At 37.8% G+C, this 109,926-nt stretch overlaps 3 protein-coding genes, 3 long non-coding RNA genes, 9 other non-coding genes and 1 pseudogene across 17 annotated transcripts; 6 read left to right on the top strand and 10 right to left on the bottom strand.

Moving 5' to 3' along the window:
• The first annotated feature begins 20,905 nt into the window (after positions 1 to 20,905).
• Positions 20,906 to 55,609, top strand: LOC146132104 (inactive dipeptidyl peptidase 10-like). 2 transcript variants are annotated; one of them, XM_083396758.1, is made up of 16 exons: positions 20,906 to 21,060; positions 39,225 to 39,339; positions 39,906 to 40,093; positions 41,004 to 41,131; positions 43,819 to 44,018; positions 45,139 to 45,305; positions 45,546 to 45,634; positions 46,008 to 46,197; positions 46,524 to 46,634; positions 47,636 to 47,936; positions 49,637 to 49,813; positions 50,307 to 50,373; positions 50,955 to 51,146; positions 52,073 to 52,227; positions 53,295 to 53,432; positions 54,975 to 55,609. In XM_083396758.1, the coding sequence occupies exons 1-16, from the start codon at positions 20,980 to 20,982 to the stop codon at positions 55,196 to 55,198; spliced, it is 2,523 nt and encodes an 840-aa protein (XP_083252884.1). In that variant the 5' UTR covers positions 20,906 to 20,979; the 3' UTR covers positions 55,199 to 55,609. The 2 variants fall into 2 exon arrangements, with proteins under 2 accessions (XP_083252884.1, XP_083252883.1); XM_083396757.1 differs by lacking the exon at positions 20,906 to 21,060 and adding an exon at positions 28,876 to 29,211.
• Positions 46,976 to 47,094, bottom strand: LOC146132110 (5S ribosomal RNA). The gene has a single exon (XR_014501709.1). It is a non-coding gene; the product is annotated as a 5S ribosomal RNA (ribosomal RNA).
• On the top strand, positions 47,194 to 47,312 carry LOC146132109 (5S ribosomal RNA). The gene has a single exon (XR_014501708.1). It is a non-coding gene; the product is annotated as a 5S ribosomal RNA (ribosomal RNA).
• On the bottom strand, positions 51,610 to 51,728 carry LOC146132108 (5S ribosomal RNA). The gene has a single exon (XR_014501707.1). It is a non-coding gene; the product is annotated as a 5S ribosomal RNA (ribosomal RNA).
• On the top strand, positions 51,828 to 51,946 carry LOC146132107 (5S ribosomal RNA). The gene has a single exon (XR_014501706.1). It is a non-coding gene; the product is annotated as a 5S ribosomal RNA (ribosomal RNA).
• LOC146132106 (5S ribosomal RNA) lies at positions 54,226 to 54,344 on the bottom strand. The gene has a single exon (XR_014501705.1). It is a non-coding gene; the product is annotated as a 5S ribosomal RNA (ribosomal RNA).
• LOC146132105 (5S ribosomal RNA) lies at positions 54,444 to 54,562 on the top strand. Its single transcript, XR_014501704.1, has one exon. It is a non-coding gene; the product is annotated as a 5S ribosomal RNA (ribosomal RNA).
• A 3,498-nt stretch (positions 55,610 to 59,107) lies between the features above and the next one.
• Positions 59,108 to 60,739, bottom strand: LOC146132103 (uncharacterized). Its single transcript, XR_014501659.1, has 3 exons — positions 60,584 to 60,739; positions 59,931 to 60,020; positions 59,108 to 59,522 (listed from the first exon to the last, which is right to left on the bottom strand). It is a non-coding gene; the product is annotated as an uncharacterized LOC146132103 (long non-coding RNA).
• A 3,879-nt stretch (positions 60,740 to 64,618) lies between these two features.
• Positions 64,619 to 64,737, bottom strand: LOC146132102 (5S ribosomal RNA). Its single transcript, XR_014501728.1, has one exon. It is a non-coding gene; the product is annotated as a 5S ribosomal RNA (ribosomal RNA).
• Positions 64,738 to 64,836: 99 nt separating this feature from the next.
• Positions 64,837 to 64,955, top strand: LOC146132101 (5S ribosomal RNA). The gene has a single exon (XR_014501727.1). It is a non-coding gene; the product is annotated as a 5S ribosomal RNA (ribosomal RNA).
• A 690-nt stretch (positions 64,956 to 65,645) lies between these two features.
• Positions 65,646 to 67,813, bottom strand: LOC146132100 (uncharacterized). Its single transcript, XM_083397207.1, has 4 exons — positions 67,562 to 67,813; positions 66,767 to 66,911; positions 66,082 to 66,182; positions 65,646 to 65,915 (listed from the first exon to the last, which is right to left on the bottom strand). The coding sequence occupies exons 1-4, from the start codon at positions 67,811 to 67,813 to the stop codon at positions 65,646 to 65,648; spliced, it is 768 nt and encodes a 255-aa protein (XP_083253333.1).
• A 3,308-nt stretch (positions 67,814 to 71,121) lies between these two features.
• On the top strand, positions 71,122 to 71,240 carry LOC146132099 (5S ribosomal RNA). Its single transcript, XR_014501710.1, has one exon. It is a non-coding gene; the product is annotated as a 5S ribosomal RNA (ribosomal RNA).
• Positions 71,241 to 75,666: 4,426 nt separating this feature from the next.
• LOC146132098 (uncharacterized) lies at positions 75,667 to 77,276 on the bottom strand. The gene is made up of 3 exons (XR_014501674.1): positions 77,120 to 77,276; positions 76,489 to 76,578; positions 75,667 to 76,085 (listed from the first exon to the last, which is right to left on the bottom strand). It is a non-coding gene; the product is annotated as an uncharacterized LOC146132098 (long non-coding RNA).
• Positions 77,277 to 81,460: 4,184 nt separating this feature from the next.
• LOC146132097 (MFS-type transporter SLC18B1-like) lies at positions 81,461 to 87,207 on the bottom strand (annotated as a pseudogene). The gene is made up of 10 exons (XR_014501666.1): positions 87,121 to 87,207; positions 86,695 to 86,892; positions 86,362 to 86,450; positions 85,943 to 86,032; positions 85,286 to 85,499; positions 84,141 to 84,265; positions 83,487 to 83,538; positions 82,441 to 82,932; positions 81,790 to 81,915; positions 81,461 to 81,503 (listed from the first exon to the last, which is right to left on the bottom strand). The product of XR_014501666.1 is annotated as an MFS-type transporter SLC18B1-like (transcript).
• A 1,504-nt stretch (positions 87,208 to 88,711) lies between these two features.
• LOC146132096 (uncharacterized) lies at positions 88,712 to 90,774 on the bottom strand. Its single transcript, XR_014501667.1, has 3 exons — positions 90,201 to 90,774; positions 89,458 to 89,547; positions 88,712 to 88,865 (listed from the first exon to the last, which is right to left on the bottom strand). It is a non-coding gene; the product is annotated as an uncharacterized LOC146132096 (long non-coding RNA).
• A 3,222-nt stretch (positions 90,775 to 93,996) lies between these two features.
• Positions 93,997 to 101,969, bottom strand: LOC146132095 (actin-related protein 3B-like). The gene is made up of 12 exons (XM_083397539.1): positions 101,836 to 101,969; positions 100,901 to 100,956; positions 100,362 to 100,474; positions 100,040 to 100,150; positions 99,674 to 99,769; positions 99,108 to 99,215; positions 98,490 to 98,633; positions 97,637 to 97,810; positions 97,098 to 97,190; positions 96,320 to 96,445; positions 95,657 to 95,740; positions 93,997 to 94,795 (listed from the first exon to the last, which is right to left on the bottom strand). Exons 1-12 carry the CDS (start codon positions 101,880 to 101,882, stop codon positions 94,700 to 94,702), a joined length of 1,248 nt encoding a protein of 415 aa, XP_083253665.1. The 5' UTR covers positions 101,883 to 101,969; the 3' UTR covers positions 93,997 to 94,699.
• Between the last annotated feature and the right edge of the window lie 7,957 nt (positions 101,970 to 109,926).

The raw sequence follows: 109,926 nt of genomic DNA, 5'->3' as shown, positions 1-109,926 counted from the left end.
AAACGCCATTACTTGCCAAAACTGTTTTTTTTTAGGGCGAGATGTGACGCACGGCTCTTTAGACTAAGACGAATTTCTGTAGGAGCTGTATCAATAATATTTTTTTATGCATAAGATATATTAATATTTTTTAATTCAGTTTTTGTACAATTTGCCATTAATACTCAACTCTTAGCGTTATTTTTAATAGCACTTTCACGCTGAAAAATCAAGTTTTTATTCCCCCCAAATAGTCAAAACATAAAATACATGGAGATATAGATTTAACAATATTCTATTTGAACAGCTGGTGTGCTAAATTTCATCAACTGAGTGACTTAAAGACATAAGTACAACATCGTACGGCAAAGATCGATTTTGGATATAGGTATAGGGCTTACGTTCGCTTTTCATTTGTCGCGGAATAAAATTTCTGCTCTGGCGACCAGGAAAGCCCTCTGCTCAAAAATTAGATGAATTGCCTCAACCACAACAACCGTTATCTTTTAACGACCTTTTCGTGCGACATTTCGTTCCACGCGCTAATGCATTGGCGCCTATTCCGCCGCACCGTTTTCAAATCGCGAAGGTAGGAAAGTAATTGAATTGGACAAGAGGTGCCGCGACAAATTATCTGTAATTGTGTGTGGGGGATCGATGAAGGCATCGCACTCCCAAGAGTGATGTTTCGTTCATGGTTAAGCCGTTGTGAGACGTCCGAATTGAGCTTGATTGATTTTCGTTTTACAATAAAAACCCCATTCCGACAAAAGCTCAAGTAGGCTAGCTATTATTTTGTAAAAATGCCGTTTTGCTAATAAAGCTCAAGGTGAACTCTTTTACTACGTTTGCTTTGTCTATAGTAGAAACAGTATATTGCACATCTGTAAATCTCTTCACTGTGTACGCATTATGTGGAATTCCATTTCCAAAGCCTACTTAAATGCAAGTTAGTGGTGCACCAGGACTCCTAGGGTGGAATCGATGCCGATACGATACTAATTTAATTGTTATTTTGCTGAAGTATTTTGGAAAGTGATCAAGAAACGTTCAGTGTACTGAACAGTGAGTTTAATTTAATGGCTTAAGATTGGAATTTGGTGATGGATGTAAGCTGGTTAGATAAGCTCATAGTTTTCTCCCTAATAAAAATTCAGAGCGACTCAAAACCATATCTCCTGCGTAACATTTGTGTACATCATTACGTCAGCAATAGTGACGCCATAAAAAACAAGTGAAATGATTTTCATTAATAAAAGTCGAAATTAAGTGCAACAAAACCATTCACGTTGAACTTACTTAAAACGTGTCCAAATTTTACAGACTTTTGTACAAAAAGCTTATAAGAAACTATAGGTTTAGATTCCGGCGTTTAGTACCTTAGCTTGAGGTTTAATAATCCGCTTTTTTGAAATGAATACATGGCCAGAAGCTTGTACTATTAGAAACTTTGAATGTTGGCTATAGGCGTGACAAATTTTGCAAAAAATTTAAGCTGAAATTCCATAAAAAAGCCAAAGGCGCTATGTTTTTGTTCTTACACACACTTTTTTTTAGATTTGGTAGTTGCTTGGTGAACTTAATTGGAATAAATGTAGTTTTAGTTTGTATAGTTTAGTCTATTTTAGAGAGTTTTTTTATTTGAAAAATACATTTTTGGTGGGAATAGTGGGCTGAAATTGTACTTGTAAATAAATTATGTAAATGAAATATACTTTAACCGTACTCGAGCCTAATGTTAGCTATATAATGAACGGCGATGACTTTTTGACATGGCTTATAAATTTCGTGTTTTCTAAAAACCTCCGTGCCTATTTCGTTAACTCTATTAGCCGATCTTTTTTATTTTGTAATAAAACCATGTTTTATTCATCCTCAAGAGACTTTTTATTGCTGAAGTATAGTTATTTTGCATTCTATTAGCCGATTCAAATTGCAGAAAACGGCACATCGCAGAGCGACATCCATGTTTTTCAGGCGAAACCGTACTTAAATGCTCTAAGCTACTGCTCCATTGCACAACAACAAAATGGGTTTATGGTTTCTTAAGGTTCTTTAAACCACAAAAAAAATATATAGCATTGCCTCCCACAAAAAAACGGTTAGCCCCTAAATAATTGTAAAACTGTACACTTAGACTATATATGTCTATGGAGTCCTAGATAAAAACTGATATAGGGAACACCGAATGTTTTTTAGAATCAATATATAGCCTACAGTTCAATAATAAACTCCAACGAAACTATAGGTTCCTAGTGTTTTTCAACCATTTTTTTTTAAATTCATCTGTTCACTTTAGCCAACGTAACCACGTTAACCTCAGAGTTGCATAATGCAAGTAAATCACTACTGAGCCCTCATGGCAAAGCTGATCACTTGTAACGTACAAAGTGCAAACATAGATGAATTACCATTGCATAATCTTAATGATTTTATTTTTCGTTTATATTTTTCTAATATTTTTTCCAACATTTTAATTTTTCTGGGTGGTTCCCGAATCCACTTTTACTGATCCTTGTTCGAGATGCGTCGGGGACAAGACGTCTGCAGTCGTGTTCCTATCGATCGGCTAAAACGTCAGCGGGTGAAGCAAAAAACGCGGTGACGTTGCTTGAAAAAGCAATCGAACGGGCGGGTGCCAGGCGCGGGCAAACTAAACCGTCCTACTCTTAGTCTTAAAAGATAATTTCATTTGGAACGAATCGGTAGCGGGTCTTCGGGCGGCCAGCGATAGAGGGACCGATCTAGGTTGTCATCTGCAGCTTTGGATTGAATACAGGCGCACGACGCCGTCACTTGTCATAAGTCGGGCCTGTGAATTATTGATGGGGCTGTGTGGCGATTTTATTCGGCGATTGGCGATGTTTTGTAAATGCACCTGGAATGGGTGGCGGCGCGATAATTGCGCCAACGGTGAAGCTCGCGTAATTGCTGAACACGCGCGATATTGTATTGCTTAAGGGCTGGAAACGGCAAGGACATAGCCAGAGCTCCCCTATACTAGAAAGTTTCATATTGAGCAAATGCTAGTTTTAGTGAGCATGAATTCGTTAAGGCTCACTTACTATAGACTCTAAAATTAATTTCTAACTTTGTGAAATAGTATGAAAGTCTAATAAAATACTCAAAATATACACCTTTAATATAGTTTGTCTTGTTTTTCTAAGTTTATAAGGTTGATACATTTCCAGGTTTATTGCTATATTAATTCTAAAGATGTAGTTGTTTCTGTAAGCGAGCTAAAGTTTTACGACGCAAGTGAATTGGGTGTGTTGTGCATTTGCACGTCTCAGAGGAAACACTGGACTTCCTAAACGATAAACAGTCGATTTTTTCATAAAGCGACCATGCGTAGTTTGAGCAAGTCTGAAAGCCTTGTTTAACTATTACGAATGCCTTTCATTATAGGTTCCCTAAACGGTCAAATTTGCTTTTGTCAATAGTGACGCTTTTACAACAGGCCAAGGCATTATTTTAAAATGCGATCGAAATACACGATATATTTTCTTAGCTTCTCTTGTTTGTGAGCATTTCGAAGGTGGACACTTTTCAGGTTTATTCTTGGATCTTAACAGACTAAGCTATTTCTGAAAGTGAGCGTCGAGGCAAATTTTACGGCGCAAGTGAACTGGATGGGATGTGAGGAACAGAAATTTTTATCTGTAGTTATGCGTATTTTATAAATTGGTCAAAAAGCCATGACGGCCTATTACAAATTACATTATAGATTCACAGAACGGTCACCTCAGTTTAATCAGCAGTGGCCCAATCGAAGGCAGGGAGATTACATACCAGTTGATGAATTATGAATTGATTGAATGTAAAACGGTCAATAAGGTTGGTCCATGTTGTGAAAGATCTTTATTGTTGTTGTGCGATTAGCATTGGAAAACGTATGCCGGTACAGGTAGAACATTAGGGATCCATGACCCTACAACCACAGTGGGGCCCGCGTAACCTACTTCGTGATGGGTAGGGCATAGTCTTGTCATGGAGGCTCGCCGACTATACATAGTTTTAAGTGGTGTGTATAGGGTTTCAGAACAAAGTGATAAAGGTTATCTCACCGCGCCCCATTCACAACATTTACCACCCTTGAAAAAGAGCTGTCATTATATTTCTAAAGTGGTCCGCCTGACTTTGTTAACATGCAATTGTTTAGTAAAGCATGGCTTTCGCCACTCGTTAGAATAAAATTACGGAAAAAAATTGTTTAGGTATTGGACAATGACTGTGATGTTTTTCAACCTTGACACCATATTGTGGGATGTGGGCGCTTTGGCATATTTCTTACAGTTACTAAATGCGTTAATTAATTACTGTAAATTTAATTACAGTAAAGAGGTTTAATAAGGTTAATCTCTTTACATGATGATTACTGACCATGTTTACAGGAAGACCACTGATCAGTCACGATCGTATCATTGATTTATAGCAGTGGTTCCTAAAGTAGGGTCAATGGACCTATTGGAATCTGTAAGGGAATTTAGGAGGTTTGTGAATTATCTATTAAATACTTATCCCGCTAATCGGGTAAAATTGCACGGCTTTTGTAACAGCAAGTAAAATGTTGAATACTAAGTAAGTAATTTTTAAACGATTGTTTAATTTACATTATTCCTTGTGGTATAAATTGTTGCGTCGTCCATCTTTCAAGGAAGCAAAATGGTGTGTCAGGTGTTAAAGTTTTATAACCACGTTTAAATGACTTTTAAATGACGGTCTCTTCTCAAGTCGGCAGCGGTTTTAAAAGCGCGAAGTTGAATGCACATTGATATAAAAGGGTTGGTTTTGTCAACATGGCCCGGGCGTCCTGAATAATTAAAGGCAGCTATAGCCAACAGCAAAAGACTGGAATTTTGCGGGGCTTGTTATTTTTTTGAGGATCCTGAGGATCCTAATGTGCGGCCAAGAGTGACACAAAAACGTCAAAGCTGACAAATTCTTCGATTTCCGAACACAGGACAATTTTGTTTTTCATTTTAACGCAAACTCGATCGCGAAGGTTACATCGATTTTTTGAGAGAGTAGACGGCGCGAATCCAGGATTTTGTTTTCGGAACCATGACAATTTTTTCAGAGATGACGTCACAAGTTATGTCAAAACTCGACGTCACATAGTTACAGATAAACGGGACGTTATAAAAATAACCACACAGTTCGTTTATTTTGTTAAAGTTTTTTAGTTTCATTATAACAAAAACTATATACATTACGTAAATGCCATCGATTTGCCCAAAGCTTCAAACGCATTTATATCGTTTGAATTGCCCAAACTTTCATTTTTTGGGGTGCGACGAGACGCATCGACGAATTTTGGCTAAAACGATTGTATCGAAATGTACCAAGACATACTAGAAACGAATTTTTTGCATTTACTTAGTTAAAATAAGCAAAAAAGTACAGTTTTTGGCAGGGGCATGGCCACGTGACCCTTTTCATCTACTCGGGCCGTCACTGGAGGGTAGAGCAGTCTAAAGTTGTAAATAGGTTCTCAGCAGTTACGGTATTTGGGTATTTTATACTGCATTAAGGCAAAAAATCAAATTTTAGTTTTCGATACGTTTTATAGCCTAAATTTATAGAATGCCAAGCTGGCTAAAATGTAAAATAAAATGTTGGGCTACAAAAGAAACAAAACTTTTGTGCCCTAATGGCCTTAATTTCATCTTGTGCCACTGGATTGTTCGCGGGCGATTTTGCGCGTAACGCAAGTAGGGCTAATTAGCGATGAATGACATCCACATAATATGTCACAGCCCTTTACCTTTTGCCCAATTTCGAGGTATAGTGTTGCTGTAAGCTCGAAATCAATAATAATTAAAAAACAATGCCGTCCTGCTGTGCAATGTGCATGTTTTTTACACTAAATTCACGTTAAAAATGAATGAGTAAATCATTGCGTAAAATGCCATAACTACCCACGTTTCCCGGTTTTCTATTATTCAGGTTTGAGACGTGATTTGAATCACGCGGTTGACTGTACTATCGACCTTGGCCTTGCTCAATCAAGCAATACGCTTAGGTTTTCATTCAAAAATAGACCTAAATAGTTTACCAGCAGTTAAGCTATTTAGGTCCCTTAGCATTGCTTTGGTAATTCGATAAATATTATCAGGTGAGATAGCAGTTAGATAAAATAATTGTGGTTAATCTATCGACCATCGCCTTGCTCAATCAAGCAATACGTTTAGGTTTATCTTCAAAAGTATACCTAAACAGTTTTCCAGCAGTTAGGCTATTGAGGTAACTTAGCATTGCTTTGTTAATTCGAAGAATATTATCAGGCGAGCTAGCAGTTAGTTAGACAATTGAATATAATCGTGGTAAATCGTTCATTTTAAATCTTTGGAAATATGGTGCAGCCCAGCCGCCGCGAAACCACTTCATTGAATATTAAACGCCATAAAGGTCAAAGTTGCCAGGCCCGCTTTACTATAGCTGTCGATATTTTCCATTGAATATTTAAAGCAGACTTAACTTGGTATATTGATGTAAAATTTATTTTAAGGATTGATTGTTATGTGAGTTTGATACAACAACTACAGTGGTGTACACAGTATGATTTTTACTCACAGTGTTGTATTGTTTAATTTCAAAAATAGGCTTAATTTTATGTATGCATTTATTAAAACCAATGATCATTTGTTGACACTAAACATAGTTTTATCTTGTTGCGTCATTTAGAAAAGGCAATATTTTTTAATTACGTTGTTCGTTTTATAATAATGTGCTGATATGCAGTGAGTAAATTTAGGTCAACTTGTTCCCTGTAAAAGCTTTAAGGTAAGGAATTTAAAAACAAAATTATGCAGTTGGAAAACTTTCCGAAATAGCTAGCAGAACTGAATTCGTTTTATATTGATCTTTAAATCGTGTTATATTTTTAGGCGATTTGCAACAATATGGTGTTGTCGGCCTATTTATATGTAAGACAAAAGGGTCTGTCGCGCTAGATCTAAATTCAGATGTACGGAAGTACCACTGTGTTTTAAGGACTCTTGCTATTGTTTTAGGGACGCTATTGTCCGTAAACATGGAAAGCATTCAAATAATTTATAGCAAGTTAATTGCAGTCTAGGCAAAGCAAGCGTTTCAGGATTTTGCGAGTGCAGATCGTCGTTGAGTTTAGTTTATAGTAAGGCTCTGAAAATATAGTTGTTCAGATTTCTTAAAAAAACGTTTTGATCCTTAATTATCATTTGATTTACCCCAAAATATAATTTTGTAAATGCTGCTCCTGAAACTTCCGTTTATCATGTTATCAAACATGATAAAGTTGGTAATTGATATATTTGCATCAAAAATGTAGCTTTTATCAAAATTTTTAATTTCAATTTTTTTACTTGTGACAAATAGAATATTTTTAAAATTTTGCTGTTAAACTCTGACGGAAATAACGCACGAATTGGGTCATTTTTAAAAATAAAAACAAAAATCTACCTTTGAACTAAATATATATTGTCTCTTTTGTTAACATTGTACATTTCAACCTAAAAATGTAATTAAGCTGAACCTTATTTTTGTCACCCGGGCCATACGATTGGTTTGTACATTTTCAGGACCTCCAGGTTGGCCTTTGCCGAAGTTTAAAGTTGCTAGTGTCAAAGTGACTACTAAATATTTCACGAGACGGCCTTAGCGATCTGAAACCCCGCTTTCCGGCCCAAGGCACCAATTGCGCCCTGAGACGAAAAGCAGGAAAAGGAAAAGATGCTCTCCACTCACCAAGGTGGAAAATCGTCGGAGGAAAACAAAAACAGGGACATCTCGACGGTAAGTGCGTCTTGAAAAGTCGTCTCAAGACCGAGCAACAAGTCGTTTCGCTCGTGTCGCGCATAATCGATTTGTTTCGTTTTGAATTTGTTTTTCAGTCTTTTCTTTTGAATGAAAGGCGAAAAGCAAAACTAAGACTGACGTTTTTATCACACAGCTACCCGAAAAGCAACATTTACGATTAGTGAATTTAAAATTACCCTTCTAAAAATTATCCTATACTGCGTGGCATTGTGATGCATGTAATGTTTTTTTATTTCGTTGTTCGTTTTATAATGTGCTAATGTGGCCCACAGTGGGAAAATTTAAAGCTTCAAGGTAAAGAAAAAAAATCATGCAGTTGGAAAACTTGCCACAATGAATGATCAGAACTATTCGTTTGAAGTATATTTCACCGATACCTGATTGTCAAAGTAGTTGTCTTCTAAAATTTCTCGGGCTACCAATTAACGATACGTGTTTGCCCTTATCTTCATCAAGCTTTTTCAAACCTGAAAACTTTAATACCTTTTCCTTTGGCGTGAGACTGTGTTCCCAGTCACTAATTACGCTATCAATTCTCGTGGGGAGCCTTCTTTTGACGGCTCAATGAACTAGCCCGATGGGACGAATAGAACGTCGTGTTGTTGTGCCTTGAATGCGCCAACGTTTTAATTGGATTTATTGCCCAGTCGGATGTTCTTAATCGCCGTTAGTAGTACCCTAGCAGGTAAATCATAATTGACTTTTCAGGCCTTTTCTTCAGTTGAACCCTTTCTTTTACCATCTCTCCAGAACAGAATCTAAAAGTGGTATTGTTGTGTGTTGGATGCTGAAATATACTGTTAATATGTGTAAAGTATTTCATACTTGTTAAATGGACTAAAAATCAGACAAACTACAAATATGTTAAATAGGGTCATTAGTGGTTAAAACGCCAAAAGTTTTTACAACCCTATTTACTTTATGGAACTATTCAAGTGGAAACTTTTTAGCTTGAGCCATAAAAAATTCTCGGCACAACTTCATTTTATATATAGTTGATTTTCTTTCAAAGCAAAAGGACAAACCCATAATCTTATTTCCAAATTAGTGTTTCCGCATAAACTCACGCTATGCAGAGCTTTTGAAGTTATTACCTTATTGAAAATTGCAAAAGGAAATATAGTTTGATAATAAATTGCAAAGCCAAAAAGGTCGAGTAAATCGACAGCATCTGGATGTGGATACATTAACTGAAGATGATACAAGCTCGTATCGAAACGTTTCAATCAAGATGCTGTCGATTTACTCGACCTTTTTGGCTTTGCAATTTATTATCAAGCTACATTACAGATCCGTGTATAGTGTACCTAAATATAGTTATTTTGAGAGTTTATTGCAATTGAGGTTATCACAGCCCGACAGCAAGCCAAGTCCACTAATATTTCTCTAAGCGCATTAGTCCGTAATGCGCGTGCTCATTTGACTTGGAGAAATACTATTAGTGAAACCTCCGATTCGCACAACGTATCTTTGTTGTGTATCTCCGTTCAGTCACTTTTAATGTTTTGGTACACGTATTTGGATCAATACGTATTAAAGCCGCTCCAAGCTGGCCGGAATGGCCGGGCTGTCATTTTAACAGGGGTGCGACAAGACATTATATTTATTAAGATTAAATGTGATTTTCACCAAAAAAAATTGGAAATTTCCACATGTCGCCTATGTTGAAAAATGTGTTTTCTGGATTTTGCCTTTAAAGTCGCACGGACCCAATTCAAACCCAAACATATTATTTTCCTTTTTTACCACTATGGCAGACAAATTTATTGATTTGGAACATATAACGCAAAATTAAAACACACAAAATCTGGGCAATAAATTCCCGAGGGCAACATAAAGCCGTTAGAAACATCGAGTCAGTTGCCCCCTGGTTATGAATCTATTAGCAGTAAAAAATAGATAAACAATGGATCTGATTTAAACAACATAAAAGGATGGCCAACATGGCGTATGCTCATAAAACGAAATACCAAACAAACCAAGAAAGAAAAAATACATAATAAACATGTATTAATTAAATACATAATTAATACATGTTGCATATTAGCAGCAAAACCTACCACCCAAAATCTTTTTACCAATTAACGATCCTAAATATTTGGTGTTTATGAATTTAACGATGCGTAACTGATTGACCTGGGAACCAATCAGCTCAGTCGAATTCTGTATCAGCTCTTTCGAACACGAGTTGCCTGACAAGCAATTTCTTATCTGTCAAAAATGACCTGGCCTGAAGTTTGTCTTGATTATTTGTTTACTGTTTGCACGTGGTAAGTTTCATAATTTGTATGGTTTGAAAGGTCAAATAAATTTCGGCGCTGGCCTAGAATCCTAGCACAGCGTTCAAACAAATAAAGCAACGCACAATATTTTTGGTTAGGGTGTCGGTTAGTGCTTGGGTGAGGGTGGTTCAAGTATGGTTATTATATTTATTCTTACATATTTATTCAACTTTTATCACTCATTTCGTTAGTGTAAAACAAATGTGGTAGGATTGTAGACCAGCGCCAATTTTTTACAGGTAGTTCTTCATCGTGTAGCTTTAAATTTTCCTAATATTTCGCTCCTACAAAATGAGAGTAATGATTTACCAGAACTTAAATAAGGACCAACTCTAAAAAAGGGCGCTGGTCTAGCATCCTATATCACATTTTCGTCCGGCGGTTTATATAACTAACATTATTTGGGCTAGGGTGCGAGTTAACCTTTGGGTTTGGGTGGGTCAAGTAATATATTTATTATTATAGAATTCTAGACCAGTACCAAGACCGGTTTTCATATTTTTATTACACGCGAGTTTAGGGTTGCAAAAAATAGCATAAAAACGAGTTTGGGGTTCGGGTATACCCTTGCTACAAACACTATTGCACCAACTTTTTGGAGAGCTGGTATTCCTACAACTCTTTTACAGTAACGGAACGAGTTGTCAGAAATTAAATTGTAGGAAATAAATAAATATGGAAGAATAAATAATATAATAATACTTCAGCCACCCAAACGCTAACTCGCGCCTTAATCCAAGTTATGTTAGCAATAATCCCCCTGGACGAAAATGTAATGGAATTCTAGACCAGCGTCGTTTTTTTAGAACTTACTACAAAACGTTTCAATGTGCGATTTGGTTCAAATGAATGATGTTCACTGTTCATTATTTGCTCACTGCTTCGACAAGCCTCAGATATTTGGCTTTATGTGCTATCCTAAAACATTTTTACAGAAGTGCGCCATTTTTTTTGTTTTGTTTAAAAAAACGTCGTACAACACCAATCAAAACTACACGTTTTTTTTAACAGTTTCATTTTTTTAAACCTTGTCACAACAACCAAACGCCAAGCTTATACCAATTTAAACTCGATTTCACAAAATAATTAAAAAAGTTTATAAAAAAAATTGTTAATTTAAAATTCGTGTGTAAGTCTATACTTCCGTGAAAATGTGTGAACGGCGCCTTGTTCGTGATTTCACACTATGTAGTAATAGAAATAAGTCTTTCCATGTAAATTGCTGTTTGAAGCAGACCTGTACAACCTATGCCTCACGAAACGTTTTAAATCGGCCAACAAGGTAAAAATGTTTTTCGGTTTATGATTTTGAATTTATTACTTTGTTTTTAAAAGTGTTGACATACTTTTCCTTTTCATTATCTTATACTAATAGGGATAGGATAATTGTAACACGTTTCTTCGAAGAAGATATTTTAGGCTTTTGATTTTTTTTAACTGGGCGATATCCCTTTAAAAACAACGCAAATTGTGTATAGTCGTTATAATGGTTACATTAACGTTGTATGCTGCCCGCTAAAAATCGTTTTTTTTTTTCAAAACTGGTGTACTTTTGATATGTGAATTTTTTAATTGTGAGCACCAGTCGAAATTGAACGGAGTAATTCGAGATTTCAAACATTTAAAAATAACATAACTATAACACACAAGGATAAAGCAGCCAGTTACTCCATTTTGCTGTTGGTAGCACAGTGCCACCACGCGGATAAGCGTGACATACATAATAACCGTAAGGGGGGTCAGTGTGTGTACTGAAAAATTTTATACCTTGGAACTTGGTAAATGTAGTTAGGGTACGCCGTCAAGATACAGTAAGTCCATGAAAACCTACGTTTCGCAACATTTATAAAATTAACATTTATTCTTGCGTTCAATTTCACGAAAGTGTGCGAGGATTGATTGAAACGTGCCAGCGAATTGCGTTCACGTTTTACGGTTATATACAGTTTTTCGGCGATTGTATCGGCAAACTAAATCGGCTTTGGCTTGACTTCCAGTCGGGTTAACAGTCCTAAACACTCAACAGCACCTTTAAACCCGCACTTGTGCCTGTATGTGCTGTTTGACCGGCTTATCTGCGGCGTTAATCGCCATCTGGCCACGACTGCATTAAGCAAATGTGTTTTTTTAGGGCGGCAAAGGTGTGCGACCTTGAACGGCCGCGCGCCGCGTCCAAGGTCGAATATGGGCGGGTAAATCATATGTTGAACATTTAAAGCCCACGGCGGCGCTGAATAATTGATGCGTTTTGCGTTTCTTTGTTTAAACTCGTCGCGCCGAGCGCCGTTTTTTACGAGAAGTTGCCTGCTATTAAAGTGTCTTCGTGGGCTCGGCCGTGCGCCGGGGATGCGGTCGGGATATAAACCGTGTAGCGTATAGATGACGCGTCAACGCCACGGCAGCTGCGGCGTGCCCGTAAAAAATTGCAGGAGCCTTAAATAGAAAAGGCCATTAGCCGCGGAGTGGGCGGCTTTTAGCAGCGACGTCCTTCGCTCTTGCGCGAATCTTGTTTTTTAAATCTAACGCGCGTGAAAAAAAGTCGCCCGGTGGCCTTTTTTTGCTATTATCCGCTGCGCGACACCGGACCCCAGAGTTTGTTGCTGTTCTCGCACGCAGCCAGGGTTAAGTATCGCTTTCGTTCAACTGTTAAATTATCAGTTTTTGTATAGCAGTGGTTCTTAATCTGGGGTCTGTGAACCCCTAAGACCTAAGAGTCCTTAAAACAGTTTTTAGCAGCCACTTTAACATCGTTTAAATGACTGATCAATTATTAGCTTGAGTCGATCGATTTTAATTGATGTTTTGTCTTAATACAAAATTTTTTGCGGTTTGTATATGTACGGATAAGTGGAAGGTCATTATTGCATCCTATATTTTTGGCATGTTCATTATTATATGGAAGCAAAAGTGTTCCGGCAGGTGATAAAGTTCGAAAAATCGAAGAGCAAGCTGTTGATATTTATTAAGGCGTATAGTGTGAGGCAGGGTAGAACTGGAAGCATGGTGTTCCACGGCGGTCTGTAGTGTTGAATGCGCGCCTGTTGTTGTGTGTGTAGAGGTCAAACGAGGACGAAACAGCCGCTGCGCGTTGGCCGATGACGTAATGTGATTCAACAAAGCCGCCTGCCGTGGTGTCGTAGTTTTTGGAGGCTTCCTCGTAAACGTCCAACGCTCACTCGTTAAAATCAGGCGTCAGTTAGCCACAAGGTTCACTAAATCTCACATTTAATGCTTTTAGGCTAAACATGCAACCTCGTTTCCGATATAGACCAGCTTTAATAACAAATTAAAAGCGGCGTGCGCTATTAAGTCCGAATCAGTGCTTGCTGCCATTCAGTTGAAAAAGCGTACGAAACAAGTTGGAGAAATGGTTGCTGACTGCTAGCAAAATAAACGGGTTAAGGTATTTGGAAAAAAAAGTCAAGGTGTTTGAAAAAATAAACGTTAGGCAGTGGTTAATTTGTTAAATCATGTTGTGACTTTTTTTTGATAAATTACATCTTATTTCATCTGTGGGCCGTGAAACATTTTTTTCCATTTAGGTTCCGTCTTTTTATTACCTAACTCAAAAATCTTAACACTTCAGCATGGGTCGAAAATGTTTACATAGCACTCATTAAACCTATACAGTGTGTCACCCGCAAATAACGCGCAAACAATTTCCAGATGCTAAAAATCGAGGACTATAGTGATGTCCGATAATATCGGATCAGGCCGATGCCTGAAGTTCAAAAGGGGACGTGGCGTTATTTTGCACAATGTGCGCAAAAATGTGCACGCCAAAATGTGCGCATATTTTAAACTGCCTTTTTTTAGAGTTAGAGTTAGAGTTAGAGGTAGAGGTAGAGGTAGAGGTAGAGGTAGAGGTAGAGGTAGAGTTAGAGGTAGAGTTAGCTAGACTCTGTACTCTAAGTCTAACCCTAACTAACTCTAACTCTAAGGCATTTTAAAATGTGCGCACACTGTGAAAACAATGCGCACATTTTTGAATGCAGTTCAAAATGTGCGATGTGCGCACATTTTTCAAGGCAGTTCAAAATGTGCGCACATTGTTAAAAAAGAGCGCACATTTTTGAAGGCAGTTTTAAATGTGCGCACATTGCTAAAAAAAGTGCTCACATTTTTCAATGTAGTTCAAAATGTGCGATGTGCGCACATTTTTGAAGGCAGTTCAAAATGTGCGCACATTGTTAAAAAAGAGCGCACATTTTTGAAGGCAGTTCAAAATGTGCGCACATTGTTAAAAAAGAGCGCACATTTTTGAAGGCAGTTTTAAATGTGCGCACATTGTTAAAAAAGAGCGCACATTTTTGAAGGCAGTCCAAAATGTGCGCACATTGTTAAAAAAGAGCGCACATTTTTGAAGGTAGTTCAAAATGTGCGCACATTGTTAAAAAAGGTGCGCACATTTTTGAAGGCAGTTTTGAATGTGCGCACATTGTTAAAAAATGTTCGCATCCCCGTCTCCTGAAGTTGGTAGTATTGGTCGTTATCCAAAACTAAAATTGTGTCGGTAGCGTTCCGATACCAAACTTGTACGGGTATTTCAGACATTCTGTTCGATCCAACAAAACGGCAGTCTACAATAAAAAGAAAATAATCGCTAAAATAGTTAAAAACAGTAGATTTAGATACAGTAGTAGATTGACGCGATAAAGCTTAAGTAATTTTTTTGAAATACGCTAAAAAATAACTCAAAACGTTGAAACATTTTATCAATTTTGACGTCACTTGGTATCGGTTCGGACGACTCGACTTGTTGCATAAAATATCGGTTATCGGTAGGAATAAAATATCAAGTATATTAATAAATGAACCACCCATGTGTAGTTGCTTGACCAGTGGTTCTCAACCTTTTTTCTTTCGTGGCCCATTTACGGCCCACCTCAAATGTTCTTATGGCCCACCAGTGAGCCATGGCCCACTGGTTGAAAACCGCTGCGCTAGACATTGATGTGTAGTGCAAAGGTAAATAGTGATAACGTATACAAAAAGGTAATTAGTGATTTTTCCGCCGCTTGGTTAGCGTTCTTTATCGATAGGTACAACTATAGATAATAATCCCCTCCGCCAAAAAATAGCTGTGATTTTAGGGTTTTGAATTATAATATCCAGAATGCAATTTCCTAAACCGCATGCAGCGTAATGTTCGTGACCGTGTCAGATTTTACCTGCCGAACGTATACAAAGAGGCCGATTACGACCGCTGCACGCAGCTTATAGCAGGGGTGTCCAACAAGTGGAACGCGTCATAAAAAAATACTTAATTTTTTATACAGTAAATTGTCATTGTTTATTCACAATATAAAACAATCGCGGCGATCAAGACAACTAACAGTTACTTCTAATACTATAACATTATATTATAGTGGAGGCCAGCATTGACATAACTATTAAGTTTGGTGTTGGAGAAAAAGTCAGCTCACCGACGGACAATTAGATGCAGTAATGCGCACTGCTACTACACGTTTTTATTATTTGTAATTTTTTTTATTTCGCTTTTATTATTAGAAAAAATTAGTTACTAAACTTTGGCATGGGAAGTGGTTATAGGATAAAAATTGGCACGCCGGCATGTTTGAGTTGGACACTCCTAACTTAGATGCAGCAGCAGAGTAAACGCATTTTGTCCTTTAATTTCCGCCGCGCAAAGGAACAAAACCGAGGCTGTAATTTCACGGCGACTAACTTTCAATTCTAATCAATACCAATTAAGCAATGGCTTCTAGTCGGGCTCGGCGGCCCGGCCTCGGTCTGGGCTTGACCGGGTTTCGTTACGCTCACGTGCAGCGAGCCGAATTTCGGCAGACAAGTTTGCGGTCGAGTCGCTGCCTTGGTTCTTCCACGCTTCGTTAAGTTCCACGGACCCGGCTAAGGAACGCGTGACGCTACCGTGGCAATGTGTTGTTGCGTCTTGTCTTGTCTTGTGCTTTGTTCTGCTGTCGTTTTGTCAGTTCAAGCCGCGTCGTTACGTTTTTAAGCGAGACTTGGAGCTTTAGAATTGAATTTTGTTAGGAGTTGTAGCTTTTTGGTTTGTCTGTGTTGGACAACAGATAGATATTCAGCTTTTTTTGATAAGAATGAAAAAAAATGTATTACAATATTTTAGCTGCGTTACGAACTGCAGTTATTTGTTGTAAGTTCTGAGGAGGTTATATTTGATAGGGTTAACCTGGTCCAATTATTATTTGATCCTAAAAGTGCTTGTCCGTTTCGTCTTAGGCACCAACTAGGGATGTCCGATACTTTACATTATAATCCGATACCGATACCCGATGATTTTCACGAAAAGTATCGCGATTCGATCCGATACAAAAAGGTAATTACTATGCTCCATCAAACAAAATATATGAAATTAAAACGTTCAATGGTATATTTTATCAGCCTATTCGGCCAAATTTTGGTTTAGTGTGAAGAGGTCTATAGTTACCTTCGTTTGCTTTAGTTACCTCCAGTTGTTAATCTACAATTTCTTTGATAAATTAAACTTGCAAGTTAGCAATCGCCCTATTGGATCGCAAAGGTGGCTTAAATTCCTATATAATTTAGTGACGGTTTGCACCGTTACCACCCCGCTAACGGACGAGTGTCGATACAACAACTTGGCCTCGGGTATCGGCTCCGATCCGATATTATCGGACAACCCTAGAAATAGACGCCTTAGGTAATAATATTAACTGCAAAAGTCTGTCTGAGCAAGGCGTTGCTTAGTTGGAAGCTTTGAGCTTTCCTAAACGAAACTGAAACGAAACTGCCGCTGACTTGGCGTATCACCAGGAAATGTTATTCCATAAAAAAACGCGAAATCTTTTCTCTTGGTCAAAGGTCCCCAAAATCACGTCCGTGTATTCTCATGTGAAACCTTGACACACAATGAGTTAATTTAAGGGCGTGTACGGTCCCACCTCCCGGAAGCGTGTTAGAAAGTATTCCCCTTAGACCAGGCGGCTCCGTGTAACGCGCCGTTTCCTTGACTTTTCCAGTATGACAGAAATGTTGGGCGCATTTTCCGGCCGAGAAGAAACGCCCGCGGCCTTTTGGGGCCAACTGAACCGAATCAAAACCTCGTCGACTTCTGTCCGGATCGGCGACCATTTTCGGCCGACAAAAACGGTTTCGCCTAGTGAACAGTATTCCAATGTAGTTCTTAGCTGAAAAATTGTTCAGTCACATACATGGGATAGTTTTAAGTAATAACTGCACGTTTTCAAGAGGGTGTTGGTTAACTTTTGGTATTAACTTGATATCATTTATAGAACAGCGCTGTATTGTGTGGTCGTCGATGAAACTATGGTTCGCGCATTGCAATTGCAAATACATGTTTTACGGCTTAGGGTTGTGCAACTATTTATGAATATTTGGTGAAAGGTTTAACCAAGTGCGTAATAAGATAGTTTAGTAATAATATTTCAATAATAAGATGGCCTAGGAATAATTTAGTAATAAGATAATAATTTGTGGATTGTGGTAAAGGCAGCCAGTAAAGTTGGCCATGTAGTACAAGTCTAGAATAAAAAATAGTTCAATTTAAACTTTGTTATACAGTATGGATTGTTTAGGGTTTTATCAAGAAGCTAGTAGTTATTAAACAAGTTGCATATTTCTGAAAAGTCAGACAATATTTCTTAAAAGTCAGATGCGTATAGGTAATAGGCCTTAGTCTTTCTTGTTTAGTTTGCCAGAGGGATGTTTCGTAAACGTCTGGCGCAATACCACAATACGCATTACCCGATGGCATTTCGCGAGACCGCGAGCTTGTAGTATGGATTTTTCGCGCCCATCCGTCTTATATTCGTCCCCATCTAAAAGTAGTTCGTCTGAAGAAATTCAATACGACTTGGTCATTAGCGACGCGAGATTGCCAGCGCCAGGGTTAAATTATTGACGCGACACGCGTTCCCGCGAGAGGCTGCAACATGCACGTACATCGCAGCCTTGCGAAGGACAAGGTGTTCTTCGCTCCCGCCGGGCTAAATCGGTGCTTTTAGTAGGGCGGTTCCGGCACTAAACTGTTACTGGATTAGTTTCGACGAAACTATAGTGGCCGCTGGCGAACTGCCTGAGTTTAATTTCTTCGTTTTGTTAGGAGATATGGTATTTTGAGTACAGGCATACGATTACAGGTGGAACAAGTTACTCAAAGTTACCAAATCTCAGTTAGGAACATTAGTTTAGTTTTTATTATATTATGAAAAGTTGGAGGTACTAAACTTGCAATGGTCGCCGAATTTAGATGCAGATGCAAGAGTGAGCAAAATGTTTGAGGTTGTATATAGTGACATAAAATATTTAGAAAGAATATTTTTTGACGTAGATAGGTCACGTTTCCGTTGGTCAAGAAGACTTTTTCGCCCATTTTCTTTTTTATATTAATATTATGTCAAAAGAACACCGGTGCCACTTTTCCCAAAAAGGGGCGAATTTCCCTTTTCGAAAGTAAAGGGTGCCCTTTTTAGGATTGGATCCCTACCTAAACTATGCTAAAAGTTACAACTTAAAACAGCCTCCTGAATAGGTTTAATGGCAATACCTGGTCCATCAAATGCCAGGCAGTATTGCTTTTAAGCCTTTAGTCGAGCAAGGCGATGAGCCCGATCTTAACAAAAGTTTTCTATTTTTCGAGAAACGCAGTTGAGTAAAGTCTGTGAAAGTTTTAGCATTTGAGGAAATCGAGTGAATGGATTATAAAATGAAATACAGTAAAACTATTAAAACTCGTCTTTAATGTACTACAAAGGACCTGCTACAGTGCACCACGCCCTATCGCACCAGCGTAGCTATCGCTCTGCGAAACCTTCAAAATGAAAATCGCAATTCCAGATATGGTGTCAGGCGGATTTCAACACATTAAATTTACAATGCCCTGGAGAAGCGTTTGTTGGCGACTACTTTACAGTCCTTTTTCGAAATTCCACCAAATGCTGGAAAACGTCCTGTTTAACTGTCAGCGGTCGGAACTGTGGGACGAAAAGTAATTGAAAATATAGCTCTTCCTGAGGGATAAAGCTTGAGAACAATAGTCCAATTTACACCCGCTTCGAAAGTATTCTGTTGTCCTAGCTTGTAAAGAGGCTCTCGTCATTTTACGACCCCGGCTTATTGAAATTTAAATTCTGGCAGAAGTCCGCTTAGGGTTAAATCACAGTGAAAATGTTGGTTTTAAGGCGGTTTTGTAGACAGGCCGTGAGTTCGCGTAAAAGGGCACAAAAGAGTGACCAAAAAGGGGGAGTTAGACCCTTTTCGAAAGCCGGCCGTGAACACAAGACTATTGTATTGTTGAGAAAGCAAGGATTTCTGTTGACGTGTACCGTCCCTCAGCGTATCTATTCAGTTGGTTTCTTAGATGTGCGCCACACGGACAGCGCACAGTTGCCCAGCACACTATACAGCGCGTTCGCTTGGCGGTCACTGTTCAATTATGCAGGGCGCGCAACGGTAGTCAGCTAGAAAAGGTGCGAGAGGTGGTGGGTGATGAAAGCCACGCTGAGTCGAGGCGTTGTTGAAGAGTATCGTGTGCTATGACGATGTGGAGAGAAAGTAGATACCAAAGGGTGGTGAATATGTGCTATGTCAATTCGGTATGTTGTGTTCTTAAAGCTCATTTACGGACACTTATGCAGCTTTACCTGGGTAGATTTCTATTTAAACCTATATAGACCTATTAGGGCAAAACAATAATTGGAATATGGAATATTTAAAACACAGAGTACGCACCTACGGGCACCGTGAAATATTATTACTTAGCTCTTTTAAAGTTAAAGCCTTAAATAGATTTTTACTGTAAAGTGCGACAGCCGAAACAGTGTCCAGTGTGTTTAAGGGGAAATTGTGAAAATGTAAGTTAATAAAGCAATCCGTTTAGGCATATTTAGTTAACGTTTGACTTGAGAAATTAAAGTTTGAAAGGTTTGTTTAAAAGCTCTCGTTATAATACGTTCGATTTTTTAGTCGTAGCGAGTTTATATTGACGGATGACTCGTTATGGCGAGCCGTTCGTTATAATTAGCCAGCAAAGCATGCGAGACCTGAATTCCAAAGTGTAAATTGCAAAATATATTTTCAAGGACTCGCCTATCTAAATCCTAAGTCAAAAGATATTTTTTAGCATCAGTATCACATATTATTCAACTTATACAATACGTTTAATTTTCAAGTCGCAGAGAGTCGACGTTGACGGATGATTCGTTATAGCGAGCCGTGTGTTATAATTAGCCAGCAATTAATGCGAGACCTGAATTCCAGAGTGTTATATTGCAAGAAAATATTATTAGGGACTCGCATATCTAAGTCAAACGATATTACGTAAGCGTTAGTATCATATATTTTCCAATTTAATATACTTAGTGACTATAGTGTGCATTCTATTTTTCGCGCTATAGCTTGAACTAGACGTTGCCGATTAAGCTTGTGCCAAGACACCATCTGGCAACTGGAGACAGTAAACATTGAATCATATATCATACAATATGCCCAGTGACTTTTCCGCGCGAGACGCCAGCATTATTATTAATTAAAGTCAATAGCTTATCGATTATGGATCGTTTTTTATTAGTTGAAGGCCCTCGTAAAATTATTTGGCCAGCCTCACCCAGACCATCTTTTCGTCCGTATACACATACCCGAAGGCCCAATTCGATCGAATGTATGCACTGTGGGAAAAACAGGGCTCGAATTTATTTGAGACTTTGTTTGAAATACTGCCGGCGTCGGCTATTTTTGCAAAGCGAAAAAACGATCAAGGGCAATCGAAACCGTATCTATTCGCCCTTGTGGATTCTCGGACAGTATGCACTTTCATTTGTCACGGCACGCGTTTAATTTGTGGTTGCACCTTGCCAGGAATTGTTTTAAGCGCTAATTGTAGCCTTCTGAGCAAGCGCCAATGCTGTTGCGCTTTCAAACTGTCGTCGGGATATAAATGTGCTGCCTAGGACGGAAATGCTTCCACTCTAAAATTTCGACGCCGGTGGAAAAGATGGATGGAATGGCACCAACCGAGGTAAACGTTTTTTCCCTATGAATTTCGATTGAAGAGGTAATTCTGTGAGGAGAAATGGTGTGTTTGCAAATCGTTTGTTCACATTTGCACCGAAACATTTTGGAAACTTTTGTAAGAAAGGCCTATCTAATTATTATGGTTATACAATATTTTTCGCCACTAAAAAATAAAACAAAAACGTTTTTTTTTTTCGTTTAAAAAAATCAAATCGTCTTTCCGTTTATTACACAACACTATTTTGTGAGAACCTAATCGATTTTTTTTGCTTAACTGGAGCACGAATCTAATTTAAAAATTCCCTGTATATCTAAATTGCCCTAGTAAAAAACGTAGTTCCCGTCTCCATTTATCACCGTAAAGGAAATGCAATTAAATTGTCACCATTTGAAGGTCCGTGTAAAACAAAAACAGCTAAAGCAGTAAACAAAAGCAAGATGGGTCAATATTTTAATTGGATTGTGCAAAGCTCTGCGTTTGTCGCCGATTTTTGTGGCACACCAGGGAACGGGCACTAGATCTAATGCATACGCCAGTTGCGTGGACCCAAACCACCAAATAAACACCATATTAAATGTAATTACTCTACCGAGCTTCAACTAATATACACGCTAATGATTTTAAGTCCTTTGTTGCTGCTAATGGCACCGGGAAAATACTGATCTTGATTTGCAACGATAATAACACTGTAAGGCGACACGTATACCGCACTTCTTGAATTGTATTCCAAATCAAGATGGTCTTTTCGTTCAGAACTGACTAACATTTCGATCCTGGCGCCGATTCACGTTTCTAATTAACTAAAAATGCCACGTCGGCTGTCTGACTAAAATTAGGCTTTTGAATAATGGAAATAAGCACCCGAAAAACAGTTCGAAGCGATAGTTTGATTGTGTTTTTCATCAAAGCTGACGATTCTTACTTGAATGAAGTGTTTTAGTTTCTGAAATTTTTTTAAAATCTAGATCCTAATATTTTGCCTGGTTTATTTTGGATGTACAACGCAATTAACGACTGACAATGCTCAGCCATAGGTATAGTTAAAAAATAAAACAACAACGCAAAAAAATCGTGTATTGTTTATATAATACCAGTTTATTTACTTTTGCGTTTTAATTGCAAAGCGTTTTAACAAAATACCAACCCTGCTTGGTGCGATTCAAAAAGAAGGTGTAATAATACGTAATACGTAGTATGTTGGCTGTTTGCTTTTTCGGCCGCATATTCGGTCAGTTTACATAGCCACCACAAATATAAACTTCTTGTCTGGCCAAGGATTTGACAAAAGCTTTAAGATTTAATGATGCCTAAAGATTGTGATCTTTAAAACTTTCTGTAAGCTGACCCACAATTAAGAGAAAATTTGTTCATCTTCATAGTTACCCTAAAGTGCTTTTACGTTAACGAAAATTGTGCCGAACCATTTGAGTTTCATTTTTTTTGGCTAATCGAAAAACAAAAATCGAAAAAAAAGCTGTAATTTATTTATTCTATTGAACGCTTTAGTCATGACCAACGAATACAACCAAAATTGATTTTATTTTTTGTATTTTTCTCGATGTTATTTAAATTTGATTGACGCACCAACGTAATTTGCTACGTTGTTTCATCATCGTCAATCAAGTTCACATCGATTGAAACATCGCACCCTGTTGAACCGCTGTTCGTATTTGAGTTGCGCTCGATAAGTTTTTTATGACATTTTCCGAATCACGGCTTTGTTCCACTGTGTCTCGAGCCCATTGATTGACGAAGGTCTTACGCTTTTATTGATTTGCTTCCGTCCGCCTTTTATTGTAAGCGATCTCGCGAGAATTTCAATCACACCCACGAGGATTCGAACTGATCGACTTTTGGCACTGTTGCGCGTTGCTGCCAATAGTGGTAAAAGTTTGATACCGCCGTTGACCGTTTGTGGGCGTGCCGGAGTGGTAACGAGTTTTCGGATTGCGAGACCGCGTTGAAAAACGTGAATGAGCCCAACTGTAAAAACACCTTTTTGAAACAAATTTTCAAATGCTTATATTAGATTAACATAAATAAACGATTGCGCGAAATACGTTTCTGTTGTGGAATGTTTATATAGAGACCCACTTTTAGTTTACAACTGGATAATGTGGGTGTTACTACATTTCGACATATTTTAGTGTGGGGTGTTGACGGCTAAATTTACAGTGCACACTTTCGCTATCATAACTTAAAAGAAGGTAATTTTTCAACCTCCTGGAAACGTGTAACGTCACTTCAATATGTCGGTTGTTGCTTTCAATATCACGTGCATTAATGCAGTGGTCGCAAATTCTGGCGCTGGTTATACCGCCATATTATCTCAATAATTGATGAACACCAAGGACGCTCTGAGTTGGAACTCAACTATCAGCGTCATCTGCACAAAATTTGACAAATTACCCTTCCTCGAAATTAGGGTCAGCTTCCGCAGCTTCAGATCACCAAGACTTTGGACTGACGTGGCCAGTTTTCTCATTTTCGTTTCGTCTCGTATTACCTTGAATTTAATTATTAATTGATTCCTGTCTCCCGAACTTACCCGATACCTTTCATGTTGCGCAGCCAAGACAGACTGAATGCTGTCATTTGAATGGGTCTTCGGAAAGTAGTTAAAAATATTTTGCAGGTTGTTTAAGTTAATGGCTAGTCAAGTTGTTTATTATTTAACCTAAAAAAATGGATTTTATGTGTACTTTTAATATTTTATTAAACAAATATAGAAATACACAAACACATTAAAAGACACTAAGTTTACAGGTTATTTGAAAACATGAAAGGCTGTATTGGGGTTTTAGTAATTATGCTTAATACTTTATATAAGCATTATTCCTTGTTTTCTTTTTTGTATTTCGACGTACAACTGTTATTCTGTTTCCGACTTTTTTTGAAACGCAAGAATTATGAGTCTGAAGCAGGCAGGCATGTTTCGTGTATCGCAGATTGTGTGTAGCCTACTAAAACTATTTTATTTTTTTACAAGCGTGTTTTATTCGAGTATACGGTTATCCCGGAATAGCTGTCATTTTTAAAAGAATTATGATTTTGGAAAACCCAATATGTCATTTCTTTCTTTCTAAAAACTTTGTGTAAGATACGAATTACACCGAAAACCACAATTATTGCGTATTTTACTGCTGCAGACCTCTAACCATATGAAAATACCTCTTTAAACGCGTTTTTGGTGTTTGAGATATAACGCGAATCCAAATCCTGTTTAGCAATGTCTGTGGTGTATATCGATAAATAATCTTAGCATTTAAGAAGGTCAGTGTATTTTTTTCTTGCTAAGGAAGCAAATTAACTTACCAATATCTCAATGAATCTGTCAAATGATTTTTTGAACAAAAATGACCAGGAAATATATACATGAAAAAAACTAAGGTATGTAATCAATGAAAAACTAAGGTATATAATCAAATGTATTTTGATTACAGCCTGCTTTAAAAAGAATACAAGGTCAAACTGTTGGACTATCAATTAAATACAGTTTATACGTTCCACCTGTACTTTGGCATGTATACACATTTTGGATTATTTTTTATATCCAGCTTTAGTTTTCAAATCTAACAGCATTACAAAAAATATAGTACATCTCATTGTCTGCTTTCCGCAAACCAGTGGTTCGCGATATTCCATTCGCTGTGTCCCCCTTTTTGTCCCCCCCAATACACTGTGGCCCTTGATTGATTGTAATAAAACCATTAACCAAAGAACAATTGGAATAATTTAGCCTAGTGACCCCTTCAAGACCGCTCTGTAGTTTCTAGTTATAAAACATGTATTTAGGTTTATGAAATACCTTAGTTCGGGACAGCCCAATTCCGTCGTCTAGCAGTCTGCGCTACACACATAGAATTAGAGCGAGCGTCACTTACACCGGGTCCAGCTCATTAGGGCCTAATTAACGCGAACGCCCGAGCGGGTAATGCGTTATTTTGCTGGAACCCGTTTCGCTTCGCTCTCGGCTCGATCTTAATATCCTGTAAAGACGAGGCCGGCGTGTCTTGAAGGATCGACGGCTCTTGTAAGTGCTCGCTGCTACCGCAACTCGATAAGCCGACTGTCGACTGCCGCTCGCTTGATGCGTGATGCATTCCATAACTGAGCTGCTCGTCTCGGGGGAAAAGAAGTCCAAACAGGGTCTGGACCAGCGCTCATGCTAGGTCAAGGCTCGCAGAGGCGACGGATTAATCGCGTTAAAGTCCTTGCTTACTCGAGCGCTGGTCTGACAGGGTTGGAACAGCTGTGTATGCAAGTAGCTAGGTCGTTTAAGGACAGTTTGGCAGGTAAAAACAGTAGTGCATCGAATTCCTTCGAAAGGTTATAATCGAAATCAGTGGAAAGAAAAAAGGCCAAATTACAGATATAAACAGGGGTAGTCATTTTTGATTGGCCTAAATATACCTGTCATTTTTCGTATTTTAGCGTACTTTTTACAACGTGTGTTTAAAATGTACTGCTTTTTCTTTGTTTTATCTTTGAATAGCATAAAATATGTTTCGTTATGGTTATATGCAAAATAAGTTTTTGAACGATAACTTATTCGATATCGATATCATAAACATACTTATGTTTGGCCTAAAAACATTTTCGTTTTTACAACAAACGTTAGTCAGGTTCTCCAAATTACAGTTTCCATACCATTGTGGACAAGAGGCTGTGTCCTTATTATAATATTCCAACCATTGACAGTAGGTTTGTGCATGTCGATCACTGGTCCACTGACGCGTCTATAAACAAGTTCCGCTCAAAGTTTCATGAAAGTACATCATAAGGCGTTTAGTTAAGGGCCTATGTTTCGCTTCAGTAGCATTACCAGTTCCTGTGGAACTAAAATATTCAGAAAACCACCATGAACAACAAAATCGGAGTACTTTTTGTTTGTGTGTTGATGGCATCTGGGTCGAAAATGTATATTACAAAGGCGAACTACTTTTATACCTTTTAACAAACGTCAGACCTTATTATTTCCTTGGCTTTCAAACTTACAGGAAAACCCGGTATCGGCGAGTTAGAAAATTACGTTTTACGAGCTTGTATGGCCACAAGCCAGCTAAGTTGTCGATAATTTCAGCTGTGAGTTGTTTCCGTCAAATAATCAATAATTTTAATGGAAATGAAATATATTACACGGAATGAGCTATGTTATCGATCCAACGAAACGACCAAGTTCCTGTTTATTGTCAAGCAGCTTGAAATGCCAATAAAAAGCCAGACCTAAACAAAATCAACTCTTTAATAAAACATTTTTATTAAAAAAACTATTTGGCCTGGGATTTGTATTTTTTTATTAATTCTGATGGTATTTCGAAGAATTTCTCATAAAAAAGAAATGAAACGCAAACAAACTGGTTTGCTCGTGAAATTAACTCAAGAGTCCCAGCCGATAGGGCATCAAATTATTTCCAAATGAACCATTTTAAAACGCAAAATGCACCACACTCTGACGTGAGGCATTTAACAATATTAGCGCGTGAAATTCTTTGCCCTGTGCCTATATACCAACCAATCTACCCATCAAGGGAAATCAAGTCTCTTGCCGATCTAGGGCGCATCAGGCGGTATTAACGCTATATTCAAAACCACGCACTTAGTTGACTTAGCAAGAAGGGCAGGGCGACATTAAACAGTAAATTGCTCAATGCACTCACGCTCGTATTGCCGCTGATTCCCTGTTCGCTATAAGGTGCGTAATTAGTTTTCTGATAAGGTCGTCGCGATCCTATCGATCCAACAACGGAGATTATAAAAAAATGAACAAGCCTCGCTGTGTTATGCGTGGTGCAACCGCTTGCTTTGGTGCATTTAGAACAGCCTAAGTTGCTTTTATGTTCGTGAATTAATCGACCTTTGGTCCAGTTTCGTTTGTATAATCGTTTTTTTGTTGGAAAAGCGACTTTTGGCGTTCCTGTAACAAATGTGTCGCATGGAGAAAGTATTTATCTTTTTCGTATCGCAAAATCGGATAAACAAAGTGTTTTGGTACTACGATTAGCAAAATGTTTTGGCATTGCGTTTTTTGTTTTTTTTAGCTATTTTTTTTTAGAGATTAGAGTATGATTTTATGTATAATGCAACTAGTAATAAAGAATGTGATGTTGAGTTTACGTTGTCAAAACGTGACCTGCGACAGCTAATATTTTTTAAGTGTAGAAACCAGGGAGTCGAACCGTTTGACTTTACCGGTTCAGGTTCGGTTCGGGTTCAAAGATTCTATCGGAATCTTATTCAGTTCCGGTTTCGGTTCGGAGCAATTTAAAAGTTCCGGTTCGACCTTCGTTATTTCAAAACCGGTTAATTAAGTTAGGGTTCGTACACCATATATAAGTTGCGTTAAATCTAAAAATGAGGCCACTAAATGTAGAGAACAATCTTTGAATTGTAAGTCATTTAATCTAAGTTTCGTGACGTATTAAAAAACAGCACTTGTTATTGAAATATCAGAAAAATAAAAAATCAACGCTTTATTTAATCAATATTCATTTTTTTTTTCATAAAATTTCGAGCATGGTGTAACTTGACTCTGTAGAATACCAGCTGTGACGTCATGTTGGAGTGAACCGCTTGTGTTTACAGGTTCAGATTCGGTTAAGGTTCAAGTTCTTTTGAATTATTCGGTTCAGTTTCGGTTCGGCTCCTTAAAATCTTACAAAACACGGTTCAGGTTCGGATACGGTTCGGAAAAAATTGACCCAAAACCGGTTCATAAAGTTCCAATTCGACTCCCTGATAGAAACTGCTTGTTTTAATTTACGATGTTTTTCCACAGTCACCATTTAAAGGTGTAAATTATCACATAGTTTTAAAACGAATGTGTATTATGTTGACTTCAATAAACTCAGACTTAAAAACCTATTTAAAAAAAGGCAGCATACAGTATAAGAGCAATTTACCTGGACAATTTTCGAAGTTCCAAGTACCTATTTTAACAACTTATTGGTGATTGTTTCTCCCCGTAACATGTGAATTTGAAAAGCAACCCCTTTTCGCTCTATTTTTTATCCTGAAAAAAAAAAATGATTGAGAAATGGTCCAGGCGTATTTTAAAAAACCTTCGAAACTTTCCCAATTGAACGTGACTCATTTGGCGTTACACAAAGTCAAACACTGGAACAAAAAAACAAGTACCATTTAAAAAATGGAAGCTAAACGTGAGTGTGAAACACGATCTGCGATTTAGCGAAAAATCCAAAAGGGGCATTTTGAGATCGGCATTTCCACGGCCACCCGGTAAACCAATCATGACGAAAGATGGCTGCAAATTGACAAGCCGTCACGCCTTAAACGCACTTGATTTCTCTCCGGGGTTTGAAGGCCCGTTTACGTGGCCGCTCAAATAGTGGCCGGCACCCTGTTTTTGGCCTATTTTCTGTTTACTCGTTTTGTACCTTGAAAGCGAAAGGAATGCACATAAAAGCGTCGCCTTCTTTAAGAACGGTTCCGTTTGCTAGCGAAGAGTTAACAATAACCAACAAACGTTGTTAAACCAGAGAACCAACGGCTTCTCAAATGGCCTTAAAATTGGCCTATTTCCTTGATGTTGTCTTTCCGGGACCAGAAGGCCAACAGGCGTCGTCGAAGTAAATACGCCGTTTTTCGTTCGTTTTTTTTAAAAATAAACGCACCGACGACCCTCTACCACTCCCGCCGCTTTTTGTTGTGCTCAGAATGTCACTGGCCGGAAAGGGGAATTCAATTCTACTTTGCCGGAAAGCGGTTGCTTTTCGCTGCAAAGTAATTAGGAGTCAGTGAGCATAGCAAAAAGAACAAAACAAAGCTATGGCAGGTATTGGTTGTATTATTCAGGTTTTGAAATCACGATTTATTAGAAAAATATTATTCGAAAAGTCTAAGCCAATCTACACAGACTTGTTGTGAATAAATATTTACAAAGTTTCTTCAGGATTCTTCTAAAAAGCATTTGCCGTATTTTTTCCGACTTTTGTGTGTGTACGTTTCTTTTTTATCTTGAGTTTTACAGCCTTTGTTGCTTTTCAATGCAGAGTGCCCTAACCCAGGCAATCGCTAGTTATGAGTAAGGCCGCGCTGACGGCTGGCTCCTTTAACAGAGCCAGGCGTTTTACTTTGTTTGGCATCAAGCGACAACCTGTTATGAAGACTACTCCCATGCAGGGAAACGTACTGGTAAGAATGGATGGTAAAATAAACCTTTCAAATAATATATCTATTGACGTCGTACTTGGTTGTTCTCATTTGCTTTACGGTCGTTGCTTACTGTAACTAGTCAATGTGTTGTTTATAATATTAATAGAATTAACCCTACACGGGCCTACAACCAGGTCCAGATTTCCGATATGGCGCCCCCGCCCATTTAAGTCTGAAAAAAGTTTGCGCCGTTTTAGCATGTGGCCAAACTTTTGATTCTGTTTAAGTAAGTGGCTGACATACCTGAGGATGTTCTACTTCAGGTATAGGGTTAGGCTAAGAGCTCGTTTGAATATCTTTATTATATTTAAATAGTATATTTTGATGTATTTTTTACATAACATTTGAGGCCAATTTTATATGGCTCTTGGTGTACAAGAAGCACCCCTTTCTAACACTGAAAATCATATTTTGGTACCGACGTTTTGTTATTTATCGTGGCGCCCGATTCTGTTGTACATGTATGAATGGTGTTTGGTGGAAATAGCCTGTTTTGTTGAAAATGTTTTAAAAAACAGTTGATTACACCGAAATAAAACCATATGCAAAATCCAAAATGGCCTGCTTTAATGCCCTCCAATATTACGAACCTTTTGTCGAATGTTGTGTTTCTGTCGATCGAAATTTTGCAGTGTATTCCCAAGCCCTTTTCTCGGTGGGTGTGATGGCTGGGTGTCAAGGGTCTTTAAATCGCACTGACCCCATTACCGAACGGGGCCTAAAAGCCCCGCGTGTTTAGACTGTGAGGCAAGCAGAGTTGATACGACTCGCAAAAGCCTGCTACTGCCTCTATGCCATTAGTCCTTTCTGCTATCGCACTACGATCGATCCGCATTTTACCGACATGTGCACGTACGGTGCGGTTCTATTTTCCCCCGGATGAAATCATCGTGCCAGCCGCGCCATACCCCCCACCCCCCCTTGATTTTTTCCGCAATCCGTAACATAGGCGGAAAATAACGATCGGGGATAAATTACACGCGTGCTGCACAGCCGCCAGTCAGATAACGCCTGTTGTTTGCTTGCTTGCGCCGCGCGAGTTTTTCCTTCCTTGTTTTAGGCTCGGCCTATGAAATATTGATAAGCGGTCGAATTGATGGCGACCTAAAAGAGATCAAGCGTTCGCGATCGCGATCTTGACTTGCCGTTATATTGGGGAAACGATTGGGAATTGCCTTAATTATTTATTATCCTCTCGCTTTATGTGTTTGATTAGTTTCGTTAGAATTCCATATTCCTTTCGGTATGTGGACGCTTGTCTAGTGAAAGTTTCGCGTATTTTTAAGAACTAATATAGGAATGTTTACGTACATTCAATATCGTATTACGCCTGCGGTTACATATCAATTCTCTTAAGGATGTAACTTATGTAGATATCATGAATATACGTTACATATAATACTATGTTTTGATTAAAACAATGGTGATTCCGAATTTGTCGTTTATTGTACTAGAAAATGGAAACTGATTTGATTCGAAATGACAACTGCATTTCCGTGTAGTCATTATTTAAAATCAAAAGTGTTTACCTAGAACAATAAACCTATCACGCAAGTTGGGGAATGTGTACTTATTTTTTTAATAAATACATTAGTTGACTGTACAAAGCCGATGAGCCGAAAGGTGTTTCGCGATATGTATATAGTGTTATTTCTGGGAAGCATTTGGAAAACCACCCTTGCCAAAGTGCCGCAAAAGTCGATCAGGGATTTTACGTCGTGTCCAATGTGGCTTTGCACCTCCCCGAACTATAGTTCCCCGTTTTAAAATAAGGTAACGACGGTTTCAAGGAAATACCCGTTTGTATTTTTGCTCCTTGATAAGTGACGTTTTGTATCGGAGAAAGTGCGGAAACATCAATTTCCTATTTGGAAGAGATGACACTGCGGTGCATAACTGGGAACTTTACGCTTTGTATTCGACTTCGCACGCCTTTCATGTCATATTACAACAAAGGGTTTTTCACCTAAAGCGATTTATGCGTAACGTCTTTACAATGTTTCATAACTGAGAAGCATAGACTCACATTATTTAGGGTTTTTCCTGCTACCCTGTGATACTCTCTGTACACGACGTCGAGCTGGCAAACAGCTTTTTAAGATAGACCCATTTCTTGGTGACATGTTGACTATATGCAACGTTGTTTGTCCTGTGTTAGAACGCAAAACAGTTTTATGCTCCAATTGGGTTTCGAAACTTTTTGTATCTTTCTGTTTATGAATGCGTCATAAACAACGCAGGCAAGACGCGGAAAACTTCGCAGACGATAAATTATACATGGAAACATAAAATAATAGGGAATTGACGTCTGACTCACTAGAACAGTGGTTCCAACCAGGGTGCCGCGGCAACCCTATTGAGGCCCCATTTTTAATGAATAAGAGTGCTGACAGAATCTTGCCAGCCTTCTGGTGACAAGCATTTTGGTCTAAAAAAAACAATATATATTTTGTTAGCCTAAATTTATTCGGTTTTCTGGCTGTTTCTTCAGCGGACATAGTCGCCAAGTCGCCAGCATTCTGCTATACTGCCGAGATATATTTCTATTCCCTTTGATTTCAAATTTATTATTCAGTAATCTTCTTGATGCGATGTTTTGTGTACGATTAGAGTGCAACTATTACTAAGAAAGTTTCAGCCTTGTGCACAGTTGATATGTGTGCTGTTTTAATCTTGTTTTTCGGGACGTTACATAAACCACGTGGCCAAAATCCCAGTAAGGATACCGCTTACTATTTCTTATTTCTGTATAGGGTGTCGCAAAAATACCAAAAAAAGTACAAAAGGTTGCGAAACCACTGCGCCAAACCATTACAAGGAATACAAAACGTTACTTTTAACACCAGTTTCGAATTTAGTTGTTCGCTTTGTGCCCAACAATTTAACAAATTTATTGTTTTGTTATTATTGGTCAACCAAGGATGTGCACACAACCCAATTTCCTGGTGCATTGTAGCATGTTATTAGAGGCCAGTGCGTCAATAACATCGTCACACCTCGCCAATACCATATCGAAATGCTGTAAATAGACTTGAAATGCACCTGATACAAGAAATGCACCTGTTGCTTAACTAGTTTTTTTCGAGAATGCTGTTTTAGATCATCTCTGGTTGCCAGCTAGGTGTGATCCCAAACTATTTTGGGACAGACGTATTGATTTCCCGTCGCTTTATAAAATGTGAAACAGGGCGATCAATTGTAACATTATATTGAAAAGACAAAGTCAAGTCGATTTTTCTCTTCGGCTACGTAAAATAAATAACGTACGATTAACGTTAAAAAACTCTAAAAATCTAACGTACCCAAAACTATTTTGTTATTTTAAAACTTGGAGCTCTGCGTCAACCCGTCATTCTTGCATATATACTAGATGTGCTGAACAACTAAACGACTACCCACATGGCTTAGTATTTTTGCTATAAGCCAACTGCCAAGCTATGTTGTCTGAATTGGCTTTAGTCGTTCACCTATACTCACACTAGCAACGTCAGAGCAGTGTCCTAAACTTATTATTGCCTTCACGATTGATGGCGACATCTGGTGGCCGACATTATTCTAATGGCCAACCGCATGGTGGCGTACAAGCGCAATTTATTTTGGTGTCCGAGGTTATGCCTTTGTCAGGCCGACTTGCAGAGTATGTTTGTGAAATGGACATTTGAAATGCGGTACACCTTATCAGATATCTGTTACTCATGGGACGTGGAATCGGTAAAATTTTATACACTCAAACTTCAACCAGATGATCTCTAGGTATGTTTCTGCCTGATCATTTCAGACAGGAGGATTTCGCATAACGCCATTTTGTTTTGATCATATGAATATGGTAGCGGTTGTGATTTTACAACGAATCAATAAATTATTATGGACTGCGTGTTGCCTTTTAGTTCCAATACTTTGATTCCCATTGTTACAAGAAAGGCCACACTCGACCAAAAATGGCGAAAACTCACTGTAAGCATTTTCCAAATTGATGTTTTTACAGTCACCAGGAAGCTGTGGATTTCGTTGCTAAACTCTCACAATTAAATCCTTCTGTTTGTCGACTGTTGTCTTTGCTCTCGATGCCTTCTCGCCAGGTGCGGATGTAGGACGTTTTCTGTTTGCATGTTTTCGGGACATGAAACTATTTAAAGATGGCGTTACAAGTTACGTAGTACCGTGTTCATGATACAGGTAACATTCAGCAACTTTTTGATGCCTGTCAAACTCGCGCGCCAATGTGCAACTGACAGAGGGCGAAATATATTATAGGAAATGGAAACAAGCATTCGCGTTTGAGCGAAAGTATTAGCAGTCTACATTGACAAAACCGTAATTTAGGCGAACTTCGCCTTTAGGTTGCGATCAATATTAGCACGTTACTAAATATATTGTGATTTATCAAGATGATTTTAGCGGATAAGTTATGGGGCCCGTAGTTCCACAGATGAACAGAAAAACACGCAAAACGTTCGCGCAAAGCTAAATTGTCATACCGTGCGTTTATCGTTTTAGGTTAAAGTTAGTATTTTGAAGCCCTTAAAATTTTAAGTCAGCCCAATTATTGTAATTTATATAGGCCCGTTACACTCTCGATTAAAAATGTAAACATTTGGGCAAAATGCGGAAAACAGAAACATGCAGTTAGGGATTTTCCCAAAACGTCTTATCAGTTTCATAAAAAAAAAAATGACGTTTGTGCAGGCAAAATAGGTAAATATATAATTTTGGGGCAAGATGTGTGTGCAATGAACTCTCCCCGTGGATCCGCCACTACCACCCCCCTCTTCCGCATCCTTTGTCTACGGCAAACTGTCGTCGAATCGTGCAACTATGTATAGTTCAGCTCGCCACTCATAAAAAATTCATAACCCACCCTTCGTACCTTCACTCTGACGCCCGGCTTATCTCGGGCCCAATCGACGGCCAAGTGTATTTTCGCAAACGCAAATGACCCGGACCGACCGCAGCCGCCGCGTCGACGAATTTGTTGCAATATAAATTAATGCCCCTGCATGCGCTTTTGCGATCCTCGACGCGGCCTGTGCGCTCTGCATGTGTATATTAGGAGCGCTTCACAATGCCTGCCGTCAGTTGACATCTTGCAGACTTTCAAAGCCGTCATACAGATTCGGCGCGGCCATTAATCATTCTAAATTGATTGTTCAAAGTCGGGCGGCGAATTTTCCAGGGTTTTCGTTTTGTATAGAGTTAAACATGGTTCTTGTTGTTCTGTTCGGGGAAAAAGTTATCTATATGCGGCGTATGTTCGTTGTCAGTGGTGTAGTAGTTGTGGTCGAAATATTAACGACCATAAACCAGTCAGTGTCTTATCACCGGCTCGACAGTGCAGTTGGTACTTGAATTCCAAGGGCGTGACACGATCGGTTGTTATGCTTACGCTAGTTTAAAGTAAATGTGACCATTTGAAATTAGTTTTGGCGATCAGATGTGCAAGCCAGTATATACGACTTTCATATACGGCGTGGTGTTTTGATCAAGATTGCTTCTGCGTTTCGTCTTGTCCCCGAGAGTACAACAGAGATTTAAAATGTTCTGAGCCCCTTTCGGTTGATGAGAATAGCAAACAAGCGTCGCGTCGGTTTTTCTCCTGCCCGTAATCCGATTGAGACAAATGCAGATGGCGATTAGATCTCAGGAGCGCGGACGAAGAAAGTAGCAAAAGGCGAGGCGCAAAAGGCCATCGTCGTCAGGGACGGCGAGAATTTATTGACTGCCGGCCCTCTTCCAATTTGACACATCACTTCGTCGTCCGCCTACTCGGCACCCTTGCCAGTCGAAAAAAAATCGACCGCACATATTTAATGGATCTCGCGGGAATTGCGCCACTGCGGTCGTAAGTAAACCGTCGTGGTTTCTGCATTTCTAGCGCTCCTTCGAGGTCTTTTTGCTGGCTGCCGAAACTCTTGCGCATCAGAAACAGCAAGGCATGTCCAGCGTCGCCCGTCGTTTACCGATAGGCGCCTGGTCATTAACCTTTTAAGCAGTAAGCTGTAGTCAGGATAAGTGCCGAGGCACTACTGTGGTATTATACCTTCAGTCCGGTTCGGAATTTACCATTTCTAGCGTCGACTGTACTAATATTGTGCATTTAACTAACGTTTCACCCTTTTGAGCAGTAGTCTTTGGTCAGGATAAGTACCGAATCAGTTCTGTAGTATTATTATACCATTAGCCCGTTACGGAATTTACATTGATAGACACCAGAGCCTTTACTTAACGTTTCACCCTTGAGCATCTAGCTAAAGCAGGAAAAATACTGGAAAGCAGTCTGACATTATATATTTAGTCTGTTCAGGAAATTAAGAAAATCTAGGCAAAATCCCTTTACCTTTCAGCAGTAACGTCACACAATATCCAGAAGTGTCTGAACAGCATTGTTGAGTAGTCAAACACAGTTGTCATGCTTTGTCAGGTCAGTCCAACTTTGACCTACTGCACTTCAGTCACATGGGATCTGCTTGTGGCGTCTCAATCACCTTGTTTTTCGTTTGCGATCTCGCCGATTTTCCAATTGGAATTGAGTTGTGGCAAAACCAACGGGAGAAAGGTTGCGTAACAGCAATCGTTGCGTAAGACTGGAGATCGAGGAGTTGCCATAAAACTTGCCAGTTTGCCAGTGTGCTGGAACGCACAGGTTTCTGGCTATAGGCAATCGTTACAGTGGATTTTTAATATTTTATGACCGCCTTATAACAGTCGGCGTCCAAATCGAGTTAAGCGAAAATCACCCGTGTACTGGATAGAGTCGTTACGATTTGAGCCAGGTAAAGGAGCGAAGGCCATATCGGTTCAAGACGCTTAACGAAAAGCAGACGCGAAATATTAATTAGGTTAGTTCGTGAGTTGTTGTAGGTCAACTGCGCGACGTCTGTTTAGGTTACTGAAGACGTTTTAGAAAGAGCATATTAGCGCAAACTACACAAACCAGTCACATATGCAGAATTCAGAAAGCACCTAAACGCCTGGGAGAAATAGGGGACCGGCAGTGTTTAAAACACTAACATATATTTAGAGCTTATTATTAATTTATATTTCTTCATGTAGCATTTATGTTGCTCGAAATATAACGCTGTAGGGAAGCTCCATGGCTTTTAAACCCATCGTTGTCCGATGGTGCAGTTTTACACGAAATGATGTTTTGAGGCGCAACTTGTTGCATACTTTGGCGACGTTCAGCTTTATCGTAAAATATAGTATTTTATTATCCATCGTTTTGACAGAATGAAATTCGCAAACGTAATCTCGTGCTAATTACCCTTAAGAGGTTCGTTAGTAATTGCTACCTAAACGTGAAATGGTAAAGCGCAGCCAGAACCAGTATTGTGTAAGCTACCAGCCAAGCAATATGCAAAGTCTAGATAACAGATAGCAACCACCCAAGGAGTAAAGGCAGCCGTCCTATTAAAGCACTAACAGCTTTTGCGTAATCCAAAACAAAACGTATTCTGCCAATACAGCAGTAAATGCTGCTCGATATTTGTCGCTGCTCTTCAAAATCTCTCGTTTTTTCAAGTGCATAGTGCAATATAGAACCAAACGGGCATTGAAATGCTGGCAGCCACGCGCCCCCACCTTTACACGGCCTGTTCACCCATCTTACCCCGCGCAAGGCGTGTATCCGGCCTTGATGCGCCCAAACGCGCCTTCATCAAAACCAAGGGCTCGCACGACGTCGTTAGCTCGCTGGAAGACGGAACAGACGAGGTATACTCTATTGGCTTTATGTGGCACAGTTTTGCTAATGTTAAACCCAACCTAAGAAACAAAGCTGCTTGTAGTAGACCATTCGTTCTCGGTACACTCTTCGTCTTCCTATATAGCTCGCTGAATGTCACTTTGTCACCCTAGCGCACGCAATCACCCTAGCACTAATCCCGTTCTTAACAAAGTTTATTATCGAGAACGCTGTGTATATATGTTAAAAAAGGTTCAGGTGAGCCATCGGTTTTCCACTTAAACAAACGTCATATACGTCAATATGAGGACTGATGGTACGTCATAGGTTACACTCCTATTTTTCGTTTGACTTTTGGTGTCTTTGAGATTACTGCTGGTGCGATATTAGTTTTCACGGCGATATCTTTCCACCTCGGAACGCCATTTTGGAGGAATGATTGCGTACCTTGTGGTGTGTAGAGTGTTTAATGGTAATGGACCGACACAAATAGTTAATCGCCTGCCGAAAAACGATTGACAAAGTCGGGCGGATTTACTATCTTGTGCACAAGACTCAAAGCTACCCTGATACGCGTTTTTATCAAAGTTATAATTATTATATACTTAGACTTCGCGATTCGAAAAGTTAAGTACGAAATATAATTTTCAGTTAAACCTTTAGCACAACTTATAAGCTATAAATGATTGGTTGAAAAGAACTATCTATACTCAATAAAGTGTTTTGTATCTGCCATTCATTTATGTGGCAATTGGACTCTTTTCATAATTATCGATTTCTCGTGTTATCTTCCAAAGAAAGAGGTCAGGTCTTGTCCGCAACAACGTCAAACATATGTGCGCTCAATAACCAGTTCTCTATTCCTATATATTCATAAAAAATGGGCATATGTTACGCGGATATGTATTTCAATCAAATTGAATAGTGAAAACGAAACATGAATAGGGATTCATTGCCATTCTTCTCTACGATTTTAATTGGATCTATTATTCAGATTTTAGTATACAGTAGATCGATTGATAGCAATAATATAAGTATAATAGACTTGCCGTATTGGAGAATACGTCGCTCGAAGCTTTGTGCATAATTTATAGCCATCAGTTGAACGCGTCTCTGTAAATTGTCAATGTCGTTTCCTAAATCCGACATTTTATTGCCGATCTGTGTTGTTACACGAAATCTTTGGCTGTTCAAATTTTGTGTTTTTTGTTCACTTTATAACCAAGCAAAACAGGCTTTAAAATTTCTGTTTAAAACGCAATCTATGCGCAAGCAAAAGAAATACATTCTTACTATAATTGATATACAAGTTTGCAATTTAAAAAATCAAGTTAAATTTAATTTCGCTGCAAGTTGGTTGAAAATATTAAACCCTCCCTTTGATTTAATACCACTAAAAACTATTTCGAAAAACACTAGTTTTTAAATCATTCACAAACAAAAAATCAATCTTAAAACCAGGGTAAACAAGGTTCAGATATTTTTTAATGAAATATATAGTTCGCCTACCATGAAATGGAAGAACATCGTCAGTTACCATAAGTAAAGTAAAATACATATTATACATAGCAAAATAATAATAAAATTAATATAAAAACAGGCTGTCAGAGGAAGACATTTTGAATGTTCGTTGCAGCCAATATTTAAAGATGGTCATCAATTGTGAAACTTTATCGAATAGCAAAAGCTATTTTCGTAATATCATTGCTGTACCGACCGCAAATTTCCGGTAAATGAATCGGGAAATTGAAAGTACAGTCACGGGAATAACGGCAAGCTCGTAGGCAGTAGACCGTGATTATTCGCGATTGTTTTCGACAATGAAAAGCATGCGCTGTGAGCGATATACGCGGTCCTCCACGTTGTAAAAGTTCGGCTTCAAGTTTTCGTTCATTTTTAAGTTTACTCTATTTTTCGTATAAGATATAGAAAACAGAAGTTGGGCATTTTCAACGGTTTAATTTATTTGACTCCAGTGTAAAAACTTACACTGGTATTCATTTTTTTTGTGAAATTCTCACTCTGCTTAGTATAGAGGCAGCTAAAGGACCAATTTTCGACTACTTTTCTGAAACTTCTTTGCGAAAAATGTGTGTGAATTGACTCTCAATGCTCAGTTCCGTTATCGAGCGTTTTAACAAAAACACAAAAAGTGGACTGAAATAGTGAAAAACCTGACAAGAAACATCGGCCCAAGCGTGGCGGCAAAAGAAAATAATCTCTTCGCATAAAAGCTTTTCTTTGTCGTTTTAATGTGGACCGGTTCCCTTAAAAAGCATCCGACTTAAACGGTGTTGCCACCTTTTTCCAGGAGCTGGTTGGAAACAACCCGGAGCAGCGCAACTGGAAAGGAATGATGATCGCGCTGCTCGTGATTCTGGCCGTTTGCGGATTCGTTGTGCTCGCCGTCGTTCTGCTATCCTCAGGTAAACTCTCGTCTACAGACCAGTCGTTTGGCAATTCGCACGTTTAACGGTACTGGTGAGACAAGTTGTATTGGCAAAGTTGACATGCCTTTCCACAACTGTACTAATACAATTGGAATAATGTAGTAACGCAAAAATCAAAAATTAAAAATGTCAAATCGTTTGTTTTTCAACTTGATAATCCGAAAGGGCTAAAGTGGCTGCCGTCATTGCATTACACTGTGAACAGCTTTAGTCTTAAGTTAAAGCTATAAATATAAAACTCGTCTCAGCAATAATAAGAGTTTAAAGGAATCTGGCAAATAATTTTTATAAGCCTGTTTCTCAAACACTATAATATTAAGTTTATCTCGGTGGATCTTGTAAGATCAATTAATCGTATCTATTTTGTGTACTAGGTTTGTTTCGTCGCATTATAACTGGCTTCATGTATAGCATTTTTTGAGGTTTTAAGTTATTTGTGGATCCAAGCCTCGTTACACGGAATACTTTTCGATCCGTTACTTATACGCGAACTGTTATCTACGTTTGAACGTGTGTATGATGATGAGCCCGTGTAATTGCAGACGAATCTGTGATGATGCACCCCACGGTCGACCTCAATGACATAGTCGACAAGGCCTGGGAGAGCAAACTTTTCAGCGCCGCAAAGTGGATGAGCGGGGCCCTAATCTGGAAAGATGAAAAGGGCGATCTTATGAAGCTGACGTCACCCGAAAGCGAAGCAAAAATCATCCTGGCCAACGAAAAAATGGTAAGTTAATTTTAATGTGCTGAACGTTTGGTTTTGACTTAGTAGTAGGGTTTGACGTTTTCTATATTATTACTTTTAACGTTATTAACATTTATTTAGAACAGCATGAGTACTGACGTTATTGCTCTGCTCAGCTAAAGTCCTGTCTTATTTTATAATATAATATAAGACTGTATTTGTAATTTGTATATTTTATGACTAACCAAACAAATTAGCGAATATTCTTGCACTTTAACATTTAAACCTACCTTCCTTAATATACATTGTTTTCTCTGATCAGTCCAATGGTTTGTATGGCGCGCTTACATCAAGTAAAAAATTGTCGAATCCAATTTCGAAACGCGAGAAAGTTAAGCTGTTTCTACGACCAATTTGCATAATGCTTTGAATCCGTTTATCTCGGCATATCTGTGTGTTAATTATGCACGAAGCCCATTAATATTGGAATCGGTTGGCGGAAAATAATTATTTTGATCCGGTCTTTTAAGGTTGCTATTTTGAATGGCGGCTAAAGCAACACATCAAACGTGGGTTTTTGAAGACATTTTTCTATAACAACACATTCGACCGTAGACTGCACCGACTACCTATAAAATTTGACTAACAAGTGTTAAGACTACTTAATCAAATTTAAGACTAAAAATTGTACATATCGATCACATTATCCTGGTGTTCATACTAATATAATTAGATTTACAATGTGCGCAATTTTACTGCCTTTGGTGTTTGTTGCAGTAAGATTAAATGTTAAAGCTTTTAGTCAATACCAAACTAGGGATTTGCTATACATCGTATATTCAGATACCGACACACGATATTTCAGACAAAATACTGTCTTCTCTTCATGCACAGTGTACCAACTTGAAATCAACATGTTAACCAATTTATTTTGGGGTGATTTTTGTTTCAGTCCGACTACGCAATAAGCAGCTACGACGTGTCGGCCGATTTCAGGTTCGCCCTTCTCTCCTACAACCAGCAGAAGGTCACCGCGAGACAATACAACGCTTCCTACTTCATCTACGACACGAAGCACAAGTAACAATGTCAAATTTCGTCGCATATTTCTCGGCCGTTTTGAGTTTCTTATGTGTTGGAATTAGTGTTTCGAACCAAAAGGTTGCAATTCTTAAAAACCAATAGTCCCTTTAATTCAAGCTCGTATTTACGATTTTTATTATTTATGTAGAAAATTACAAGCCATTATTCTCTCGCCAATATAAACTGCAAGTTTTATGTTAAAGTCGTTTAAATGGCTTCTAGTTTTTATATTCGTGCTACGTGGCTGGTATCCCTATCGGGAAGAAGGCATTGCTATATGTTGCGTTTCGTGATATTTTTTAGTTAAATTGGACGAGTTAATCAATTGTAATAATTTAGCCATTAGTTGGACTTAACTTGAAATTGACTTGCTCTATTTATGACTTGACTTGCTCTCATTAACCCTTTAATGGGACTTGACTTCACTTTACTTAGACTCAAGTTCCGTTAAAAATGACTTGACTTGGACTTGAGTCAAACGACTTGTTTACCATACTGTCACACTGTTTCCGCACACAACATCTAAACGACCCTCAAAGTTATTACAGCGTTAGGGGATCGATCGGCACATGCATAAAAACACGTTTTCAAAGCGAAAAGCAACGAGCCTGTCGAAAATCGCGACACCGCGGGCCACTCGCGAACGGACATCGTCGTCCGAAAATGAATTATTCAGTGCACGCAATTGGATGTCCATCTTGTATTTCCTTCCTCGATCAATAGACCGCCGGACCGTTCCTTGGCGCTGATGGCCTTATTTCCTCAGGAATCAATATACGGTCCCTCCTTTTGTGATTTAAATTGATGCAAATCGCACGCACATTCGCATCTCTGGTGGAAATCACCAGCACAATTTAAAACGCATTTAAAATGAGGCAGCCGCGTTCATTTTTTTGCAAAACATCCATCGTAAACGGTTTAGGGGAGATTTTCGGCCCCGTTTCCTTTGTATGTGTTAAATTCAGCTAACTGACGGCTGTTTATTGACATCCTGTTTGGTGTTGGTACGGGCAAACAACGGTTTCGGTAAACAGAACCTGTCATTGATTCAACTTTTTTATGCATTCGATATTCACGTAATATGCGTAATGCATGCTGGCAAGGATGTTTGATAGCTTACATTCAATGCCGATACCGATGCTCAACATTTTAGACAAAAAGTATCACAATCCGATCCTACACCCAATGACGTAATTCCTTTGCTGATACAAGCGAAACATATGAAATATTGTTAAAGGTCTTTTTCCCAGGTTCTCAAGCCGAAATTTGCTTTAGGGTTGGGAAGTTGGGTTACCTAGAGTTGCAAACCTATTACTTTTTAAAACATTTTTTTTTCAATAGAATCGCTTCGTTAATATCGAAAATCATGAAATTCCTCTTTTTATTTGGTATCAGGTGTACCGATACTAGCACTTGGCATCAGGTACCGGTTCTGATTCGATGATACCGGATATCCCTATATGCTGGATTGCTGGTATACCGTTTTTATTACAAAACTGCGTTACTTGCGCCAGTGCTTTATCCAGCGGTTTCCCAAATTTTGGACTTGCAACTTTTTGGTATTTAAATGAAACACTTGCGGTCTCTTAAAACTACTTAGCGGTCAACCAAATCAAACCTTTAAATCCTGCTTGCCACCAAACTGTTCTTCCTACTGATTTACGTCAGCACCATGTATCCTTCACGATACGCAGTTTGACATCAAATATTCAGAAAGAAGAACCCGCATCGCATTAAGTCCTAAACAATGGTCAAAGCGTAGCAATCGATCAGTAGACAGTGAACCTATTTGACCCTCCTTATTGTTATCTATATGCGTTCAGTTAGCATGTATATATAGGCCTGATTCGAGGAAAATATCGACCTGTTTCGCAGTATAGTGTCAGCAATCCCTATTATTAAACTGCTGTATAGGAAAATCTTTATAAAATGAAATCATTTTTATGATTTCTTCAAATTATAAAACACTCTAAAAATGTCTTGAAATTTAGTACAATCAGGTACCTTCCACGTTATTTACATATCGGAAAAATCCCAGAACTATATTTATAAACTCTATAAATATCCTGAAATTTATTACAGTACCAGATATTCCGCAAGTTTATTGAGCACCGATAAATCAGCAGAAATCCCCGAAGTCTCACGAGAACCTCTAGTTGTCTCATTAATTATTCGTTCGAATTGTGAATATCGTTTTCGGGAAGTCTTGACCTTCGTCGAGTAAATCTAAAATTATTCGCATGCCAAAGGCGAAACAAAGGCTTTAAATAGCCCTTCTTAACCTGGGGTAAATTTACCCCAGGGGATAAATTTCATCGTTTTGGTAAATCCAAGGATAGGCATTCAAGCTCTGAATATTCTGATTCGTTTCTTTAACTAACCTATGCGAAGCGGCTTCTCTGCATTGCTTACTATTAAATCTAAAGAACGAAACCGACTTAAATCTGATATTCGTTGTGCACTACCTACTACTTTCTAAGACATTGAAAAAACTCGTTGCCAAAACGCAAGGGCAGCCGTCGCACTGAATATAACTGCTGTAACTTGTTACTTACGTTTTTTTTATTAAATGAGCACCACTTTATATATTGAGCATAAATCTGATATTCATCTTTGTTAATAGGGTAAAACATACAAAAAGGTAAAGAACCCCTTCTTTAAAATATATACGGCTTTCTTCGCAGCAAACCAAGGCAGCTGATTCACAACAACTCGAAAGCCGGGTTCCAGTTTGCCGGCTTCGGGCCAAATCGCACCCAATTAATTTACATCGTCGGAGGCGACATCTTCTACCGCAAGAGCGTACATGCCGAGTCACAAGCGTTGACCGGTAACGGGATTCCAGGACAGGTCACCAACGGGATAGCCGACTGGCTTTACGAAGGTGTGGTGCTTTTATTTGCTGTTTGTCATCGTACGACGTTTAGAGCACATGTGCTTAATGCCATGCCCAAACGCCACGGCTATAGATTCTTTAACTGCAGCATAAGCTCTTTGAATGTGTTCAATCTTTGTAATTAGCCGTGTAATTCTAAATAGGGTAATCAGGTAAACCTTAAATATGCTCGGCGCACTTTTCTTTGTCTTTCATAAGGGCCAAGTTTGGTTTTTATTTTTAAGGCTATTTATTCATTTTAGATGCCTCGTTGTGCTCATGAATTTTTTTTATTACGTTTTACTCTGTCTGTGACTGTTTTTTACACCTGATTTGACAGGTGTTTGTTTGTATATCCTCTGTGTCCTTGACACCGATTATACTTAAGAGATGACCCGTCAACGTGAATTGTAAATTTAAAATGTCTTAAAGAGGCCAACGGTCTGCATAAGTTCCGAAATCAAACATAATATTCTATTTGCTAAGTGCAAATCAAGAGTTGTGGCTAGTTGGTTTGTGGAAACATTGATTTCCGCGCCCCTCCCGCCGATCAATTTCCTTGGCGGAGATGGGCGAAAGCCCATTGATCGACCATCAGTCAAATCAATGCCGCAAGTCAGAAGTGCGCCCAAGGTCCCAAAACTTCAAAAAAGCATGAGTTTCGAATTGCTTTCTGTCCCTCGGGAAGCCATAAAGGCTCGCCGTTGCGCAAAACGCGGCCTGACGGATAATAATAATAACAACTGTAACGGCAACAATGACTTCATATTCGAAGTCTGCCGGTCTGCGATCGTAATCCCAAATTAAAATAACTTTGCCAAGGAGTGTTTCGAAGGTTATAAAGAATCAGGTTTTCACAACTAAAATTTCGTTTTGTTTCGCGTGCACCCAAATATGTAAAGTTGAGCACCCTAAAAATGTACGCTTTGTGATGAGAAGATTTACAATGTGCTGTATACAACGTCAACAGTCTACACTGTGTCTTTGATATTCGTTCCTATATTTGTAGCAATTACTATTTTTCACTTTCAAGGATGAGCGACTGACGCAGTGTCTATAGGCTCGTATTTCAATATGCAAGAATCAAAGATTAAAGTCTTAGTATATCAAGCTGCCTTTTTTATTGTAGAAGAAATCTTGAAGACGCACATTGCCCACTGGTGGTCTCCAAGTGGCCGCTACTTGGCCTTCGCCACTTTCGACGACTCCCTTGTACCCCAACAAGAGATGACGTCATACGTCGCAGGGAGAAAGTCCCTGGTGTACCCAGCTATCGAATCGTTGAGATACGCAAAGGTACGTTTTATCAAGTCGAGCCGATTTGGACGTTGCAAGACCACAAAATAGAAGGTTGTCGGAAAGGTGTTTAATTAAAAGCGTGAAAAATATTTCTCTTCGAAGGCGTAAAACATTGAATGGATTAGGCGTTTTTGTGACAATTAATGGCTTTAAACGTTTTGTTACACGTGTTACTTCATTTTACATTATTTATAAAAGTAATCGTTATAAGTTTGTTACAATCCACTTTTTTTTCAGCCTGGCTACCACAATCCAACCGTGACGATGCACGTGGTTGACCTTATAACCTTGAACAAGGTCACTCTGGTGCGGCCCCTAGTTGACAGGTTAGTTGTTAAATGTAAAAGTAAACAAGTCGTTTTTAAGAGGGGTTTAAAGGTTGTACGTTTCCTATTTGAACTTTTTTATGGCACAAAGCACGTTTAACAAATAGTGATTTTTAGCTGGTTATAAAAGCATTTTGGGCTACGAATGCGTTCAATATTAAAAAAAAATGATTATGTCTAGCTTCGTTTTGCTTGTCAATTGCCACCTGTCGCTGAGATAACATTCGAACTGCGTTAGAACTCATTTTTATTATTTTTTTTACAAACAACAATTCAGGAGTGCTACTTTATGACGTGGGTCAATTAAAGGATAAGAGTTATTGTCCATTCTACTAATGATGTGTCTCAAAACCTTTCTTATGACATCACACAGAGAGCGCCTAGACACCCTCCAGGCAGTCACGTGGATGCGAAATGACGAAGCCCTGTTGATCACGTGGTCCAACCGCACGCAGACCGTTAGTGTGACGCAACAATGCTACCCAACCATGAGCACGTGCGTGGATGACATTCTCAAGGTCAAGTCCTCTCTAGAGACCCCTGGCGGATGGATTCCGAACCTGGTAAGTCGTTGCTTTTTGCTCTAATTACCTTAAAATTTAGTACACTTTTGTCATGCAATGTAGCAGCGGACTTTTCGATAAGGGCAGGTTTGCTATGCAAATTAAATCGTTTTCTAAACATCTGTAGATGGCAATAATACTAAATTGCCAGAGTACTGCATTGGTTGGATTGCTGGACATAAGCTTTTTAAAACCTAAAAGTTTCATACTGGTTTAAAAATAAGATGGTGTAGTCAACTATATACTCACTATAAGGCTTAAAACTCGTATGCAACTAGACTGTCGATTGGTATGTTAATCATAAACCACTAACACCTCTTACACAGAATGAACCTTACCTGACAACTGACCATCCCGGGGTATTCTTCTACATTGCTCCGTATAACCACGGCAACAACGGGCGGTACAGACACATTCTAATGGTCAACTACACAATGGTAAGCCGGTTTGGGAGCGTCGGGTTAATTTATCAACGCGTAGTTGCTCTCAGCATTTTAAGGCTGCCACAAAAATGTTGCAGGAATCTTGATATTTGCGCGGTTTGCATAATATTGACAAGTTAATCTTTAAAAAATCAGCAAGGGACCTGCTAAGCAAAATCTTATTTGTATGAAGTAACTGGTTTTACAATATTCGCTCTTCCCAGATCCAATACAAAGGCTTATATTTGATAGAGAAGCTATTTACAAATTAAAAAAAGTTGTTTGTTTTTTGTTAAATGTTCAAAAATTGTCTCGTACAATTGCAATGTACTACCCTAAACTGTCAATCGGCCAAAAGCCTACAACACCCGGTATTCCCAGGCGGTCACCCATCCAAGTACTAACCGGGCCCGACGTTGCTTAACTTCCCAGATCGGACGAGATGGGGTGGATTCAACGTGGTATGGTCGTAGGCGTAGGTGCCTGTTCACGCTTAGCCTTTATAGCGCAGGCTTCGAGCGTCTGGCTTTGTGACGACATAACGGCTAAATGCGTAGCTTTAACAAACCCCTTCGCCTACGACCATACCACGTTGAATCCACCCCATCTCGTCCGATCTGGGAAGTTAAGCAACGTCGGGCCCGGTTAGTACTTGGATGGGTGACCGCCTGGGAATACCGGGTGTTGTAGGCTTTTGAGCATTTTTATGTTCTGATTGAAGCAGGTTATGTACCTTCGGATTTTTTAAACTGTAAAGTCTTTCACAAGTATTGAATAAAACCTATACCCATCACTTAGTTTTGGTAATTAGCAGTTTTATCTGGGCAATTAAGGCCGATTCGGTGCTTCAGTTAAATGTTTATGGTAAAGTCATTGTTGCCTTTTTTACAAATAGTTTTACTTCTTAACCTCATACAATGGAAATTCGAAACCATGAAAACCATAACTTCGTTGCATTGTCTGTGTGGGCAAGTTTGTTTTTACATATAACGAGAAAAAAAAACTTTTCGCCGTAGAAACCTCCCTTCCAGCGATTTCTCACCGACGGCCTCTGGGAGGTCAGCAAGCTGCTTCACTATGACGTCACAAAGCGCCTCGTCTATTACGTCAGCAACGAGGCGGACGAACGCGAGCGCCACGTCTATGCGGTGTCGGTGGGCGCCCGGCCCCTACGAAAGTGCCTGACTTGTCCGGACGGGAACCGGGACCTTTGCGGTGCCACCGAGAAAGGTCCGGCGCCGGTTTGGGCCGAGCCCTGCCTCTACTACGACGCCAAGTTTGGAGAATCGTCGAGCTGGTTGTTATTGCACTGTTTGGGTGAGTTGCTTCGAGAACTGGGTTTTGCGTACGAGCTATAGGGATGTCGGGTGATATTGGGATAGGAACCAACACCCTAATACAGGTTGTAATAGGCCTTTTACTACGCGTCCAGTGCCTATCGGATAACTAAGTATTATATTCACGTTTCAGGCATTTCTTGCGATCCGTTTTCAACCTTTTAAAGGCTTTTCGCATCACATTTTTAAATTCGAAACTTCAAGTTAGGTTTGAATTTGAAACAATGTTTCTTGATTCTGAACTGACACCTGGCTTTTGACTTGACTTTTGACAAAAATGACTGGGGTACATGAAGTGTTGTTGTTAAATGTCCATCATAAGGGATTGCAAAGAACCATTGTTTTAAACCAGCGGTTTCCAAACTGGGGTCCGCGGACCAAATGGGATCCGTACGGCATTTTCGGAGGGTCCGCAAGGAGAATTAGTCTTTTAAGTGCCTAAACATTAGTCTATGTTTTAAACATTATCTGCCATCTTTATTGTCTTTAGTTATGCTTTATTATTCGATAATATAGCGTGTTTTATGATGTCTATTGTGATATCATATAGCATCTATTATGCTGTACTACCTGCTATCAGCGAATCGTTCGCATTAGTTAGAACAGGGTGGTCCAAGCCCAGCTGCAATTTTAGCCAAATATATCTGGCTAATTAAACCTTTTTGCGCGAAATGATAACATCTCGTTTACGCGAACATTCTACGCTTATAAAATGCAGTCTTCTAATTAAAATTTTTGTCAAGTACGCAAATTTTTCGAGCTTCGCGCACACCGGTTTTCCCAGTCTCATAACATTCGATTTTATTTGCGCACAAGTACGACAACAGAAGAAAGTTTCTGGAGCGTATCTGTCTTTCCATGTTACTTTGTGACGTTATCATTAAACATTTCATGCCTCGACCAAACGAAAAACGTTGATCCGCTTCTGGTACGCATTTATTTATTCTACTTTATGTGGCCCGCAAAGAATATGCAAGAAATATTGTGGCCCGCGATGCCGTCAACCGTGGACCACCCTGAGTTGGAAGGTTGTTACATTAGAAAGAACCGTGACTGCACTAGTGTATTACAGGAAATATGGGTCGACTGACCCTTGAAATTTTATAGGGCCGCGAAATATCAAAATAATTGCAATGGGTCCGCCAGGCAAATTTTTTAGAAAAGTTTGGGAACCGCTGTTCTAAACTAACAAAAACAAGCAAAGTCGTTATTTGCGGAACGAAATCGCAATTCGAATTATGCGAAATCCATATTTTACTGTATACTTAACATAAGACATTTTTTTTGCACGTAAAACGACTGTAGAACGATTTTCTGCGGTTAGTATCCTGCCATTTTTCTGGGTAAAGCCGAATTTGTTTTGGGGCAGTAAATATTAAACTTTAACCTCCATTTTAGATATTAACACTTACACCGTAACCTGAAGCTAAAAAAGTTAACTTTCTGCCGATGCGCAGTTTAAGTCTGGCCCTACCTCCAACCAAGTGGCAACTCCAGCTCCTTGAATGGAGAATGGTTTTCTGAGCACTTGGTCCGAACACTTACTGACACTTGAATGATTACCGGTCTACTTTTGGGCCAATGGGCAGAATACTGTCACTGCACATTCACCCGATACGCAACATTTTACTTTTATTTAGTAAAAATTAAAACTAAAAAAAAATCCCTCTTTTCCTACAGGCCCTATGGTCCCCTACTCGTCGGTCGCTGAACTCGGTAATTCAGTCGCGACCAGTGCAATAGATGTGGAAATAACTCAGACTCGTCTACTTAACTCGTATAGCCAACTCGCAAACACAACGACTCGGAACTTGACAACATTCTTTCGATGCGGTTCTGTACAAACGAGTAACGGAAGTACGTTGGCTTTCTCGACACGCTTTAGTAGAAAACAAATTGTGTTTTGTACGGATTTTGAAAACATTAACACTCGATTGCAGAGGAAATATAAGAAACAAGCTTATGAGTCAAATATCGAACACGTCAGCATAAGTGTTTCTCCGCTGAATGTGTATCAAAAAAATTAAACTCTTTGAAAGGTTAGCCCAATTTTAAATGTGGCTTTGGTTTTAAATGGCGATAATGTTTCGTAATGCAGAACTATAACATCTGACGTAACCTTATGTCTTAAAAAATGACTGACTTGATTACATTTTACGATACAGTCTAAACCTGGTTTTCTCGACCTGAAGGGTTATTTAGGGGTAGGCAAACTGTACAATACTCTTTAATTACCGTATAGACAATAAAGGTAAACTGTTTTTGGGTTTCTGTGAAAACCACCCACAGAATTTAGTCGCAAAAACTGCCAAAAATAGAGGTTCAAGTTTTCAATTTTGTCTTCTCGTAGAAATCAACTTCAAATTTCTTCTCCCGCCATCGCAGCTGATCGTCAAGCGTCCCGTCGTAATCCACGTGTAAGTTGTAGCCTACTGCTGATGTAAGCTAAATACCAATGCGGTCTAAAAAGGGCCGATATTTTGTAAAATTATAACTATAGGATTCTAAGCCGGTGTTGCGTTAATTGCGCTTGTGATCGATGCTATTCCGATTCTGTATGGAGTTGTTGGTTTGTGTTAAATACGATTAGTAAATAATTCAATGCCACCTGAAAAAAGTTCATACATTACTACGTCGTCCTGTTGAGAATGAGGTCGGTTTGCGCTGATTAAAGACACCGTCTCTTTTGATATTAACAATAACTGTTTTTACTAAATAATTTGAGCACACAGGCTGTAATCACTAATTGGATTACAATTGGATATATTTACTTCACCTCAACATAGTCGATTATTATACGACTGTAATTGTTCGGTTGCTCCAGTCAAAACAACGAGAGAAATTATTCGCAACAATGTTCTGGTAAAGAACCGTAAATATTTCGTTTTCCGGGAAGATAAATTTTGCGATTGATAAATTGCCTGGCAGCAACAGTGTATTCAACGAAAGCAATCTTAAAAGCAAATCTTAAAATAAAGTAAATTAATATTTTCCGCAGCGGGGAGCTAGAGAGTCAGAGCGCCGACTTTCGTTTTCGTCTGGGCTTCGGCGAGTACATGACAACCAATGACGGGGTGATATCTGTGTATGTGGACGGCAGGGGCTCGTCCGATAGGGGCGACCGGACCCTCTTAGCCCCCGCCGACGACCCTGGCACCCTGGAGGTCAAGGACATGATGGCCGTTCTTGAGTAAGTTGTGACGTCAATGTTTGGGACTTGTATCACGTTACGGGTACAGGCCTACCTTTGGCCAGCTAAATGGGTTGTAAATGTTGAATATTAACAATATTGAGTAGGCTATATTAATACAAATTGTTATTCACACGGGAGGATTTTTTCAATAATGCAATCAAGGCAAGCTGTCGTAGCTTAAGTCAGACATGTCAGTACCGGTAATAGGTAAATCAAGCAAAGGTTCTAAAAAAAATACCGCTCTCTAGCCGTAGCCGTTGTTGGCCGCCCCTTGTGTAAAAGTTTTTATTTTGAAATTGCTTTGCCGCTCTCCGTTAAATTATGTAAACACGATGCAATACGATGTAAATTAAACGGCCAAACTAATAAACAAAATATAAACTCTCCATAACCGAAGTAGTGATATTCCAAAAAAATGTTTTGCTGGAAACCAATCAATACAACCCTCAAAATGCTCAAAAGCCTACAACACCCGGTATTCCCAGGCGGTCACCCATCCAAGTACTAACCGGGCCCGACGTTGCTTAACTTCCCAGATCGGACGAGATGGGGTGGATTCAACGTGGTATGGTCGTAGGCGAAGTTACCTGTTCACGCTTAGCCTTTATAGCGCAGGCTTCGAGCGTCTGGCTTTGTGACGACATAACGGATAAATGCGTAGCTTTAACAAAACCCTTCGCCTACGACCATACCACGTTGAATCCACCCCATCTCGTCCGATCTGGGAAGTTAAGCAACGTCGGGCCCGGTTAGTACTTGGATGGGTGACCGCCTGGGAATACCGGGTGTTGTAGGCTTTTGCCTGATTTAACATTTTGATAAAAAGCTAAACTTTTATACCTTCCTAACGGTTTTTAAAGTGCAACATTTTCTATTACGCCGTATTTGATAAGGTTCTAATTTCGAATTTTCTTTTCACCCAGGTACTTGCATACAAAGTGGGGCGTGCTCGTTTCAACGGTTGGACTGATAGGAACTGGCTACGGAGGCTTCGTGTCCATTCTGGCCCTGGGCCAAAGCGATCCTACCTTCAAATGTGGCGTCGCCGTGGCGCCAATCGTCGACTGGAAACTCTACTGTAAGTATAGCCCGAAAAACACGTCTAACTTTTTTACAAAACTACAGCTTGTCTACGAAACTTGTTTTAACGTGTGATACACGGTCTAAGTAAGTTTGTGCAAAGTAGATTCATGTGAAAACAGATAAATTAGCAGTACTGATCAAGGCTGCGCACTCGGAACACTCCGTCGGTTTGTTTTGCTAGAGTCGCACTCGGGACTCGGAACTCGATTAAGACCACGTATAACTAGCAAAGTCCTAAGGACTCGATGTTCTCGGTTGACTAATTAAGCACACTATGTATGAATGTTGTCACGAAAAAAATATAACACTAAATTTGGAAGAAACATATTTTTAGCCATAGCCCTTATTTTTTCGTGGCAAGTTTCAAATCAAATCATAAGCAGAGAAACCAGCATTATCATGGGCGGATCCGGTTATTTTATTTGGGATGGACCAAAAAAAACTTTTATTACGTCATAAAACAAGTAATTTTAAGAAACCAGCTGTTGTCGAACGAAGTCGTGTTCAAAATTAACTGAAGTAGAAAAAAGCCGTGATAACATTCGTGCAGCGAACACATCGGTCACATTTGCTTAAACGGACAAAAGCACCACGTTTTAACTTCGAGAGAATCATTCGCGACATTACCAACTGAGCATAGAGACACCCCTTTGAATGGTACGGGTAACGATTAAAGATAGGATAATCAGGTGGCAGTAAAAAAGAAAAATTGTATTGGATTCTCGACAAGCTTTCACACAACCGTGCTTCATCAGGTCAAGGTAGAATGAAAGCAATTAAAATGCACGAAGTAGAAGCACAAGCCCGAGTAAAATGCGGTGGTGAAGTCCACTATATCCACAGGCACGTGCTCGCAAAGAAGTGTGTTACTGACGCAAAAAACTTGAATAACTAGAGGTCTGTACTTCAAAGTACGCTGGGTGTAAAAAAGCGTGCTATGAGGCGTAATGCGACATAAAAAAAACAAATTCCGATAAAGTTCAACTTTAAAGGCATCAAACTTTTCAATTATGATTAAATAATACACACTTTAGGCCAACTTATGTTTACTTTTGGTTGCAGCTTCTTTCGGAGCGGAAAAGGTGCTTGGCACTCCACTGTCGAACCCCTTCGGATACCAGAGAAGCGACCTACTAGCAAAGATCGACCTGAAAAGGGATGACGAACGGAGGCTGCTCGTCTTTCACGGCCTCAAAGATCGTAAGTGGGAATTTCGCAGTGTTGTAAATTTAAGTCCTTTCAAAAGTCCAGTCCCAGTCTAAGTCACCGGTTGTCCAATCAAGTCCCACTCAAGTCATAATTGGAGTAAGTCAACTTCAATTCAAGTCGTAGTCATACAAAAAAAAACACTGATAAACGTAGCCGATTATGAGCAATATCTTAATAAAACATATCATAAACAACACGTATAACAATCAAATTGTTTTATGTATAAAAATTATGAGAAATAATATAATTTAAAAGAAAAAATGCTTCCAAAGTCATTTGTTTCAAAAACTTAAGTCAAATCAAGTCATTTTGGCCAAAAGGCTTCAGTCAAGTAAAGTCATTTTCATTTGAAAACAGTGACTTGGGCACTTTAGTCAAGAATTGAGAAAAACTTGAGCAAGCAATAGGTCGTTCGCCACCAGGATGGTCAATGCGGTCACATATTCCCTAAATAAACGTTTTTAGGTTATAATCTTTATAAGAAAAACGCATAACATTGAAAACAAATTTGATAAACATTTTGCTAAGAAGAAAATGCAATCGAAATGTTCTATGGCTTATATTTATGTATTTAGAACATTCTTTCCCAAATAAAACGAAAACAAAGTTTACCAATATGATTCCGTCCCAACCTTTAGGCAGCCTAAAGCCTATCGGCTATCTTTACTAAGCAAAGCGACACAAAAATACAACTACACTACACAAGTGTCTTGCCCCTTAACAAATAAATGTAAGCGTTTTCGTGATCAATCTCGTTAGAAATACACTGCCTAAAAAAATCAAAAGCCTACAACACCCGGTATTCCCAGGCGGTCACCCATCCAAGTACTAACCGGGCCCGACGTTGCTTAACTTCCCAGATCGGACGAGATGGGGTGGATTCAACGTGGTATGGTCGTAGGCGAAAGCTTGTGTTTAAGCTACGCATTTATTCGTTGTGTCGTCACAAAGCCATACGCTCGAAGCCTGCGCTATAAAGGCTAAGCCTAATCACCGTCCTTCGCCTACGACCATACCACGTTGAATCCACCCCATCTCGTCCGATCTGGGAAGTTAAGCAACGTCGGGCCCGGTTAGTACTTGGATGGGTGACCGCCTGGGAATACCGGGTGTTGTAGGCTTTTGTCCGATTTAATATTTAGCATTAATTGCCATGCACCTAATTCAGTTATTTTTTACTTTCTTTAAGAAGCAAGTCGCTTAGCGTATGCTTCGATCGTTAGACTGTTTTAGTTATAGTTTTACGCAATATTTTTCCTTCTAATATATTGCTTTTCTCACCTTTACTCTAAAAGTGTTTGGTGATACCCTAATGTTAAATAAAACGAATCTTTATCAATGAAACAATTTGAAGCCATTCGCTGGAAATTACATGTGTAAATGACGTTTCAGCGCAAACCTTACGAGAATGTTGCTTGGGCAGTGTGTTGCGCACGTTGCTGCCATGTATGCAAAGGTTAATACTTGAAAATGTGAAATTCTGACAATAGATTGGACCCGAAGTGAAATATATCTTGTTCTCCCTTTTTAAAGGAGTTGTTCCGGTTCAGCACACCGTTCTCTTGGATCGTTTGTCGGTTGAACAAGACCTTTCGGTGGGAACCATCAGCACGGTGTTGTACGCAAACCAGGACCACAGCCTTTCCGACAAGAAGGCCGCCAAGCACATGTACAAGACCGCCCGGGTCTTTCTGCGCAACTGCCTTTTCGAGAAACTCACAATCGCCATTCCGCGCACGAAAAGGCGGAAAAGCTAGGCCTGTGCGTTGAACCGGGCTCATTGTCTTTTTCCGGGCCTTTAAATTTCTTTGTTAAGACGCAAGGGCCATGTCCGTGGGGTTTTAGGTTTTTACGCTGAGACAGAATTTTTAACTAGTTGGTCGAGAAAACATGCACTGCGCAGTTCTGAATGATTAAAACTCTTAAGCTTGAGAAAAGTTACCATCCCCTGTATTACGTCCCAGGACAACCTTCAACCGTTATGCTTCAAACAAATATAATTGCTATTCGTGTCCGCAAAATATTTGTAAATATTTTCCGAAATATCGTATTACTGTTTTATTGCTTTTACCTACATAATGGTGGACGTTTCAATGCTTGTGTTTCTTCAACACTTTTTGCATTCTTCAGTTTTTGCACAGTGCAATTTTTTAATGAAATTACCTTGATTACGAGTTTTATTTGATTTCTGAAGAGGATCCGAAATGTCTCAGTTAATAAGGTCAGAATTGCGGAGTAAAAACAACTCGATTTCGACTTTTAGTTTCGAGTCTGACTCGGGCAAATTTACCGATTCCCTCCAGTCAAGAGCCCAGTCCGACTCCAACTCCACAGCCATGGATATTGGATAAGGCTACGTAATATTATTTCGATTATCGAATATGTTGCAAGGGCCAAAAGCATAGTGCATGTCTACTTCAGATTAATTATATTGCTATAGATATGACAAGAGAAAATACATCTAAATACGTAAAAGCAGACGCAAATTGGTTGTGCATTACAAGCGCTTGAAAATCCAAAATTGATTGATCGATAATGTCGCAATTACCACGGTTCAAAGAACGCTAGGTTATTGTGCCTATAGCAAACACACACCGAGGCATTTTTGTTGTTAATGAAGTTTACATAAAAAACAAAACGTGCGATTTGCTTGCCGCTAGACACCAGGCTTCTCCTTCAGGTTACAACATTAGTTTATTTTTCGATGTTGTAAAGCGCCCTGCGTTAATTGCTTCCTAACTGGCAACGGTCTCAAGTGGAAACTAAGGTTTTGCTCAAGCAAAACTGTAATTTCTCTGTGACGAATCGTGCACTCAAGCGTATAGTCGATGAAACAAGTTTTTCAATAAACACTGGTGGGCCATAAGAACATTTGAAGTGGGCCACAGACCAATTTAAAAATGCTATATTTAGTTTCATTTGTGTCACTATATTTAATTTTACAGGAATAATGGCTTGGGGAAGAATTAAAAAGGAATGTAAATTGATTGTTCAGCCACAAGTATCTCACTACGGTTGAATAAATAATCTGTTTTGAAATATTTTCTGCTGTGTTTTGTTCTAAACTTATTTTACAGTTTTTTCTTTAATAAAAATGCATTGGGCCACAGAATTTTTTTGCAACGTAAATGGGCCACGAAAGAAAAAAGGTTGAGAACCACTCATCTAGTGGTTGTCTTGGAGAATCTTGTTGTTTTTTATAACCTTGAAATCTAGTAATATACTTTATGTTATTTCCCACCCTACTATTGTAAAAAATGTTCTCAACTTTGGGCATCCAAAACGAAATGTGAAAAGCCCACTTATGTTAGGTGATCGGTGATGGCTTGATGCTTGTTAATAACAAGTTGCTCTGCAGCTCCCGTGCTGCACGAAATGTGTATAGGTGTAGGATGTGGGGCTTTTGTGGGCCTATTTAGTCACCGCTTGCCAAACAAAGATAATTAAGGGGGAAGAGGGAATGAGAGAAAGGAGCAGGCAGGTCTAGGGTATAATATAATGCTGACGAATTAGCTGGCAAAATGAAAACTCACTTTTTAAAAAGTCGGCATCTAGGGAGGAATTCCTGGCAATCCCTTGCTAGGACCCCAGGTTCAATTATAATTATTTATAGCGAATAGAAGAACTGCCCCTAAGGCCAAAACCCAATCTCAGCTCCTGTGATCTAGACCGTACCATTTTATTGTGCTTTACATTTCAATTGATGTCATAGTCGGATATAGCAAACTTTAAGGATGTTGTATAAGTGGTGACACCACGAAAAACCAAGTTTTTATCGCCAACCTTTTTAAACCGATTTGGTTGAATAATGATAATTTTAAAGCCTGGCTGAAACCCGACAAGACTGATAGATAGATATACAGAAATATGCCAAGTTTGCGTTATAAAGTTAAAACAACCAAACAAAATTGACCTTTTAATGTTCTGTACAAAGACACCGGTAAGCCTGAAAAGAATTTATTATTTCGCTTTGTAATAATGTTTTCTAGTGCTTGTCATTCTTTGACTTTTCGTGTAGGCTATATTTAGAAAATAGTGGCTTCAATAAAGCAATTATGGCACACAGACTTGAAAATAATCTATTTTTTAAGTTATTTAAACGTCTAGCGATGTTAAACCGCCAAAAATGGTCATTCGTTGTCGCAATAACAATCTAGTGTTTTTTTTTCGGATCTAGTGTTTTTCAATTTTGAGAGTGGCAGCGCTGTACCCGATGAGGTAATGTCATAACGCAAGATCCTCGCAAATTTTGGTGCAATGTAATTCGATATATGACAATTGAGAAGTGAATGTTTGGGGACTTTGGCCTACTCAGACTACAATACGACACAGGCGTTTATGCTGCCTTACATTCCTGCGGGAAAATACATTGCACCATAATTGCTTTTAAAAATCTAGTGACGAGCAAACAGATGGCTTTACGTATTTGGCAAATATATTTTTAATGTAAAGCACAATTGCAATTTTGCTTGTGCCTTACCTAATTTAGAGTTGTTTGTTTTATGATTTTCCCAGTGTCATAAAAGATTTGTAATGGTTTTAGGTTGGTCGTAATTTTCTTCTTAATTGGGAAACGGTAGGCAGTAGTTCGTTCGTGATTACCGAGTTTATATTAAATTCTACACTTGAAACGCTTTGGGCATCAGTAACTACAGATTTTTCCAAGTTTTGCTTGATGTGATTAGTCCTGGTACTCGTTTTGCACTGCAGGAGTCTTGTAGCAGGAATTACCTTTAGACAAGGGTTCTCTTTTTTAGCTGCTTCAGATTATACCTATTTGATAATTATTTTCCATATATGGCGTAAACCCTTAAAAATTATGAAATGAAAACATAAAAAACGTGTTTTCATCTTCAATAAAGTTTAGTCGAAAGACATTTCGGCGCATTACCGGTAGAAAGCGAACTTCACTACCTCATTGTAGTTGCGGTTACGAACGTCACAATGCCATGTAAAATTTCATTTGTTGCGCAAAGACAATAATGAATCCAAAGCGTGAGAAAAACGCCAGTAAAATAAACTTGCACGCCTACCACACTTTTAGAATCCCTGCCTTAATGGATCGTTAAAAACAGTTATTAAAATTTGGTATGTGATAACTAGGGCGATTATTTTTTGACCTATATAATAGGAAATTTTAACCTGTTAGAAATAGGCTGCAAAACTCAAGAAAATACATATTTTTGTCATATTTTGTCAAAAAAGACAAATTACTCTAAAACTACCAAACAAAAAAAGAAGCTGGTTGTTTTAGAAAAAATTACATTTGTCCAATTCAGAGAAGCCAAGGTGATTAATTATACCGGCTCGCGTACACCGTAAATTGCTCTAATCAAGATACAGTACAGTTAAAATGTCGTTGTACATAAATCAATACTAATTTTTTTGATAAAATTGAACAACAAATTGTGAGAAAACTGAACGACAATTTTAAAAAGCTGACTGTAAGTGTTTTTTGTTATTTGAAAACCAATTATGTGCATTTTTATTCGATTTTAACTTGAAATAATTTTGACCTAACATGTAAATTTTGACTTTGTTTGACAAGTCAAAAAATAATCGCCCTAGTGATAACGTACATTACGTAAATATTTAATACCAGACTGCACAAAACAACATTTATATTTGGCTGATAAGTTTACGAGTAGGAAATGTCACAACAGTCGATGTGTCAAATTTGTTTATTTATTTAAACGTTTGCCATTTTCGAGTAAACAAATGAATGCGCCGCAGATTTGAAAAGAAAAATGATAAAGAAATGGTACAATAGTAATATTTTTGCTGTACATGTTTTTTAAATAATATTTTTAAAATTAAAGTACATTTTAAGATTGGCTCCATGTTTGATAAACTTTTACCAGTAAAACAGTCAAAACTAGAAATTTCGGATTGGTTCGTTAAAATTTCTTGAAAATTTGTCTGCGGCGCACCTTTAGTTAAAACTCAAATCCAAAAACACGTCGGAAGGTAATTTGTTGTAAGCAAAAAAAATCCAAGTAAGTACATTTAAACTGTTTAACTACAATTTACACCGAGTACAGTCTCCTTGAAGGTATAAATCTCTACTTCTTCGGTTGGTATCTGCAACGACATTATTTATGTTATTTTAACAACAACACATTGACGTGTTATTGATTTGTACTGCTTTATAGTGACTGCGATATGTGTGATATTTATTAACTCAATCACGGTAATGTGTAAATCACAAAAAACTTTGGTTAAAAATGTGTGAAATTTCATGGTCAGGGTGCGACTAAATGATAGTATTTTTAAATAAAAAATTTGTGGTTTACCAGTAGCCTGAACACGATTTATATTCTATAGCAGGGGTCACAAGTTGTTTTATACCAGGCGTGATAACTTTATATAGGCTGAAGGTCCAAAAGTTGAAAAATAAAAGTTTGTGAAGTATTATTCGCCGTGTTTTAGCTTTATTAAGGCAATAAACCGCGAGCATTAAACACTAGCACAGCAGAGATCTTTTCTTACCTTTCGTTATTAGGATTCAGCTGATTACCGTGATTGTCCAAGTCAGCTTTGTCCCCAGTACCAGTGTAACTGGAACTGTAACCTTCGTACCTACAGAAAATCACAGATTTTTTGTCACTGTCCTTTTATAAATATTTTAATCAGGGGAGGGCATTTTTTATCTGTAATCATGGGTTTTCATTTCATTTAATTTTTTCATGCGAGCCAATACAGTTTTACTGTTGAAAAGTTTATAAAAATGTTAAATACACTCATTTGAGTTTTTTTTATTAAATGGATGACCAGATGTTGTCACGCATTTTGTGTGTTAAATTTTAACCGTTTGAAACAAAATTAAATTGGCCATTTTACTAATTTATAAAAACGTCTTTTGGACAAGACTAAATGAAAGCAGGCCATAGTTTTCACATGTGCGTGCTACAATGCTGGATGTAGTGGGTTGTGCGTCTAACTGTTGGGTTGTGCGTCTAACTGCTTTTAGACAAATCACATTACTTTAAATATTTTCGTTTGATTTGTTCATTCATCTTAATTTAGGCAGATCTGCAACATTTTGAGGAGCACAAAATTGATCTTTGTTTGTACCGAATTAAAAAAAAATTACGACAAAAACATTAACTTTATATGCTTAAAATAGAAATGCTTGGGCCTACTTGTCGTTGTTTGGGTTGCACTGGTCGGCATGATTGTCGTTGTTGGCTTTGGTTTTAGGATCCATTTTACTGAGAAGGTTTCAACAGGATATCAAATCAAAGCGATGCTTAACACTCTTAATGTTTTCAAATCTGATTAACAATATATTTTTAGGTCTATTTACCACATAGTTTGAAAAAACTGCGACTTTATTAAATTGTTCAGTTAAATCTCGACATTCATTTCACCCCAAACTTCTCTTTGGCGGTCTTTTACTTATGTACGTGAAAAGTTGCAAAAAAACAAAACAAAATAATACCGCATACCACAACGCATATTGTTTGGGTTAGGGTTAGCGTTTGGGTGAGGGTGGGTCAAGTAATATTATGTTTATTATTAATAATAACTTGACCTACCCTCAACCAAACGCTAACCCAAACAATATGTGTTGTGGTATGCGGCATTTGAAGAAAGTTTTTTTTTATTAATTTTCACGTACATAAGTAAAAGAGCGCCTTCTCTTTCGATTGGCAAACTGCATTTTTTGCTTCGCTTCAAAACATTACAACAACGACCCAATTTCGACTGTCATACTTCGCACTGTCGGCGCTGCATTCTATTAGCTATTGTTGCAAGGCCATAAGTTATTGTTCAGACTCACCGACATCGAAAAAGGCTGTGTTTAATCGACAGCCCAGCTTTTTTTTTGTCGACGTCGTACTTACCGTTTTTGTCTCTGGGTAATTGGGTATGGCTAGTTTAACTACGTCCTGGCTTTAATTTCGACCAACAGAAAAATTCAAACGCAAATTTGCCAGTCGTACGTGATACATAGTGCAAGCTCGTTGTATTGCTGTTTGAGAGTGTCTGTCAAATATGTTTTTTGGAGGTTTAGGTAATTAGGATGTAGTAAAAAAGGACCGCGAGCAATTTAAAAAGTTGCTGAGGGACCGTTGCGCAATTTTTCTAAAAAAGTTTGAGAACCACTGGTTTAAACCGTCTGAAGCGCTGCACCGACAGCGAAAAACACGCACCTTGTCGTAAATTAAACCAAAAGTGAACAAGTTTTTTTCGCTTTCAACCAAGTTGTTCATAAAGTCAAAACTATACTGATTATTATAAATAATATTCGACAAAGTCATATCTCATCCAGTACTTCAGCGAATACGCCTGCTAAATCACTGTTTTAATCTACGTGCTTTTAGCTTTATGCTTATCGGAGCTAAAGACAAACAAGCCTTCCCGAACACTTATGGCAGAAAAAAACAGCTGTTTCTTTATATACGCTGCTAACTGTGGCGCAAGAGGAACTATAGTTTTGCTTAAACATTTTAGTTTAATGTCAGGCTCTCGGCGCGTGCTTGAAAGGGCCTTATCTGGGGAAAACCCTTTAACAAAACTACCCTAATATCATTACGCAATGTAATAAGTTTTGCAGTCTGCTAACCAAAAATATCAGCCTTGGGAAATAAAGGGGACTTTATCCAGCATACCACTTCCCAAAGGGATGGACATTTACTTAAGCGTGGCTCAATATGAATATATATATATATATAGCATGGCATAAAACAGTGTTGTATTGAATGACATTCCCTGCTATTTATTGACTCACAATAAATAGGCCTATAGATAAGGAAACACGATAGCTGTTATTCTATTCAAATCGTGGTTTGTTTTAAAAGTTCGCGTAAGCAAGGCAGGTGTTTAAAGCAGGGAGTCGAACCGTTTGACTTTTCTGGTTCAGGTTCGGTTCGGGTTCAAGGTTTTTTGCGGAATCCGGTTCAGTTCCGGTTTTGGTTTCGAGCATTTTAAAATTTCCGGTTCAGCTCCGGTTCGACCGTCGTTATTTCAAAACCGGTTAATAAAGTTTCGGTTGGGATACAATATAAGTTGCGTTAAATCTAAAAATGTGGGTCAATAAATGTAGAGAATAATCTTTGAATTATAAGTCATTTAATTTAAGTTGTGTGACGTATTAAAAAAAATGCAATTCTTTATTAAATTATCGGCAAAATAAAAAAATAGACGTTTTATCCAATTAATATTCTTATTTTTTCATAAAATTTGGAACATGGCGTAATTTGACTCTCTAAAATACGAGTTGTGACGTCATGCTGGAGTGAACCGCTTTTGTTTGCAGGTTCGATTAAAAATTCCTATAATCTTACAAAAAACGGTCCAGGTTCGGTTACGTTTCGGAAAAAATTGACCCAAAACCGGTTCATAAAGTTCCGGTTTGGTTCCGGTTCAACTCCCTGGTTTAAAGTGAGGATCCAAAAATTGCACAACGACCATCAAAACAGGTTTGACAGAATGAAAAGAAAAAAGTTCATGTTCGTTTGATAAAGGGTTTTTAAGAAAAATAAAATGCTGCGAAGCTTGCGGCGTTTATGTGGTAGTTAAGTTTCCGATATAAAAAATTAGAACAAAATACACCGAAGTTATGAAAAATATCTCTACAGGCTGTTGGGTAAAAAATGAGCATTCTAGGCAAAACGAGAAAACGTATAAAAACTTGCCAGTAAGCAATTAAAATGTGACAATTGTGACATACATATATGTGCACCGAACGTTTAGAGCATATATGCGTAATGCCATGCCCAAACGCCACGGCTATAGATTCTTTAACTGCAGCATTACCTCTTTGAATATGTTCAATCTTTGTAATTAACCGTGTAATTCTAAATAGGGTAATCAGGTAACACTATATAATGACGAATTGTATTAAAATCTTTTTGAATATGTTCATTTTAGATTTTGAATATGTTCATTTCGCCTGAACAGTTGCCCCAGTCAACAACGAGAGAAATCATTTTTAACAGATTTCGTTTGCCGCCAACAACAATTTTACAATTGATAAAATGCCCAACAGCAACAGTATATTTTCAACGACATCAATCTTAACCGTAATTTAAAATAAATCATTTTCGCAGCGGAGAGCTAGAGAGTCAGAGCGCCGACTTTCGTTTTCGTCTAGGCTTCGGCGAGTACATGACAACCAATGACGGTATAATATCTGTGTATGTGGACAGCAGGGGCCCGTCCGACAGAGGAGACCGGACCCTCTTGGCCCCCGCCGACGACCCCCGCACCCTGGAGTTCGAGTACATGATGGCCGTGCTCCAGTAAGTTGTGACGCCACTGGTTGGGGACTTGTATCACGTCACGGGTGTAGAACTACCTTTGTTCAGCTAATTTTTGTAAATGTTGCATAATAAAAATATTGAGTAGGATATACTACTTCGAATTTCATTGTTGCAAATAAGTCTTTTTTAAATCACTCAATTCCCAATCAAGTCATTTGTAAAATGAAATTTGTGTTCAAGTTGAATCTGAACAAACGACAAATCTAGTTCCACTTGAAGTCAACAGTTGCTCAAGCGAATTCACAGTCAAATCATAATTGTAGCAAGTCGACTTCAGTCAAATCACTGATTTGAAAATAAAACGTTAAACTACTAAAATTTGTAAACTCGTCCTATTATTATGAGCAATAACTCAAAAGCTGATCGTTTTATGTGCAAAAATTGAGAAAAATAGATTTTGACTCAATGGATTAAGACCAAGTCAAGTCATTTGTTCAACAGACTTGTGTTAAGTCATTTTGTCAAAACTATTTAAGTCAAGTCAAGTTATTTTTAAAACAATGACGTGCTCTGACCTAAGTCATTACAAAACTGCGAAAAATTATTCACCTTGGATGATTTGTTTAATAATGTAATCAAGGCAAGCTTTTGAAGCTTCTGAAATCCATTGACTTGATTCTTGAAAAAAAAAGGAGTTGAGTCAGACATGTCAGTAATAGGTAAAACAAGCAAACAAACTTGCACCGTGAATCATTAAAACACTCAATATCGCTAACTATAGTCTTAGGTTGTCCACCCCATGTTTAGAAGAATGTAAATATTTTTTGGTTTTAAACTGTTTTGGCAGTTTTGCCGATTTCCGTTACCTCAAAACACCATGCAAACCAGTGTAATGTGGAGTAACAAAGTTATTTAAAATATTAAAATCTGCAGAAGCAAGTTAATAAAAAGGTTCAAAAAATATACAAAAGCCTACAACACCCGGTATTCCCAGGCGGTCACCCATCCAAGTACTAACCGGGCCCGACGTTGCTTAACTTCCCAGATCGGACGAGATGGGGTGGATTCAACGTGGTATGGTCGTAGGCGAAGGGGTTTGTTAAAGCTACGCATTTAGGCGTTATGTCGTCACAAAGCCGGACGCTCGAAGCCTGCGCTATAAAGGCTAAGCGTGAACAGGCACCTACGCCTACGACCATACCACGTTGAATCCACCCCATCTCGTCCGATCTGGGAAGTTAAGCAACGTCGGGCCCGGTTAGTACTTGGATGGGTGACCTCCTGGGAATACCGGGTGTTGTAGGCTTTTGCTCGATTTAACAACCTTTTTATAAAAAGCTATAGAATCTAAGTATCTCGAATTTTGTTTTAATTTTCTGATGCGTTTCAGGATAGCGGCATTTTTCTATTACGTCGCATTTGATAGGTTATAATTTAGAACTTTTTTTTCAACCCAGGTACTTGCACGCAAAGTGGGGCGTGCTCGTTTCAACAGTCGGACTGATCGGAACTGGTTACGGGGATTCGTGTCCATTCTGGCCCTGGGTCAAAGCGACCCTACCTTCAAATGTGGCGTCGCCGTAGCGCCTATCGTCGACTGGAAACTCTACTGTGCGTGTAGCCCGAAAACCACGTCAAGCTATAGCTTGTCTGCGGAACTTATCCTTAGCCTATGCTCTATACAGGGTCTTAGTACGTTTGTGCAAACTAGGTTCATGTGAAACCATGATGATTAGGAGTGCTGGTCACAATAGGCCAGGCTGGTCCGAGTACTTTTTAAAATTTGTGACAGTTTTTGTGGATGTTTTGCCTGGTAAGCGATTTGCAATGCATAAAAATATGTCGAACAATTAGGTTGACGCGACATTTATTTTGTCGGTCACATTTAAAGTCGAACTACAGCTGATATAATCCCGGTAGTAGGCGATACTTTTTATGGCAATTCTCAAGAAAATCACAAAAACACGATATTTTTCAACCAAGCATAGTGTCTTCTTTAAACCCCAACGGCACACGAAAACGCGCCGTTTCGATACAATTTGTAGCCGAGGAAAATGGCAGCAGTTGTAGAAAGGCCCACGACGACCAACGCTTCTAGTATCATGCGTCTGTAGTAAGCGTTGTGCTTTTCCATTTCTCTGTGAAGTTCGGCTTTCTTGTTCTTGTGTGGAAATGGTTGTGAGGGCGTTTCGACGCCCAGGAACTTACAAAGTGGCCCCCAACCGTCAGAAACGTTATACACCAGCAACTTGTCTTTTGGGGCTTTCTGACAAAAATATTGAAAAAAAAAAATAAAAACTTCAAAAACCTAGTTTAAACAACTTAGTCGTAAGCGTACCCTTTCCCTTTCTAAATAAAGGTATACGACGTTTTTTTCAATTCTGTTTTTTTGTTGGCCGCTTTTTAGTACCAAGTCCTAAACTGGGTATTACCTGTTGCACGTAAAGGTTGTGTTGTCTGTAAATCCGCGTCAAAATCATTTTGTTGTACAACAGAATCTGAAATCCAGTCGTTGATCTTGTAATGTTAGAAACTGGGCAAATAAAGAAAATATTTGGTTTCAACATGACAATTTTCTTTGTTCGAAACCTTTTAACAGCTTACTGATGTAATAACTTAATTGTTCGGTCATTTATAAGGTTTTAATTGTCCAACTTTCTACGTTGAGGAGTCGTGACATATTGGTCATATAAACAAAAACTGTGCATGCAACACTGACTTTATCTGTATACTTCTCGTATGCATTTTGTCAGTTGTATACCCTACATCTTTGATCTGGTTTGTACGGTTAAAAAGAACTACAGTATGTTTTCAGGCTCCGTTGTTTGTCTTACAAAGTTGAGTTTTGGATTATGGGAGAAAAGTGTAAACTAAATACTAAGTGGTAGGCATTTGCACCAAGGCACTGAATTGTTAGAGTTTTTGTTCTCAACTTGTTTTGCGGCTGTACCTTGTTATGTTGTTTGCTGTGAAATTCTTAGCACGATTGACGAAGAATGAATTCTTACTGTAACCTCGTTTTCGAAAATTTTAATGCGATGCAAACACTACCAAAATACCACGAACTTTCAGGAAATATAGTCAGTCATTGGCTAAAAACGGTTAAAGGCGACTTACATATGTTTCTCCTGTAAGACCTTCTCATGCGACTGCTCGGTGAGAAAGTGTAAAGAAACCTGGCGACAAAGTTTGTGTTAAAGCTCTCCGTTTGGTTGCGAAAGCTCTCGTACCAAGCCTCTTCGTCTCTTAGGGTTAGGATGATCTGGATGCAAAGAACATACACAAAGTTGTTTTCAAATAGGCCATGTTACATGCCATATTAAAAAATTACTCTTTCTTTAAGCAAGTTAACTAACTTTTAAGGACTTTAAAAGTTGTTTTCCTAATTTTTTAGAGATTTACCAAACGCTAAGAGGACCAGATTTGCACCAAAATCGTCATTAATGTTTTTCGGTGTTATACTTGACCTTCATCTCAACACAGTTCAAATTTATATATTTACACGAAGTTTTGCCCCTAATAAGCACCGATTATTTTTCGCTTTAAATGGGTTAGGTCTAGCCTTCTCGTGGCGACCCAAATACCAAGCTTAAGCATAACAGCAAACCCAATTATTTTCATTGAACTTGTTTCAAGTGAACAAAACTTACAACATCATTATTATGAATGCTAATTCAATTAATATAGGCCATGTCTTCGCACTTCACTTACAGTTTTCTCAAACTTTGGAGCAATCTTGATCAGAACCAATCACAATAAATTTAACCATGTGATCGACTGCAGTCGGCGAGCTAACCAAATCAAACGGCGAACCAATTTTGGTTGAGAAACACTGGTCTATAGCTAGCCTACGATTGCATAGTGTGTACAAATAGGCCGAGGTCTTAACTCACAGTAATCTTTCGCACCTACTTTGGCATCTGGAAATGCTTGATGCAGTTCCTCCCAAAACCAGTTACAAGGGATATCTGTCACTGCGTCCACTCCTTCATACATACTTCTGAAGTCCTCCACACTGCCTCCAGTGGTTAGTATCTTGTCCCACTGGCGGTACAAGTTCCAGTAGTTGTCCATGAGGTCGTAGGTTCGAATCCCAAGCATCTCGAAAGCAGCGCACATCGTTTTTGTGCCGGTCTTTGGGCAACCGGCAAGTATTACCTTCATTTTCGAAATCCTGATGCTAATTATCTAAAAGCAATCAAGAAATTTTACAAAACTACACCGGGAGGTTTCAAGATACTAACCGGATTAGTAGACCAGTATACAAGCAAGGTCAGGCTAGAAATCTAGCTAGCGGTGACCGTCGCTCTTTCAACTAAGCTACCTTATACTGAAATCTGCAGTACTGATTTTAGTAAATAAAGTTTACATACACGTATGTGTACGACGACAGTAATCTAGCACTTCAGAAGTCGTCCTTTTAAACAACGATAACGTCACTCCTATGCAAAACTGTAGGATTTTATAGATTATCGAGTTGTTTACTAATTAGTTGTTTACACCATAAATCAAAACATTAGCGCATTGCAAAATGGATTAAGCCAAAACTTATAGTTGAGTTGTATTTAAAAAAATGTCTTTATTACGTTGTTCCGGAAATCATTTATTTGCTGAAACGCAATTCAGAACAGCTATGGCTTCATAACTGGTTCCACAAAACAGACTGCTTTGATAGCAACTGCAAACTTTAATGTGTTGCTTGCTAGTACAACTTCTGGTACAACAAAAATACCAAACATTTACTGTCTTAAACGTAAGGACTTAAAAATAACATTAATAAAATGAATAATTTATTAAGGGGAGGCCTACACTATGTTTGCTTTAAGACTAAATACAGGGTTTCGAGTTTAATTCTAAATCATATTTCCTTCTTCATTGAATCTATGCAAACTTTTCGTTTTGCGATGGTCGCATTAAAAAAATACTTTAGTAACTGACCTTTCTCCCTAATTTCGAACAACTGAGCTTTTATTAAAAATTTAAACGCGCAAAAAACATGTCATGCTCTGTCAAGATAGTGCGCGAAAGGCACTAGCCTACAACATGAGTTTGTTGTTCGTGCAAAAGCCGTGATAAGATTCGTGCAGCGAACGCATCAGTCACGCGCGGTTTTGCTTAAATTTCATTAACTGGAAGCGGCAAAAGCATCACGTTTTAACTTTTAGATAAAGTTTTGCCAGTTGAGCATAGAAACCCCTTTGGCTGGGACGGTTAACGTTTAAAAAGTAGAGCAATCAGGTGGCACTATATAAAGATAAATTGTAGTAAATTCTCGACAAGCTTTCAAACAACAGTGCTTCATCAGGTCAAATTAGAAATAAAAGCAATTAAAATGCATGAAAAAGAAGCACAAAGGCGAAAAGAAAAAGAAAAAGTCTAAATATATCCGCAAGCAAATGCTCGCAAAGACGTGTGTGACTAACGCAAAAACTAGGTCTGCGCTTTAAAGTACTCTGGAAAAAAAAAGTGCTATGAGGCGTAATGTGACCTAAAACCCCGATTCCGATTAGGATCAACATTAAAGTTGTAGAGAACGACGCATTTCTGTTTGTGCTTGCAATTATAGAGTGTTCGCCTGGTAAATTGTTAAATATTTCACCTCGATACTATTTTCCTTCCCTGGCCATTCTGGCAAATCCAGCCGGCATTTCGACTTAGCTAATCCCCAACTCAGTCGCTCTTGTGCTATTTAATGTCACGCGGCTTCTGGATAGGGAACTTATACATACAACAAACGCATGCCATACTCGAGAGACGAGTTTTACTGCGCTGTAAGCTGATTTGTTGGAAGTGGAGTTATGCTGAACTTCGAATGTTCAATAAATTTACAAGCGACCCGACAGTATGCCCTTTAAAATGCAATGACAGTTTGTTTGGATTCGATTTAGTGGAGTTCAGATAGTACGGTGGTCATGCCCCCCTGTTGAAATATACAAAGCCATAAACTTTATAATTATGATTGAAAAAAAACGAGATTGATCACGAAAACGCTTACATTTATTTCTTAAGGGGCAAGACTCTTGTGTAGTATAGTTGTATTTTTGTGTCGCTTTGCTTAGTAAAGATAGCCGAGTGTTTTGCTTAGTAAAGATAGCCTTAGTAAAGATAGCCGACTTTAGGCTGCCTAAAGGTTGGGACGGAATCATATTGGTAAACTTTGTTTTCGTTTTATTTGGGCAGAATGTTCTAAATACATAAATATAAGCCAGAGAACATTTCGATTAAATTTTTTTCTTAGCAAAATGTTTATCAAATTTGTTTTCAATGTTATGCGTTTTTCTTATAAAGATTATAACCTAAAAACGTTTATTTAGGGAATATGTGGCCGTGTTGACCATCCTGGTGGCGAACGAATTGCTTGCTCAAGTTTTTCTCAATTCTTGACTAAAGTGCCCCAAGTCACTGTTTTCAAATGAAAATGACTTGACTTGACTCAAGACTTGAATTGAAGTTGACTTACTCCAATTATGACTTGAGTGGGACTTGATTGGACAACCGGGACTTAGACTGGGACTGGACAATTGAAAAGTTTGATGCCTTGAAAGTTGAACTTAATCGGAATTTGTTTTTTTTTTATGTCGCATTACGCCTCATAGCACGTTTTTTTACACCCAGCGTATTTTGAAGTACAGACCTCCAGTTATTCAAGTTTTTTGCGTCAGTAACACACTTCTTTGCGAGCACGTGCCTGTGGATATAGTGGACTTCACCACCGCATTTTACTCGCACCTGTGCTTCTACTTCGTGCATTTTAATTGCTTTCATTCTACTTTGACCTGATGAAGCTCGGTGGGTGAAAGCTTGTCAAGAATCCAATACAATTTTTCTTTTTTACTGCCACCTGATTATCCTTTCTTTAATCGTTACCCGTCCCATTAAAAGGGGTGTCTCTATGCTCAGTTGGTAATGTCGCGAATGTTTCTCTCGAAGTTAAAACGTGGTGCTTTTGTCCGTTTAAGCAAATGTGACCGATGTGTTCGCTGCACGAATCTTATCACGGCTTTTTTCTACTTCAGTTAATTTTGAACACGACTTCGTTCGACAACAGCTGGTTTCTTAAAATTACTTGTTTCATGACGTAATAAAAGTTTTTTTGGTCCATCCCAAATAAAATAACCGGATCCGCCCATGATAATGCTGGTTTCTCTGCTTATGATTTGATTTGAAACTTGCCACGAAAAAATACGGGCTAGCTAAAAATATGTTTCTTCCAAATTTAGTGTTTTATTTTTTTCAAGACAACATTCATACATAGTGTGCTTAATTAGTCAACCGAGAACATCGAGTCCTTAGGACTTTGCTAGTTATACGTGGTCTTAATCGAGTTCCGAGTCCCGAGTGCGACTCTTGCAAAACAAACCGACGTCGTGGGCGAAGGGTTTTGTCAAAGCTACGGATGTAACCGTTATGTCGTCACAAAGCCAGACGCTAGAAGCCTGCGCTATAAACACTAAGCGTGAACAGGCACCTTCGCCTACGACCATACCACGTTGAATCCACCCCATCTCGTCCGATCTGGGAAGTTAAGCAACGTCGGGCCCGTTTAGTACTTGGATGGGTGACCGCCTGGGAATACCGGGTGTTGTAGGCTTTTGTCCGATTTAACAACCTTTTTATCAAAGAGCTATGGAACCTAATTATCTGTTATTTTTTTAGTTTCTTAGTGGGTTTTAGAGTGCAAGTCGCTTAGCGTAGGCTTTGAGCGTAGGAATGTTTTAAGTCATGTATTTACGCAATATTTTGTTGCTTCCTTCTCTCACCTTTATTCCCAAGTGTTTGGTAATAAATTCGACCTAATATTAAATATAACGAATCTTTATCCATGAAACAATTTTAAGTCATTTTTAAAGACACCAGTACTTACATTTGTAAATGACGTTTCAGTGCAAATTTTACAAGTATGTTGGCAGTGTGTTGCGCACGTTGCCGCCCAGTCTGCAAAGGTTAATACTGGAACGGTGAAATGCTGACAATCGATCGGATCCAAAGTCAAAACTAAGAAATCTTCTCCCTTTTTATAGGAGTCGTTCCGGTTCAGCACACCGTTCTCTTGGATCGTTTGTCGGTTGAACAAGACCTTTCGGTGGGAACAATCAGCACGGTGTTGTACGCAAACCAGGACCACAGCCTTTCCGACAAGAAGGCCGCCAAGCACATGTACAAGACTGCCCGGGTCTTTCTGCGCAACTGCCTCTTCGAGAAACTCACAATCGCCATTCCGCGCACGAAAAGGCGGAAAAGCTAGGCCTGTGCGTTGAACCGGGCTCACTGTCTCTTACCACGCCTTCAAATTTCTTTGTTAAAACGCAAGGGCCGTGTCCGTGTTTAAGGGTTTAAGGTTTTTACGCTGAGACACAATCTTTTTATTAGTTGGTCGAAAAAACATGCACAGCGCAGTTCTGAATGATGAAAACATCTTAATTCCCGTTTACACTACAGCTGCACTGGGTGTGAAATTATTTTCACTACAGCTGCAATGAGCTGTGCTGGGCGTAAAAATCGCTCCAAAACGTGACGTTTTTCTATTGCTGCACTGGGCTTGAGTTTAGCAAAGCGTGGAAGTCGCCCCATAGCGTATTTTTTTTCAGCTGCACGGAGCGTGATTTTAGCAAATCGTAACTTTAAGCTAGCTGCAGCTGCTGCACGGGGCTTGAGTTTAGCAAAGCGTGAAGCGCTCGCCACAATAGAATTTAAATGCAAATTACGCTTTGCTCAGCTCAGTGCAGCTGTAGTGTAAACGGGCCTTAAGCTGAAGAAATTCCCCGCCCTCTTCATTATCATAAACTGGCGATATTGATTTGCGTATGTACACTTGATTTGGCGTGAGGTTCGTAGAAATCACGCAAATCAGTGTAAAATGGCAAAACGCTTGTTTGCGGGAAAAAAATGCCAATTTTACAGACCACTTTTCTAATGAAACGTAATAAGAATATTAAAACCCATACAGAAGTATATATTCTTATTGCGTCCTTGCGTCCCACGACAACGTTCAACCGCTATGCTTCAAACCCAAGTATTCTAATAACTTCGCCCATTGTATCTTGAAAAAGTTAGAACACGAAACCAAACAGTTCCAATTTTCGTGAACAAATATAATTGCTATTCGTGTCCGCAAAACATTTGTAAATATTTTCCGAAATATTGTATTACTGTTTTATTGCTTTTACCTAATGGTGAACGTTTCAATGCTGTGGTTCTTCAACACTTTTTGCATTCTTCAGTTTTTGCACAGTGCAATTTGTTAGTGAAATTACCTTGATTACGAGTTTTATTTGATTTCTGAAGAGGATCCGAAATGTCTCAGTTAATAAGGTCAGAATTGCGGAGTAAAAACAACTCAATTTCGACTTTTAGTTTCGAGTCTGACTCGGGCAAATTTACCGATTCCCTCCAGTCAAGAGCCCAGTCCGACTCCAACTCCACAGCCATGGATATTGGATAAAGCTACGTGATATTATTTCGATTATCGAATATGTTGCAAGGGCCAAAATCATAGTGCATGCCTACTTCAGATGAATTATATTGCTATAGCTATGGCAAAAGAAATTACATCTAAATACGTAAAAGCAGACGCAAATTGGTTGTGCATTATGCTTGAAAATCTAAAATTGATTGATCGATAATGTCGCAATTACCACGGTTCAAAGAAGACTAGGTTATTGTGCCTATAGCAAACAGACACCGAGGCATTTATGTTGTTAATGAAGTTTACATAAAAACCAAAACGTGCGATTTGCTTGCCGTTAGACACCAGGCTTCTCCTTCAGGTTACAACAACATTAGTTTCTTTTCAAAATCAAAAACCAGTCTAGTAGACTTGTGTTCTGTAACAGTAACCTATTGTTAATTTAACTGACGAAATGTCGTAACAAAGGCGAGAGCTTCCTAACTGGCAACGGTCTCAAGTTGAAACTAAGGTTTTGCTTAAGCGAAACTGTAGTTTCCCTATGACGCAATAAGCGTAACGTTCTATGTCGTGCACTCTAGCGTATAGTCGATGAAACAAGTTTTTCAATGAAAATTCTTCACAAAAATACCCGATCAGGGCTGCCACTCCCAGTGGTTTTCCACTAGATCTAGTGGTTTTCTTGGAGAATCTTGTGGTTTTTTATAACCTTGAAATCTAGTAATATACTTTATGTTATTTCCGGCACTACCATTGTCAAAAATGGTAGCTGAATGTGATAAATTCTCTTTTTAAACGAAATGTGAAAAGCCTACCTATGTTAGGTGATCGGTGATGGCTCGATGCTTGTTAATAACAAGTTGCTCTGCAGCTCCCGTCCTGCACGAAATGTGTAGGTGTATAATATAATGCTGAATTAGCTGGCAAAATTGAAACTCCCTTTTTGAAAAGTCGGCCTCTAGGGAGGAATTTCTGGTAATCCCTTGCTAGGACCCCAGGGTCAATTATAATTACTTATAGCGAATAGAACAGTTGCCCCCAAGGCCAAAACCCAATCTCAGCTCTTGTGATCTAGACCGTACCATTTTATTGTGGTTTACATTTCAATTGATGTCATTGGCGGATATAGCAAACTTTGAGGATGTTGTATAAGTGGTGACACCACGAAAAAACAAGTTTTTATCGCCAACCTTTTTAAACCGATTTGGTTAAATAATGACAATTTTAAAGCCTGGCTGAAACCCGACAAGACTGATAGATAGATATACAGAAATATTCCAAGTTTGCGTTATAAAGTTAAAACACCCAAACAAAATTGAACTTTTATGTTCTGTACAAAGACACCGTTAAGCCCAAAAAGAACAAATTATCTCGCTTTGTAATAGCCTAATGTTTTCAAGTGCTTGTTATTCTTTGACTTTTCGTAATGTGTATATTTAGAAAATAGTGGCTTCAATAAAGCAATTATGGCACACAGACTTGAAAATAATCCATTTTTAAGTTATTTAAACGTCTAGCGATGTTAAACCGCCATAAAAATTGTCATTTGTTGTCGCAATAACAATCTAGTGTTTTTTTTCGGATCTAGTGTTTTTTTATTGTCTAAACTGGTGGTTTTTAAATTTTGAGAGTGGCAGCCCTGTACCCGATGAGGTAATGTCGTAACGCAAGATCCTCGCAAATTCTGGTGCAATTTAATTCGATATATCACAATAGAGAAGTGAATGTTTGGGGACTTTGGCCTACTCAGACTTCAATACGACACAGTGTTTATACTGCCTTACATTCCCGCGGGAAAATACATTGCACCATAATTGCTTTTAAAAATCTAGTGACGAGCAAACAGATGGCTTTACGTATTTGGCAAATATATTTTTAATGTAAAGCACAATTGCAATTTTGCTTGTGCCTTACCTAATTTAGAGTTGTTTGTTTTATGATTTTCCCAGTGTCACAAAAGACTTGTAATGGTTTTAGGTTGGTCGTAATTTTCTTCTTAATTGGGAAACGGTAGTCAGTAGTTCGTTCGTGATTACCGAGTTTATATTAAATTCTACACTTGAAACTCTATGGGCATCAGTAACCATACAGATTTTTTCCAAGTTTTGCTTATTATGTGATTAGTCCTGGTACTCGTTTTGCAGTGCAGGAGTCTTGTAGCAGGAATTACCTTTAGACAGGGGTTCTCTTTTTTAGCTGCTTATACCTATTTGATAATTATTTTGCATATATGGCGTACCCCTTGAAAATTATGAAATGAAAAGATCAAAAACGTGTTTTCATCTTCAATAAAGTTTAATCGAAAGACATTTCGACCCATTACCGGTAGAAACTGAACTTCACTACCTCATTGTAGTTGCGGTTACGAACGTCACAATGCCATGTAAAATTTCATTTGTTGCGGAAAGACAATAATGAATCCAAAGGGTGAGAAAAACGCCAGTAAAATAAACTTGCACGCCTACCACACTTTTAGAATCCCTGCCTTAATGGATCGTAGTTATGAAAATTTGGTATGTGATAACGTACAATCCGTAAATATTTAATACCAGACTGCACAAAACAATATTTATATTTGGCTGACATAGGAGTAGGAAATGTCACAACAGTCGATAATCAAATTTGTTTATTTATTTAAACGTTTGCCATTTTCGAGTAAACAAAGGAATGCGCCGCAGATTTGAAAAGAAAAATGACAAAGAAATGGTACAATAGTAATAGTTTTGCTGTACATGTTTTTTAAAACATTATTTCAAAAATTGTAGTACATTTTAAGATTGCTTCTATGTTTGATAAACTTTTACCAGTAAAACAATCAAAACTAGAAATTTCGGATTGATTCGTTAACATTTCTTGAAAATTTGTCTGCGGCGCACCTACAGTTAAAACTCAAATCCAAAAACACGTCGGAAGGTAATTTGTTGTAAGCGAAAAAAAAATCCAAGTAAGTACATTTAAACTGTTTAACTAAAATTTACACCGAGTACAGTCTCCTTGAAGGTATAAAATCTCTACTTCTTCGGTTGGTATCTGCAACGACATTATTTATGTTATTTTAACAACAACACATTGACATGGTATTGATTTGTACTGCTTTAGTCACTGCTATATGTGTAATATGTATTAACTCAATCACAGTAATATAAAAATGAGAAAAAACTTTGGTTAAAAATGTGTGAAATTTCATGGTCAGGGTGCGACTAAATGATAGTATTTTTAAATAAAAAAATTGTGGTTTACCAGTAGCCTAAACACGTTTGATATTCTATAGCAGGGGTCACAAGTTGTTTTATACCAGGCGTGATAACTTTATATAGGCTGAAGGTCCAAAAGTTGAAAAATAAAAGTTTGTGAAGTATTATTCGCCGTGTTTTAGCTTTATTAAGGCAATAAACCGCGAGCATTAAAAAGCACAGCAGAGATCCTTTCTTACCTTTTGTTATTAGGATTCAGCTGATTAGCGTGATTGTCCAAGTCAGCTTTGTCCCCATTACCAGTGTAACTGGAACTGTAGCCTTCGTACCTACAGAAAATCACAGCTTTTTTGTCACTGTCCTTTTATAAATATTTTGATCAGGGGAGGGCATTTTTATCTGTAAGCATGGGTTTTCATTCAATTTTTTCATGCGAGCCAATACAGTTTTACTGTTGAAAAGTTTATAAAAATGTTAAATACACTCATTTGAGTTTTTTTTTATTAAATGGATGACCAGATGTTATCAAGCATTTTGTGTGTTAAATTTTAGCCGTTTGAAACAAAAATAAATTGGCCATATTACTAATTTTAAAAATACGTCTTTTGGACAAGACTAAATGAAAGCAGGCCATAGTTTGCACATGTGCGTGCTACAATGCTGGATGTAGTGGGTTGTGCGAGTCTAACTGTTTTCAGACGAATCACATTATTTTAAATACTTTCGTTTGATTTGTTCATTCATCTTAATTTAGGCAGATCTGCAACATTTTGAGGAGCACAAAATTGATCTTTGTTTGTACCGAATTCAAAAAAAATTACGACAAAAACATTAACTTTATATGCTTAAAATAGAAATGCTTGGGCCTACTTGTCGTTGTTTGGGTTGCACTGGTCGGCATGATTGTCGTTGTTAGCTTTGGTTTTAGGATCCATTTTACTGAGAAGGTTTCAACAGGATATCAAATCAAAGCGATGTTTAACACTCTTAATGTTTACAAATCTGATTAACAATATATTTTTAGGTCTATTTACCACATAGTTTGAAAAAAAACAGTATAGACTTTCTTGTCTCAGTCAAAATCAGTCAATATAGGTTCTAGTTTATAAAAGAGAAATTTATTTCGCCAATCACGGCATCATCAGTCTCTTAATTCGAATGACTATAATGACTGCTTTTGACTGAGGCAAGAAAGTCTATACTGTTTTGCTACCATTCGAAGTCATTAACGTGCATTAGGGCGAGGAGATATCTTCTTTTTTACATATTCAGTTTGCATTAGTTTGAAAAAACTGCGACTTTATTAAATTGTTCAGTTAAAACTTGCCATTCATTTCACCCCAAACTTCCCTTTCGATTGGCAAAAGCGTCGCATGACTCGCATGGCATTTTTTATTTCGCTTCAAAACATTACAACGACCCAATTTCGACTGTCATACTTCGCACTGTCGGCGCTGCATTCTATTAGCTAATCGATGTTATGAAGTTGCAAGACCGTAAGTTGATGTTCAGACTCGGTGTGCTTTTTTCAAGTATATTAGTATCAAACTAACCCATAGCATTATTTTATTGGGGTCGCTAAAAAATTCAAGTGCCGGAGACAAGATGGGATTCAGCCATAACGCCACTTACCAAAAACGTGACTATTTTAAAACATGTTTACCGTAAAATTAAGTCTATGCATAACTGGCATCTCAGCTTAAACCGTCTGAAGCGCTGCACCGACAGCGAAAAACACGCACCTTGTCTCAAATTAAAACAAAAGTGAACAAGTTTTTTTCGCTGTTAACTATTGTTAATCAAGTCAAAACTAGGCGCTGGTCTAGAATCCTACCACAACGAAACACCATTTGGGTTAGGGTACAGGTTAGCGTTTGGGTTAAGGTAGGTCAAGTATTATTATTAAATTTGGAATATAATAATACTTGACCCACCCACACCCAAACGATAACCCGCATGCTAACTCAAATTTTGTGCGTTGATTTTAGAACTGTGGTAGGATTCTAGACCAGCGCCCAAAACTATACTGATTATGATAAATAATATTCGACAAAGTCATATCTCATCCAGTACTTAAGGGAATACGCCTGCTAAGTCACTGTTTTAATCTATATACCTTTAGGTTTATGCTTATCGGAGCTAAATACGAACAAGCCTTCCCGAACACTTTTGGCGGAAAATGTGTAACGCTGTCTATTTTATATGCTACTCACTGTGGCGCAAGAGGAACTATAGCTTTGCTTAAACGAAAACTTACTTTCTTTCCGACGTAACTATTACATTTTAGTTTAATGTCAGGCTCTCGGCGCGTGATTAAAAGGAACTTACCTGAAAAAAAAACCTTTAACAAATGTAACCTAATGGCATTACGCAATGTAATAAGTTTTGCAGTCTGCTAACCAAAAAGTTCAGCCTAGGGAAATAAAGGGGACTTTTATTCAGCATACCTCTTCCCAAAGGGATGGACATTTACTTGAGCGTGGCGCAATATGAATGTATATATAGCATTTCAAAAAACAGTGTTGTAATGTATGACAGTCTCTGCTATTTATTGACACGCAATTAATACAGATAAGAAAACACGATAGCTCTTATTCTATTCAAGTCGTGGTTTTGTATAACACTTCGCGTAGGCAATGCACAGTTTAACAGGCAGATACCTAAAAAGGTAAGAAATCTAAAAAAAGGACAAAATAAAAAGAAAATAGTTCATGTTCGTTTGATAAAGCATTTCTGAAGATAGAGAAAGACTGCGAAATTTGCGTTGTTTATGTAGTAGTACAGTTTCCTACATAAAAAATTAGAACAAAATACACCGAAGTTATAAAAAAAAAAAAAAAAAAAAAAAATATATCACTACAGGCTGTTGGGTAAAAAATGAGCATTCTAGGTAAAACGAGAAAAAACGTGAAAAACTTGCCAGTAAGCAATTAAAATGTGACAATTGTGACATACATAAATTTGCACCGAATTTAATAAAATAAATAAGAAAAATACCACGATTTAAGAATGGTAAACATTTGCATACAAGATTGATTGAAAATATAGAAAAAAGTGGCACAGTATTACAGTTAAAAGGAAAACTTTCCTTTTAACAGAAACACAATCTTTTGAAGGAACTATACATTGTAACAAATGCCTTGGAAAAGTGTGTTCTGCCAAAGCTGTTGTACAAATTAAAATTAATAAAGGTTTTGTCACATTATAAGGTTGATTAAACCACAAATCACACTCATTCACTCAATAAACAATATAACAAAAAGCAAGAACAACGATTTAACTTGCCGTAACCTTGGAACTGTTTATGTGTTTTCTGAATAGACGTATCATTAGATGTTTATGGTAAACAATTGACGAAAAAACATATAATTTTCTATATAAAAAGTTTTGAAAATTAGCATTTTGCATTAAAAAAATAATTTTAACAAAATCCGGTAGAAACACAGTAAATCAACTAACATGTTATGTTATATTATAATTATATCATAAACGCGACAAGTGGTTTGCAAAAAAACATATTTTATTCTACATAAAAAATTATCGCAAGGAAATGAACAAGTGATAATTACAACACAAAAATGGGTTAGACCCTTTATAGTCGACCTACTTATATTGCACATTTATAATGTACAATTTTAGGTAAGTAGAATTTTCGGAAAATTCAAACTAGATTAGTACTAGAATTGGAGCACACACCATTCACAAATTGGATTACAATTAGCCGCATTTCAATTTATTTGTTCAAATCTGACCCGGGTTGCTACGTTTTCACGGATTGCTAGATCAAGGGTATGCGTTCGTCGTCGCAAAGAGGAAGCTTCGCTCCTCCGATGCCGCGTGCAATGTCTCCAGCCTCGCTGCAGCAGTTTAAGAAGCATCTGGACGCAAAATAACAACGGCGGTTGTGTTTAGAAGCCTTCAAAAATCTTATCCGCCATCGTGAGGCACAAACGAGGCAAGGATAAGGGACTTTAAGCGGCTTTTTAGGACTATTTGACGACGAATTTGGAAGGTAGTATCTAGTGTTTTCGGTTCATAAACTGCATTGGATTTAAACCCATGTGCCTTTTAGGTATATATGTAGGTGTGCCGAAAATTAAAAAAGGTTGCATAGCACCGATTTACTCTACAATATACAAATATATATGGTGTATTAATAAATTAGAACTGCTCAAAGGTTGAAACAAGATGACGATTTTATTCTAGTCGACAATTTAGAGTAAAAATTAATGGTTATGTTTATTCGTTATGTGGTGGCAGTGGCCATTTTTAGATGTTTAATTAATCGTTTTAAGTAATTAACGAATAACAAAAACATGCGCCCCTTTATTATTCTTTGTCTATTTATCAAAATTGTCATAACGCATCCTTACCAAAAACATCCTGTTGTATATTTATCAAAATTGTAATAATATATCTATTTATCAAAGAGCTTTATGTGTCTAAACTCGAAAATGTAATGTTGACGAATTGCTACTGTGTGCGTTTTTAGTGAAAACTTCCGGTAAATTGCCAGTGCCTTGCGAAACAGTTCGGCCACTTGTTCACAGATGACGAATAGCAAAATTGACACACATCCTTCCTTACATTGTCCTCGAATGTGCGACCTCAAATCGCCGCTTTGAGAATTGGTACAGTAGCCACATCTCAAAACAGTGATTCGATATTGTGTTTACAGTTAGAGAAGTCGTTTTCGTGTACTAATATGGACAAATTCTTACTTCCTTGTAGAAGATATGCTGAGGAAGAAAGGCGATAAGCCAACACCCGTGTGACGTAGTTACTATTAAATAATATAACAATTGGCCGTGTCATTGCTGCGTCATAATCTTTTTCTGGAACAGAAAATTTCTCTTCTGAATTTTGTGTATAAAAAGGATTGCTCACTAAATAAAAATGTCCAGTAATCAGGATCAATTTACAAGTTGTTCTGCTGTTAAACCTAGTTCAGGTTACAGTCCACAAAGTTCAATAGAAAGCGAACAGTTAGACGAAAGGGACGCCGTTAGCCCTTCGTCAGAAGATTCATCAGCGCATTCAGTAAAAAGGACTCTCAACCCATTTGTAGATTTGGGTAGTGATTGGCCATCAAGCTCGACATTTGGACGAGTGAAAAGACCAACGCCCATACCAAGAGCTCAAGCTAAGTCTCGGGAAAGTTCACCAGAAGACAGAAGAATCCAATCAGATTCAGATTATTATCCTGATAGTCTAGAATCTTATAGTCGACGCCAAAGAAGAAGAACCAGAGAAACTTCAAGACAAAGAACATTTTTGCAAGACAGACGTCTCACCTTCCGTCTATGCTCGGAGACAAGAACCACGTTGAAGAATATATCGATTTGAGATTGTACTTAGGAGTCCCGTCCCATCTTATACGTGACCTCGTACTCACAGTTATATACTACCAAAAGGGAGGAAAGCAACTTCTCCATACGCCTCAGCGCCAAACTGTTTTAGACTATTTATTATAGTCGGTATGTGGTAAAAATATTTTTTAATTTATTTTTTACCAAAATGTGGCGCATGAGTGTTGTAACGTGATGGACTCGACCATCAAACCACCAGCCAAAGGCCCGATAATGGCACCAAGGGATAGCGCCATGTTGCAGATGCCCGACACAAGACCGAATTGAGCCAGGGCAGAATCTTTTAGCTTTAGTTGACTGCGGTGAGAAAAAAGGACGCTGGTTCAAATGTGAAGTTATTTCGGAGACGAGGTACTAGCGTAAGCCTTTTTGCATTAAATCTTCCGAAGAGTTGAACGTTATTTGGTTGCCCTGGGTCATTATATTTGACTAATCCTTGATCTTTTAAACAGCTCAATAAAAGGTAACAGCAACCAAAAAAGCCTCTCAGTAGGCATTTTAAAGGAATATAACAATACATGAATAAAATCCATATAATATTTGTTAATGTGGTTGTCGGATTAAAATTTTCGATATATTTAGGTAAACTGGAAACCTATTTACCATTTGGCATTCAGAGTACAGCCTTATACCTAAAACATTACATTGAAATTTAGAAGAGATGCACTGTGCAAAAAATAGAAGGTTTAAAAAATATTTTATGACATTTAAATAATCACGTCATATAATTGGACTCTGAGATAAAGTTAATGTTTATAAGGATGGTCGGCAAAATAACACCAGACTCCAAATGGTCTGTGGTGTAAAAAAAGAAAAACCTACCGAGCCGCCAAAGTCATCTCATTGAAAGTGGGAATTAGGGCGGCGCCGAAAAAGAGCCCGTTCACTCCGACAGCGACGTACATGAAGCCACGTCTGCTGATGCGAGCAGCCGAACAGGGACCTTAGAACCGAGGCCGAGCCAACGAGGGCCATGGCGACGGCCACCCCGGCAAGGCTAACTCCCATCAGGTAAGAGTTGCGCCTGAAAAGGTGTTCCGTAATCTCTCGGTTACGTGCTTTTACGAATAAAGCCTTAACCTTGTCAACCAAACATGGTATGGACCAAAATACACGATTTTTTTTAGTAATTTTACATGTAACAGCAAAAAAGTACTGCATTAGTGTCTTGCCATTTTCATTCACTCGTTTTTGATATTTTATTGACGACCGGTGGAACACAAATAGAGATCGACCGCTATCACTTTTTTTGACCGATACCGATACCCGATTATTTACAATTTTGTCAACCGATACCCGATACCGATACCGTTTTTTTTTATATACCTTGTAAATGTTCAAAATTTAAATTAGTTAAAAATAAAATCCAAATAATGTTTTAGTGTATATAACTTTTTTAATTATTATTAAACTATTATTTTCCATATTAACTTGGCGTGATGCTAAAACCCAAATCTTGTTGATCAAAAAATGGGCAAGTTGTTTGTTGTACAGCAAAAATTATACTATATTTTCGGACTAAAATATCGGCCAAAGTATTTGCCGATACCGATATATCGGCTAAATATTGGCCGATATAGAAGCCAAATATTGGCCGATATTATCGGTATACTGATATATCGGCCAATCTCTAAACACAAATCATTTTTTTGTTTCAGGTTTATTTTTAGTTGACATTTTTGGCATATCAAAAAGACAAACAACTGTAAAAGTGACATACAAAAACAGGGTGCGGGCTTTTTAGGAAAATTGTTAAGTAAACAGTTTCTTGAAATGTAAGGTTAAAATGGCAAACCACAATCCAAAAAAGACACGGCTAGTGTTCAGAGCTGAAAACCAAAGTTTGAGTTCATACCAATGCGACAAACTAGGCCTGTGTGGTTGATTCTACCCCAAAATGTTGTTGGATGTATTTCACAACTATAAAATTTTGATAAACATTTTTTGTGAAATTTAATTTTGACAAATTTTGACCTAACGTGTAATGTTTGACAAAATTATGCCAAGCCAAAAAATATAATCGACCTAGTAATAAGGCATATATGCAATACGCATACATGTGTTGGTTCGAAAAACTGTCGAAAAAGAAACAAGTTCTGCTAAAAGTGTTTGCAAAATACATTATTATTAGCGTGACTTGGCGTGCGTATATCGAAAGCCGAGAAGATGCGATTTACCTAGGGTTACCATTTCATAGTACTCCAAACAACTTATTTAGGTCATTGCGCGTAACAGATGCTTTTTACAACAACATCGAATTGCCTTTTTTGCAAATAATCAAACTGCACTTCCACATTTAACGTGATACCAAAGCGTTTCTGAAAAATTGCGCTTTTTAAAATGTTAAATTCGTCTACGTTGCGTAAAGGCGCGATGGAACATTTTTGACATTAAACATAGTCCTACGCTCCATTTTTAATCCTAAGCGCTATAAGGTATAAAACGGACCCTTGCGAGGAAATTTCTTATCGTGTTGTAATGACAAAAAAGAGTTTTATATTCAACCAGCACAATTAACAAACTACTGGTAGGTTTCGAGTTGAAGAAAAGGATTACCTGGTACATAAGGCAGCAATGACCAGCACATAACCAACAAGGCCACTTCTAACGAACCTAGTACCATGAAAGGAGTGATGTAACCACCTACCTGGACACAAAGCAAAACAATTGATTGAAAGTCCCTCTAATTGAATAACCAAGACACCATAAAAAAGGTGAATATAGTGCGCCTGGAAAACCCATTGTGACACAATTTATTTACCAATATGCAATTCGCGGAATGCGTTTAGGCGGTGTTTTACAGTTAATTACAATTCACGGTTCAAATTAGCCAAAATTAGAATCTTTTTATGTCATTGGTAAGAAAATATTAGGCACAAGAGCTTGAGCGACGCCATCAATGGATCAAGCGGACTCCAGCAATAAGACCGTAACTAGAATACCACAATCGTCCGAATGAAGCACAGTTCTGAATAAGACCGGAATAGGACAATTTTTCCGTCGGAAAAAACGCCAAAACGCCCAGAAAAAGATCATAACCTTTTACCCCACTCCCAACTTCGTCAGTAAATCTCCTAATAATTTCGATTCCAAATTCTACCTGTACCAAATACCACCGATTAACCCCAAAGAAGCACAAACAGTTCGGTGACAAAACAGGCGGCCCTTTGGCGTCCTTTAAACTGGTGCTTCCGAATTTCGATTGCAAAACGGGCAATGCAAACCGATGTCCCCCAATCATCACATACCCTTTCCTACGGACCACAGTTAGGCATTATTTTGGCAATTTAGGTCTTATTCCAGCGAATTTAGGAATTATTTCGACAGGTTTGCGTCTTATTCCGACGAGTCTAGAATCTAGACTCTAGATCATGTTCTGTCGTAGATATTACTGCGTATTTGATTTCATGATGTGTTGGTTTTAATACTATTGGAAAGAGATTATTTATAGATGATTCCACTTTCGATATTGTTGCTCTATACGTCTTATTGTGTGCTCACACCTAAGCTTACTGATTTATTAGAAATGAGGGCAGCTAAAACTATGCTACTAAAATTGAGAGCACAGTTTCGGCATGGGTGGCCAATAAAGGTTTGCTAGCAGATAAGGGCCGGCATCTACAGGAAAGACGAAAAACATAGGAGACGCATGGTCGCCCAAACAAACCTGATAAAGAGCGCCACCGATCAGAGGCCCGATTGTTCCTCCAACGGCGACAAGGGATTCCGAATAGCTGATGGTCGTTATTGCGTTTTCACCGAACTCCTGGAAAATGATGGCGGACATCGCCGTTCCTGCTGTGTTACTGCCCAAGCCCATCAAGCACCTTGCTGCAATGCTCAGTACAATGAATGGTGTCGGCGCCATTTGATCAAGAAACCTGCACATATTTGTTGTATAAAAACGGAATAACGTGACCAACAGCAAGGATTTTTCAGTTGCCAAATAAAAATAAAGCATCAACTATAAATGATTCCAGATGGTCTAGCATATTAATTTAAAAGCTGGACGAAGCGTGGTGCAGAAAACTTTATATTTATTATTTTAATAGTTAACAGTTCATTTTTTTCAAAAATGTTAGCGACAGTTACAGAAATGATAATGGTGGATGGGTGCATAAAATTGTCAAATTAGTGACCTCTATATGTAACTTAATACAGTTTTAATTTGTTTGTTTGTTGTTAATGATTTTCTTTGTGGTTCTAATTGGTGTGTTAGTCTAAATTTATGAATGCTTTTCTGTCTGGCAAAAATATATTTTAATGAAAATTGAACATGTGTAATGTAAACTGTCTTTTTAACAAACAAACTAATAAATCTCACCCAAAACAGACGAGAGCACCTGCGTTCCATAGCATGCCAACCAGAACACAAAACTTGGCACCAAGTTTGACAACTGGAAAAATATCAACACTTTTACAACCTAAAGTACATCTTTGGGCATACAAATATGAGAAATGAGCATAGCAATCTAAACAGCCTGTTTACTTATTTGCGCACTTCACAAATGTTGTTAGAACTGTTTAAATAGTTGAATTTTTTGCTTACTTTTGAACAAATTTGTGATTATTGGGTGTTATGGATTTCTAATTTTTAAAATGTTTTAATGAGAATTAAGTCCGATTTTGTTACGTGAAGTTTTTTTTATCATGGTGAGAATGGCCAAGCACAAATTGTATACTGTCCCCTTGACATTAATACTAATTATAAATAAAAAAATGCTATTAAAAACTTACTATTACACCAATACCAAGGAAGCAAATATTCCACTAATTGGAAAAGCAGCAAATATCAAACCAACTTGCATTGGATTAAAATCCTTGTTAGATGCCTACATAAAAGAAAAGAAATAAACTTGTTGTAATTAAAATAAAATTTTGCTTATTGAAATTTTAAGTTGTGTAACTGCAATCTAAATTAAAGCATATGATAAAATGCAAAATTCAATAATTTTATATGAATAAAGTATGCTGTTTGGCTGAAAATACTGTATAAATAAATATGGCTTCACCATACAGTACTTATTTTGTTTGCAAGTTAATCATTTAAATAAACTCAAATCAAAAGACACATACCACAACAGGAAAAAATGGTGCAATTGCTGTATATCCCATTATATCAGTTAGTGATAAACACACAAGAGAAACGAACACTTTTAATTGTCTTTTTGTGTAACCACATATAAGCTTCTCTTTTACCCCTTTGTCCTCTTCACCAATACAATACAAACTTGTTAAACACAAATATCGGATAGATTTACGTGGTAAACAAGCAAAATAAGTTTAACTGGGAGCTGGTGATGTTATGGAATTTTAGGAAAATCTTTTTTATTCAAACATATAGTATGTCTTACTGTATTTCTCTAGTGTTAGACGTCAGAGATCACACAATCTGCATTGTGTTTTGTTAATAGTCAAGGTTTCTCATGATAACAAACAAGCTAAACCAAAGCTGAGTACTAAAAGCTGCTATAGTAAGCCCATGATTTGTTGATTTGTTACCGTTTCTACGTCGTCGTCATTTGGTGGCAGAGTTTTGGCATGATCTTGTATAGCCTGGTAATTCTCCTTGCTAGACTGCGTTGCCATTGATATTTAGGCGACAATAGGAATTTTTCAGAGCTTTTAGGTCCCTGTTTTTAAATGACTTCACAGACTTTCAGGCAAAATTACTTCCTAGCTTAACTTAAGTCATTTAGACAAATTAAATTAAGGTGCTTTAATTGAATAAAATTTGCAAAATTAAGTTATTTAAGCCAATTATTAACTATAATGAATGTAAACTAAACTTGCTTTTTGTTTTGTCTTTAGTTGTTTGCTATAAAAAATATTGGCTAGAATGGAACATGTTCCATTCTGCATTTTGTGGCAGGTGCACACCAGAGATTTGATTAAGCTAATCATGTGCACAAGTACAACCAAATTTAGAGTTTAAATTGTGGTAGGATTCCGAATCTCAGGTGTACAACAGAATGGAACCTGTTTAACACTTTTACAATTTGAAATGTTTATTTTTATGGATAGCTGGGCGCTGGTCTAGAATCCTACCACAACGTTAAATTAATTATTAAGCAATGCACAATACGTGGGTTAGGGTGTCGGTTAGTGTTTGGGTGTGGGTAGGTCAAGTAATATTGTTTAACACTATTACTGGACTCACCCAAACCCAAACCAGCACCCTAACCCTAATAATGTTCTTAGTGGTAGGATTCTAGACGAGCGTCGATAGCTGTGACTTGAATTTTACTTTCTTTGGCAATGACTGGAATTTGAATTGCTAGTTGTTAGGAAATAAATTGACTTGGACTAGTTGAACATATGTCAAGGGTTAACATGTGTTATTTTTGTGTTCATTGCAACGTAACTAACATAGTAAAATTTGATGTCATGTGTGTTTCTTGTATTTTTCCTGTAATGTTAATTCGTATAAGTTTTTTTATAAACAAACACCAAAGGCATGCACCTTAGGTTACTATGTAATATGTCGTTTATTATATTTTTTGGTTACTATCCATCGTTTGCAGCGTTAGTTTACAAATCATTTGATCGGAACAATAATTTAATTAGCTTGATCAAAGAATTTATATATAAGCTGGTTGCTCCAAAATTTTAGCTCCCTCTCCTAAGATGCAAGTCAAGCCCAGTTGTTTGTGTTTTATTATTATGCACTAGAGCGGAACGCTGTCGAAAGTAGAACAATGGGCTACGTCACAGTTTGTCCTTATGGTTATAATCTCTTTGGCTTGATAGCCAAACCTTTTTTGATTTTGCTTTAAATTGTAGTGTTTCAAATATATTTTTGCACTCTATATATGACGAAAAACTCTAAATGTATTTTTTTTGTTTAAATGTTTTATGACGTCACCTCATGACGTAACTATGTGGCGTGCTTTTGAAACAAATTACTGATTTATTTCTATTTTTTGTCACACTGAAAATGTTTGAATTGTTTCATAATAATGGACTTCTTTCATCCATCCGTGACGTAGCCTAACTTTAAAATTCATTTTTTTTTGGATGCGATGCGCCTTACAATGAAAAGTCTGACTTTTACGTTATTGCTGTCCTATTTCTAGTTAAAAGCAACCCATATTCAACATTTAAATTGATCTGTATTTGTTAACTTAAAAAGCTGTATTTGTCAATTAAAAATAGGCATTTTTTAGATTGAAAATTGATTATCGTCGTTCGGTACTTGTTGCAATCATCTTTTTCAAATCAGTCTTTACTTTTTTCCTTGTTGGTAACTGCAAAAAATATAGAAAACGTTTTGTTGAAAGTTAAATATCAGGGGTTTGAAACTTGCGGAATGCGGGCGAAGAACGGACCACTTGGCAGTTTAATGTCGCCGGATTCAAAGTTTGGCGAAATATACAACACAACATTAAGAATAACGTACAAACTTTCCATCGATTAGCTTCGCCATTGATTGCAAATTATGTATGACATTTCCAATGTAACAATATGAATAGGTCACGCTTATCTAAAATCACATCCAGCTCTTGCTATATTTGTAACCTGACACGCTGAAGCCCCGCAATACTAATGATGTGCAACTCTTGGCGCGTGTAAAACCAAGTAATTTCCTAACCCTGCTATAGGCTATATCAAATTTGTTCCATGTAAATTAAGCTACAAGTCGATTCAATTGTATCTCAACCCTAAGCAATATCGTTGGGCAATATGCACTGATTTTTTAAAATAAATTTCCTAAAATTAATTTTATGTTTAATAAAAAGTATATTATTTTTTTAATATTAAGTAGTATATATATATACAAACTTTCACAAAACAATTCTGGTGCGTCAATTAAAAACAATATTTGGCCATTCCGTATACCTGCCGCTGTTTGGATTTAGTTGGTTTGAGTGGTTGTTTCGGTCAGCCTGGGTGTTGTTTCCGCCGTATGAACTGCTGTAACCTTGATACCTAGATGCAAAAATAATAGTTTAGTCTGGGCGGTTCGACAAACCACCACATTTACAGGGCAAAAATAGCGCCTTCGCAATACCGTAATACTATATTTCTTCGGTGTTAAATGTGCGGTTTTATAGAGCTTCCTAATTCTGATATCACACCTAATTTTTTGACAAAACGTTTTTTTCCATTTTATGTAAATTAAAAAAAAAACTTTTATTATTCGCCATCAGAAAAAAAGTTAAAGTTCGGAGTGTGCGTGGTGGTGTGCACTTAAAACCTTTGGTACTAAAAATTTACCTCCCAGAAGTTAAACACTGAGCGAGACTGAGCGGGAACGCTTAACGTTGTTAAAATCCTTATTTTTCATTATATTGGTGCTTGTCTATCATTTTGATACCGCTGCCATTCTAATATCGAACATATGGCATCACATGAAGCCATAAGTTATTACGGAAGATTACAATCACCTTTAATTGTTCGTTGTGTAACTAAATTCGCAACCATCATACGCCATATTGTTTTTTGATAATAATAATCTTATTATTTTAAAAAATACATGTAGTAAACGCATGGCTGTGTTTTCAGCAAAAAAATATACAAACTTGCACCCGGTCAGAAACTTCGATTAGAAACAAAGACATATAAAACTTTTCAGCCTTTACCGTGGGTTGTTGGGGTTACATTGGTTAGACTTGTTGTCGTTATTTGATTTTGCTTGACCATCCATTTTTAAGGAAAAAGATTGTAGCTAAAATATATACTTGAAATTTATCTGCATAAAATAAAACTTAAACGGTTAGATCTGCAGCATTCGGATTTCAAACGAGAAACTCCTGAAAAGTGTCAATTAATATATTTAAATTGTCATCAAAAATGGTTTATGTAATCAACTAAACAGTTTATTCGAAGGTACCACTTACTTATTATTGATTTTAGTTTAATATTAAAACCTTTTGCATAAAAACAATGCATTTCATTTAAATTTCATCAACAGGCACCATCAAAAATTATTTTTTTTAAAGATCGTTTATAGGACATAATGTATTTTTAAATCGGCTAAACTTTGAAGAAATAGTGTTAAACATAAATAGTATTTACTACAGGTGACATTAAAACTCGTTTAATGTAGCGGTGTTAAAGTTTTTTTTTTATAAATATATTATATAAGCTATGTTTATAAATATATTTTTGTTTTATTCAGTTTTCCGAAAAGCTAAACGCATTTTCAAGCTTCGAAACACCCCGACTGATTAAGAGCAGCAAAAATGAAACTGATTATGAGCAGCAAAAATGAGCTCAATTTATAGGCAACAAATCGCGTGACTGAATTCCGGGACTTTGGTTTTGTGTGTTCACGTCACTTGTTGTTTGAACCTGTAGGAGCAAAGGGCGCAGGGATACTTGGGTCGCGTGAGAACTCCTCTTGAAACGACTTATCATACTTTGGTTTCGACGAAGGGGAAATACCTGGCACCGCCCTGAAATAACTCATGCTGCGATCAGCAAAAATACATTAAAATTATTCAAGGCTTCACCAATCTTAAACGCGTTAATAGAAGTGTAGTTAAACATAGAAATCATATCAATCTCAATATACGCGTCAAGAAAGTAAAGCATTTGAAGAAAATCTTTGGGGGTATGGTAAAATGTTCAGGAATGATCACTTCACAAAGTTACGCCAAAAAAGTCCCAAGGTGCATCATAAATTTTGTCAAAACTTTTTCTTTTTATGAAAAAAAGACAAAAAAACTCGCGTTCACCGAGAAAACTGCCTTTGTATAGTTCAAGTTGCTAAAATTTTCATTTCAGATTAGAGGGTGCAATAAGACGAACGGCGACTTCGGGTTAAACCAATTTGAACATAATGTAGATAAAACATACAAGAACATAATGTAGATGTGCGTGAATCGTGTTTATTGCATTTGCCAAGTCTGGTTAAAATAAGCAAACATAAAGTTTGGATGGTGGTCCATGGCCACACCCCCGTACACGCCCCTACTGATTACAAGGTATGTGGGTGTGTTGTTTGCGTCGTCCACGTCAAATTGCTGTTCGTCAGACCACCAGGAATTCATACCTCGTCAAAAGAGATTAACCTCGTAATCTGTTGGTTTTACATCACAAAAACGATAAAATGGCAATCAAACGATAAAATAAACAGAGTTTATGCACCATGTGGCACAGGTTTCAAACGCCCATCATAAGCCTATAAAGTGGCTCAATCGTTAAGAATTGTTTCCCAGCGGCCCAATCGTAAAGTGTTGTCTAAAACTTTTTTAGGCTAAAAATTGAGGTAAATAACCCATTTTGCTTTTAATTATGACTTAAGTCCAAGTTAAGTCATTTTACTTAAAACAGTCAAGTCAAGTCATTTCAAAACAATGACTTAAATGTACTTAAATGAAGTCATTCAATGTAGACATTTCAACACTGATACGCAATATCGTTGACGTATTCACAGGCTATAACTGAAAGGGCGGTGAGTTCCGCTTTTGGTAATAAAAGGATAACAACAGAACGTGGCGCACCCTACACGATGGTTTTGTAGCGCAATGCAAGTACGGGTTGTACGGGTTATATTAAAAGGTATTTCCCCAGATGGTGCAAAATTATATTTGATGGCGCAATTTAATGCTGAGATTACACCATGCTAAGATTACATTTCGGTAATTAATACACAGCGGGTAATTTAATACGTTTTGGGCAAAGTATTTGGGACAGACCGATATGGGTTGACAAAAATAGCCTATTGGGAAAATGGTAGGCCTACTATTCTTTACAATCCATTTCCCTTTTAATCAACCTTAATCTATTTTGCCGAGTGAATTTTCAGAAAAAACAACGAAAAAACAACAACACAGAAACCATTACCTAACAACGTCGTATTTCAAATATATACCTCAAATGCAGTGTTTATTCAAACGTTAGGGTAAATTAATTCGAGTTCAAATAACAATTTTAAGCGCAGCTAACTTAACACACAGTTAAAACATGTTTTATCGTCATACAAGAGTAGTTTCAAGACGTTTTAATTGGTCGACCGACCCAACAAATTTTAATGCATCAAGTAAGAAAAATGGTACTAATCTACAATTACTCCTCCAACATTAAAATCCGTTCTCATACTTACTTTACCTACTGTATACAAGTCAAATGATTCATTACAGCTTCAAGTCAATAAAAACGAATGTTCCTGGTTCCTGCTAATATATCGTAAATTATAAGCCGTAATATAACATATCTCGTTGGCATCATTGAAATTTTCTCACGGACCCTCTGTATTAAAACTTCTGTTGGAAAACATAAGGATACATTATATAATCAAAACTGTAACCAGTTTGTGTTCCACAAGAATTAAGTGGATTCAGGTAATGTGAAAACAATGAATCAAGTTCTCGAAAGATGGGTTTTTAACCCTGGTAATAACGACACTAACATGATGCTTTTCTTTAGGGACCGATAGCGGTCGGCTGGATTTCAACCGTTGCTCTGTTAACGTTAGGCAGCGGATACCTGCTGTTAAGTGGATAAATGATTCCAATATGAAGCTTACAGGTCACACAAAACATCAATAAAAACAACACATTTTCCCCATATGTATTACTATTCTTATCGGCAGAAATCAACTAAAAGTGTTGTCCTAAAGTACCCCAGGGGCCTAGGGCTATAGTCAAACTCTAAACAACTCACAACAAAAATGCACTATTGTCGATCTATCCGTATCGTAATATGTTAGTGTCAGTAATGAATTGTTATCTGTCCATGAAAAATAGCAACTATTCCCGGCAAAAAATGTTTCTTAAACTTCTCTTGCTGTAGCACATTGCAGTTGGAAGTTTTTCACGAAAATATTAACAGTTAAAAGTTTTCTTACAGTAATATATTACCAATATACTATATTATGTTACATACGTTTGTGTGGATTTGGTAATACATTTACCTTGTTCAACCCCTCTAAACAAGCACAGAAAGTCCAAGATAAGTTATAATTCCATTACCTAGCACGCAAACACCACAACGCGTAGATTAGTTGTTAATTTATTGCGCAATCCGATAGCAGCGGGCGAGCGCTTAAAAGAAAACACTCATCTGTGCGTCGTTTTTTCGGCGGAAAGCGTTGATACAGTGTTGACTGTCGAGGCACACACAACGATCTGGGTTATTAGCGTGTTCGAAAGTTAAACGAGAGATGGAGGCGGCGTCGATACGAGTGAACCGCACTACACAAAATGAGAAATAATAGCAAAAATCAAAGCGTTTATTTTTTTCAGGTTTTGAACGCAGGTCACAAATTTGTGAGATTCGATGGCTGAAAATCTGGTGTCATGGGATATCAGAAGTAATACGAAATACTTCGTAATTAAGTCAATGGAATTAGACGTTGGCAGTGTGCACTGCTAAATAAAAAGGTCTAGTTTCTAATTTAGTAAGTTTTAAAACTTTACTATGACTTTTAAATTAGTGGCCATAAATCTGGAACAATCTTTCAAACAAAATCTCACATTATACACGTGCGTTTAACTGTTTATATGGGCTTAATGCCCCTTCACAATAATTTCAGCTTACTGGCGACGCATAGCGGAAAATAGGCGGGACCAGTGCAAGTTTAACATAATAATGAACACGGGGTGAGAAATTACAAGGCGACGCGATTCGAATAACAAGAAGATAGTCAAAATATTGGGACAGCTGTCTCTCTCTCTATATAATATACGATAGCAATTAAATAGGTCAACGGCATAATGGTTTATATTTATATACAAGAAATGTGCTACAGCCATCCACGAAAATGATCTTAATATATTTCAACCAAGAAAGCTAGTCCAATTCGCTGAGGGTCGGACTCAACGCAAATATACACGAAACAATAGCATAATTATTTTTCAATCTGGATGCTATTGTCGTAATCATTCTACCGAAAAATCAGGAAAATGGCGCCTGTTTATCGCAAAATCAACACTCGCGTCAACACACACAAACAATAGCGAATGCATGAATATAAGAACAACGGGAATAATAAGAATAACAATAATAGTAGCTGGCCTGGCTTAAGTGCATGCGTAGTGCGACACAACGCAGCGCAAGTCTTGTTTTTTTGAGGGGGAAGTCCGTGGGGTATCGGGGGCCCCACCTGGTCCAGGGGTGATCGGGGGTCGGGGGGTTACTGCATAGTGCCGAAGACCGGGTTGTAACGGCAGATGCTTGGCCCACGTTCGTCGTAGTCGGCCTTTGTGTGACATACCTTGTAGAACTCGGCCTGAAATTGCGATCACATCGTTGTAAAGCCTATTTAACCGTTAGTTACATCAAGGATATGGGATGCTGTCCTTTAAAGTTGTTGTAACAGAAACAGATTAGCGTTTAAAGTGTTAAGGGACATCTAAATCCCTAATTGTAAATTGTTTATAGCGTAATTTGACAATAATATAAAATATTACTTTATGACTGCGGACTCGGATCTACTCGGGACTTTGTAAGACTACAAGAGCCCGAGTCAGACATGCGCATTAATATCTTTGAAACTGATAATGTAAATTGTACAAAATATGGAGTAAATCAAAGGAGCAAAAAAAGTATTTTAAGGAGACTATATTACAACCTCCGCTTTCGTTATATACACACATACTGTTATTTCAAATTTATATCAAGGCATTCCACAAAACATCGTTTTGCACTCAGATGGCCCCTGTGCACTGTTTCTGTCTGCATATTACAGAAAATCAGCTGCACAGAACGCAAACAGAGCATTCCATGCAGAAGCATGTGCAACTCGTCATCGTGCATCGAGACAATGTTCTCTAACATAGTACAATAAAACAAGGGTCAGCAATTTTGTGGGCCGCATAACTGTATAGTGTATGTACTGGCAGTCATACTTTCTTTTTTTTGACTTTAAAAACTGTCGTTTACTTTGAAATTCCGTCAATATTTGGCTTAGACTTGCATATGACAATCCTTTCGTTAATAAACTATTTATATCCGTATTTTAGCTTCATTAAGAGAGCTCGCGCAGCCGGAAGAATTAACCTCGCAGATGGTAGCTCAGTGGTATAGGGCTAGGGCAAGGTAAACTGCCAGATAATATATAAAAGTTTTTTGAAAAGTCTGCTATACTTACAGTGGAAGCGAGCATCGAGCCTCCGAACCAGACGGCGTAGCGCTGCATGCTGTGCGAAATAACCTGAACCTCCATCGGCTTTGGCTGTATAGGATAGAAAAGTGTTTTAGAGGATGTATAGGATAGAAAAGTGTTTTAGAGCTGTTTCTTGTTTACTTAACTTAGCGGTCGCAATTAAAGTCCCAAATTTGTAACCCCTAAGGCCTAAACGGTTGCGTGCCGAACAAAATGCGACTAGTAATATTTATTTTACCGAAAAGTGATTAACGTAATTGTGGGATTCCGAAAATTACCGATTTAAAAAAGGGTGCTTGTCTCGGTGGAATTAATAGCAATACTATAATTTCAATAAAAGTGTTGCAATTTTTTTACTGTTTTTAAAGATTGCAGAAAATAAACCAAAAAATGAAAGGTGTGAGATTGCCGAAAACCCCTAAAAATGAAGGTGTGTTATTCGACATTAAGAATTCTCTACAAATTTAAGATACCAATTAGTCACACAACACAAATTTTGTCAAGGGCTTCTATTTCAGAACCAAAAACATGCAATTCGCGAAAACACAGAAGCGTTTGCAATATTCCTCTCTTTAAGATTTTTACAATAAATAATCTAGTTATTTGCTTGTGCAGTTTGTTCAACATAATAACTAAGGTGTTTTAAACCTTGATTCGCCCGGCGCTCAGTTGCTCAGATAGCTTCAGTCTGGCGTCGACGATTCGCTTAAGATCTCGTTGTACACGACGACCAAAGTCCTTGAACATGGTCGAACCTCCGCTGAGAACAACGTTCTGGAAAACGAAAAAAAAACACACACTGTAAATGCGATGTGAAAATCAATGTGTACAGAGCCTTGGGATTGTAGCTTTGGAAGTTTGGGGGGTTGAAAATTTACGATTTTTATATGTTTAATTTGGTGATTTTTAATCGACTTTTATAAAATGTGATTACTATTCCAGATCATATTTGCAAAGCTGAAAGCGTAAAGTCTAATCTACATGAGAAGACAAAAACGGGCTGTAAATGTAAATAGGCTGTCCAAATCTGACCGAAATTGTTAGAGAAACAAGGCAAACAAAATCTTGAACCGAAGTGGACAAACGGAAAGTTGCAGATCGGGGTTTAACACACGCCCGGTGAAACACGTGTTTGCTACAGAGAGAGGCACAAATGAGGTTGCTTGCAATCCAAATTTATATATATTCCAAAATGTTTACCGACCATATCGAAAACATGTAAAAGACACAAATGTGCTTTTAGGGCCCCTTTCAACGAGGCGAGTACATCATTTTGACAGAACTTGCAAATTTCTGAACTTGCAATTTTATTTAGGTATCTTATACAGTTCAATAGAAAAAACTATGGTGTATTCGGTGTCTGCTTACCAGATGTTGACAGTACATTCTGCTAGATTAGCTAGAACTTTTGGGCGGTTTGGCTTACCTTGTACAACGGCCTCCTAACATCGATTGGGCAGTTCTGAATGACGTCATCAACGACAACTGAGATTGGGCTGGTGAAGTCGGGGTTGGAAAACTAAAAAATAAATTAGGTTAAAAAAAGTAACAAAAAGCAGTACAGCACAGAATCACACATTCAAATTAGGACCAATTTGCTTCTTGGGAAAATTGCCCTTATTTGTTATCTTTGTACAAAGCATCTCCTGTGAATTTTGCACTTTTTACACAACTTGTCGCAAAAAGACCATAAAACAGAGTAATTTTATTAAAGTCAATTGAAATTTCAACCTTAAGTCTTGGCAATTAAAACAGTAACCAAAAAATCAAAGAGTAAGCAAAATTTGGATATAAGGGCTTAACAAAACGTTTGGATTTTGAAGGAATATATAAACTGTACTTAATCTGTAAAGGTATCAGTAGTTCTTGAAATTGGTAATAGATGCAAATAAGGTAAACATAATTTAAATTGTTTGCAAGGCAAATTTAAAAAATAAAAGTACTACCGGTGAATTTGTTACACACCTCTGGATGGAAAAAGATTTCAGGCCCCAAAAAGCGTTCATGGCCGATATCGATGTTGAATTTCTCCCGGGTGACCGAATTCAAACCCTCGTAAACTTTGATCCATTTCTTTGGGTCGGCCTCGTACTTAGCGAATTCCTTTGCAATGTCAGGACAGATGTAGCAGAAACGTTCCTAAAAAGCAAAAACTATTACTAAACATTTTTCTCAGGAACTGCTTAGATTATATTTCTACAGACTAGGTTGGATAATAGTAAAATTTATTCAAGGATTTTACAGAAGCTCTGGGTCAAAATGTTATTATTTGAATTGAGATATATGAAAGATAGCAGAACTTGTTGTGTTTAGCTGCCAGCAAAATTGGCTAAAATATTGAGCAAATATGTATAATTGTATATAAACTACTATTGCAAAAGTTTTACATGAAAAAAAATCTTACAATAAAACAAAGTAGTGTTTTTTTTTTTTTTTTTTTGTATATCTGAAATGTAGTTAAAATTTGATTTAATTAAAAAAAAATCCCCAAAACATTTCAGTTTATCTACCTCTAATTTGTAATTTTTATTCTGCGCATTAACTTGGCATGATGCTAAAATCTATATATATATTATTTTCATTGTAAATATCAGCCGAAATTAACGAACACTGATATATTGGTAGAAGCAAGATCAGCCTAGATTATTGGCAAACCAATATATCGGTGTATCTCTGGTAGGGATGATCCATAATATTCAAATTTGCATTTTAGCAACAATTTGCAATTCCATTTTTTTAGTTTTTTTTTAACCTACTTTGGAATAATTTGTAAAGTATCAGAGATTTCTAATCTATTTGTTAACATAATGACAGTTACCTTCACAGCCTTGGCAACCTCCATTGACTGCTCTGGTGGAATGCCAGTTTCTCTCTCTCTCAGGATTTGCTGGATGAAGTAAGTGATGTCCCTTCCAGCAATTGGAATGTGCTTGATGCAGCTTCCAATAACATATCCCTCAGCCTGTAGTCAAACACAACATTATTATCTTAGCACAGTTTATCAAGGTTTAAATTGGTTGCTCCTAATTAGAGATCGACCGATATCGCTTTTTTGGACCGATACCCGATTTTTTACAATTTTGTCAACCGATCCGATACCGATTTTTTTTTTATATACCTAGGAAATGTTGAATTAATTGAAAATAAAGCCCAAATAATGTTTAGTTTGTAAAAATAATTTATTAATTATTATCTATTCTTTTGTAATTAACTTGTTGTGATGCTAAAACCCATTTTTTTGGCAAGTTGTTTGTGGAGCAGAAAAATGTTATCACATTTTCGAAATGAAATATCGGCCTACAATTACCGATACCGACATATCGGTAGATGCCAAATATTGGCCGATATTATCGGTAAACCGATATATCTGTCTATATCTACTCCTAATAGACTTTATTTCATAATGTTACATTGCATTACTGATCGGTAAGCTTACCACAGGGATGACGTGAGTAACACCATCTCCACTGTCAATCACAGTGCCGGTGAGAACCCTTTCACCAACAGCCCGAGATGTCCATGATGCAGCTAAAGCAAGAACAGCCTGAAAACATAATACATGTTTATATGTATATCTACCGCTTACATTTTCGAGGATACGTTTACCATCAAAGACCTGGAGCCAGGTTAATTGCATTGTTTGCCTGGAATTAGTCTTGGTTATGAACTAACATATAAAAGTCGATTCTGGCAGATTTGTTGTTAAATAATAATGGCATTCATAAATTCATTGCTCATATTTATTCAGTCTGTGTTGTAAAACAAGCCATTTTAAAATTACTAAACGCCCAGTCAAGTCATTTGTAAAGTAACTCAAGTCCAATTTTGTAAGTCAACTTGGTTGTTTAGTTCAGTTGTGTGCCCAACTAATATTCAAAACAATTTATTTGGGACTGTTAAATACTTTTTAGTAAAGTTTAATTTAGCAGGATGACAAGAAACATTTTTAAGAACCAAGATTTTGCAAGACAAAATATAAGACTATTTTAAAAAGTTACTTACTTGAACTGCAATGTACAGGCCGGGAACATTAAATGACTCAAACATAATCTCAGCCAAGTATTCACGATTCTCTGGTGTGTTAAGTGGAGGTTCAGTCTAAACAGCATAAAATAAGAGCTTATTAAAACAACCTTGTTTCCCAAGAAATGTAAAACAGAAACTGCTTACATGAACATATACAATATGGAAAAACTATTTTGCACTCAGATGGCCCCTGTGCACTGTTTCTGTCTGCATTTTACAGAAAATCAGCTGCACAGAACGCAAACAGAGCATTCCATGCAGAAGCATGTGCAACTCATCATAGTACATAGGAAATTAAAATAATTATATAAAGATGTAGCAAATTTTCACAAAATATTTCACCATTAAGAAGTGGTGATCTTCTGGCTCGGAGCGCATGTATTTAAAAATAATCTGTTCCATGAATTTTTCCATCAGATCCCAATCTTCGACAATTCCATGTCGAACTGGCCACTGCAGTAACACAGAATCAGTTTTAATATGGCTAGAAGTTTAAGTTGTCAAAAATCTTTTGGCCAATTTAAAAAAAAAAACTGTTTATATCAACATGATTATTACAGTTTGTTGCTGCATTTTTTCTGTTTTTAAGGCAATATAAAAAACTTTTTTTAAATTCAAATATTAAAAAAAAATGTGTTCAGAACTGCTCTGACGAAACCATCACCTTAATGGCATAGTTTGATTTTTCTTGAGCCTCGTCACCAATGTAAAAATCCAAGTCGTCTACACCTTTGGCAACTTTGCTGCTAACCGATGCAGACTCCTTCACAGCAATGCCTACAAGTATACTCATTTTAACAAAACAGACAAAATTATTAAACTATAACTTTTTTAACATCAAGTTTATGCTTATATGTATTAAGGTATAATGAATATTAAAGCTCATACAGAAGTAGGTATATTTTTAAATTTTCAAATAAATCTTGTATTATACGTTTCATGCAAAAAGTTAATCGTAGAAATATTCAGACAATGTCTACCACATGTATTTACAACTAAATGTGTAAGATACAGACAGTTGACCTATACCAACGCCATGTGGTCAGTTTATAATAGTGTTTTAACATTAAAATCGATATAAAATAATTAGGCACATTTATTTTTTGTTTGCCTAATACATAATAGGTTATAACAACACATAGCTTTATACATCTGGGCATCACTTAGCAACTGGATTTTAGCTATTTTCAAAGGAATTCTTACAGGATGGCATTATGAACTGTGGTTCAGTGTTGCCTGCATATCCCAGTTTGGTGTATCTACAATAAGAAAAAACAGGTTTTAGTCGTTACACTAACCATCTCTATTCCAAGCAAAACTATTTGAGTTATATGGTGCGAGTTAGGGTTTGTTCCAGATTGGAAACTTTGGATTTTGCGCGAGGAGACGATTTTGCAGCTTCAAATCGAGTGGCTGTAATAACATTTCCGGCCAAACGGCTGAAAACTGAGTACTGAAAAACCGTTAGCGCAACAAAAGTTTTTAGCATTTGGGCGAATTTTCGCAGCTGACTGCATGGAAATATTTCCGAGCAGGTCTTTCTTTTCAACTAGGGTTTGTTTTTTATTCTCCCGTATTTATTTTTCTCAATTTCATTTATACAACCCGTTCAATTGCTACAAAAAACGGCGCTCGTCTAGAATCCTACCACAATGAACATTATTAGGGCTAGGGTGCCGGTTAGCGTTTGGGCTGAGTCCATTAATAGTGTTAAACAATATTACTTGACCTACCCACACCCAAACACTAACCGACACCCTAACCCACGTATTGTGCATTGCTTAATAATTCATTGAACGTTGTGGTAGGATTCTAGACCAGCGCCATAACGGCGCTCGTCTAGAATCCTACCACAACGAACATTATTTGGGTTAGGGTGCCGGTTAGCGTTTGGGTTTGGGTGAGTCCAGTAATAGTGTTGAACAATATTACTTGACCTACCCACACCCAAACACTAACCGACACCCTAACCCACGTATTGTGCATTGCTTAATAATTAATTTAACGTTGTGGTAGGATTCTAGACCAGCGCCCAAAAAACATAAAAAGTAGTAGAATTCTAGACCAGTAAATACTACTAATTTATGTCTGCACATAAGTTATAACTAGCAGACATAATAGGTTTAAAATTTACACACCCTGTTCCGATGTCCACCACACATGCGGGAAGGCTTCCAGTTGCCATTCTGATAACGAATAAACCTTATTCTTTAAACAGACTACCTACTAATCTAAAACAGTTACATATAAAGTTAAAAAGGGTAAAGTGATGATTCCGTTTTAGCCGTTTGTTCCTGCTCGTTTAACGCAAATTTATTCGCAAACATTTTAAATTGACCTATAACTTTACTGCAAATAAAATACTTTCACTAAATTTTATGCTACAAATACTAGGATCAACGTGAAATGTACTATTTTCGTGTTATTTACGATTATTCGATTCGGTTAAGTTCGGATCCACCTTCCAGCAATTGCAGGAAGACGAAATTTATTTCCTGGTGCGCAGGACGTGAAATCTATTAACTTTTATTTCAAAGGGGATGCTCAAATTGCATAAAAGCAAAAAAAACTATAAAGTTTTTCAAATTTAAAAACAAAATATTTTTATATCATATTATTACAACCAATATAAGTATGTATGATATTTAATAACTACGTTTTAGACATAGAGTTTTGCCTGGCGCTAAATTGGATACTAACTTCTATGTGAAAATTATACAAGCGTATAATTAGTTTCCTTACATCAATGCCGGGAGTGTGCCAAATAGCGTGACCAGATTTACAAATTTACTTTGTGTATATCGTTCACCAGTATATTTTAACAAGCAATACATTGTTTATAAATATTTAGCGGCGTACTGATGAGATTCCGGTGGTTTCTACCGGTTTGTCTTATCCTCGGAAATTTATATTTTCTGCTAATCGATTTATAGAATAATAGAATTGTTACTGCTGAGATTTTTCAGAAAATGAAAAATACGTACTTTTACTCGTAAAATCCATTGTTGTTTTTTTATTTCTATTAATGCCTGGTTCCACATGAAGACATAATCAAATTCGACTTTTTCAGGGGTTGTGCTAACATTATAGCAGTAAAATGATTGGTCACGTGGTAATTTTTTATTCTGACGTCGATTTAGAAAAAGCAAATAATACATATTGCATGGAGTATCAACACATTACACAGGTATACAGAAACAACCGAAGGTTTTTATTTTACTGACCTCATAAAAATGGTCCCTTTAGCTTTGTCTAATACCTGCTTGGTGATCATAGCTTCTTAGTTTTGTGTAGTAGGCCTACTTAGGGCTTAGGCCAGGGTTTCTCAACCGTGGCCCTCGGCCCCCCTGCGGGGCCACGGACCTGTCATTGGGGAGCCACGAGCATACGTCTGTAGCAATGTCGCAGTATTGCAAAACCTGTGTCACTATTTTTATTTTTTTTAGTTAGACTCAAACTTGTAGTGTTAAACCTTCTTTGACCTATTGTAACGCATTTTTTCTTACACGTTACTACTTACTATTCGTGAGAAGTTTAGCAACAGTCAACGTCAAGCTTGCAATTCCTTATCTGCTCGCCTAATTGCCAAACATTGTGACGTCATAGGCAACTAACACTTGTGTTTTTGTAGTTTACTCAGGTTTCCTTTGAAACGTTTAACCAGCATTTTAAATTGTTTTTAAACCGCAAGTTAGAAAGGTAGAAAAACTAGTACAAGCAAGTTGAACTTTTTTTTCGCAAAACGGCAAATAACGATATTGCCATTTTGGTTCGGAGAGATAAGTTTGTTGTTGTTTCATTAATTAAATTTTGTGGTAAACTTAATTTTGGTAAGTCAGGGGTGGGCAACATATGGCAAAAACCTAATTAAATTTATTCTAACAAAATAAATACGTCATGCATGCGCATGCATGCACAAATAACGGTCCTGACTCGTATTAGAGAAGGTCTGGCGCTCCTTCAGTTATGAACGTACAAATTAATAAAAAAAAACGGTCTTTAAATACCGCTTACCACAACGCAAATTATTTGGGTTAGAATGCGGGTTAGCGTTTGGGTAAGGGTGGGTCAAGGGTTATTATTAATAATAAACATAATAATACTTGAGACACCCTCACCCAAACGCTAACCTGTGGTATGCGGTATTTCTTTCTTTTGTTTTTTTGCATAACTTTCCACGTACATAAGTGGAAGAACGCCCATAAATGAGCTTAATTAAATGTTTGGAGCTAAAATAAAAAAATACAAACTTCAAAATGACGTAATTTTATGTATAATTTTTTCGTCGGGATCCCGGGATTCCCGGGAAGTTTCATTTTTCAATCCCGTTTCCCGGGAGTGAAAAAATCCGGGAAAACGAGGAACCCTAGTTTAGACCCCTTTTAACTGCCAACTAGCATACCTTACAGCGGTATCCCTGATTAACAGTCGTTGCGCGGTTGTTATTATAAAATGCCGCAGAGACATTTCTGAGTTTGTTTTTTGCTCGCGACTAGAAAAATGTTGCCCACCCCTGTGTTAAGTGGTCAAAGCAAGCTTAACAGAACGAAGGATAGTTGAATTGCACATACCAAAAAAACAAGGTTTTGTGTTATCAAATGTCGAAAATTGGCAAATGGTGCGAGAGTTACGTCTCTTTTGGCTTCACAAAAGTTAGACGAGACGGACATATTTGTGCGCAGTGTTTGCACTGTTTAAAAATCTTGGGGATGAAAGCATCCCCGGAGAAAGAATAATGCTACCGCTATTATTTTTGCCAAAAGAATACGATTCGACCAGGAAGCGACGTTACCTTATTTTGGATTTTCGGTGTATTTATTCATTGGCTTTCGTTCAATCGAGGTGCTTTTTATTAACGTGGTGAAATAAAATAAGTGAAAACACGTTAAACACAGTACTAGCTATTTTTTATAATCGAGGGGGCAACGAGGATAAAAAGCCTTTCGAAGACGGCCACGAGTCATGAAAGGTTGAGAACCACTGGCTTAGGCTAACATTTGGCTAAGTCAGATTTCATATAAGCCTTTATTTAAAATTTATTTTAAAAATCATATAAGCATTATTTTAAATTCCGTGGAAAAATTCACGAGAAAGATCGTCGATTACTTTGCCACAAATTTGCAAGTATGTTTTTACCGAATAACGTGAAGTAGCTTGCCTATAAAAAATCGGAAACACGACGAGTACATTTAAACGCCTCTCTATTTAAATCCGGCTGTGCATTTAATTTAAGATATTTTATTAGCTTTAGCTATTACTGTACACTTGAAACAATTAAAAAACGCCAAAGTATAAATCGTGATTGGCGCAAAAAGCCTATGATTTTTTTTTGTAAATCCACATTTTAGAGAAAAAAAATGCCTTCGTTGTTTTAAAAGCAAGTGATTGTTCATAAAAGTTACCCACAGGCCAATAGCATCAAACATATTGTTAACGGACAATAAAATTGAACGTTTGGCTCCACAAGAATATGTAGCAAACTTTTATTTCGCGTGGAATTGAGTAGGTTACTAAACCGTAGAAGTTGTGCTGTTGATTCAATTTCCGATAGTTTTTTTATGTGTCTTAAGGACAGTGTTATATTTGATTGTGCGATGATCTTCCTTTGTAGGATGCAGTCAGACTTCCTTTGTAGGATGCAGTCAGCTAAAACAAATTGCAAGTCAGCAATGAGTAACGGTGTTTAAAGCCAGCTCGAAATTTCTGGCAACTACTTAGGATTTGTTTACGCGAGCCATTCAGGGATTTTAGGCGCGATATTCGCCAGGAAAGCGGCTTCGCTCGGCGTCTACAGTCGCAGCTTCGGCTGTTTAATATTGATGCTTGATGCGGACAGGAAAAGGCTCACGCGCGACCTGTCAGAATGTACTTCAATTTGACAGCGCAATGCACCTTCATTTACACATGTAGAACGCTCTGTAAAACAATTGTCGCCCCAACTATGAATTATTGAGCGTCCTTTTGCCGACCGGGAGCCCCTTCAAGGCCGCTTCAGGGGGTCCCCGTGTATTTTAATCTTGCCCCTGTATCACGTTTTCGCGTAATTTGGTGATTGTTTTAAGGTTACACGAGCAAACATCGTGTATAGGGTTGTCAGTCGGCGTCGCACGATTGCATAAACATGCAGCCGCTTTTGAAAAATTTGACCTGGGAAATACACGTTTCTCCGCCGTCATTAGGATTTGTTGCCGACTTTAACTGTGGGCCGCTGCTCAATAGAGTGGGTCGCTGTTTAAGCGTGCGGCTGTGGGGCAGAACATGCAAGCGATAATTACGTTTTCGTAGTGAGGTGGTTGCCGATCAGAATTATAAAAACAGTTACGTACGCGTTTTTGGTATACATAATTTAGCTGTATGTTAGAATAGTTAAATGGTGAGACGTAATTTTGTTTTCTACTGTGTTAAAACAACTCATTGTTTATAATGTTAAGACTGTTTGTGAAAACTGATAAAATTTTATGTTTTATCCTGTTTTTATAAACACTCTTAACATCATCTGGTACGAAAGCAAGGATCTTTTTTATTTTTATTGTCTGCGGGAGATTCCTTACGTTCGAAAGTGTTTTTACTTTGTTAATCACCTTTACAAATCATAATTCTGCTTTATTTTTTGGAAATTTTGGTTAGCCTACTTTATGATTGATAGTAATCCGTCCGTGACTTTCCAAATGTAGGTAAACTTTTTAAAAGAACAAAAGGGGATTTAAAACTTTAATTAGCGAAATATAGGCAACTCTTAAACATCACGAACAATTGACGTCGTTATGTGTTTACAGGTGGATTCACGCGTCGATCGCTTTTCTCTAATCAAAGCAACGATAGAAACAACAGCAAAAAACCCCTTGTCCGGTCGTGAGGTTCGGGCGAGGAGGCATGTTAGACTGACGGTCGCACACCTGTCTCGTGGCTTTGGGAAGCGCGGAAGTGCTTTAAAATTAGCGAAAGTCGTTGAGCGGTGACAGGTTAGGTCGATTTCGACCCCGCGCGTCAAAAGCTATCCTAGAGCAGAAACGGACGACGTCTTATTAACGCATCTGGCTAATACTGGAAGCAATTGTTCCAGCTAAAGTCACGGACAGTGCAGGACAGTTTGGTTTGGGTAGCGAACCAACAAAGGGCTGTGAAGACACTGAAATCTTACCCAACTGACGATATTTGAGGTTATACTCTCAAATGCATGGTTGTCAATCGCTTGAGATAAGTACAAGTTTAGTTGAAAAGCAGAGAATTGTAGTGATTTCACTGTGTTTTGCGGTTCCAGAAATGACATGCCCTGATAAGCTGCTATTCGATTTCAAAAATGCCTCGGATGCTTTGTGTTGGCGTGAGGTCAAAACCAAAGCAGTCAGTCGTCTTCGTAAAATGTTTGAGAGTAAACAAGGCTCCATTGCAACTTGCAGTGGCTTTTCCGTGCGCTTATAAGCTAATAATTTTGCAAATTAAGTGGTTTAGACTTAGAGGTTTGTTGACGTCACCATAATTTACGATTGTGGTTCTCTTCACTTTCTCGCGAGACTTAAAATGACGAGTAATCCTGCCAGATAAATACCTTAAATAATCGCATTTTTTCATTTGTTTTAGCTGGAATAACGGATAGTGCAGGGCAGTTTTACTCTGGGTAGCGGACCAACAAAGGGCAGTGAAGACTATTTTAAAATCTTAGCCAACTGGAAAGTTTAGTTATATAACTGTTTAAGTGGATCGCTTTAGGCTTTCTGTTATGTTCAAACGGGCAAGTCGTTCTCAGCGCAATCAAGCCTTATAAAAAGTTAGCGTGGTGTACTGTATGGTTGTAAGATTAGACCGAGTTATGAACAAAATTGTCTTAAAAAACTCTTCGCTTTCGTTAAAGCGCCTTTCTGTGAATTTGTCAAATTTAGGCCAAGTCATCCAAGTTACGTACGCCATTGCAAAACAGGTTTATGTAAGACTACCGCTGAAGCCTTGGATTCAAACGACAATGGTTTAACCGAATATTTGCTTGTGGTAGCAACATGCCAGTAACGGTTCACGTGAATTACTCGTCTTACAAACCGAACGCGTTTGAGTGAACGCGGCGTTCACTTTTAGGAATCAATAAATCACGGGTAAACAAACTCTTGTAAGTGTCAGAGTTCGCTTGACTTGCGAAGCATCTGGATTTTAATTCGCGTCTTTGGACGAGATTACCGAGCAAAAAAATCGTTGGCTTTGTTTTCAGCCAGGCAAAAGTATATTAGGCTACGTGCGCTCAATTCATTACCTCATTTCGGCTGATCGAGGCACACAGAAATAGTTTGAATTTTTGTTCTTCAGGAAAACGTAATTGAGCCTTATCTATTCAAAAGCAGATCCGTATGACATTGGGAAGATCAGTTCAAAACGTCGGTTGGCTTCGTTGTAATATTGCTATTTACATCGTGGTGCAGAAAATAAATAAATCATTTTTTAAACAAATTTTTGCTGACCACCGTGTGAACAGCATATCGACGAGGCCGGACATGGTAACCGCATTGGTGATGCGAGATAAATGCAGACGATAGGTTGGTCAGAAGGTTGGCAACAGGTTAAACGTTTACCTTTTCGGGTTTGTGTTTGATTTACAGTTACGCAAAGTAATTGCCGTTTTAAGGCATTTATGTCACACACACAACTATTGCTCGTTACTTTGGCTGTAACTTCATAATCTGGGTGTGAACATAAAGTAAAATACATTTATTTTTTTTTACCTGGTGTGCTACTTTAAGTGATTAAGTGATTTAACAAACCAGATTTTTTGTTCAACGTATTATATTTTTATTATATTATTTGAACTATGCAACGCCGCAAAAATACTGCAATACCGTCTAACTCTAGTTAATGTGTACGTTTGAGTATAACCCGTCAGGATTTCTTTTAACAGTAGGGATGCAAAACACTGCATTCTAATAGCTTAGCAGCAAAAAAATTCCCTGACGCTGATTTTGAAAATAGTCTCCGACGCTCAATTAGACTGATTTCCCGTGTTTAGTTCCTTAACATACGTAAATACCCCAATAACGGTTGACAGCCAGTCGCCAAAACTCAGGAAGTGTTGTTAACGCGTTCGACCTGTTCGACATTACGGTGAATACCGATGCGAATAAGGACTAATTGGGCCGGTGAGCAAAAATAGCACAACGACTGAGTCGAAAATAGGAATGCGTTTAAAATTGCAATGCAAACTAGTTAGGGCGTGGAAATGGGTATTTAATGCTGTTCCAAACGGTAATTGTGATTGGAAAGAAGGAGCTGGAACTGCGAATTCACCCTTCGACTTTGCTTTTATGTGAAGCTATATTTATTGTGCGGCGTAAGCGGCGCAATGCGTGCTTTTTAAAAGCGCTGTATTTGCAGGCTTGGAATGCATCGCTTACAGTATACGCTTTGCTGCATTATCCTTGCATTTTAAATTGAACCTGACACTTTTTAAGTTAGCGTAATGTGGTTGTCAAAAGGACCGGCGGAAGAGTGACTTGCATTAGGTTTAGGTTTAAGTAAACATTTTAGAAGAAAGGTTTAAGTAAACATTTTAGCAGAACTATTCTCTCGTTTGCAGCTGTAGGTTCTGCGAACTAACACGGTGTAAAAATAATTCGAATAAAACTTGTACCGCTTTCCATCTGGAGTGTACAGTAATTTGATTTAGCTGCGTGAATAAATATTTTCGGTCATCACAGAAAAAAGGTGATTTAGCTCGGATCTGTTCGGAAATGTTGGACAAGCGAAAAGTGAATGCGTGTTTGTATGGCCCTGTATAAAGTTTTACTCTTAAACACAAGGTTGTCGATCGCTTCAGTTGAAAAGGGAATTGTAGTGATTTCACTTTGTTCTGCGGTTCCACGAATGACATGCTCTGATAAGCAGCTATTCGATTTCAAAAATGCCTCGAATGTTTTGTGTTGGCGTGAGGTCAAAACCAAGGAAGTCAGTTGTCTTTGTAAAATGTTGAAGTTTTGAGTAAACAAGGCTCGATTGCAGCGTGCAGTGGCTTTTCCTTGCGCCTGAGTTTCCAAAATAAAAGTTACTTTGCAGTGGGTTGTTCAACCTGTTAGCACTTCTGTAAAAGTTGCAGTGTTTGAAACAAGTCATTGTAAAATGACCGAAGTCCCACTTAAAGTCTTAAGTTGCCTAAGTCATGTCTCCATCAAGTCAATAACATACCAATAAAAATATTGCTGAACTCGTCCGGTTCATGAGAAATAACTCAACTAAAAAAACTTAATATACAG

Source organism: Ascidiella aspersa, chromosome 9, assembly GCF_963924565.1.
Source record: "Ascidiella aspersa chromosome 9, kaAscAspe10.2, whole genome shotgun sequence".
NCBI classification, from domain to species: domain Eukaryota; kingdom Metazoa; phylum Chordata; class Ascidiacea; order Phlebobranchia; family Ascidiidae; genus Ascidiella; species Ascidiella aspersa.
This window is presented reverse-complemented; position numbering and strand designations above follow the sequence as displayed.

Coding starts and splice junctions, on each gene's coding strand:
- LOC146132100 (XM_083397207.1), bottom strand. CDS start 67,813: ATGAAGGTAATACTTGCCGGTTGCCCAAAGACCGGCACAAAAACGATG. Junction 66,912..67,561: donor AAGCATTTCCAGATGCCAAA/GTAGGTGCGAAA, acceptor CTTTGCATCCAG/ATCATCCTAACCCTAAGAGA. Junction 65,916..66,081: donor ACAACCTTTACGTGCAACAG/GTAATACCCAGT, acceptor TATTTTTGTCAG/AAAGCCCCAAAAGACAAGTT.
- LOC146132104 (XM_083396757.1), top strand. CDS start 29,098: ATGAGTAAGGCCGCGCTGACGGCTGGCTCCTTTAACAGAGCCAGGCGT. Junction 39,340..39,905: donor CGTCGTTCTGCTATCCTCAG/GTAAACTCTCGT, acceptor GTGTAATTGCAG/ACGAATCTGTGATGATGCAC. Junction 47,937..49,636: donor GTTGTTATTGCACTGTTTGG/GTGAGTTGCTTC, acceptor CTTTTCCTACAG/GCCCTATGGTCCCCTACTCG.
- LOC146132095 (XM_083397539.1), bottom strand. CDS start 101,882: ATGGCAACTGGAAGCCTTCCCGCATGTGTGGTGGACATCGGAACAGG. Junction 98,634..99,107: donor TTACTCACGTCATCCCTGTG/GTAAGCTTACCG, acceptor GTTTGACTACAG/GCTGAGGGATATGTTATTGG. Junction 97,191..97,636: donor AAATCTTTTTCCATCCAGAG/GTGTGTAACAAA, acceptor TTTATTTTTTAG/TTTTCCAACCCCGACTTCAC.